The following is a 144,179-nucleotide window of genomic DNA, read 5'->3' as shown; positions in this document are numbered from 1 at the left end:
CTGGACCGTGAAAAAGCGCTGTAAAACACGGGATTAATGAACACCTTCACCGCTGCGCAACAAGAGCAGACACCGGCGCCGGGAGGGGGAAAGCGCTTGTGCAGAGGAAACCTTCATCACGTTGCAAAGTTTCAAAGTTTATTTTAAAAAATGCAATAATGTGCGATTACACGATGTAAGTATACAAGAGGAGGTCCCAAGGTAAGAAACCGCGGGCGGGACGTTGAATGCAGGTGTGCCCTAATGTGGGCAGACTGAAACCTTGATGGAACTTTTCTATCTTGTTACCGAACAAATAACTCACTACTTCATTTTGTCTATCGGTCAATCGCGGGCTTCGCGGGGGCGTCGAATAACGTGAGACAAGCATAAAAGTGTGTCAAATAACCGAGGTTTTTAATGCTTTGCTTCTAGGAGCCCTTCATCTGGCCCTGACCAGTCCACCGTAAAGCCCGGCTTGTGGCAAAACCCGGGGGCATTCAACAAGGGTTCCGCCTAATTTTAACTCTTTATTTAAGATATTTTAACAACCAGCCACCGGACGCTGTGACACCTCTTAACAATATAAACTTTACCCCCCTGCCCGCCCCCCAGCGCATTCCCCTATGCTGTTTTTTTCCGCTCAGTTCTCAGATAAGATTTATCTAAGTCTCAGCTAATGCTTGATTGGCGCAGCAGTAGTCGTCTTCCCTCTTATCTGCCTCTTGCTCACCCACTTCGCCAGCAGCGTGGTTTTGTTCTTCGACTGTGCACGCGTCACTACTTATTCAGCATTTCGATTAACACTGCGTTTATCAAACTGCCGCTTCAGAAAATGTTTGGAAGTGAGCTCACAGAAATGGAGTAAGTAAATGTAAAAGTTCTCATGAGTCACTTTTGATGGAAAGACAGAACAAGGTTACATAGGCAAGAGGCTGCAGCACGCAAACAAAACCGACGGACGGGTCAGACACATTCGGTTTTGGGGAAAAGTACCAAAGAAAAGCATAGGCCACAATTGCGCTAACACAATTTACAGAGCTCAAGTCGTAGCGCACATTTTAAGACCACGATAGGAAGCTAAAAATCGCGGCACTTCGTTGCTTATCCGAACAGCCGGGGCCTCTGTTAAAGCAATAACAGCTTGACTAAATTTGACAGTTACTGCGTCTGGGAGGCAGCACCAAATTTGCCGAGTTAAAACATGCTCCTCATAAAAAAAACATAGCAGCGCACTGGAATCTGAAATCAAAGATATTGATGGTAGCAGACGCTTCTTGAGCAAGACGTGAAAAATCGACATCCCTATGAAAATGTTCACGCTGCTTATCCCCCACCTCTCATCTCGAGTAAGGCCATCCAAACAGCTGCAAGACTGACGGCAGAAGCAGATTCTTCCTACAAGAAAACTCAATCAGCCGAAGAAATTGAATTTCTAGTTTTCATTCACTTTCATATTGATTCTTCACCTACGCTTCGCAAGAACACTTGGTTCCGGCTCTCCTTCCTGGATGCCATTGCCGACGCAGAAATTATTCATGGCAAGTGCAACGTCTCAAGATTCGAAGGTTTTTTTGTTTTGTTTGCAACGAATATGACGGCCCGCTCTTTTGTACGCGCTCTCAGCGATTTCTTGCGATGGTAAAGAGCTCGTGTTGCAGAAAGTTTTAGAAAACCAATGGCGACGACTACGTCTTCATTGCTCTGTGTAGGCCGACGCCTCCATGGAGAAGACATGCGATAGTTTTTCGCTTCATGGAAGTGAGAAAGAAGTAGCTGCGCCTGCAGTAGAAATTTCATACTTTTTCGAAGCCATGTTCACTGCCAAAATCTTAGAATGTTGCAATGTATAGGTTCTTGCATGCGCTGTAATACATTTGTGATTGTTCGTATGCTCCAAGGTAGGAAAAAAAGAAGCTGAACGAAGAAGGAAATCCGTGTAAGCCGCTACTATTCTGCGAACACATGAAGGAAGGTTGCCATTTCGTGTCATCCTTTCCTTGAATAGCAGCGAATCTAACCGGCATCTTTTTCTGAGTTTAGGCGGGTCGTCTATTGTACCGTCCTTCCACGCCTGCCCCCTCTTAAGGGCAGGATTCTAGAACCAATATTTGATGACATTACTAGTTGTTGATGAGAATTATTATATTCTAGATGTTTTACGAGGGGTTACGTTGCATCTGAAAATTTTCACCTTCGAAAAACTACACATGTGCAGCTGTTGGCTCAGACTGCAACAAAACTTAAAGTTTTGCTCTTTGCGTCAATTAAAAAAAATTACACCACCTTCCCGTAGGGGAACCCTCAGAAGTATGCGAAGCAGCCATGGGGCGACTGAAGTTTCCATTAGTTTTCAGTTCGTCGTTTCCGGTGACGTTCAGCTTCGCGTGCTTTCTTTGTATCAGCACCTTCTTGACGTAGTTTTAATGAGTGAAGGACATAAGGCGCGTTCGTATCACATTCTCCCGTCTCGGTTTGTAGCGCAGTGGGAAGAGCGCCGCGTACCTCCCGTTGCGGCGAGAGAGTCGTGGGATTGAAACCGGGCGCCGCCTATTTCTTTTTATAGTGAACTGCGCTGACGTCAGTCCAAACGCTGACGGGGCTGAAGAGACGCGCATGCGCAGTAGAGTGCGGGCGGCGGACAACGACAACGAAGGAGGGAGGGACACAGCCGCGAGCATGAGACGCTTCGCATCTAAAATAAACCTGGCGTTTGAGAGTTGTGAAGGTCTTCCAAATAAACAAAGAATTCTATACTTTGCATACATCACAATATTCGCATTATTGGGTATTTATTTAATTTTGCTCTTTTACGGACTCGATAACTTGAAAAAGATAAATCAGTACGTCACTTTAAATAGTTGCGGGATTTAGTTGTACCCGTTAAAAAATGTCATTTTTTATAGTGTTCTTTATCTTTTACAGTTATAAACCTGTAGGAAAAAAGAAACCAAATCAACCTAAAGAACGACCGAACTTGATAAAATAAAGAAGAATTGCTTTTCTTAAAGCAGTTTTTATTGTTCTGTTAAAATTTCTAAAATTCCGACGGTGGGTTACAAAGCGAAAACAGAACTTGAGTAAGCCGTTCAAACACGAACACCTGTACAATTGCTTAGAATTTACGTTGAAGCGCTGGACCTGCACTTCGTGCACTTCATCCACGTACCACTGCGCATCTTCACAAACTTCTACCGCGACATTAGTTACTTCGCCCTCTCGAACAGAGTTCTTTTTTATCTCAATGAAACGTTCATCAAAATATCCGGCAGGCCCGACCGTAACTCGTGACCGGGGTGACCGTACTGAATGAGAGGCCCCGATCCCACCGAACAAATGCGGCGCTCATTATATTCTGTGATGAGACCGGGCTATCTTTCTCGCTGTACGAATCCATACCCCCACGCCGATTGTAAGGCAGCGAAAACACGACTAACGAAGATCAATCGAGGAGCACCACCAACGACCGACAGAGTTCAACGGCCAACAGGACACTTCGGTCTTTCGCCTTGACGGTCGCTACAGTTGCAACAACGCCGCTTCGGCGGAAGGGGCAGAGCTAATCTGCGGCCACACAAGTGCAGTTGAGACGTCATCAGATTCCGAAGCAGGCAACAAACAAAACATATGCAAAGCTTGGCATGCGTGGTGTTGGTTGGAGGGCAATCGTCATTTCGGACAACAAAGGGTTGCTGGCCGATCCATTACGGGGTCAATGGCTCCCGTAGCGGGGTGGCGCGGTCAGTCCGCCTGGTTTTATTAGATGCACGTAAGCCAGGCCGTCTGATTGCTTCCAGCAGACGCTTTAATTTTGGGGCCATCGGACGCGGTCAAGTTGCGCAGGTGTTCCGCTGCATTGTAATATGGACGTTTCGCATTGCAGCCGTCAGGTGCGATTCGTGTCAAAACAAAATGAGAACCTTGCCGGAGATATTGGGCTTGCGGTACTAACCCGCGAAGAGTTAAGGTTTAATTTCAGCTCGGAAGTACGACGCACGAAGCAACCAGCGCCTCATACGACTGGGGGCTAGGCCATCAAATAACAATCATGCCAAAACTGGCTTGCCAAAATGGGTTTGCAAAAACACTTGCCAAAATGGGTTTGCTTGTAAGTGAGAATATTCGTTTTTTTCATGAAAATATCGAATTTTCAAAGAAAAAATCTTAAACATAGAATGTTTCAGATTTCCATAGAAACACTTCGGGGGAAACGTTTCAGACTCTTACACGTGCTAACGATTGCCTGAAACATATGCAGAACGAAAAGGAGCATAGACAAGCTGAATACCCTGATAGGGTGATGTTTTTTCTAAAATAAATATTTCACTCAACCCATTGCTTTATCACTAATAGCGGCTAAGTTTATACAAATGAATTCGAACTTAGCACCGATCAATCGGTTGTTCGTTGTTCAACTGACAGAAATCAAAAGAAAATGACGGAGAACGCAACCTAAGGGCTAGGTGTGAAGTAGTGAACTCAGTTTTCTGACATGTAAAATAATGCTATCGATTATTTCATTCCTGTGGCGCGACAATGACACATGAGAAAGATGTACAAAGTTTGGGTCACGACGACGCAAAGCGTCGAGCAGTTACCAGTGACGAATGACGCTTTCTTGAAAGACGCGTTTTAGAAGAAGCAGCAATTTATTCTTCAGATTTGCTTGAGGAGGTTTTTCTTTCATAGAAAAGGGTAAAAGAAGGGCTTCGGAAATTGTGTTCTATTAAAAAGCACTTTGGGCGGAAGTGTTTGAAAAGAATTTAGATTCTGTGCAATGATTTTAAGTGATGGGACATGTCTTTTACTGCGCCAGCACTAAGGGAGACTGCTTGCAAAACCACTCACATACGCACGCGAGTGGCTGACTGTTGTGACAAGCTTCCAGCAGCAAGAAGAACTGGCATCCCGACGTCATGAGTGTTTCCGCAGCTGCCTGGACCGTAGTGGCTGACTCGTGCCCGCGTTCCTGAGTGGGCTTTGTTTGCGTGCTTGCGTGCGTGTGTTAGTGTTGTTTTTACTTAGGTTCCATTGTGCGCGCTTCTACCAGCTCCGCGCACAGTACAGGAAGGCACGCTCTTTATTGAAAAACTGTTTTTGAACCGCGGAGCTCTTTCATTTCATTTCATTTCATTTTTTTACCTTCGAGGTACAGGGGATTACAGAGAGGAGTACACAAACAAATAAAACATATATACTAAAAAGGCAGTATTACAATCAATTACAATTCAGCGTTCGAAATGGCTGTTTTGAGAGCGTTGGCGTCACTGATCGATGCGATGAATGCTGGAAATTGGTTCCAGTCGCCGGAAGTTTTGGGGACAAAAAAGTTGAAATATTGGTTCATGCGACTTAAAGGGATGCCAACTTTTTATTGGTGATAACTGCGTGATGAAATGTAAGTTGTGGGACAAACAGTGAATCGTAGAGGGCTTTGTTAGTATGGTAGATCTTATGAAAGAGACACAGACGGGAATTTTTGCGCTGCAGTGAAAGGTTAGGCAGGTTGAGATTTGATTTCATTGACGTGACACTTCCACTTCACAAATAGTTAGCCATAATCAAACCTGCCCAGCGATTTCGAATGGATTCGATTCTGTCTATGGGAGTGTTAGGGTGAGGATCCCAAATAGGAGACACATATTCAAGTTTTGGCCGAGCTAATGTTTTGTAAAGAAGAAGTTTTAGGCTTACCGGAGCAAGAGAGAAATTTCGACGTATATAGCCAAGAGTGCGGTTAGCATTACATGTCATGTAATCAATGTGAGCCTGGCACGAAACGTTATTAGAGACGACAACACCGAGGGACTTGTAAGAAGAAACGTTGTTTAGTTGGAATTTGGTAAGTAGGTACGAGGGGGTTGTAGCTTTTGATGGGTTACTGGTAATCCTCATCGATTTGCACTTAGATACGTTAAGCTTCGTTAGCCAAGTATTTTACCACAGAGAAATGTTATTCAGGTCAGTTTGTAGGACATTCTGGTTACCAGGGCATAAAATTTCACAATAAATAACACAATCGTCGGCGAATAACCGAATGGAAGAGGATATGTTATCAGGTAAATCATTATATATATTAGGAAAAGCAGGGGGCCCTAAACGAATCCTTGCGGGACACCGGAAGAAACAGCAGTGGGAGGAGAGTTCCATTCATTGGCAGTTACAAATTGTTCATGGTTACATAAACAAAACATTCGATCCACTTTAGGATTTTAGGGTCAAGGTTTAGTTCACTCAATTTTAGCAGTAGCAATGTATGAAATACGGTATCAAACGCTTTAGAGAAGTCGATAAATACACAATCAATAAACGAACCGCGATCAACATCAGAGAACAAATCATTTGTAAAACACAAGAGCTGGGTTTCACAAGAATGACCTTTTCTAAAACCATGTTAGAGGTGAGTATAAAAAGAATTGTTTTCGAGAAAAGTGACTATGCTGCAGTAAATTACATGTTCTAATAGTTTACATGGTACTCTTGTTAGTGAAATGGGCCTATAATTGTGTAGGTCGCTAGTGTCCACAGACTTGTGAAGCGGAACTACCTTCCCCAGTTTCCAGTCAATGAATAGTGTGGAGGATTCTGACGGCTCAGAGAATATTCTGGACAAGATAATGGCAACGAAAATTTCAGTGTTTGTTAAAAACGTGGGGTGGATTCTATCGTCACCGGGCGAAGAGGACGCTTTAAGGTTTTGAATTAATTTTATTATTCCCACCCAATCAATGTACACAGGTTCCATCGTATCGTAGCTGTAAACAGGCAAGTCAGGAACGGAAGTAGGGGCCACATTAACAAATGATACTGAAAATACAGTGCTAACAGCCAAACAACAGTTTTCACTTGGAATAAGGGAATCACTTTAGGAGATTAGATCAATACGTTTTTTTTCTTATCCCCACTGATTACCTGCCAGAATCGACGGAGGTTTGTCCGTCCATTGCACCAAAAAACCTCGAAGCCCCAAGAAAAACATTGTGGTTAGACTAGTCCCAGGAATCAAACCCAGGACCTTTACGTCGTGAAACAGGCAACCGGAAACACTGGGATACCCCGAATGACTGAGGAGTAAGGGGTTAGCAGGCACGGCGAACAATACCATGTGCAGCGAATTGGAAAGAAACAAAAAATACGCATCTAGTGGTCGGAATTCAACATGGGTCCCCCGTGTTATGAAACCAGCGCCAATCCAATTGAGCTATCATCGCATACCGGGCGCTCAGCATTTCTTTTGGGTTCGTAGCGCGGGCGTTGGCTTTGGACGTTGCCGCGGGTTACTGCGAGTGCTAACGCGGTCCACTTTGGGAGAAACGTGAAGGCCTACGGATGAAACGATCTGAGTCTTCCAGTCATGAAAAACTTTCACAGGAAAATTCATAAATGTGTGGTGTAGCAGCCTCGTTTCCAACGAACGGAGAGGGGCCGCCAGCTCTGATGTTTCAACAGCCTTGCATCATTAGGGCGAGCTGTGCCATTTTTTCGCTTACACGTCCATACCACAAAACGGTCTTGTGAGTTATGTTAAGTTTCCATCGGTTAAAAGTATGTAATGCTATGTTCAGACTGCCGACGCAACAGCCATATCGTGAGCTATGGACTCAAAAAACGGAGTTTTATGCAGTTTGGTGGGTGAGACGTGAAATGACATCATTATGTAAAGATAGTCGACAGTTGCGACAACAGTCTGAACCTGGCTTCACCGAACTCGGGGTGCAAATGGAGCGAAGCCAATCCTGGATACGAGATTTGTTATCCTATTGAAGGTATATAAAATTGCATGAAGCCTACTTTTTCATGGATTAGAAATGTACACTATGCGATTTTACGTGGTGAGCTCCTCGATTCAGCTGCTACGTACATGGGTAAAAACTATCAGTGATTTGCCCTGACGCTTACCCTTTGTGGTTATTAGAAGACATATTGGAAGGTGCCAGCGCACACTTTTGAAATACTTTACGAGGGAATGAGAAAGAAAAATTTGTTAAAAAATTAGTGGATGAGCGTGAGAACGCGATATTCAATTACGGGGCCATGGTTGTCACCAAAAGTATGGAGCAATTGAAAAAAATAAACTCAATTTATTCGCAACTGAAATCGCAGACATCTCGATTTCTCTTCGAAAAGAAGTGTTTAGGAGGCACAAGCTTGTATACAGTGGCTTCGTAAGGGATGTCAAGCTAAGGAAGCTATTGGTTCCCGTTATTATCGTATTGGTATCATTTTCGGGGTACTATTCACGTTTTTGGTGTATTTACGTTAGTCGTGGTGTGTGTCCAATGAGCAATGCGTTTCTTATACTTAGCTGTCAACCGAGAACACGTTTCCGGCTTTTCGGCCATGGCGTAAAAAGAGACCACAACTGATAAAATAGAACGGTGATTTTAACAGCACCGTTTAGGTTGGTTTGCCGTGCTCCCAATTATAAACGTCATGCATGCACGCAGGTTAAGCGTTTTTAGTGGTCACTTTTGCCTGATGGAAATGTCTGAGATTGCCTAATAACCGACAAGGCTTTTTTATCCGGATGTTGTTGAGCAGTACTGACCAAACTTCTAAAGTTATGCGTGCAGAAATCAACATGCGTGTTTCCTTCTTAGTGACTATGGAAGTTGGGTTAACGCGAATACAAGTTTGGAATATACATAAAAGGTTTCGATTACTTTCCTTCACATAATACTTGTGGGCGCAAAAAAACCCATTGTTATCAAAATGGGAACAAAATATTTAGGAAGTTACTTATAGAACTTTTTTGCGGGAATGAAACTATTCTTGAAGACACCCGCCGCGGTGTCTCAGTGGCTAAGGCGTTGTGCTGCTGAGCCCAAGGACGCGGGTTGCATCCAGGTCGTGGTTGCTACTCTTCAGTTCGAGGTGAATATCAAAAACGCGAGTGTGTCGAGATTGCGGCGCATCATTAACGTCCCTGGGTGGCAGAAATTCACCCGCAACCCTCTACCTCCATTCGTTTCATAGCCAACGTGTAGCATCGGCACGTTAAACCCCATAACACAATCCTTCAATATATTGTATGCAATGTTAAAGTTAAAGCGCAAAATTACCAGTTTTGGCTCTATTGTAGAGACCTCCAGTAATTCAAATCAGCCGGGGAATTCCAGCGGCCGTATATAAATCTATAACTGTTTCCAGCATTGCTTCTATAACTGATTCAGGTAGTTTACCACGAAAAACAATCGCCCACTGAATTTTTTTGGAGTACACATTAAGAGGCGGTTTTGTTGCAACTGCAAAAACACTTTCGGAATTCGATGAAAAACAAGAAATGGCGTGTTTGGGGTGTTCCCTGCAACAGCCAAAAACATGCTTCGATATTTCGGCTTTCGGCTCCTGAAGAGGTGCTACTCCTCTTCGCGCTTCGAAAACGAGGGGAAACCACCGGAAGCAATTATTTCCCACCGCGTCCGTAACAGCGGCGCTGTTACAGAAGAGAACGCGGCTTCTTTTTCCCCTCCGCCAAACAAGCGGGGAGGGTGAAGTGGTGCAGAAAGCGTAAACAGGACTGCAAGTAATGAAAGACCACAAAAAACTAAAACATTATAGCCAAGTGTGTTTTTAGGGCAGTGGAGGTATATCTTTACGTTTTTTGACATAGTACTAGAAAAATGAGGATCATTGCTTATTAAGTGAGCCATCAAGAGTTATGAAACATAACGGTGCATAGAAACATTTAGCACGGATAGTCATCTGTTATACATTGTAATACAACAGCGCAAAAGGCAATACAAACCCAACGCAGACAAGATGCATCGTTGCCGCCTGCGCCATTAGTCGGTGCAACGACTACCTGCACTATATCACCGGGTATAGCGCGGCCAGCTCTGGCTGCTAAGAAAAATTGTGGGAGAAGCGACTCTAACGTAACTACTGGGCAAGTATTTGCTCTTGCGAGAACAGAGCGAGAGACACCAGAGAAAATTGCATAGATAAAGGGCGGACGCTGTAACTGTCAGCTGTTAGCTTCTCGTAGATTTTGTGTCAGTCATGACACTTGCCGTGCCGTACGGCCAATCTTGTCATCATGGCGACCTTCTTCCACGCTAAATTTTTATTCTATCATTTCCCTACTCGTTTTCTTAGCGCTTTTATGATGCAGTATTACAGCGGTGGTTCCTTGGTTAGCTTCTAATTCGCAGACTAAGCAGAGCCAAAAAACTGAAGTGAAATAACAACCTTGAAGGTCCACATTAACACGAATGAGACGGAGACGGGATGGGAACCCCAAAAAATGTGTATTTATCATTTGACCCAACATTATATCTCTGATTAAACATTCATATGATGCTAGATAGCTTAGATACAACTGAATTGCATTATATATAATTGGTTCTGGCAGTAAAAACAGTTAGCCGCGAATTCCTGTCTGCCACTACCATGTGTACAAACCTACAAAAAGTAGAGCAAATGTGAAGACAGCATAAATATTTTTACGAATTCGGATTTAACGCTTCCTGTGGTGCGTAGTCGAAACGCTGCAAGCAAAGCACAGGTCTAGCCGTTTTCCGCCGCAGGCTTGAAACAGATTTGTAATATCGATTCGGTAGAAAAAATTCAGCTGTCGACAGCGTGCATCACGTGACTTGTCTAGGCATTTTAAAAAATATTTCAATGTTCCTGATGAGCTCAGAAAGGGAATTCCCTTTCTGAGCTCCTCGAAGCACAGCGGGTCCAGCAACTCACTCGCCTTGCCCTCACCCCTACGGGTCCCACGGTACTGCATAAACTAGGTTCCTTTTAGACACCCCCTTTAGACACCCCCCAGCGTATCCCTCCGTCACTCTGCGCTCACATCTTCGTGTCTCCCATCCCCAAACACATGCACCCTTCCTTCAATCAAGACAGAGGACAGGCCCGCGTCACCCGCCTCCGAGCCGAATACCACAACAAACCGGACCCCCGATACACGGACGTCGCTCCGTATAAATCCCGCCCTGCTCACGCACTGGTTGTCGTCGACTCCAAATATGTCAATGTTACCTCCCTCAGCATTCTTCACACAAGCACTACGACGGCTGAAGAGACAGCCATCGCTCTAGCAGCGACCACGGCTTCCTCTAACTACGTGGCAATCCTCACAGATTCGCAACAGGCTTGCCCCAACTACTGTACAGGCCGCATCTCTCCCTCAGCGCTGAAGATACTATCCTAAATCAAGGATCCCCCCCACATCCAGATTGTATGGACACCAGGCCATTCTTCCCTTGAGGGAAACGAGGCGGCACACGCCGCTGCCCGCGCTCTTACATTCCGGGCGTTTTCGTCGACGGAAGAGGACCTTTCCGAACCCTCCATCGATCCCCCGGTCCCTCCCCGATACATTGAAATCCTATATCATTATCGCCAACTGCGGCTTCAATACCCTCCTCCTCACCCATCCCTCAGCACACAGGCGGCTTGAATTTGGCGTCGACTGCAGACCAACACATTCTACAACACTACGATACTCCACTACATCTCTCCCTCCACTTACTCCTACAACTGCCCTTCTTGCTCCGTCCCAAACATTGCCTACCAGCTGGTCTGGGAATGCCCCTACGCGCCAATCCCCCTCCCTTCCCCATCCACTGAGCAGTGGGAGCGCGAGCTGGCCAGCTCACGGTGCGAGGACCAAGAACGCCTCATCACTCGCGCCCAAGCAGCTGCGCTAGCTCGCGGCAATCTGGACTGAGGAAGCCACCCACTTTTGGCTCATTAAATGTTTTCCAATCCAATCCTGATGACGCGGCCGTGAGACGGGGGGCTCAACAGGAGTAAGCTGGCATAGCGTATGGTTCGGCTCAAAATACGTAATCTACTACATAACGCATGGTAAGCGCGTGCTCTTGCATTGATCTGTTTCCCCGGAACGCGATCACTTAATTATCAGATGGCATGCCGCCCGTCGCCGTTTCTCACTTTTACTGATTGCAACGCTGCGTGTGAGGAGCTCATTTGTGGTGTGTGACGAAGAAGTAGCCCCACCTGTGCTTGTGTTCCAAATGTGAGACCCATAAAAAATTATTTTCAAGTACCAGAGTCTCAAACACAACTAGAAACGTTCGAGCTCTGTTGGCCTATCTTCTTTTTCTACGTGTCTTCTCTAATTTGGAATCTTCGTGCCTAGCCTTCTCCTCAAACCACTCCAACCGGCGCCTGAGGTCAGCCTCTTTAATCTTCTCTGCCTTCCTCCGTCTTAATCAATCACTCCAAATACCACTTTTGTTGTTTTGGTTTCTACAGAGAGTCAAGGTTCATGCACTGACGCTGATTACGGCCATTGCTTTGCTTTCTCGGAAAAGGAACGCCAAGAAACAAGTCAGGAGCAAAAAAACAAGTAAAGATAATCCGGCTCGTTTTAACCTTTCCACTCAGCAACCCTACGTCTCACGTGCCGTTGGTTGTGCATTTTTCAATGACTGCGCCATCTGTTGTAGGTAGAAGGCACATTGATCGGCTGAGACTAGGCCGCGGTGGATTTCCATGAAATTCGGGTGGACGAGGTCAACGGTGTTACGAACAGCCGACGCGTGGTCGCTTTGAAGTTGGAGGTAATCTCAGGGTAAAGGACCTGAAGATCAGACTATGACAAAAATACCCAAATACTTTCTCCAATCTTATTATCCTCCGTTTTCTTTCACATCGCAGTATTATATGTTGCGACAGACAGGTTAATTCTGGTGGGCACTATTCTCCCTATCCCATATGGATTTTATTCGGTTGCGCTCGCAAGATCTGTACATGCTTTGTCTATTACTTGTTTTTCAAAGCGGCGCAAGAGGGATAAAACGGCGCTTAAAAGGGAAAAATCACGAGCCATTTCATTCCGCGAGCGTGGATGACCACCGGAGCTTCTTCGCCCAAGTCATAAAGGCGTCACCGAATTTAGGTAAAACTAATGAACAAATTTATTTCTGTTAAGTATTGACAGCAGTCAGACACAGACACACACAGATTTTATTTTGACTGTTCTCATCTTAAAAAGTTTGCCCAGCTTCACTGACTTAACGTCGCGAACACTGATGTTAAGAGCGATGCTGCCTGGTGTTCCCCAATCGCAAATAAAGCTTCATAGAACTCTTTAATACCAGCGGATCGATTCCCGTTCGCGCCAGTTCTTTTTTTCATGTCTCACTCTACGCGCCATCTACTGGAACCTTTTGCTACTTTTGAACTTTGAACACTGCCCGTAAGGGGCGCCGCGAGAACTTTTTGTTTTTAATGACGTATATTTTTTGGTATTGCAACAATCAAGCTACTACGTATATTTAATTAAGAGAAGAATTCAAATATCACGTGTGTATTGCAGTTCCGCCTCATATATGCCTAATGTTTCCTTTTAGTTCAACAATGTTGACAAGTATAAATATTGCCGCCAGATTTAGTGGTTTAGAAAAGCTTTGCCTATGTAAGCGGCTCGCTCAAACATTGTTTAACCTGCCTGCATGTGCGCCTGGCGCTTGCTTTTCTTATTGAGGCCTGTACCCTCTCCACATCGCTCTGACCGCGTAATAACATTTAGTCGCAGGAAAGCCCTGAACAAGAACGTTTTCGCGGTTAAAATGGGCCCTATTTATAGCAATCTGCACAACACGCAGATACAAGTGTTAACTCCCTTGAGGTACCGGTGCGTTCAGGTGTACCTCAGGGCTCTGTTCTAGTACCCTTACTTTTTCTAACATACATTAACAACTTGCCTAGTGATATTTCTTCTTCTATTCGCCTCTTTGCTGATGATTGTGTGCTTTATCGTAACATTACTAGTTCCTCTGACGTTGAATGCCTACAACCTGACCTTAATAATATTTCTACTTGGTGCAAACTCTGGCATATGGAGCTCAACATAACTAAATGTAAAGTGATGAGGATATCCCGTAATCAATTAACTTTTCCTGGTTATTTTCTTAACAGTAGCCCATTAGAGTCCGTATTCGAGTATAAATACATTGGTGTGCACATAACTAACAATCTCTCCTATTGCCGACATATTGGTTTTATAACATCTAAGGCTAGCCGTATGCTTAGATACTTAAAGCGAAATTTTTCCTTAGAACCTTCTTCTCTCAAAAAACTGTTATATGTTACTTACGTCCGCCCCATACTAGAGTATGCTTTGTCAACTTGGGATCCTAGATATACTAATCTAACTACCGTAATTACCCGATTCTAAGGCGCCCTCGATTCTAACACGCACCCTATTTTCCTGGCAAAAAAAACACACGAAAAAACTTGCACCTCCGATTGTAACGCGCACGGAACTGTGTGAGCAAGAAAAACGAATGCGACAGAAACGGGCGATTTATTGCCCGAAGTAATCTCACTCATCTCACTCCTCGTCGCTCTCCGCTGACCACAACATCTCGTCCTCGGTGCCGTGAAGCGCGTTCGCAATGCCACACTTCTGAACGAACGTTCAACCATGGTAGCTGGGATCGTGGCCCACGCCTCGCACGCCCATCCCGCGAGCTCCTCCAGAGGCCCACGCTTCAGCCGACCGCTCGTTTTGAACACGTGAGAGCAGCTGCTGCCGTTGCTGTAATCAAGCGCGCAAGTGGAACGATTTGACGATTTATGTGAACGCCGATAGAAAAGCCTAGGCTCTAATGCTTCCTGCGTCCGAAAAATTGTTGCTGAATGCTTCGGCGCCATCTTGAGATGGCAATGGCGATGGGTGGGACGAAATTTCCGCTGTTTCGGCAGTTTCGGTTTCGTATCCGATTCTAACGCGCATGCGATTTTTTGACGTATTTTTCCGGAAAAAAAGTGCGCGTTAGAATCGGGTAAGTACGGTATTCAACTTGAAGCTGTACAAAACCGTTCTGTGAGATTCATACTTTCTAAGTATCATCGTACGGCCAGTGTAACTGCTATGAAATCCAGTCTGAACCTAACCCCTCCCGCTACGTAGAAAACTGTCCCGTCTGTGCCTATAAAGTGTATCATAATAACCATGTACTCAAATCACGCTCGATACAACCCGCACGTTTCATATCTGAACGCCTTGACCATCGTCACAAAGTTCACATCCCGCACCAAAACACTGTCACCTACACCCATTCTTTTTTGCTGAAAACTGCCATGAGTGTAACCACCTGCCTGCTTCATTAGCTTGCATTACTAACCCTCACCATTTCGAGAAGCATTGTCAAATTCAAATTTTTTTCTTCTACTTTGTAGTAAGGAGTGCTTTTTCGTTGTGTTTATTGTTTCTTTTTTAGTGTATTGTATGCTTGTGTCGATCGGCCATTTCTGTGTTCTTTTACGGCGAATGATGTGCGTTTACCATTTGCTTTTCTTTTGCTCCGAGTGCGATTGGGTTTACTGTGTTTGCGTATTTGCTGTACGTTTTCTTAACATTACTGTATATTTTTGTGTGTACACTGGTTAAACACTTGTCGCGTGTTTTTCACATCTTTTTTGCTCTTTTATGTGAGCCCCTCCCCTCTATAATGCTTGTATGCCCCGAGAGTAAAAAATAAATAAATAAATAAATAAATAAATAAATAAATAAATAAATAAATAAATAAATAAATAAATAAATAAATAAATAAATAAATAAATAAATAAATAAATAAATAAATTGACAGGCGGTTTAATTGCTAACAAGCAGTAAAAGCGAGAGGCGGGAAGCAGCGCAGTCTGTTCCAGGTGAACCGGATAGGGGATCGCTGATCTGAACACAAGGCCGCACAGAGATGATGCCAGCTTGATGCTTCCGGCACATATCTAAACAGGGATTGGACGATCGAGGTCCGTTAGTCCTTTCACTTCTCTTCATTACAAAATAAATAAAAGTTTTGAGACATATAAGCTTGATGTCGAAGTTATGATGGCCTCTTAAAAATGATCTTTTAGTTGTCTATCCATGCGGGGTGATGGCATCAGCATAAGGTTCAAATTATGCTTTCAATGGCTGGGAGTTTGATGGTGCCTTCATGGTGACCACAGCGTTTTCATGGTGACGGCGCGCTAACAGCACACGAGCCGAGACGTTTGTTTTCTGACGCCTCACGCTATAGGCGCCATTCACTGAAAAGTTTAGTGGGCGATTTCTTGGCTTGGCAACAACAAAAACCACCATGACCGTTGCCGCTGTGCCTGCGCATGTGCTTGGTCCCGCATCTCGCAGAAAAGAAACACCAGCGTGCATCCTCTGCCACGTTTAAACCCGATTCTCGGCGGTGGCGTCAGCAGGTATATTATTAATTGAACTAACATTATGTTGTGACCGTTTTCTTTCCCTCGAGAACTTCGCATCCGACGTCTCGGCCGTGGCGTCAACAGATATGAGTAATAGCAGTGACATTGAATAATAGCAGTGAATAGAGATGATGCTATAACACAGTAGAGAAAAGTAAATATTTGAAAGGCGAGGAAAGAGGAGAGAAGAGTAGTTCCACTGTGGTTGATTCCGTCGCACACAATACGCCTCGAACCCTGCTGGTTGGCGTCATGCTGCGTCCGGGAGACGAGAAGCCTCGAAGAGAACGGTGAAGTGTGGTGGCGAGTTAGCTTGCCGTGACGAGAAGCCAAGTCTGCGGCGGTTCCAACAACTTCGAAGTTCACTGGAATGGAGTGTGACCGACAGACGGGTGCTGGGGAGCGGGAGCGGGCACTCGACGGCCCACACCACGAGGGTGAAAGCCGGGCGACATCTGAATTCAGGATGGCGGCCTGCGTAGGCAACAAACTGCCGAAACGTAGTCCCTCCGAAAGCGCCTGATGGCAAAAACAACGCTGCGCGATACTCGCTGGTTTCGTAATCGGATGCGGGTATTGAAACCTAGTGAGAGCTGAAGGCGCATTCCGTCGCGGAGAGGAACACTTATGGTACATCGCTTAGAGTCAAAGGAATGAAGCCATTTTTCTCCACAAGGTAATGCTTTTGATTTCTGTGGGGCGGCTTGATGAGTGTGCCGCCATGGTGATGGCCGAGCATCCCCGTTGCTAAGGCGACGCACATGGTTGTTCGCATGTGTGCCACGACAGGGAATATAACCTATAAAAAGCATCATGGTTAAAAGGCTGGTGGAGGCCACACGCTCATAGCATACACACTAAGACGTTAGATATTCAACGCCTAATACTATAGTCCGCTTTTTGCTTGGAAGACACGTGCAGCCATAGCGTAATAATAATTTTTATTTTCTCAAATCAACAGGTTACCTGTGTGGGCCTGCCCAGGCGAGAAAAGGCTTGTGGGGCCGCGCTCGGCAGTTGGCTTCACATCATAGGTACAGAAATATTGGCAGTTGTCGCTAATGAAGAAAAAGAAAAGAAAAACAGGCAAAAACAAAGAGAGAAGCGACAATAATAACAAAAAGAAGTGGTAAAAAGAACCAGAAAATACATTCAGAAGCATATACTTCAACTGCGCAGTTCCAAAATAGCAGCTCTAAATTGAGCACGGCTGCTGAGCGAAAACAGCTCAGAGGGAGAGACATAAAAATAGAAGGGGCATACAAATTTTTGTTGACACACCAGAAAAATACATGAAAGTCTACCCATATCACTTCCCTTACAAAATCATAGAATGCTGTCTAGCAGCTTTGTTTTTTTTTTAGCTGCACGGCATATGCGTTCTTTTTCAACGATGATCACACAGGGAATACATAAATGTATGCGTTGGTTCTGCCGTTGATACACTAAACCTTATCATACATGTCTACAGAAATACCTATTGCACTTGCAACGAATTCGTGGGCAGGGTGTTTGTATCGGCAGTACCCATATTCCCTTGGAGGAGGAGCAGAAGGAGGAAAAAACGTTTATTGCTCCCATCGAACGGGAAGAAAGGAGCGCGGGATGGTTGTCGGTCATCCATGGTGGGTGGCTTCCCTAGTCCGAGATGCCATGGCCAGCTGCAGCTCGAATGGCCCTGGTCACCAGGCCACGCTGGTTTTCCAGGTCATCGCTACGCAGCAGGATCTCCCACTGCTCCTGTGTCGGTGCGATGACTCTTTTTTCTACTGGCCGCTGAACCCTTGAAGCCTATGCGCAATTTCTAGAACTCAAAATACTTAAACGCAGCTCTGTAAAAGGCTTGTTTAAAACGTGTGCCTATTCAGCGTAGGAAATTGTACGAGGATCCTAAAATCGCATCCAACTTGAAGCAGGCTTTAATGTACTCACAGTCCCACCTTTATGAAGAGTGTGGCTTCGTATTTCCCTTGTTATCTCAGCAAATAAAGAGGGATTTCTTATCACTCGCTATTCCGCAGATTATCTTGATATACCTTGATCAGTCGTACAGTGATCTATTTCGCATACAACCAGGCTTTGTTGATTCGGCTGCAGTAAAGCTAACATCGCTTACGAAACTCAAGATTTCCCCCTCATCCCCAATGCACAGCTGTAGAGCCTCCAACACTACAGGAATGCTTGAACCTAAGATGGCATGTATTTTACGAAACAAATCTTGAAGATCTACCCAGCCGAGTTCCAAGAAACTCTTGTGGAGCTTCATGCCGAAACAGGGCTAATTTCAACTCCATTGCCAGAGCGGACAATGATATTGGACTTCAGTGGTTTCCGAGCCTACGTGGCATTATCGGCAATGAAATTGAGACCACAGCGGGCCGCTGGGCACATCAAATAAAAGCTACTACACCAATGGCGTTATCCTAAATGACACTGCTCCTGAAGCGAAGGCGAAGGCTTGCTCTCTAGGAGAGCGCCACTGTTTCAAATTGTGTACTTGCTGTTTTAGGGGCGAAGCTCCTTAAGGCGTGTGTCTGTCCATCCTCGACGTATGTATGTAGCCACCTCTAGTTTAGTTCTTGTATTGTTTACTAGATGGTGTGGCTACCTCTAGTTTAGTTCTTGGATTGTTTACTAGATGGCGGTACTTGTATATGATGAAAAGATGCGCTTGGATTGTTTACGAGATGGCGTGGCTACCTCTAGTTTAGTTCTTGGATTGTTTACTAGATGGCGGGGAGCGTTGTAATAAAATCCGTTCGCTGTTGGCGCGCGCTCGGAGTCGCCCGATGGATAAGGCTGCAGATGTGCGAGCCCGCGAGGCAGAAGCGCTCCGTGAAGCTGCGCGACGCCGCCGCCAAGATCCTGCCGTACGAGAGCGGGAGGCCGAAGCGTGTCGTCTGGCTGCGCTACGACGCCGCCAAGATCCCAGCGTTCGAGAACGAGAGGCCCAAGCGTCACGGCAACGGCGCGAGGACCCTGCCGTACGCGAAGCGGCACGGCTGCGGCGCGAAGAGGACCTCCAAAACGTGAGAGAACGGGAAGCGGCGAGAAAGCGCGCGTATCGGCAGGCAGACCCTGATGCAGTGAGAGCTCGTGAGGCGTCTGCAAAACGCATCAGGCGAGCTCAGCCCCAAGGTGCCGACGCGCGGTTTAAGCGAGACTTTCTAGACGTTACGTTCGGACACAGATGTAGTGGGCGAACTTTCACTGAAGAGTCACGGTTTTACCGGTGATTTCCCCTCAGGAGCTTCGCCCACTCATCATCATTCACCCCGTGGATATGCTGTGAATTTTTTTCCTCTGTATTTATATTAGCGTCCTCGCCTCAAATCTCCAGCGCCCCATTCTAGACCGTCTTCCACTACATCATACAAGCCCTGCCAGTAGTCTCTAGTTGTGGATGACATTTGCAAAGGCCATCTCTCACCTCATTAGCCCAGCGGAGAAAGCAACATGGAAAATCTTCAGTGAGCTAGAAACCTTTCTTTCAAGTGGGTCGATTTTTCTCTGAAGGATGGCAGCTTGCCTCAAGTCTGACGAAAATAAACTCGCATTGGTTATTCCCTGACCAAAACGTCCTGGGACGTTTCGCCATTGTCGCGAGCGCACCAGGCGACAGAAGCGTTTATCTGTTTCGTTCGACCGATGAATGTTTGCAAAACATTGTTTCGGACAACACTAGGCTCAAACTTATAGCCCCTTCATTCGGATGCATCCGTCGTTTTTATTTTTCAGCTTTCCTCGTCCTGCGGAACCCTTTTCATTCAACCCTGGTGCAGGAAAGCAAACTACAGTGCAGTGGGCTTAACACCCTCCCCTTTCCCCTACCACCTTCATTTGCGGCTCGTTTTCTTTTTCATTCAAAAGCAATGAACGACCCACAGCGGAAAAAAAGCCGTCGTCAGCGTTGGCAGCGCAAGAGAAACAGCACCTGAGTTCCTGTTGTGTGCGGTTCGTCTTGTGGCTTATTAGCACATACGTGAGGAATTTCATTTCTCGGATACTTAAGTCCGCTTGGGTGCATTGAAGGCCAAACCCTAGGGATTGCCGAAGCCTTCCTTACTGTTACACGAAGTTTCAGTCTGTTTATTCGCTGACCGCGAATCGTTCCAACAGGCAGACTGACCGCAATTCACGCAGCAGCCTCCCCACAGTCAAAGGTCTATTCAGCTCTCACTTGTCCTATTCACTTGCGGTCACGTGCGCCTTTACCGGGGCACACACGAAGCTAAGCCTTGCTCCTCCTCCTGGAAGAGGTAACGCTCTAACTCGACCCTCGTTCATCTTTGATGTCAATCCAACTGTGTAATATTTATTTATTCTATCTATACTGCGGCGACGATTTTTGGTACCATTCGCATTTACACCAGCGATGGTGGTTAATTCTCGCGTTTTACAGCACATCTAATGCTTTCACATTAAGTAAAACGGGCGGGAAAAAGCAGCTTCCGGTTTTGTTGAGGCAAGGACTGGCCATACGCGAAGCCGCGCGTGAAAGTGGATAGCACGGGATCGGCAGAACCCGTTGTTCGGCCGCAAGTTCTTTTCATAGCAAGTTTTGTTAAACCGGTTTTATTTCAGTACAAGCCAAACCAAGCTTCCAACTCCGGCTGTGTCTGCTCCCCTCGCCCAGAGGCGCCGCAGTGTCCATCCAGCTAGGGTTCTCTGCGTTCAGAGAGTGTGCTGTAGTTTCATATCGCTATCTGCATTTCTATAATTCCGAAGAAAAAAAACAGTGTTCTACGTTGTTCAACCAGACGTGCCTAGTTTCGCCTTCGTCGATAAGAGCTGCCGAGGAGCCTTCGCAGTTTTGAATTCTGGTTCTTGATAAAGGTTTCTCTCTCTCTCTCTCTCTCTCTGTCTCTCTCTCTCTCTCTCTCTCTCTCTCTCGGGACAAAATTTCGTATGATGGCGCTTTCTTTCGAAACGCCTGTTTGGAAAATTGCGAAAACGCGGAAACGCCTGTTGCGATTCCTAGGCTCCCTTTAAGTCTTCGCAACGGTTTTTCCGGGATGGTATCTCCATTATCTCATCCTTGTTTAGCCTACCTGTCAAGTTAAAGTAGTGTCATTAAGGTACAATGCGTGTGGAGTTTTACGCGGGGGTTTTCTCCAAAATGTAATTCATATTCTCTGCAATTTTGCTTCGCGTATGTAGTTCATATGAATTGTGGTATACTTTTTTTTATTTCCCAATTTGCTTGTGTAAGCTCCTGGAAGAGTAAACAGATGAAGATAAACTGCATTGTTCGCGAACATTACAACTGCGCGAAGCTGGCTAAGCGGGTGAAGCTGTTTTAAAATGTCAAAATGTCCGCGGCTGCTTAAATATGGTGAGACCGTGCAGGAAGGTGCTGCTCTTCCATATTGGGAGTGTAGAGCCATCAGAAGTACCTAATTATATATCTTTCAAATAAAAGAAACCCAATTTACACTTTTCGTGTGATATGCTTTTGCCGTGAAGCGTGCTTTATCACTAAACAACCCTAACGATTGGGTTAAGCTGCTGCGCGGAAGATGAACCTGCAATGTGCGTCAGTCTTTTCTTGTGAGTTTCAATCAGCACGTAGTTTTATGTACTCCCGCCCTTCTAATCAAGCGAAACGTTCAGATTCTCGGCGGATCATTAACTTATTTAACGAAATGTGCTTAAGTGCTGGTCTCTATACCTTTAGTTTGGATATGGGCTTAGCATAAATTTTCTGAACGAATCAGATTATGTGGAGCATTGCCCAAGCTTGATCAAGCGAAGTTTAAAAAACGACAATGCACCGCGAAATAATAAACACGCAAAAAATGGTGTCAGTAAATCATCCGAGCTTATAGTACTTTTGCCTGTAATTGTTGATTGCTTCGTTTATTGACGTCCCTGCAGAGAATTTGGGCATAACATCTGAAATAAAGTCACGGTTAAATATAAATATAACGGAAAGGTTGGCGTTAAGTCCCCCTAAACACCAGTGGAATATTTCCGGGCGGGGTTGTGAATCGTTTCTTACTCTAGTTTTTTTTTCTGTCTGTTCTTTATGAGTAGGCTCATTAACGTATAAGTCATTACTGTGAAGATAATGGGACGACATACGAAAGCAGAAGAACGTGACGTGTCAACTAGGAAAAAAGGACAGTTAATCTATTTGAAACATAGCTTGCACCGTGCAAGTGGAACGGAACTAAAAGATGCAGCAAAAAAAAAAAAACGAGAAAGCGGAAGATGAAAGATGAACTAGAAAAGTGAGGCATCCGCAGCATTAAGGCGTAAAAGCTCGAGCATACAAGTCGGCCGTTCGAATGAAGTGTATAGGCACATGCGTTTCTTTCCGCGCAGATTACGAAAAAATAAATGCATTAGGAACTAAACTTTTAAAGGAATCTTGGAAATAGGGCAAACCTTTTTTGTATCATGGCGGGAAATACATTGGTATGACGTGTGCTTCTGAATTTTAATAATTAGTCTGTTTTGTAAAAGCTCAAGATGCAATCATAATTTGGCGGAAATTGAGTCACTTATAAAGGCTGCTTTTTCATTTCTGATGGGTAAAGACTGAGGAACTTCGAAAAGTATTATGTGAAAGACATATGCAAAAGCACCGTATATGTGAAAGTGTACAAATGTAATTGAACACCCTTTGTCGAAATTTTCTAGACCAGTACTAATCCTTGTCGACCAGAAAGAATTCAAAGCATTAGCTTAACATTTGAATGTGACAGAAGTATTTTCCTAAAGTATAAAAGAAAAGTGTTTTCTCTATTTTTCCATAAATCGTTTAAGCCTCGCTCGGCAAGTAAGCTTGTAACATCGATTTTGTACAGCCTGTGCACTTACAGTATGGCCTAGAAAATTTTGACAAAGACTGTACAAATCAAGAAGGTACTGCTCCCTTATATCCAGATTTTAGTCTCAATTAAAGCTACCACGGCGTAAGTGGTGGGAAAGACGTTTAAAAGCGTTTTAAACGTGTAATAAACACCGGTACTAAGGAGCTGTAATTTGTGGGTTTGGAATGAGAGCGGTCGTCTTAGATTACCATCGACATCGTGCACACAGACCAAACAAAATGTCTGGATTAAAATACCCGCATCAAAGAAATAATAAAACTCGCATTTCAGCCTAAAATGAAAGAAAACCGATACCGATTTTCTTGCTCTGCTCCGCCCCCCTCCAGATACAAAAAAAAAGAAAAAGAAAAGACGTGTGTCGTGCCGGTACAACGTTGGTAATTGAAGCAATCCATCTAAATGTACCTTCCTTACCTCTATTTCTTGGTCGTACGAAATCTCGGTGCGGCATCCTCGCCCGTCTCCTGAAAACTTTCCAATTAGGTCCTTCCGAGACGCGCCGCACCCTTCCCGACCCTACTCCGACTGTTTCGTGTGTTTAGCAACTAAAAGACGCGACGGAAGCTGTTGAGTTATCTGCAGCCTTGTATCTTCCTTCCTGTGAGATAGGCAATTCCGGTTTGATAACAAGAAAAACCAAGACGCAGATTCCACCATTTGCTTCAGCCATCACCAAAAGCGTTGACGATGAGCTTGTTTTTCTCTCCATAACGACGTATACTTTTTGCTGCATTCGTAACATCGTTCATTGGTAAGGTGGGACTTCACTTCTCCTCACCGGATACAAAAACAAAACAAAAAATAGAACGACGAAACTGTCATACTTATGTCGGCTTGGTCCACGTGCGCTCAGTTTCCTGTTTACTTCAGAGGGAGAGAGCAACAGCCCCGACTTCGATCGAGCCTCTTCCGAGAAATCGCGATATCACTGCCCGAGTCACGCTCACCGCGTCACGAGGAGGGCATACGACGCCGCAAGCAGAGCGGAAATTGCCCGTCATAGCCTTAGGAGTCCCTGCGGAATCTTTGTGCGTTACAAACCTGGCCGGGGTAGATGTTATACTATCATCTTTTTTTAATTTTTTGGCGTTGCAAAGCTCTTTTTTAACCGCGGAGCTCTTGTTACTGGCCGTAAGTTTGGTGTTGCAGAAAACTCCCTGAGAGGAACGTTATCGCGCAGTTGTTGCACAGATGTTGCCCTACCCATTCGACAACTGCAAGACACGTGCTAGCGGCCGCCGCAACCCTCGAGTGGAACGTTTCGCCGTAATCGTCGCAACACCGGCGCAGAACAAGAAAGGTACGTCATAGCGTGCGCTCCTAGGTACTTTTGTAGAGGAGCCGCTCGTCGTGTCGTCACGCGCATGCGCTCAGTATCGAAGAAGAGCCCTTCTCGAGGGAGCTCGTCGTACCACCCGCTCGGAACGAGAACGCCAAATATTATTGTTCGCCTCTCGGTTGGCCATGAAAGAGATGTCGCTCGTCGTGTCGCTGTGCGCTTGAGCTCAGTATCAAGATCTTCGGCTTGTCATCGTCTCCGCGCAGCATTGATAGCGTCCACAAGCATACGATTTCTCCGACGCATACGATGCCGACAACGTCGTCGAAGACTACCACTATGCAAAATGCATACTGCACTTAACAAGGTGTCCGCCAATGTCCGCTTACAGCTTCGTCATTGAAATTTTGCGCGTAGGGGCGAGTTTCCCCGAATCTTGTTCTTTCAGCAAATACACTTGCGTCGATTATTCTGAGGCATTCTGTCACTGCTTTCTGCTTCTGTCACTGTCACAATTAAATTATATGCAATCAAATTAACGTCTTTTCGCCCGTTACTGCAGTTGAAGCTTCTTATATATCTGCCTTTCTTCTTTTTTTGCATGTTGACCGGCTGCTTTAATTTGTTGCTTCTCAGGCTATGACTTTCTCGTTGCATCTTTATTGCGTACGAACCAGAAGCAGAACCGTGAGTGCTATTTCTAGACGCCCTCGTCACGACCGTCCTGTGGTTCCGATTTCAGAAGAAACGTTGCACTCTCCTCCAGGCATACCTTTGATAAAAATAAGCGTTTCCCCGAAGTGCCATTCATTTCCTGTAACAAAATGGCTGAATACTTTTTCTGTGTGTGGGGTGTGTACGCACGTTCTTGTAAGTTACAGCCAATGCATGAACTCCCAGTTAAGGCGAACTCGAAGGAACCATGATAGTTTGTTCGTCTTATCCGAAGTTCGTGTTATCAGAAGCCCTCCAAAAAAGAATCGCCAACACGCCCAGGTGCATGAAAATGTCTTGCTCCAAAACGGTGAATGAAGTAGGATTACGATGGAGGAAAAAGACCAAAAATCGTTTACTTGGGTGCGCAACTTGACAGAAGACTGTCTTCAAGTGTTCTTGCCTGGTTTTATCCAGTAAAAGCGGCACCAGAGAGCGAAGTGACAGCGTAGCAGAGACAGAAAGGGAACTTTTCATTTTGTCGGTGGTGACATGGTGGGACTCGCGACGCGAACCGACGCGAACTCTGATGCTCCCGCCGAGGAACGGCATTGGTCAGGAGGGCTGCTACGTTCGCGAACAAGTCTCCGCCATCGCTTGATTTGCGCCTCTCACCTCCAGAGCAAGCGGCAACAGAACACGCCCTCGCTCCTTCTTTAGATGCGAAGGATCTCATCCTCGAGGCTGTGTCCCTCCCTCCCTCGATGTCGTTGTCATTGTCCGCCGTCCGCACTCTACTGCGCATGCGCGTCTCTTCAGCTCCGTCAGTGTTTGGGGGTGACATCAGCGCAGTCCACTATAAAAAGAAATAGTTAGGCTGCGCCCAGTTTCGATCCCGGGCTCTCTGGCCGCAACGGGAGGTACGTGGCGCTCTTCCCACTGCGCTACGAACCGAGACGGCAGCATGCGCTACGAACGCGCCTTTTGTCCTTCACTCATTCAAACTACGTCAAGAAGCTACTGATACAACGAAGAGCACGCGAAGCTGAACGTCAACAGAAACGACAAACTGAAAACTAATGGGAAGTTTAGTCGACCCCCATGGCTGCTTCGCATACTACTCAGGGTTCCCCTACGGGAAGACGGTGTAATTTGTTGCTTTGCCGCTGGCTCAGCGGGTTGAAGGGTGGGAGACGTAGTAGCTTTATCCACGTGTTTTGTTCTTCGCTCCCATGATTTACTTTTACATTTCTTTTCCTCTGGTCGCGTGAATGCTCCGCCGCACCCCGCCAAGACTGCCATGGTCGCTACCCTGAATCGCCAGCAGTGGTGGTCACCCCAAAAGTTGGTCCTCTTAACAAAAGAGTACGCGCAAGGCTGTTCGTCTTAAGCGGATTTGTTTCATTGGGGCTACGGAAAACCAAACAAACTTTCCCACCTTGTTCGGCATAAGCAAGAATTCGTCTTAACCGAGTTCTTCTTAAAGGGAGTTCCCTGCGTTCGAATTTCGAATCACGTTGCTACGCTTTAACTGCCGGTACATGGTGGCATAGGCTTTGCTGAAGAAGGTGATCATGACGAAAAGAAAACGACCAATTGTGCCAATATCGGCATTAAACCTGCGTTGCGGCACGCAATCGCGGATTTCTGGTCATATTCTGATTGTATATATCGCTTCTGTTTTTAGAGGTTCGGAATCTCTACCAGAATAACGATTGCAGTAAAAGCTATTGCCAGCGAAATTGGAGCGATGAGTTACTATATGTGGCCAGCAACTAATGCGCATCCAAAATTAGCCTCAACCCATTTCAGGGAACTGGAAAAGTGTATGGTACTTTATTAATGTTGCCTTTTCCCAATAAACACGGCAGCAATATATTTTCTCAGAGACCGAATGCCACTACCTTTCTACGCAATCGTTATTTGTATTCTATTGTATTCATCTGCCTAGATATTACCGTGGGTGTAGTGTAGTGCACAAAGAGAGAAAACATGTCTTTTTTAGAGAATTTAGCTCCAACCGGAAAGGGAGCTGGCTACTCCAAACCTTGCTGTAATTAAATGGTGTAATGGCTGTCTAAATAAACCACAGGGTTAGAAGAAGTACATTGAAAAAACAATGGCTGAAAGATCACATGCGCGCCCGGTAAACTACTTGGTATGTATAGCTTTTTATACAGCGACAATATGGCTGTAATTTGGAGCCATATATATTGCCCCTGAGAATAACGAAGATGGGAGACGATGATGGTAACCAACTAGGACATCCACATGCCGTCATGCTTCATCTTCATGATCAGTTGGTTATCATCATCATCTCCCATCATGGTTGTTCTCAGGGGCTCGTTCCATGTCTCGCAAAGCAAGGCTCGCCCAATCCTGGCCCGTGTTGGTGGGACAGGATTAGAAAAAGTTTGCGAAAGAAGTTCCACCTGAACTTTCGCGAAATCTGCGTTATTGTTAAAATGCAGGTACTTACACGGTTCGCCATTTTCCGTATTTTTGATATTTTTCTTGTTTCTTTAGGGTTTCAAAGTTTTGTTCTTCCAATTGTATTCATTTATGCGATTAAAGGCGAAACTTTTGCAAAATCTGCTTTATTGCGGAAGTGCCATGCGTTACACGATATGCCATTTCTCGTCATTTTTTAATTTTTTTCCCAAAGTTAGTTCGACCAATTATCTGTATTTTCGCTATTATAACGATTACAGGGGAAACTTTCGCGAAATCTTCATTGTTGTGAAAATGTAGGTTATTACACGGTTCGCCATTTTCCTTAATTTTGCTGTTTTTTTTCTTATTTTTTTTTGTTTTGGAAAATTTCGTTTAAGTAATACTCTGAATATACGCTATTATAACAATTAAAGGTGGACCTTCCGCGATATCTGCAACTTTGTGGAAATGCAAGGCGTTAAACGGTCCTGGCTTTAAGGCTACTCGGCAACGAATACTACCCATTTGCTACGCAATGCTTTGTATTGGCCACGTATATCAATTAATGTACTACAGTTTCGCTTTTCTGTGCTTAAGTAAAAAGCACTGATCCAATTATGTGACCTTCGTAGATGAACGCCAAAGCAGTCGCGTGAATAAACGAAGCAGCTCAGCAAACGTCTCGACGTCGAGAACACGGGTAAACGGTTTGATAACCTCACAGATGAGTGGATACTGCCTTCAAAGTCGTTATGATATGGCACCACTCATCAGTATAGAAGCAAACCGGCGTACGCGTTTGTAAAACCGACATTTTCGGCAGAATTTCAGGTGAAGCAAGGCCCGTAAATTTGTCCGAATGTCGGATTACTTGTAACTAACGCCTAAGGTACTGAGTACGTAACCATGACAACCGCCAGTATTGAACGATAGTTATGTTCGAAGCCGGATTTCAGTGAACTCGTGGGAGCACTAATGCGATCGTTGTCGAACCGACGCCGCTGACAACGCCCACTCGCTGCCCGCAAGTATTTTTAGGAGAATAGATGCTGCGTCTAACTGAATGACGCCACGAAGGCTTAGTGCACGTTTCCCCCCCCTAGCTTCCGCTTTTTTCTTCTTTGATATGACAATCTTCATGCATTTTTTATCCATTTTTCATTGTTATATTCCGTGCACGAGCGGCTGCTTACGCAGATTTATTACTCCCTGCCGCGCTTTCTCAGAAAGAGGACCAGATTTTGGGTAGAGATGACCCATTCGTAGCAATGACTAAACGGTTAATTATACCCCGCCGTAATTAGGCAGGACATTGAGCAATAAAACAGAAGCTTCTTCTGAACGCTTGGCAGAACACGGGTTCGGTATCATTCGTAATGAACACGCACGCCTCGCGTCCATTCCGAACCATTGCTGTTGGCCCTCTACGCCTCGATATAATTTTTGCTTCCTCCCTAACCAGGCCCTTTATCTCTCTTGATAGCCTCACAATCTCCGCTTTAGCGCCATATGAAAACGTCCTCCTGCTCCTACGATGGGTATCCGCTATACCGTTCATGCAAGTCTGTATACGCACTACCAGATATCTCGCAAGTTATTTTAGGGGCGAAGCCCGTCAGAGGCTCGGGCAGATGGCGTCTCATGTCGTCGGCGTAACCGTCGTCTCATGTAGTCACGGTAATGAAACACCGGGACACTCATTTCCGCCTCGCACTAGAACGTAACGCGTTCTAAAAAACAACGGTACACTCGTTTACGCCTCGCGCTGGAACTCTTCGTAATGTTTAGTAAAAAAACAGCGGGACGCTCGTTTACGCCTTGCGCGAGAACTCTTCGTCCTTCGAAGACACGAAACTTTTACAGCAAAGATGTATACCTCTACTCCCAACGGTTTCATCTCAGTTGGCAAAAACGCCAAGGCGCCAAGAATACATTTATATTCTGCTTGCTTCCCGCCTCCCCAGGTGTCGCGTTAGGGAAGATGGCCGGGAGTTTTGTACAGATCAACGCTTTACCGATATCCCCTCAGTCGCCGTCTTCTTTCCCGGTCTCACGTAATTTTTGTTTTCATTTTTTGGCAGTCGGGTCGACAGGGGCGCCGACGCTGCTCTCGCTTCTTTACGAGGCAAGGCGGACACAGATCGTCTGCATCAGGACAATGGCTCGATGAAGCCAGCCGGGGTTGCGGGAACGATATTTTCTACTTGAAGAGAGCCGCTCCACAGTTGGGTGGAGTGGTACACTCAGAAGAGCTGCAGCGGTTATTTCGCAAAGTCGCAAGGGTTCAAAGACGGCCTAGTTGAGTGCCCTTCTGTTATCTGAGTGCTTTACGGTAGTACAGCCGCTGGCCAGCCTTTCATTCGATTTGCCCTTTCTAGTCTTGCGATTTGTTAAGCCATCCAAACCCAGGGTCATCGGAATTTTTATTCCTGGTAGTTTGTTTCCCTTAACGCTTCCCTTTACGGCTTTTCCGACCTCCACTTTGTCCGCGCCCCATTCAAAATTGCCAAATTTGTAGGAACGACCGTTATTGCGGCATATTAGATGGATGTGAAAGTGGGGTGCATTTTGCTTTATTCAGCAGACTAGGATGCACCTTCAGCAGAGTTTATTTGCGTGTTGCTCTAAAGAAATCTGTTGTTAGCGCGCATGAGTCGTTGGCGTGAGACATGGGGGTAAAATGTAGGAGCGAATACGCTGCGAAAATTGTGAACAGACATCTCTACTGAGTGCTTCTAGTTAAACAAGGGAAACGGTTTACGTGGTCGTGCAAGACTGGAACGATGGGGGTCGCCCAGCACTTTTCTCCACCCTTCGAAATTTTATTTGTGCTTTTCGGAAACCTTTCTGTCCGCTACTGTGGATTGGTTTTTGACTCAAACAATTCCTCTCCCGCACAATATCTTTCGTTCCAAAGCGTAACTTTGGTGTTTTATTATCGTGGAAAGGGCAAAAACACCTACTTACCTAATGTCACGCGTAGATGGAAGAAAAACTATTTCTTTGGCCTTTATTAGTGCGCGCCAGCTTTGGCACGTAAACTGAAAAAAAAAAAACGATTGCCATTGTTTGAGTGCGTAGTTCAAAAATCACGCAGCTTTTGCCGGCCATAGCAAAACAAGAAAATGTGCCGATGACCACACTTGGAGGAGCGTCACTCCCTCTTCCGTTGCGAGTAGGAATATTTTGGCAGTCAAAGCATGGCTTACGAAAATGCCTACGTATGCCGCATGATGACGTCATGGCAGTGGTAAACCGTGTCAGGAATTATGATCATTAGCCGTGTTTTACGTACTCGTTCTATACTCTCGGAGTACGCTGTACAGAGCTCCTCGTCCTGGGGTTGCGTTTGTAGTGAATTGAATTGAATAGGATTACACAAAGTTGGAATATTTCTACTTTTTATGAGCGTGTTGACTTACTTCCTGGGCAAAGAAACGCGCCCAAAAAACTATGGTCGGTTTATTTAGCGACCTAGGTACTTCTGGGCGAATTTCATTTCATGTCATTTCATTTATTTACTCCCAATGCCGTTCAGGCGTTGGAGAGAGAATTGGGGTAACCAGGAAAAAAACACTGCAATAACACAAGCGGGCGGGAAGAGAACGCAGATTACCATGAATGAAAAAAATCGTAAACTGCCGACTTCAAGGTGACAGGCTCGGTGATGCAGACGATGGAAGCGGGAAGGCTGTTCCAGAGCACGCTCGTTTTCGGAACAAAAGAGTCATGATATTGTTTAGTTCTTCACATTGGTAAACCAACTTTGACATGCTCGTCAATGCCGGGAGAAAAATAAGAGGGGCCAGCAAGAAGCGACTGTCTAAGAATTTGATTTGTGCGATAAATGTTTTGCAATGCGCACAATCTAGAAACGGTGCGTCGTGCAGAGAGTTCATCAAGATTGAGATGTTTTTTCATTTCTGTTACACTGGCCAGGTTCTCATAGTCTGGTAATATGAACCTAGCAGCACGGTTTTGCAGTGATTCTAGTGCTGAGGTAAGCGATTTAGTACCGGTGTTCCCGATGAATGAGGCATATTCTACTTTCGGTCGAAAGATTGTCTTGTATAATATTAATTTCAACAAGGACGGATCAAGAGAAAAGTTGCGATGAAGAAAGCCAAGCATGCGATTGGCGCTGTTAGAAATGTATTTCAAATGCGTTTCCCTGGAGACGGCATTGATAATATGAACTCTAAGATACTTATTGGTAGTAATTTCAGTTAAAGGGGAGCCATTGAGTAAATAAGTCGGAGGATTAGTGAGGTTAATTGCTCACAAAAATCTCGTAAATTTACATTGGTGAACATTTAATTTCATACGCCATGTTTCCCCCCAAGCCGAAATGTTATTAAGATAAATTTGAAGACTCGCGGGAAAAATTAGTTGGAAAGAAGTTAGCAGGAATGTAGTTTTATTCTTGTACGTAACTATTCCGCTGTGAAAATTCATTTTCCGGAGGTTTTCCCGAATGTGGTCAGGCTGGTATGACGGCTTGATGGTATTTCTCAAGTGGCGACTGGTAATTATTTCCTATATCTACTGATATAAACATGTCTACAGGTGCTAGAGTCTCCAAAGGTGACAAACACACTGCAAGATGTTCGCCATTCCTAGGCATGTTTACTTTATCTACCTATCATCTGTAACTCGTGCTTGCAACTTTATTAGAATAGCGAACTCTACGCCAATCTGATTGTGTCCGTGTTCATTAGGCTGCTCGGTAACGGTAATAAAATTATTACAAATTAGTGATTATTTACGTTGCCCGGTTTTCCTGTTAAAGGAGCACTCGAATACTACACAGATACTTATATTGCTCGGATGGCTGTAAGTAGTCATTTTAATTTTTGACAGCGAGGAGGAATGGGTCAGTTGAGACCGTTTTGTCATAGCAAACTTCTCATCACTGATGCTGTGCCTATACTTGGAAGAGTGTTTGCTGCGAGCAGAAGGTCACTCACACAAGAATATCAGCGTACGATTGATATAATTGGCAATATTGCACGAAGTGATTCATTTCTCGACATTATGTCCGCTATTTGAAGCTTTATTCGAAATATACATTTACGGCGTTGTTGCCTTTGAATTGCCTTTCATGAGAAGCATCGCGGTTTAATGAGTACTGCTTGCATCATTTACTTTTCCTATCTCTGGCCCACTATTTTGGAAAATGTCTTTTAAATTAATTTGCACTTAAGAACAAAAAAGAAAGAATTTTAATATATTTGGACAGAAAAAATAACTCATTAGGAGTGGAAAAGATGAAAAAGGTAAATTATTGCTGAGTCGTAAATTGGGAATGTGAGCGGTATGGGCTTTTAAGTGCAAATGCACTTCTTAAGCGAGCCTGAAGCGTCCGCCGCCGTCCGCATAGCAACAGCTGCGGGTGCGCGCGCTCCTCGTCTTCCTTGGCAACGGGGGGAGAGGGGCGCGCGCTGCCTGTCCGCTGACATGGCACATACCCACGTGGGGGATTGGCCAGGAATCGGGCGTGAGAAGGGCTAATGCACCCGCTTAAAGGAGTACTGACACGAAATTTCAAAGCTGAGATCCGCTCTAGCAATCAAGTACAACGACAACACAAATAGGTGTCTGTGAATAAATGCATCTTTCTTTCTTTGTAGTTGTGTGTGTGTGTGTGTGTGTGATCTCTCTTTCGCGAACATTACCGAACCGCGCAAATTGAACTCGTGCATTCGCACTTTCACATTCTTCCCCTCGGGGAAATGCGGGGAATTTTTTAGCTAATATTGAATGAGTAACGCCTGGGTGAATTTTCAGAGACTTTTTATTTATAAAGTACAAATAGGATGGCAACGGTGGAAACAGTAACCGGATCAGTGGAAGTTGAGCTACACACTACGCCGCGAAATATATTTCAAATGTCTTTGTTAACCGCTCAGCGGTCAAACATGGTTTGGGGATAACTGGCTGCGAAGCCCCATTACACCATCGATAGTGAAAACATACCAGTGATAAGTAAGTGTGCGGGTAGAACCTGGCTTGTGTCAGGTTATATTGATGCATCAGAGAGCCACTGCGCAGATAGTACTAGGCTTGGTGAGTATTGGACGTTCCGGCGTCGCTGATTCGCTTCCTTGTTGAGTGCGCAGTTATATTTCTTTATATGCTTTATACCACGTTTGAGAGCCACACTTAAAGGGACACTGAAGTGATACGTAAACATTGCGGGATTACTAGCGCAAATTGTAGTCCGGAGTCCGCAGGCCATGTTTCGACCGCTCTGGGCGCGTTTACGCGATTTTATTTAGTAGAATAATTAATTCGAAAATGCTGTCCTCCTCTCTTTGCGCTCGCCCATTTTCTGTGGCGTTTTCGTGTGACGTCGGGAGGAACCGAGCTCGCAATTGGCTGCGCTACTGCACGGCTCCCCGGCTTTCAGACAGAGTCAGTCGGCCCAGCGTTTCGTCCGCCGGCCGCCGACGGGTCGTCGCAATTCGTTCGCTCAGTTGAAACGAAGCCAGGACACGTTTGTGAATGGAAGAATGTGCCTTTCTTTACTTGGTTAGTTTCTACACTGTATCTAGCTCCAAGTCAAGGTCGCTTCACACAAGCGCTGCACAAGCGCACATGCGACGCTTCGCTGACTGGTACGCCAGTAGGAAAATTTAAGGCCTCTTGAAGGCGGGAGAAGAGTCAGCGAAGTCAATATAGGTACTAAGGAAATAAAATCAACTGATATTTTTACCGTACAGCGTAAAACTAGGGTGCGGGACGCACTTTTTTGCGCTGCGCGAACAAGCACAGCGGCCAGCAGCACGACTACGCATTTGCGAACGCTTTTACGTCTAAGAAATGCAATTACTAGACGTGAGATATTGTGGAGACTTGGGGGATGCTTACTGCACGAGCGCAAAACAACAAATAGTCACCTAAGCTGCTTGGAATGCTGAAACTAAATAAAAGTGTAAACTGGTTATACATTATAGACCTTATATTTCCAACGACGGCAGCGCTCGCCCGTGGCCGAGTGGTTAGGAGCGCTAGGTATGTCAGCGCTAGTGTTCTGCAAGTCACAAGTTCGAATCCCCTCGGGTACGTGCGTTTCGTTTTTGTAAGTTAAGTTTTTCGCTGCCCGCAGATGTTTGCTATACTGAGTTCACCTTTTTTTGGGCCGCAACGTTCATTGCTCCACTAACTAGTTCACAGAACGCGCGCAGGCTGGCACTGGTGCGCTAGCGAGTTCTCGTTGGCGTGCTGTTGCCATAAGCACCGACTGCTTGCGGGCAGTGGGCACAGGCCAGAATCAACAGACCCTTGGCCTGGTGCGAACATGCTTTTTATGATACAGGCATGGGTGAGGCAAGCTCCAAATATAGGGGAAAAGGGCATGGCATTTGAGCGTCTGCGGGGAAACGGAGGGCGTTCATGCACTGCGTAGGCCTCGGCTAGTGAATGCTGCGATTCCAAGCCGTCCTGGGCGGCTTATCTTTCGCATTTTACATCCGACAACGGCAGAAGCGCGGTACAATGATTACTGAGATATTGAGAATGCCCATCCAACAACGCCATTGGCTGTGTTTTGCAGAACCGAAACCGAAACGTGTTTGATTGCTAACTTTGGGCATCGTCCAATCAGGGTGCCCCTCCTCCCAACGTCACAGCCTTAGTTGGTGCGGCCGCCGCAAACCGCGCATGGTAGTTTTTCTTCTTTCGTGCTTGGTAAAATAATTACCGATTTGCCAACAGGATAAACGATGAAAAGTGTGCTAATTTGAGCCAGTCTACGCAGTGCAAGCAAAAACGGGTGCTGGACAAATTGACTTCAACGTCCCTTTAAGTGTTCTCACTGATGCGGTAGTACGCTAATACGCCATGCAAGAAAGCCAATTTTCTCTGACGATGACAAGAAATAATCGTGGATGAAATTAAATGAAAAAAAAAACTCTTCCCGTGGCCGAATAGAACCTGGGTCCCTCGAAAAATTAAGCATGAGTGTATCCAAATGCTTCCTTTTGACATGGTCGAAGCGAATCCCAACCAGCAGGTAACGATTCGCGCCGTACGCCCCAAACACAAAAATTAGGCCTATGGAGTGCACACCTGAGAGTTGCTGTGGGTATTCGAAGAAAGTGATGCGTGTGGGATTGGCCAACCGAAGAATCCATCACGAGAAAATTTCGCGTTCAACCGTAGTCGTCGTTATACGGAGGGGTGCAAGATTTTACTGACCTCGACCGCCTACACTATGTGGCGAGGAATACACAACTTTTCTGTATCTCGTATGCTGGGCATTTTTATGTATCGTATTTTCCGGTGTATAAGTCGCGGTTTTTTCTGAAATTTTTGTAGGTGCGTCTTTTCCACCGGTGCGACTTATGTATGGAATATATCCGGTTCGCGGGGGCTGCGCGTGGTCAGCGCACGTTACGAGACACAGGTCTATGGTCTAAATGAATCCGAAGCCCACCGCTGCGGTGTTTCTCATAGCCCATATGTCGCTTCAGGATGTTAGACCAAAGAATTCGCAGCTTTTTATAGTCAAAAACAATGATAATGGCCTGCCACAACCGCGCGCCACTTTCTGCCATGCGCAGTAACTAGAGTTCAGGATAAATTTGAAGTAATATCAAACGTGGTTGAAAAAATAAAATGTCGCTTATAAATTATTACAGAGAGTTGCTGTGAAGGAGGTAAGCGTGCTGCTAATTTTTAAAATGACAGCTTTCTGATAAGTTTCGATGTTTGGGCCGCTTTCAATCACGTCACTTCCGTCCGCCATGACACTTTAAATGCGGTGATGTACGACAGCACGGAAGAGACGCGCGACGTTTGGAGAGGTGGCCAAATGGGTCTCAGACTCCCGGGATTTCATTTCTACAAAAACAGTTGTAGCCGGGTTCATAAAGGCTGGAATGATCCGTTCCGCGAGTGGTGACGTTGTTGGCAAAGAAAACATCCGTGAGTTGGAGGACGACAGTGATGTGCCGGCGGAACTCCCACTTAAAGTTGCTGAATTGTTTGTTAGCGAGGCAGAGGAAGTAAACTTCGGTGGTTTTACCTAAACGCTGTCTGCAAGTACAAGCAATCTGTGTGCATCAATAAACCATCTTTGAGAAGTTAGTTCTGCCTAGACTTTAAACGGTATATTCACGTGTCTAGCACTCCTTACTGCACCATGCGTTGATAGGCGGCGGCCGCCGAAACCATGTACTTTCGCCGCTCTTTCTAACGATCTGATTCAATATGAGTTTACCTAATTAACAAGTGCGTCTTGTACATCGGTGCGTCTTATACACCGGTGCGACTTATATACTTTTTTTTTGGAAAAACTGTCATTTTTAGGAGGGTTCGACTTATAAAAGGGCGGGAATTATACACCGTAAAATACTGTATATCGATTGCTTTGATATTCAAGGCGGCGACACCTTGTCGTGTGTCGACCGAAAGCACACATAATTTACGACTGGCTGCTCCTGTAGAGGGTGCACCCTCACACAAAGACTCTTGCTGTGGTGAAGCCCCTTCTACAGGTACACGATTTCGGTTCTATGTTGGCGATATTACACTGAGTCAAAAATGACCGCGTAACTGCTTCTTTCGGGGCAAATGTCGACGCACAACGATAGTCGACTGGCGCCTCTGGCAAGTAATTGCATCTCTTAATTTCCCGCTCACCCCTCATGCTGTTCCTTTCCCGTTTCGTTCCTCACAAAATAACACGCTCAAGGTTTGTTCAAGCCAATTTAAATTTACCGCGTTCCACTGCACCAATTCGGGTGCCACACTGCCAGCGCTGCCGTATGGCGGAGATGCGCGTGACTCAAGGCGTTCCACTACAACGTTTATAGAACCATGTTGCCCTACTTTACGAGCATTCTAAGCGGAACGGGGATCCCATCTAGAGGAACGTTTGATTGCTATTGACGTTTCATTTCTTAAATGCCACCAGGAGATAGCGCTGGCAAAATCAGGCGACGGTTTTCGGGCGTTCATGTACTATTTCATTTGCTATCGCAAAAACCAAGCATCTTTGAATTTTTAAATAAGGAAACACTGCAAATATCACTTATGTGTTAATTTGCTGCCTTATATTTGCGTTTTGTGTTGTTCTTGATCCATAATGTTGAAACGTATGAACACGTACACCGGACTGGGACGATTAGATTTTGCTGTGAGTATATAAGACTATGGCGCAGATTCCGGTTCACTTTGTCCGGGTGACTGAATCGAGTCTTAGACAGACAGAGAAACATACACACACACACCTAAATTTCTCCCTTTAAGTAGCCAAGGAAAGACTATTGTCTTTAAAAGATAAATCGCAGGATAAATATTAGGCTGACCTTGTAAAAGCTACTCCCCTCATGGAGGCGAATAATGCAATGAAGCAAGATTTAGAGTGCCACATATCAGCTTAGCCATAGCCAATCTCGTGATATTTCGACAGAAAGCACATGTAACTTGGGACACATTCCCCAGCTCAAGGATTAACCACATAATAAAACATATCACTGCGAGAAAAGAAGTTTTCAAGCGACAGTATTAAGTTGCTTACGTAACGTAAACGTAGTGACCACTCATATAAATAGAAATATAAAGAGTTCTACAGCAGGGGTGTCTCTTCAACTATGCGCCGTCTCGCGAGAGATGATGCTGCGGCAAAGTAACATTAAAAAGAGCTATTTACGTGCTTTCCTAAGTAATTGTTTGCTGTTTGAATCAAATGATTACCAAACCTATAGCACTACCAACGCTTTCAAAGTAACCTCCGATGTCATAGCCGCAGAAAAATATTCTACTGACTGCTGCCACGATCCTTCTTTGTTGGGGAGACGGGAAAATTGAGGCAAAACTAAAAAAAAGGTATCTAGAATGCGAAGTTTTGTGTTTTTATGTAGTTTTTATTTTTGAGCATTTATTTATTTTGCGCCTTCAAAAAGAATAATACCACTAAAGTGATTATCAGGACCAGTTGGTCAGACATGATTAATAGGAAAAAGGCTGTGCTGCTGGAACACGGACAAAAATGAAGACTTGACACACGAGCTCGTGTGTGTCATGTTTTCGTTATGTCCAGGTGCCAGCGCGGCTGCCTTTATTCTCTTGAGCCTCTATAGGAGATACACACCTTTATATTTTTGTGAACATAGGTTGCTTCGATCTGACTTTGAATTTTTCACAACACTCAACAGTTCCTTGCCTTCAATTTTATAGCATTGAACTACGGGGTATAGGGAATACCATAAACGCAGCATAATTGTTATCAGGGTGATCTTTTTGCGGGTCAATGGCCCCTCTATTATGCTTCCATGCGTCATCCAAAGGCATCCATTAACCCTTAGCGTTACTTCTTATAGCGCAATCAATTCTTTGGCATTTATTTCTACGCGTCCATCAGTTTTCAATTTTGCCTCTCCGGTGATTCACCTGTGGCCTACTACGCATCGCATGGACGCCGAAATAAGCGTGCCCTTACATACGCTAGGATCACTTACAATTGGATTTTTATACTAATTTTTACTTTACATTTTGTTGTCTCTATGGGGTAGGGAAAGTTTAAGGTTTATAATAAGGTCCCAAATAACTGGCCTTTAGCTTCAGCCCCCGTTCGCAAAATAAACTAATGAATATCCTTTAAATGAGCCTTTGTTTAAAGCATTTATGAAATGCTTGCTGTCGAAATATAGAAACCTAATCGGTGTGTCCCCCGGGGAGTTTTGACATTGTTTGTACGGCGTTCCTGATTCAGCTGGACGGAGGCATGCTTCAGTCCCTCTAAGGACTATTTCCCAATTACTCGTTCCCCATGCGCAGCTTGTTTTCTTTGCGTTGTGAAATATGTGTCTTCAACCGAATATTAACACAATCCGTTACCCATGCCGCGTTTACTCCACTCTAAGGCATTTTTCTCTGGGAGGTGCTCCGCACGTTCGGGCGAGACCGGGTGGAGAAAAGCGAAGGGCGAAGCAGGGGTCCCCAGGAAAGTGCCGGTTTCTCCGTGCTCCCGACGGGGGAGCTGGTGGTGACGTCACAACAGGCTTCCGGTTTCCGGCCCCGCGGATGCCACGCCTCCTTCTTCGGGAACGCCGGGTCCGCGCACAACTTCGAGCGCTCATTCAGAGTGGTCGTCGCGCGGGTCGAGGTTGGAGCGAGCGCATCGCGCACCGAGGTGCTCGTCTGTGGATATTTGGATGCGAGGCTCCACGAGATTTCTCAGTTCGTCGCAACGATTGCCGTACGGTTGAAGTGCGGATCAAGTCTACGTTCGCCCCTCCTGATACGATGAAGCGCTTATGACTTCAGCTGTTTTCGGAATTCCGCAACTATCTTGTATCTATATTCAGCCTTTAGAGTAACATTTACGTGAACGCTGCTGTACAGAACGGTGCATATTTTACTACGCAATGCGATATTTTGTTTTGAGTATTTCTTTTTGCTAACCAGGCGCAACACATTTGAAAGGCAGACCGGTTATGCATAAAAACAAGAAGCTAAATTCCGGGCAATGTTGACAAATCTTGTTGAGCTGGCCAGAACTTCTTCTCGCTCAAACGTTTCTTGATTGCTCACTCCAAGGCTATTTAGGTAACGCCTGAACCTCTGCAGTTAGTGAGGCCATAGTCTCAGGTTGGAGTATACGGTGCAGAGCAAAGGAATTGTTTACTTCGGCGGCTTCGAATTGTCAGAAATGTGGACAGATTTTGCAAGACCACTTTGATAAGGCCTGTTGCGTGCTTTGCTGACTATGTTTCATGCTGATGTGCTCTGCGAGCTGTCGACGTGACATTCGAAGCCGTGGCATTAACTCGCCGACGGCTAAACGGAACTGCTCTGAGTGCGCTTCAAATATGTTCGAGTGGAATGAACTGCAAGCCCTGTGACCCGGTAGTGTCATGATGTTACGGCCTGTCAACTCTAACGTCGGGACCTGCTGTGCGTAATCAGGTAAGAATATCTGCACATCTTTTACTCACTTTTTACTCACATCTTTTACTAAAATTGTGCTTTTGAATTGACCAGTAACATGCTATATTAGGATGTAGGTGGCCGCATCAAAAAGGTGTAAGAATTAGCCCTTGGGAACAGTAATGAGCTAATTTATTGTGACAGAACACTGGTAAATTACCACCAAGTGTAATTTTATTAGGCCTCTTGGTGAATTGTTTTTGGGTGTTCTAAACAACCGTGTAGGAGGGGGTGGGCTTTGCACGAATGTTGTAGTTTTTCTGTGTCGAAGACACAAAGAGATGATTTGGCGCTCATCAATTATGCTTGGTGAGACGGTTTATAGCCAAAGAGGTCCAGCAGGCCTGAGTTAGCGACATCCGTATACAGCCCTAACACCCTCATAACCACCAGGATGTCATTGCACTGGTAACATTATGCAACAAAGAATGTTGGTTATATAATTTTTACCGCGAATATTTTCACTGTGACATCTCTGGGCATGAATAAGGTATAATTATTTTACCACCAAAGCTGCAGTTGACAATATTGTAGCTTTAACTCCCCAAAAATAAATTTCTTGATTTACCGACGCAAGCTAACAGTTGCAGCACGCAATACTAAACTTGCAACAGTTTTTTCTGCAGCCAAAGCAACCGATTGCGATAACGCTGGGCGTTTTATTACTCCCAATAGCTGCAAACAACGTTCCCAGGTATCGATTTTGCTGCAAATGCGTTTCTTTTTTTCTTTTTTGACGTGGAAGAAAACAAAATAAGAACTGGGGACGTTAGAAGCTGAACAATATATCTCTGCTCGTGTTGCTGTTGCTCTGGGCGCCTCATACGGGTGCTTGATAACCTGAGCCGTGTCTAATTGACCTACAAAAAATAACAAATTTCTGAAGTTGTTTTTGTTACAGTAGATTTTAGGAACAAGATTTAGGAACAAATTTTGTAAACGTAACAGGACATTTTGCAACGGAAAGGTCGACTGGCACGTGCCGTGCCTGAGCTCTGTTTAGTGAAATGCATCAAAAACGTATACGTGCCATAAAGATAAGCTGTCTTGAAAATTTACACTTGGATAGCTCGAACCACAAAAAAATGGTTGGAGCTTATACACTTCAGGCCACGGATGGTGCCAACGGCTAGTGTAATCAGGGACTCTAATGAAAACCTTTTATTAGTAGCCGGTAGGAGAAATGAATTTTATCTATATGCACGCTACAGATGCATAAAGTTCTACTGAGAAGCAGTCCGAAAATTGGTTCTTGTCTTCAAGCTACCGCTCACCTATTTTTGGTATCCCAAGTTTAGCAGGTTTGTACGCTTGCTCCCAGGAAAATATTGTTGACGCCGAACCTGAATGTGCATGCGTTATTTCGGGGGTTAAAAATACTGACGGGCATTATGCGCCTCGATGGTTTACAACCTAAATCGGATGCTAAGGCCGTATGTGTCGAAAACAAATATGTTGGCAAATAAATCAGAACAGTCAGAGGAAGTTTCAAAGTTGTTTTGCATTAGGAGAAAGCGTGTCAAAACAACGATGGACAAGCATAAGCTGCAAAAATTTTAAATGGCGGATAGCACCATGCCATCTTCCTTTTAAATTAAAACACTTTTGTTCCCCGCCGATATTTTTGTAAGTTACTGTTTCTTTTCGTTCACCCTTACACGCTCTTCTCTCGGTATCTCTATTTCTCAACAAAGAGGAAACGCAACCGTGTCGCGCTGAAATAACGTTGTTTGACCTTTAAAAGTTTTAGCTCCCTTCAGTAATGTCGCCACAGGACCACTGGTTCGCTCTACTTTTTTTTATCTCAGTGTCCAGTCTACGGAAGTGGATAATTTCGGACGTGCGTGTAATCATGCTGTATTGAAAGAGGAAAATAACTGCTTTTTTGTCTTGAACTTTCAGGCTGGTTTTGTTTTGATTCTAGCTATAAATGTGGCATTGGGTCCAGTAGGCCAATTGCTTGATGGATTTTACAGCCAGTGAGTTGCTGAAGGATCGAGGTGGTGATATCGGGCGTGGTTTGTATTTTATTTAGGGGCGAAGCACCTTAAGACCGAGGCTTGTCCGTCCGGCGCCCGGCGTCCGTGCTCATGGCACAGCACCATGTAAATCGAGACATCTGTGAACAAAAGGTTCACAAGATCAAAAGAAAAGATTCACAGAAGGTTAGGAAGAAACAGAAAGAGTGGGAAATAGCGAGGGAGAGTGAGAGAGGTGCACAGCACCGTGTAAATCGAAACGTCTGTGAACAACAGGTTCACAAAAGGTTAACACGAACAAAATAAAAGGTTAACAAAATGTTAGAGAGAGAGAGAGGGAGTGGGAAAGAGAGTGGGAGACAGAGAGACGCACAGCACCGTGTAAATCGAAACGTCTGTGAACAAAAGGTTCACAAAAGGTTAACATAAAAAAATGAAAGGTTCACAAAAGGTTACAGAGAGAGAGTGCTCCTGGAGAGCCGTGCTCTCCATGCGCGAGAAGCATCGGATTGGATTAGATTGAAATAGATTGGATTGGATAAAATTGAATTTTATTGGACTGAATTGGATTGGAAATCGTTTAAGCAGCAGTAAGCACTCTCACCTGTGATTTACGGTAAGAACGATGCCAAGTGCTTCGCCCACTCATCATGGGTCGCTTCGTGGAGATACGTGAATTTTTTTTGCGAAAAGTGGCGACTTCCGCACAGTATTCTTATTCGAGTGTGACCTGTTCGGCTGCGTGGACTTCCTCATTAAGACCAACCTAAATATCATTAGGAACAAAAGAAGCAATACCTTTTTAGAATTTATTTCCAAACTTGGCTAGCGTAGCTCAAATGACGTGTGGTTGTCGCAGCGTTATAAACTATCTTTAACTTAAACGTTGTTTCATTGATGGTCTGTTAAGCTAGAAAACAAATTCATTAATGTAGCAGAGATTTCAGTCTTCGGTAATTAGAAAAATATTTCATAACGTCGGGAACCTAATTACCTGTGACGTATGTGTTCCTGCTCAGCAACTTTCGCAATATCTGTATGACAATCACCACCCTTCCGCCGTCGCTGCAGTGTCCTTTGACAAAAAAGCAGTGGCGCAACAGAGTATGCAGTAATGCAATCCACATGCAGTACTTACAGCCTTCGTGGTGTCTTCTTTCCCGCTAAGTGCTTTGTGTTGATCCTTATCAGAATAGATTTGACAAATAGAATCCGTACATTTTTCACGACCAAGACACTTCCTATACACAAAACGTCAGTCGCGCTCAGTGCGCTGTATTCGCTCATTGGCTGTCAAGGGTCGTTTGACCACCTCCTGATCCTCGCTTGAGTAACACTAAAAGAGGCAGCCGTTTTACCCCAGGGTCTAGTATGAAGTCTTATGTTCTTTAATAAAAAAATATTGCATTAGACCATAAAAGAAAAAAAAACTGGCTGTGCACGTGTGTTCACAGTTTGCACAACAGCCTGAGACACCATGGTGATTGCGAAATTACACTCGCGGCATGCATAGCCATAAAAATAACACGAAAGCAAGTAAACTTAGGGGAGCTTGAACGTGTCATTTGGAACGAGTAGTCACTGAAATATCAAAACAAGCTATTGCAGAAACGATGTGCGACGCTTACCTGCTTTTTCTGGGGAGGCGTGTACGCGGTATGTTGGCATTTAAATAAACCGTTGAGCTCTCTGGAAACTCCAGTCACATGCAACAAGGTGAATGGCGTATAACCTGGCTTCAATGCATCTGTCAGAACAAAGTGTGGGGGATCCTATATTAAGCTAAATCCATTTCGGTTGGACCAACGAGAGTGTTATGCGGGGCATACTGGTGGTGCAAACATGTAGGCGTAGCAGAAGCCTTTTGTGCAGCGTCTACTTGTTGGATGAGATTTCACAAAGTAACAACATCGGAAAGTGCAAAAATCCCGATCCATCAAGAGGGATCAACCGTGTATGATGTGTAGGCTATCGTTGCGAAACAGTATTCCCTATAATAGGCAGGCTTAAAAAAACATTATCTCCGAAGTCAGTAGCCCGTTCTCTGGCCCTTAAAAATGAAAATGATAAGCTTACAAATCTTAGGGGGAATTACAAGGATTTTCTGAAACTTCCCGAGATCGGATATGGTTTCGTAAGTGTATCAGGCACCGAGGGAGATGAAACTAAAAAAAAACAAGGAGACAAACGTTATTAAGCACCGAAGCGAGCATGTTGAAGTTCAAACCTCCATTGAAAAGCTTCGCTGATGAGGCCAGCCTTCTTCACAATATTCGCTAGGAATATCTTCCTTGAGCCATTAGTTCGTCTTCTCACTCCTGTCAGTTAGCGCGAGGGTTTGAGTGTGGGGAGGGAGCTCTGGCTTTTGGTAGCTTTGGCAGAGTGTGGGTGGGGCTTGGCATTGAATTTAGGTAGCGTCGTGGAAAGTGGGATGGATGGCGTGTAGTTGTGGCTGGTGCAGGTATATCTTGGTTTGGAGGCGTATCGAGATATTTCGTGTTGTTGTTCTTGTTCTTTCGTGGCCTGATTGATAACTGGAGGGTAGTATAGCAGTCGCCTCAGTCGGTAACGTTGCTAATTGCGTGCGTACGGAAGGGATGGGTGCCTGGTTCGCTTTCTTCTTGCGTTTCCAGGTGTGCGAGTTCTCAAGCCAGGGCGTGTGCTGTGAGGTTTTCCAGGAACAGCTGTGTGGGGTCAGATCTTCAAAAATGCGACTTGTTTCTGCGGATGTTGTCGGAGGAGAAACGACGCCGTTTCCCTTAAATTCTACCTGCTTAGAATGCTCATCACGTTGATCGACCGTCAGTGATAAGTAGTTTGGGCTTTGTCTGCCAGGGGGCTGGAATGATAGCCATCTCTTCCGCCTGCGGACTGTTGGATGACTGAAACATTAGGATTGAAATTAAGTCTATTCCTGAGGCGACGATCGGTGATGTCCGCACGTACCTGTCTTGTTCCACCACGTCTGTACAGACGACGTCGTCTTTGTGTTAGGATGCTAAAATCGCATATTCCTGAAGATCGGTAAGACAATGTTTCGAGGTTTCGTACGGGTGGGGGAAAGTGCCAACGGCGTCTTTTGAGATGTGAGGTGCCACATATAAAAACTGGTCCATGGTTTTATTTCCCTTTGGGGTTCCAAGAGTCTCACTTTTTTTTTACATTAGATGCGCTTCGGCTTGTTTATCGATGGTAGTGTACTGGTTCAAAGCCAAAAGCGGACCTTAGATGGGCCCGTTGAAAGTCAATAGCTTGCTTATCAGCTTTTCTTTTGTAGTGCAGGATGGTCTTGAAACCCACAACCGCATAAGCAGCACCATAAACAATTCTGAAGACGACTAAACGGACCATCTTTTGTTCTTTCAATTCATGACATTTGTTCTACTGGCTACTTAGCGTCCGAGTAGTGTGGCATGAAATCTTCAACCGTATGCAGGAGAAGCATGTGTTTGCAGTTTCTGTACCGCGCAACTTCACAATCTTGATTCATAGTGTCAGGTTTTTCGATGTTCTGTCAAGCTATGTTTTGATGTTGTGTGCGTACACTTGGCGGCATTCTTCTACTAACATCGTCCGACTTTTGTGACGTACACGCTAAACCAGAATGGTTGGCATTGGTGTGAGCCCTATCCACCGCCCTTTCGAGGCTCTACTAGATGGCGCATAAAGTACCCTTGCTAATCTAGGCTGCTAGATAATCTGCACAGAGGGCGTGCTTGGTGTAGGAAATCTTGTGTTATTGTCGGAAAAGGTCTGTCATGGCTATGGTGGATAAATAGGGGGGATAGGACAACCCCTTGCGGTATGCCACGACTGAGGATTGTGTTGAAGATAAGAGATGTCGCCAAATTGGTCAAGGTTGCTCTAACATACAAGAAAGCTAAATGTTGAGTATGCTTTTAATCCGCCAGGATGCCAATATTCGTGGTGATAGCTCCGTTTGTGACGATGTAAAATGCACTTTTACAGGCCAGGATAGCTTTGGGGGTTGTGCTGCCGGCGGCCTGAAAAATATTTCTCTGCACGTGCAGCAAGACGGTTTGAGCTAAAAGAAGCAAGCGGAACCCAAATATGGAGTGGGGCGTGAGATATGGTCTGTACTTTTACAATACTTTCCTAAGTGGTTAAAGAAGATGCTCTTCTTAAGCTTTCCGATGTACCATTAAGTGAAGGCGCTCCGAGCGAGTGTTTTGGCCTGGCTTTGAAAGAAGACGACCGCCTGCTTGATTCAATGACATCGGCACCACTTCATCCTCTAAACACCCGTTCATCCTTTTGGTCACAACCTCCCCAGAACCTTCATCCAAGTTTCTGACGATCTTTTTTGATACTATATCAGTACCTTGAATAAAGGGTGGCTTCTATCTACGGTACTTTCTAGAAGATGGAGACACTTCAAAGATAAAAAATAATAACCACTCGATACACCATACCCACTCCTTTATTGTCTGCATAAGCAGAGGCAGTCGTTTTTGCACAGAAGCGCACTAACCCATAAAAAAAAAAAAAACCTTTCGGTGGAAATGGCAGGCGCACTTCGGAAAGCTTACCCAGTGTAGAGTTATTTTGCCATGGAGGACAGAAGTGTCGTCTAAAAAAAACACGCACCAGATCATTCTTAAAGCGAAACATATTGTGCCCGGTTCGTACTACATGCTCCGAATGGCAGTCTACTCGGCCATTAAAGAAAGATAAAGACAAACAACGCGACGCGTACACCATTAGCGTTGTGAAACACAGGGACGCCATTTCAACAACGTAGTGCCGCCTCCTTGGGGTAGTTATGGTGGTACAAATCCGGAAACAATCGCCATGGCTCATGCCTTTAGAACTGGCTTGAGAGCTCGGGAAACAACGCTGCCGGCAAAAAAGGAACACGGTGGGCCGAACATTTTGATACGATGTGTCGTATTAGAAGCGAGACGTGCAACGAAATTTTACACTCACTGGAAAAAGGTTACAGTTTATTGCAGCGATAGCTGGATTGTCGATGTTTTTAGAACAGCAGTGAACCCAACAACGCAGCCGTGTCTATTAAGGGGTATTTGGCGATTATTTTACCGCTTATCCACGAGCTTTTCTATTGCCGGCTATTTCCGGATATGTCAGGCTGCTCTATAGCCTTGAAGATTTCAGTAATTTTTCGGTTGGTAGAGGGATGGCGGTGGCCGCATTTCTATGTCTGAGAATGAAGCTGTGCGCCTGATGCTTGCTTGCGCAATCCAGTGAGTCGCCGGCAAGACAGCGATAAACGGAGTCACATAACACGTCTCAGCCAAAGGGAAATTACGCGCCTTTGCCCAGCTTATCATGGGTTTCTCGTGACGGTAGCTTATCACACAATTGCCCAAGTTAACACGGCATAAAAAAACCCTCTATCTTACTGCCTATAAGCAAAACTTCAGGTCAGGTAGCTAAAAAACGGAGGTGAAATAGCGCATGCAGTCCTTTCATGCATCTTCTAAACACTGCCTTGCAAAGTTTGTGAAGCGGTTTTTTTTGTTTTAATAAAAAACGATTTTCTCCAGTTTTTAAAATAATAAAAAACACACTGCTGGCAGGCAACAGCCTCACAACTACAAGAAAGTTGGTGTTTTTTCTGGCTGTCTTTCTCATGTGGTCTGAAATTTACTTGATTAGTATTTGCCTTTTCAAAAAGGTATATTATTATACTTGCGCATAAATTTTTGCGCGGAGAAGAAACGGTTTTGTCGCACCGGGGAGGTCAAAGTACTTTACAAAACATGCACGCTTTAGTATTTGTTCATATGATAAGGATGGGTGGGCGAAGTTTGGTTTTATTTAATTAGGTATTGTTTTTTACGACTCGTTGTAAACTACAATATTGGCGGTGGCAACGAGGATGAGAGGGGTGGCATTAGCGAGAAACAGGTTAAAGCTTCCATCACAACCGCTCCAATTTCGCAAGCACATCGCCGGAACCGTGCGGTATTCTGTGACCTTTATTTATTTCGGCTAACTAGGCAGTTAATGTACGTCGCAATGTAAGGCTGAATGCTCTAAACGAGGCAATAAACAGCAAAAGATGCGTAAAAACATCCGGCGCGTACGGGCCGATAAAGGTACCCATTGAATCGTAATGTTCTGGCACGGTAGTGTTACGATGCTGCCCATTTCTCGATCGGGTGTCGGCCGGTATCGGAAATGCCCATTAATTTCTGGGCAGCCATCCGGAAGCGCCGGAAAGCAATCGGAGCAGAAAAATTAGCAATAGCCTGGTTCCTTTTAGCGGAGAACCGTGAGGTCGTTATTTATACCCGTTTTGCTTACCTCCGCCTTGGCTCCGTTATGCTATTACTTGAATTGGCAGGTTTACAGCTGCTACTTTTTCTTCACTTTCTTCCGAGGACGTTGCAACGTGGGTAGGAGATAACGGACGCAGCTTCTTACTGTGTCACCCTAGAGATATGGTCCTAAGAAGGCGTGGGTCATTTATTATTGCATACATTTTATTTACCGCTGTCCCCCGTTTTTTTTTCAATGTATTCGACCTGCGACCACAACGTCGATAAAAAGAGTTATGAAGAAGGTTATATTTTTTCCTAATTTTGAGGGAACCGAACACGGGTCTTCTTCCAATCGAAGCACTATATAGAGTAGAAGGATAAACTTTATTAAGAGCGTCGAAATGTGGTGAGGGGCCCTCAGTCCAGGACTCCATTGGATACTCCTACCACCACGGCCCTTTTCACCACCCGAAGCTGGGGATCGAGAACGGAGCTATACAGCTCCTGCTCCGACTTTTCGCGGGGAGTGAGTGCGGTTCTTGGAATTATGGGGTTTGCAGAACACTCCCATACCGTATGGTAGAGGGTGCCCTGGGCAGCGCAAAATTTGACCAGCGTGAAGTACTGCTTTAGGTGAAGGAAGTCGAGTTCGGTAGCATGAGGAAATGTATTTGTTTGAAAGAGCTGATGGCAGTGCTCCTGCCCTTTGGTTAGAGATTACTGAGCGGAAGGATAGATAAACCTCGCACAGATCAATAGGTCACAATGTTTATGTAGTCAGGAAACGGTATGTTGACACCAAACCATGTTCTTGCGTACTGCACAAGCCAAAGTACCGTTTCTTTGAATATTTTGTTTTATTTCTTTAGTGGCTGTTTCTTGGTGCACCTTGAAAAACCAGAAGTTTGATTTAGGTCAAGATAACGTAAGCAGACTCACAACTACACAGTTAAAAAAAAGAGCCTCATTAGATTATTGCGGATAACATTTCCAGAAATTGACATTGATGTCAAGAAGAGCTACTCATTAATGTGTGTGTGGTAGACATGCACAAAACCGCAGTTGTACCGCGTGTACACGCAGGCGTAACGGGTGATAATCCTAACGTTAACCCTAATTACGTGGAAGCAACGTCCACCTCGTTGTACTTCAGGCAGTGGGAGCGAGTTGACGACATTGGAGCGCAAATCCTAACGTTACGCCTAACGTCACGGCGGCGCATACCCATGCCTCTGGCTGACGAATTCGAACTTGCGTTCCTATTTTTTCAGTTTAGCTCGCAGTACCGTGTGTAGCTCACGCCAATGGAACGACAAGCTGGAGAAAAACCGCGTTCGCAGTTAATGTACACGCACGTTTGCGACTGCCCGCCCGCTTGCCACTGCCCGTTTATACGCCCGTTTGCCGTGGCCACTGACCCGTCAAAGCCAATGGTAGCGTTATGACGGCCCATAAAAGTGTTCGCCTACGACAGAAATTTTTCGACTGCTTTTTAAAGCGAACGTTTTTGGAGCCCTTTCTACGAAAAAAACCCCGCCATCTCCACGAAGTGAATGATGATGAGAGGGGCGAAGCTAAAATGCTTATCGCTAAAACCGCGAAAAAATCGCCCGCACATCATATAAAGACTCGACACGTCAAGCTTACCACCGCTTCGTTGGCAAACCAATCGGCGACGTCGATGTTTGTGGTGATTATGTAGGGCTTGTTTGGGACGATGAGAATCTCCATGGGTAAGTTGGCGAATTCGGTGCGTGACATTTTAGCCACTTTGGTCGTCGTCTTCTGCAGACCGTCTTGTGTCGCGTACCCCGGGTACGCGTCTAGAGCTCGCAGGCGACGAACGACAACCTCGTCTTCTTCCTCTCCTCCTTGTTGGGTAGCAACGAACGCGTTGAACGTTTTGACCTCTTCGGCAAATCTTTGGTTGGGCAATCCCTAGGGGGATCCTGCCACAATCATCATTAATGCGCCGGATACAGCAGCAACGAGGGACGGGACAGGGCCGGAGCAAGAGGAGCTTCGCCCCTAAAACGCAATTGCTCTGGTTGTCGCTGTAGCTCTCCAATAAAGAAAATGGCCTCCGCTGTTAAGAGAAAATAAGAACCATTTTAATGTTTCGATGGGATTCGAAACATTAAAATGGTTCGAAAGATGTTGCGAAAGAAGAAAGTGTATGACAGCTGCATGTTACCGATACTCACCTACGGGGCAGAAACTTGGAGGCTCACTGAGAGGGTTCAACTTAAATTGAGGATGACTCAGCGCGCAATGGAACGGAAGATGATAGGTGTAACATTAAGGGACAAAAAGAGAGCGGAGTGGGTCAGGGAACAAACGCGTGTTAAGGATATATTAATAGAAATTAAGAAGAAATGGATGGGGGCAGGGCATGTAATGCGAAGGCAAGATAACTGTTGGTCATTAAGGGTAACAGAGTGGATCTCTAGAGAAGGCAAGCGTTGCAGGGGGCGGAAGAAAGTTAGATGGGCAGATGAGATCAAGAATTTTGCGGGGATAAATTGGTCGCACTTAGCACAGGACCTGGGTAATTGGAGAATAATGGGAGAGGCCTTTGCCCTGCAGTGGGTGTAGATAGGCTGGTGATGATGATGATGACGACGACGATGAAATACCCGAAAAAATAGATAGGAGAACAAGCCCGCCGTAACGTAGTGTGGCCATTGCACCACACCCATTATCTGGAGGTCTAGGGTTCGAATCTCACCTGGCGGGCATTTTTTCTCTGTCTTTCTGTCTTTGAAAAATTTTCATCTGGTTCACCGTTAATAAATGACCTACCGCATTCCCTCCTTTGCTTTGCATTGCATTCTTGACTGCCAACATTTATGTGTCTCTCTCCCTCTCTCTGTCTGTGTGTGTGTGTGAGTGTGGATGTGTGTACTTTCCTTTGCACACTTTTTGACAATCCATTGACCAATCCACGCAGCCAAACAAAAAAAAACGTTCCGCGACTGACGATTTCCAGGCCATGATTTGACTCGGAAGTTAAGTCTGCGTAGTGGGATCACGCGATGCAAGTTTGGCATTTTTGCGTTTCGCGGGGGCACAGCGGCGCTCCGAATTTTGGGTCAAATGGTATGCATGTTTCTGTCGTTCGCAAAATTGGCTTTGCTGGCGCACGGATTGATTACTCGAGTGCCTGTGGAGAAGCTGAACCGCCGGAGTGCCCTAGGGTCTCCAAATCGTTTCGACTTGGGAAAACATTGGGACGACCTCAGAAATTAGAAAACCAAGTTCACAGCCGAATTTCACAGAATATTCAATTCCCAGGCAATTTAATACCTAGTGGACGCGGCATTTCCCCTACTTCCGTTTCTCCAAGTATCCCGAAGTGCTTTTTCTAGAAAGGAAGGGACTTGGTGAGAGGGATGAGCTCCGCTTGATGAGACACGCAGTAGTGGTCACACATTCAGCAGTTTCAGCCACCACGAGATAGATCTTTACTGGGCTTGCGATTCGCATACTCATGGTTCACTTGGGGCTTTTACTCCACCGAAAATACGAACCTCGCGGCCAGTAATTGAATTCCAGATTTTATTACAACCATCTTGACTCAGTTTGGTGAAGACATTTTTTCCCCTACCGGGTTTTAGTTTTTTTCTTCCCTGGCGGATGAAGAGGAAAAAGCGCAAAACTTCTCCCCAAGGGACGCCCCTATCTGCGTTGCCCTACTTATTGAACTTATTTTCAAAAAGTTAAGCGCTGGAAAAAGATTAGAACACAGCAAAATGCTTTAGAAAATTTCGCTCCGCAAATCTTTTGACCCTCAAACTAGCTCCTCATATCGTTCATTCCTTCACGGAAATGATATCAAACATTGAAGGCATTCCAGATCCTCCGGGAATTTTCAAATTGACCCTCCCACTTTTTTCGTCTTCTGTTCTTTTTTAGAACCCGTAGGTTTCTTCCACCCGGTTCTGCTATTCCCACTCCAGCGTGCGTACTTACTTTTGATTCTTTGAGGTTTAGAGCGTCGCCGGGTTAAGTATCGAAGATTTTGTACTCGTGTCTGTGTCTCGAGTGCGTCTGCATTCTTAATACGGAGCGCTGTCGTTATTCGATTCCTCATTTTGCTTCACAGAATCTATGCAACGGTCGAAACAGCACTGTGGCACATTTCAACAAGGCTTTTTATTTTTTCCTACTCATGTCCTATAGAATGCCTCACGCACAAGAAAACAATATTTCTTCTAAGCATTCTGAGGCCTAAGAGCAGTGTGACCGCAGAGAAACCCACATATACTGGCTCCAGGCAAATGTTTGTCCGCTCGTACGCACAGGTTTTTGTAAAAATTTTCTAGGCCGTGCCGAAAGAGCAAGGCTGAAAAATTCAATGTACAATCGCACGCCTCGGGCGAGGCTAAAATAGTTCAGTTTGAAAAGCTAGAGGAAACATGTGTTTTTCATACTGTAATAAAATATTGTTGTCACAGTTAAAGATTAAGCTTATTCTTCTAATTCTTTTGGGGTCCAGAAGGCTCAGGTTTGGCCTTGAAAGTTGGGTAGAGGCTGTACGTACGTGGTGGCAACCATATCATCATTATCTTCATAAATAAAGAATAATATGATCATTATGCCATTTATCGTGACAGGCACGAAATGATTAGTTTATAAAAACTAACAATCTTCATCCTTATGAAAACTAGTATCTCTCAACAAGGAGAGTCATGACCCCGTCCTCAAGACAGAAAAGACCGAGCTTGAGTGTATATATGAATATACGTATTCCCGTGTCTTTGCGAGAAACTTTCTGGCTTGATAGCGGAAATTTGAGATCTGTTTGCTGTGAAAACCGATGTGCTCAGTTTGGTGTAGGTTTGCAAGACGGACTCAATCAATCTTTAAGTGCTCGGTGACTACTTTAACTTTGAGGTAAAAACATCTGATTTACATGAAGCGTTTCAACGAACAGGGCTTAAGTTGAGGCTTAGAAGAAGAGTGTTGCGAAAGAACAGACTTGTCGCACCGGAATGCTCTGCTGAAGTCGAAATAACAACCGTGTTGGGTTTTTACTTCCTAACTAATATAACACATATATATATATATGGTAATAAAATAACTATTATGCTTGCCCCTGTATAGTATATCGAAAAATAATAATAACATCAGCTATCTCAGCTGTGTCATCTACCAGATTTGTGGAAGAGTGCTAATGTTCTTGACCATCATGTGTTGCGACACAGGAACCTCAACACTTGATGAGTTTGCTTATTTACACCCCGAAGAATGCAATTTAGGGGAGAGACACGTTATCCGCCACGTTTAAATGTGTCCAGCATCGGGACATTGTGGCGACGCTAATGAACACCACATGACTGCGAACCTCACGCAGTCCTGACAACCCGTACTGCCGACACCTTTTAGTGCCGGAGCGTTTGCCAATAGCATCTGATGACCAGTATCGCATTCGCGAAATTAACGCCGGGTCAGCGAACTTGCACTCGTTCCTTAACCGGCTCGCCCACGTTAGGCCGTCGCGACTCCCGCCTGGTCACCGATAGGATAGCTTTCCAATTTTCCACTAATTGCGGTCGCTGGCCGGCTAGACCAGAGGGCTCCTCCAGCCAGCAGTCACAATTAATCACGATTACCACCGCAAGCGCCGGTAAGCAAGCTCTGGAGCATAGTAAACCGCGGCTAGATATCCGAACCGCACCTGACCTTTCAGGGTGTGACATCGAGCTTGCCCTTCAGGGTTTGGCGGTGCGAAATGAGAGAAAGGGGCGGGTTCTACGTCCTCTAATTCTCATGGTATGCAGTGGATTGACAGCGTCTAATGCCGGGGATTAGCGTTCACGTACGGCGCCTTTACGTGAGTAGAAAATAAAATAGAACTGAACGCACAGTACAGACAAAGGGGGGTGGGCGGAACTCACGCTACTCCAGGGGATGTAATTACAAAGTAACATCCTCGAAGCTCCATAAAAAATGGTGAACATGTGGTGTGCGTATCATAACGTGTACAACTTGTGTACTATGTTATTGATAACACAATTTGTTTAAACTTACTTTGTGTCAAGGTTATACCAACAAGCACGCCAGCAAAATCCGCTAATGCTGCCCAATTGTGATTTTATATGGGGTACCCGTTAAATGTTTGCCCCTACTAAGCTCTTTTTTGCACTGTGATAAAAACACAAACGAAATTCAACTTCTGGGAGGCAGCAAAATGCACTATCGAAAAAGCAGTTTCTGATGAAACTGGTATTTCGTGCGTGTCGTCGCCTTTTGATTATAGGGATAGTAGAATGCACACTGGAATTTCCTCTTTGTTTAGGGTGACCTTTTTACGTAAGGTCGGAAGGCCAGTATTTTGAAATAACAATCTCAAACCAAGGAGCCGACGTGCGGCGTTATTTACTAAAAGTTTGCTTTCATGAGACAATTTTTTATTGTATTTATTGGTTCACAGTGTCCATGTTATATTCATGCTTCGAAGCATTCTCGAACATTCGCTTGTGCTGTGCGCCCAGCCATGTTTTCACTGATAAAGTCCTGCTGTGCTGCTGAGCTCAAAAAATGCGGGATCGATTCCCGGCCGCGGAGGCCGCTTTTCTGATGGAGGCAAAAAGTGAAAACAGCCGTGCGTTCGAGAATCCGGCGCACGTTAAAGATCTTTATGCGGTCTAACTTAATCCGGAGCCCTCCACTACGGCGCCCCTCATCACCTGTGTAGTGTCGACGCGTTAAACCCCACAATCAATCAATCAATCAATCAATCAATCAATCAATCAATCAATCAATCAATCAATCAATCAATCAATCAATCAATCAATCAATCAATCAATCAATCAATCAATCAATCAATCAATCAATCAATCAAATCCTGCTGCGCATAACACTTAAACTTCATTGACCCCGTTTCCAATGATATATCTGCGTTTTGTTGTCGTATGATGTCAAAGCCTAATAATACCTCAAAAACCAATTGTGCAAAGAACTCCGTCTATTGCATCTTACTGATCACTGCGTGCGTGGGCCACCTCAATATAAATGCGTTGGAGAACAGTGGCCCTACACACATGCCATTTGGGCCACTTGATAAGGACAAGTAATATTTGCTAGATAGATTTTCTCCTCGAGCATCACAAATTACCCGCTATTACTCGTGGCGCAATGCCCCCACAGCTTCGTAACATAAATAATATAACCGTCGGGCAAGGGCATAGTAATAACGCACATAATTTTCCCGTGCAGTAATATAGGTCAAGCCTTCGAAGCTTGACTAAGTAGCGCAAGGCCTCGTGATGAAAGAGGTCTGCTGGACCTCCTCCACGCAGACGAGAGGCCCTCTCTAAAGTTATTCCGTCGTTATGGGAAGCCATTGGTCTCTGTCCACTCAGCCTGATTGCAAACCGATAGGACAAGCTCTTATCCCGTAATGAAGACATTTAGTTTCGCATCAGCCGTTACACAAGACGAGCGTTACAGAACTATCTTCAGTAGGAATAAACTTGCCTTTGTTTTACCGCTGAGCTGGCGGATGCGTAATACTTTTTTGTAACCTTCGTACAATAGAAAAGGGAATTCCTAGGGGCCAACGTGTGTGGTCCAATACTCCACGTCCAGTCATGAAGCGCAGGGCATAGTGCGTCCTATAAAATAATTCATTTAGGCGAATATGCACAAGGTAATATAGCTGACATGGCTTGCTGTTAATCACCGGCTTTAATACCAATGGCTTCATTACAACTTTGCGATCAGGACTTGTGTATTGCTGAGCGCACTTCTTCAGTGGCACAAAGCTACTTAAGCAGGGTTAGTTATCAACTTCGTCTCTAGTTGTACAAAAAAGTTTCACGCTGCTTTCAAAAAGGCGTAACCACTACCTCGCCCAGCTAAACTGAGGGTTACACTTTTTTTTCCCCAGAACTGTACTCACACAAACGTATAGAAACAACTGTTAGAATTGTGATGAATTTGGTCTGCGCGAAGGGAAATATACGTAATAATAACCTCTTAATATTACTGCTGTAAATTCAACGGTAGTTTTCACTATAAAGTATAATAGAAATTTTGTGTAATAGCTTTTTTTCTGCATATATTACCCATACATTTGTCTAGAAGGTAGTATCGATATTTCTAAAAATAGACTCCTTAACAGTGTTATGAATGTCACCTGGCTTAGACGCACTATTACAACTTCTTTTATGTCTCTTGGACACAAAAGATAATTGAGCTGACTTCAGGGCCTAATGGACATTCAGGATAATAGGAATTCCAGAATTTTTAGGTATTTTCTCTAAGGAATTCGAATACCATAAACAATGAACCATTTATTACAAATTCACCAATATCTCTTTGAAGGAAAATTTGACATCCACCTCTGGAGCCATACGGCTACAATCTTTTATGCCACGCGTAATGGAACCCAATTCGTTCTCGTGGCGATAAATTTTTTGTTTTTTGTTATCTGAATTTAATGATAAAAAATGCTTCTTTTTCCATAATAAATACAGGAAGTGCCTATACATTCATCTTTTTCGTCTTTGCGTCACTGAATAACTTATGAAAATGCGAAAATAACAACTTTTGAGAAGTTAATAGATACCACTCCTAACAAGGACCCCAGCACATGGCTCAATTTGGATGCCGTATATCTCATAATGGTTTCGAGGCATATAGAATTCGGGAATAAGGTTTCGCTCGCAATATTACTGACAAAAATCCCGGCTCAACAACTTACTCGCCAATCCTAAGCTTGAATTGCGCCGGTTAAGTAAAAAAAAATTGTTTGTTTAGAGCGAAAACCTCAAGTGCCCCATTATGCTAACTAGTGCCGTTTTTGTTGTAGTTGTGCGGTTAAAAAAGTGGCCGTGGCTGTAAAGCGTTAATAATAAACAGCACATCTGTCACCCAATGGGAGTTTCACACCGGTCTGCACAGTAGAAGCCTGGAGCTCAACCAAATGTAGCATGTTGCCAGCTTGAGAACAAAAGCACTTGTCGTTGACGTTCTTCATTTCTCTATCCACACAGCCACTTAGGGCATAGGTCACAAATCGGGCGTCTTCAAGGGCTTACGGGCCCGCTTTACAAAAATCAAAGAACTATAAATTGGTAGCGCAAAAGTTGCAAAATAATTCGTGCCGCGTTACTCCTGATCGTGATGGCACGTAAGTAAAGCAGGCGCACACAAGCCACGAAGAACCCGGATTATAGGTAAGCTTTGGTGTGTGCCAGTGTACTTTTTGACGTAATTCAAGCTGTAACACGAGACAGCAAAACCTATGAAAGAGACGCAAAGACAATGTTGCAGCAAAGGAGTTGTTAAGTATCACCGGGCTTTCGTCTTTAACTCACGTAAGCAGACCGAAGTAATCACCCTCACGAATTGTTTTCGTTGCAAGACTATTTATGCGAATAAATAAAAACAAAATTTTCATAAGTCCAGAATGTTTAATATTGATGACGTCACATTAATACATACAGCCTATTAAAATCTACGCCGTAATAATCAAGTTACATACAACGTGAATGTTTTTAGCAGCATGTTTTTAACCGCGCAAAATGGGCAGACATTCTCAACAAAACTTGCGCAGCTATGGGCAGAGTGCGCTTGTTCCGATGCCCATGTTATACACCTGCTCATGCTCGAAATTGAAAGGCTAGCGAACGGAGCCCAGATCTAACAAAAGCGGTTCTGCGGCAGATAAGCACACCAATCTAGTAACCGGTTCACCAAAAATACACATAACATACGAGTGGCTAGAAGGGTCGAAACACGAGGGAGTTTTTCTTAGTCTACTTTCAGGATGACGGTTGTAAAACTGCTGCCGTCCGCTACAAAATGCGCTTCATTTTCATTCACGCCATGCTAATTTGGCAGACAAAAAAATCCCACGACAGGACACTGAAAGACGCTCACCAACAGACGCTTCCCACATCACAGCAAAAAAAACTTTCCTAGACAGGTATGTCGGCCCGGAGAGTGTCTCGCTTTTCGTGGCGGCTTTACACTCGACAGCATCGAAAAACAGTTGACGCCTCCAACGCGTCTCGCCGTCACCCTCTACACGCGTAAACAGAGGAAGGGAGGCACGTCCCGGGAAATCCAGACGTCTTCACTTGGCTCTGATAACGCGACCGGAAGAGGATTGGCTCAGGTGGACGAGAGAAGATCACATCAAGCTACGAGGCTGGATGATTAGGGAGTCTAAGACCGCATCACTCCTGATATTGCCATCTGACGCAATGATTTCTTAGCTCATTAGTGTTTCTGCCGTCATTTTTCTTTTTGTTTGCGTCCCCTAGTAGGCTCATCGATTTCAGTCTCCGACCGAAGGCTCCATTTATTTGCCGAGAACTCAAGCGAATGCGCCAACCTAAAGCAAAATGCATGCGCATAGAGCGGCCACCACCGTAACGCGAAACACCGAAGAAAGCAAAAGAAAAAAAAGAATCTACTCCGCACATCATCCGGATTCAGCTCTCGTTCTTCCTGCGTATCTGTTGGAGGGAAGCGAGGGCTGGACACCCCTAGTGTCGTTTAAGCTTGCTAGCGGGTACCATTTAAGCTGAGATAGAGAAAAGGAATCAGCCGGGGGAAGCCTGAGAATGAGGGGCTGCTGAGACTGTTCGGCGCGCGTCCATTTGCATCGATTCCTCATTTGTGGCCGACCAACGGCCGCAACGATCAGCGCTACCCACCTGGAACAATGCGCTGGCTGGCTCAAGTCCAAAAGATTCACTGTCTCCACAATGGAGCTGTACTATGAAAGTCTAGCGAACACAACGTCCCAAACTTCTCTCGCTATGGCGTACCATGCATCATCCTTTACATTGTTCCGCCTTCATTTCTATAAAATTGAAACGTCATCCGCCCTAGTGTGCAGTTCCCAGGAAGTTGCGCCATTTTCCTTGCCCTAAAAGATGTCTACCTCCCATGGTGCATGCCGCATTCAATGCAAAACAGACAATTGAAAGTATAATGGGACGTCGAGCAGTGCTGTCATTCGCTTTTTTTGTACTTTATGCAGTACCTGGCCGAGTAGATTTGTAGCTACCACGCCTGGTTCGATGAGCCCTGTCCTGCTGTTTTATCGTGCAGATATTCACTGTGACGTCCAGTGTTATGCGATATTCAAAACCCTCAAGGCTCACTGAAATCCAGTTACAAGACAGTGCAGGTATATAAACGCCACGTTGAATTTTTAAGCGCACATTTCTTGGTAGTTGTAGGTTCAGCTTTTGCGCTCCTTCGCCACTATTGTGAAGTTGCGCATTGTATGGGAGGCTTTGCAATCATGGCGGTGCACCCTACTGTCTATCCTACCGCTGCTTTTCTGATGATCTCGGTCATCGGTAAGATGGTGGAGAGAAGTTTTAGAAATCAGTTAAAATTGTACCACCTTCATTGTTTCTTGCGGCAACTTTACGAAGTAAAACTCATTTCGGACTCACACCCTTTTCGCCGTCCAGGCCAATGTCGATGCATCGTCCCAAGACTCATTATTTCAGTAAGCTGCAAAAGCACAAGAAAATTTTGACCCAATAAGTCGCGCAAACGATACGATACAATCGCAAAATTTGTCCACCCTGCTGACCGAGTACTTAAACAGGGGCACATCCGATGTAGAAGCATTTATTCATCCTGAGACAAAGCTGGAATCCCTTTTACAAGCTCACTGATCGCAGTTCTAGCCAATATTACCGCATTATCAGTGTTCTTTGCGGCTCGGGTGCACCTGTTCGAGCCACGTGACCCTACGTGCGCCCTGTGTTTATTGGCTGCGCGGTAACGGTCACAATGCTTCAGGCACGAAGAACGCCTTTATTTTCCCAGAACCGCAGAGCAGCCGTGGCATCACGGTAGGGCGTTCGTTTTGCACACAGAGTCCCCGTTAGATTACTTTCCAACACAGACGTATACCAAACTTACTTTTGAAATCAATACATTCAGTTTGTTTACAGGAACCTGCCGGTAGTATTGGACCTTAATCATGGGTTTCTGAAAGTGTTTAAGCAGCAACCACGCCGAATTGTCCGACGCACGAGGCAAATAAGTCTCTACCATAGGTGGACAAAAAATAAGCAAACGACAGGATCATTGCGTAATAAGGAAGCACGCAGGAATTTGTTTGTCCAACCATAAGCGTGTGAACGCGTCACTACTAAACCCCCTGCAGCAACAACGATACCGAGAGCGTTTGTCGCCTCTGGTGCTGGCACCGGGTGTAGGCTTCGGCGTTTCGAAAACAAGTAAGCTCTCGCTAAGCCCCCCCTCCCACTGAGCCGCCTACAAAAGCGTAGTATGTCCCCGAATTTTCCTCTTAACCCAAGACGTTGCGACATCTTGTTCCGCACCTCTGCCATATTTGTGCAGCAAGCCGGAACAGGAAAGTACAAACACATTGATGCCAACAGCCCTGCGCGCGCCGTTCAAGTTGCCGGTGAACGTCAACAGAATTCTGTATACTTTGGAAGCACCGGTATTTGCTGCAAGCGACACAGCGAAAGCTTTCCGTGTGGTGTCCTTGAACATTCTGCAATCTTCATATACGCCGTAGAGTTTTGCCTCTCAGTAGTTTCTATTTGTTGGCCCTTCTTGGTGGCCTCTTCCACCAGCTGCCTGAGTGCCTGAGTAGAAGTTTGTAATTTTGTTCGTGTTAGAAAAAAAAACTGATCAGACGTTTTTTTTCTTTCCGGGGGGAGGAGGGGGGTATGGACGGTTCAAGCTGTTGCCAGCGACGAAGATTGTCGTTTTCTGTTATACAAACACTGACCGAAATGTTCCAGCACGACCGAATGTTTATTACTTTCGTCTTACTTTCGCCGTCTTGAACATTTTCCCTTTACCAAAAGAGACAACTGTGCACACAGGCCTATATGCTTGGTACATAGGCATGAGCTGCTACCAGTTGAGAAAGAGTGACCGAGGAAAACAAAAATAGTAACAAAACTGGTTTCATTCGGGACCGGTGAGCCCGTGGAGGAACGCGCGGAGTAAAGAATAGACTGTTTTCGCTCCCGGAAGTAGAGCCAACACGTGCCCCAATTTATTTTTGCGCGGGAATTAGGGTTTCGTTGGCGAGTTGCATTTTTCTCTTTCGTCTGCTTTATCTGAACGTTTCCGTCTGTTGAACTCAGGATGGTTGGCATCGTCAGAGTCAAGCTCGTTGGGCCACCCCCTTGTTGAAGAGCAGCGAATTGTTTGAAAGGTAACGTTAGCACCTTTTTACCCCATTAGAGTAACGATGCTAGAGATAAAAAGGAGAAAAGTGTATCGGAAGTCTCGGGAAAATATGCAGAAATTCCCATCATTGTCTACGAACGCGTAAGCATTCTTAAGGTCACAGGGTAAGCCCTATACTTCCCATGCATTTTTGGTCATATTGAGGTACATTTTTCTCGGCATCTAAGAAAGGTACCTACATAACTTATATATCATTTTCTTTCATATTTTGTGCTCTTTTAACTGTACTAGAATTATGAAAATTCTTAAAAAATTCGTTTTTTATAATTTTTTGTTCGTTAGTACCTAAATTTTGGCATTACTTTAGTATTAAAAGTTGTGTACCAAAAAAACTGTTACGTGCATATTTTTAATTCTAGTACAGCAGATCTGAAAAGTTAAGTAGATGACAGGGGGAAAAAATCAGCTCGTTGTCTTTGAAGATATAAGAAATAATGGTACCTATGTAAGAAAAAACATTGTTTTGAGATAATTGAGTTTAAAGTAAAAAAAGAGGTGAAAAGCAATACTTTTTTCCATAAACACCACTGGAGCCATTCATTTAAAAAGCACCAGCTTCATAATCACTGTCGAAGTCATTTTTTTGGTTTTCACACGGTCGTCTGTCCTTCCTTGACTATTTTGTGCACCATCGTACAGATCTGTTCACAAAGTATTTTGCTTGTGGTCAACCTCTTTAAGCCACTTGATGGTGGTGTTGCGCCCAGGTTTTGGTCTGAATGATTTCAAAATACTGGCTTATGCATTGCTTCGTCATTAAATGAAAGAACAGCATCCAATGTTGCAATCATAGAGTGTGAAGCCCAAAAAAGATGTTTTTTGTGCTCAGCTTCGAAGGGCAAATGTGGAAAAAACCTGCAACAGGGTCTTTGGATTGCCCTCACTGAAAAATCAGCTATGCAATGGTTGCTAAGCCATTTCCTAATACAGCTGGTTCCAGAAAAGCATTTTAATCTGAAACTGGAAGTTTTTTGATGAAAAAAAATGACAATAAACCCTGAGAACATTCTTAAGAGGATGCTGGCACTGGCTTCTTGCTTACGGGAAAACTGCTTTTTAGCGAGAAATGACTTTTTAAGGCAAGTGTGAATATGGAAAATGTGAACAACTAATTGAACTTCCCTAATTGCGAAGAAAAACAAAAAGTCATTTTTTCAAAATTTCGCCTTACCCTGTGCCCTTAAGCCCCTGGTCTTCACTGTAAGTTTTTTATATCCAGATTTGCAGTGAGCAGCCAGATACGTTGGGTTAACGTATTTTTTTCTCTTTTAACAGGAAAGTGCTTTATACCGGGATACACAAAGATTTCAGTGGCGTCATATCCCTAACGAAAACGACGTCAGTACAACGAAGCAAGCGGCCTGTAAAGGGTGCACCCCTGGACACATAGTCCTCTTGCGGGGAAGCAACCTTTAGTACTAAAGAGTACGCTATACTTAGGGTTGTTCGTTTTCGGGTTTTATATTTTAACACGAAAGTGTTTTATGCCGGGGTACACAAAGATTTCACTCATGTCATATCCGTCATGGAAATGACGCCAGTACACCTTTGCTGAAGCGACCCGCCAGCAGGACTTCCCCTCGCCAAGCACACCCACATGACAGCCACCGACCCGCAAATCATGCTCAGCTGCAGATTTCGTTGCATATTGCATTTTTGTGTAGTACCGATTCCTATGACAGTGGAGCCGACCACGGTTTTTTCTTAGTTTTTTCCTGCCAATACTGTACAGTTACACTGTTATGAGCCAAAATGCGTTAACTTCACCACCTACATATTTTGGGGCTAATTCAAGACGTTTTCCACGGTTGGTGCTTTCTGGTAGTTTTTATTTTGTTTTCGTCGTCTTTGCTGAATTTTCCATTTTTATCGTCGCTAGGTGAGGGCCGTGCTTAATATGCAAATTTTCGATTTAGTTGGTTGGCTTAAAATTTGCTCACTTGTTCCGTTCGTTGTAAGTTTTTGTATTGTATTTCATTCAAACAATGGTATAATTAAGGAATTAAAACAATCAAATGTAAACCTTGGTCACTCATGCAATTTTGGTGCATGCAGATCCGTATATGGTTAGGGCAGGGGTAACCACTCGGCAAAGGATGCTTACGCATGCAATTGAAAACTGAGAAACAATTGACAATCCTGACGGCGCTGCTGTAGGGTGTGCACTGCAATTTTATATCTCTGAGAGGTACAACAGTCGTTTGCCGCAGTTGACTTTATCATGTATTTATACCATGCATTTTTACTGTTACATTGCGCTTCAAAAGAGCGGTTGTCTTTGGTTTGAAGAGCATTCATTGCACAAACATTATTGTGGCGGGGTTTTGAAGTTTTCTTTGTTGCCTGACGTGACGTTTAGACCAGCCTGAAATGCGTTTAAAATGTCTCAGTACGATGCAGAGAAAAATATTAGCACATCTTCTTAGCCTGTGCTTGTTTTCTGGAATTGTTTGCCGGTTGTAGCATTTTAACTGACTAAAATACACATAAAACAAAACTCGGAGCTAGCTTGTCGCTAACAACCTTTCCAGAACCCACGGAAGAGCTTCTCCGAAAAATTACGTTTCTCTTCGGGAGGCGTTCAATTAGACTTTAAAAACGCCGAAAAGGTTTGTGAATATTTTTTCCTGCTGCTTTTCTACTCATGATCTTTAACTTGCTTGCGCAATCAACAGTTGCGATGGACGCTGTGAGAGTCAAAAGTCCAATGTTAACCGGAAGCATGGTTTCTGCTCTCAGCCTAGACGGGATGAAAGTGCAAAAAACAAGAGTCCCCGTTGTTTGCCTCATCCCGGAGAGTAGTTACGACGCACTATTTCTTCTTTTCATTTGAATAAAAAATAGGCACAACCCCAGTAATTCCCTTACCGCCCCGAATCGGTTGGTTCCGTGAGGGCTGTTCGTATTGCTCACAATTCCGCTGGTTTAGTTAGACAGCGGAAAATCTGAGGTTGGGAGCCGCAAAAACTGACTGATTTACTTAGGGAACGTTAATGCTCTGAGGCGCTTTGGCAATTATTCCAACGTTTTTTTTCGTAGCTGGTTTTTACTTTATATCAGCGGTCATTTTTCCCCCAAACAACAACGTCCAGTTTTCCTACTACCAAGCACTTACGGCCTTCGCACCAAAACACCCATGTGTCACGATTTCGGCGAAGGTCAGGGATGCCCGGCGAGTTTAAATTCCTCAGTACTTTTCCACTACAACGTGCTTCAAAGTTAAGCCCAACTTTGTCGCGTGAAATCCTGCAATTTTTTTCTTGACGTCTACAACGCGTTGACTTTTCCATTGAGACCTTCCATCTTTTTCACCTCTGGTGCATTAAGTCACGCGTGCTGCTCCCGCTCAAATCGTTCGTCTGGACCACTGTCTAGGAAATAGAGTCTTGTCACGCATATTATCGCGTGATCTCTCTATTTGGAACCACCATCAATCAATCCAGCACATTACAGATGAGGTGACGGTACAGGCACTATATCTAGGCAGCATGCGTGTTGTCTGTGTTTCTATCTATGGGACGGCTTCTGTACATGCACAAGGACACTGGGAGAGGAAAATGGGCTTCATGTCAAACGAAAATCACGGGATAGTATCATAACAGCCTTTGGACGTCCGGTTGGAATATTTCCGAATTGATTCGAAAGCTGACCGCTCTCAAGGTCAGCGCTGACGGAACAGTTCCAAACAAAGCAGCATTCGACGCCCTGGACTTTGTAAAGACTTTTCTTGTTTTTATTTTCGCGTCCCGTGTGTGAGCGTCGTGGGGGAAGGGTTCTTTCATTCGCACTGAACACTATACGAATGAAGCTTACGTTACCGACAATGACGCAGATATCGGTATCCTGTGTAGGTCTAGGTATCCTGAAATAACCTGACTTTCCGCCCAAAAAAATTGCGTGCCCATTGCCTGGCAGCTCAATAGCTGGATATTGCGATTAAGGGCTTCGAATATAGCTCTCATACGATCGACATCAAAGTGTTGCGGTCACAGTGCCATTCATTATAGATATGGTTGAAGAGAGTTTTCTTATCTAAATTCCAACGGCATAGGACTTTCATATGTGAACAAGCTCGAAACTGATGCACTGGAGCATCTATTTCATCTGTAAAAATAATGTATGTTTCCAGTGTTCAGCCGCACGCCATTGTAAATCTCGGGTTTTTATTTATGTTGCTGTCGGCCTTACTCCGCGCAACCATGGACTTCTATCTTCTATAGGCCGTGTTCGCGACTAAATGTCCGGCTTCTTCATAGTAGTTGTTTGCGGTGCAACACATATTTTAAGAATGACCAGACGAAAAAAGAACACAGGATGCATCTTTGATGGCTCATGACTGCCGAATACGAAGAGCAAAGAAACGTGAAACACCATTACATTGAACCATAACTGTTCACAACGTACCCAGTCTTTGTAGCGAAGAGATAAGGAAGAGGATATTGCCGATGCACATGTGAAGAGGAAAAATGCCTAAGTAGCGGTAGTTGTGTCCAGGACCGTGCTAAACCCAGATTCGTCGATCACCTACCAGTAAAATCACGGTCAAGGTAATGTCGGTAGCCTTCAAAGTAATTGACAGAAGAACATGCTTTACGTTGTTTAAAAATTCCTATCAAAGTGCTGCACTCGATTCATTCCGCGGCAGTGTATTGTCTCTTTTTATAAGCCACTCCTCCAAGGTCAATGACATTTCGCGTGAGGCACAGTTTCGGTACTTTTTTGAATGCCGTTTACGTCGAATACAGGTATCAAACGTCGTTATTTTTTTGGCGGTTTTTCTGTTACGAAAGAGCAAAACTGGGCACGGAGCGTTAAAAACACCGGGGTTTTCCATCTCTCGTGTCACAACCAGCTGCCGCATACAGTCTTCCGAAAACGGGATTACGGGTTGAGTTTTCGCAAAGGCTCCACGCCCACCCGTCCCAGGAACTTCGGTGCGAATTTCAGTTTCCTTTTTTAACCAAAGGCGCCTTACTGTTCTATTCAGTCTTTATTTGCAGCCTTTCAGTGGCAGGCCGAAACAGAAAAAAAGAAACAAATCAATGCGAAAACAGCGTTGGGCTTTGTTGGGCTAGCCGGCAAACGGCAACAGAGCGTCAGAAACATTAAACTTGCCGGTTTGTGTTAAAAGCGACGCTATCAGGAGCTGCCTTTAGGCTTCCAGGAAAATGCTTTTGATTTTTCGATCGCCGCATTTTGTTTAGCGGTGTTTTGTTTTGGGTTTGGTTTTTCTTGTAGTACCCGGCATGAAAGGTGCTTTCTTTAGTATTGTTCCATAAAGACTGGTCTCAGGTTTTGTTTCTAGTGTTTTGTAACCGCTGCCAGCGAAAGGCATGTTTTATTTCTTCGAGCTAGGCAAATTTGTATTCCTGGTTTATTGCTTCCTACTTTTGTGTCCACTTTCTGGAATACCTTTAATTACCTAAAGAACAACTGGAACGGGGTTTTCGTGTTTGCAGGGTGGCGCCAGGATAGGTGCTGGCACGTAGTTTTATAAAAAAAACTTGTAGAAGAAGGTACAGAAAAAACAACGTTTCCTTGTAACCGTCGAGTTTGCGGAAGGAGTACAGAAAGTTTCTTTTTTTTTTTTGAAATAACAAAAACCAGCGCCAAAGTTCGTCCTTGTTCGGGAGGCTTCATACATTCCTGCGATAAAAAGTCTCTTCCACTTTCTTTTTGAACAATAAAAATGCTTAGGTTTCATGGTTTGGGCGCTATTTTCTCTACACCGGAAGGGTCAAACAGGTTCGTCGCATTGCCTTCCCCTAGCACGCCTATCATGCGCATGCTCAAAGCCTGGCATCCTCTATTAAATTTATTTCTAAATCCCAAAAATTACTTCTAGAGTCTTTCTTCCCAATGCGTATGTTGATGAATTCTGCATATCTTTGACACCTCTACGAGGTATGAAAGGCATTTTCCATCCTCGACAGTCGGCATCAGTGAAATTGGGCAAACGCGTTTGCTAGACTCACTTAAGCTTCAAAGCGGTGGTTGTCTTGAGTTTTTAAAGACGATAGTCTTTCTTGGGCTACTTAAACCCAGACATTTTGGTCTGTCTGTCTGTCTGTCTGTCTGTCCGTCTGTCTGTCTGTGACTCGATTCAGCAAACCGGCCAAAGTAAAATGCATTCTGCGCAATAGTCTTATATAGTCACAGCTAAATGTGCCCGTCTAATTCCGGTGTAATGTTCATACTTGTCAATATTGTTGAAGAACAACAAGAGATTACGTAAATATATGACAAAAAATTAATACAGAAGTGATATTTGCAATATTCCTTTATAAAAAGTCACACATGCTTGATTTTTGCGAAATTAAATACTTCATAACCTGCAGAAAAAAACATCACTCCGCCGTCGCCTGCTGTCGCCCGCGCCATATAGCTTCAGGCGGCATTTGAAGAAATCAAGTGGCAACAGTTACGAAAGGTTCCACTAGATAGGTTCCACGTTCTGCTTGGAACTCACGTGGACTAGGGAAACGCGGTTCTATAAACGTTGAAGTAGGGCGCCTCGATTCACGCGCGTCTTCGCCGTACGGCAGCGTTGGCATCGAGACACCCGGTTTGAAGCAGTGGAACGCGGGAAATTTAAGATGATTTAAGCAAACCATTGGCGTCTTTACCTTGGGAGGAGCGCGACGCAAGAGGAACAACATGAGAGGTGAGCGGGAAAGCGAAGGGAGGCATTTACTTGGCAAAAGCCGATAAAGACTATTGTCTTTTGACGACATTTGCAACAAAAGGAGCAGATACGCGGCCAATGTTTTAAACGTAGCTTGTGCCAAATTTCTGTGCGGGACGACTAATTTCACCCACGCTTGAGGCTCAGTGGCAAGACCATTGTTTTGTTGAGCTTAATGACGGGGCTTAGATGTTGGCCACGGCCCCCATTTTTCTTATGGAGGCTACAAGCGAATACACCGGTGTCGAGATTCGTGTGCACTTTAAACATTCAGAGGTCGTCTACATTTTTCCGTAGCCATCATGTAAAACGCACTTCACAGTTAAACTACAATGTCGGCGCGTACAACTCTAGAAGATTTGGCATAAGTTCCTAATTTTTTGTGTGTTCTGACGGGACGTTTACACAAGCACAAAATGGCTTTGCAGCACGTAAGTACAACCTGCGTCAAAAGGTTTACCGGGTCCTTGTGGGCTCTGCTTGTTTTTCGGTGGATACTTTTTTACAGCAAATTAAAAAAAAAAAAGCGCGACAGCAAACTAGCGTTACGTGTGCGAATTTTCAGACGGTCTTGACTCGACACTTAGTAAATTTTTATGCGAATGCCTTATGTATCTGGTTGTGAGAAGAGAGGGTAGCGTGGTGCGTGATTAAAAACTGGTCAAAAAAACTTCCGAACACCTCTATTACCGGTAACAGGTGGGTTCGCGAAGATTGTCCAACCCTGTGAAACCCTAAAGCAATCTCCTGTGAAATCCCTCTAAAACCTAAAGCCTTCAGCGACCACCCGTTGTTCTTTCTCTTGGCTTCACAATTGCAGAAACTCAGGATTAGATCGATGAGCACGTGAACAATTGCATTCCAGTGGCGTTATTTCAGGGCTACCTGCTCTTCGACTGAGTGAACCAAGCACGGCCTACCCATTGCGCAGCTGGCTTTGAACAGGCTGCTGAGAAAAGTGCATGGAGCGAACGGACATCCCTTTCACGTCTCCGAAGGGAGGGTGCATCCGCAATTGATCGGGGATGTTGCGTGATCCGGAGCACCATTTGTGCGAGTGGCCATGAGCTTCAGGCGAGAACAGCAAAAAGCACACGTCAGCTAATTCGAGCTTCATTTGACTACGCCATCAAGCATGCGCCATTCCTCAGGTACAAAACATAACGAAAAAGAGTGCGCACGCCTCCATTGCTAGGCAATGCCGTGCATGCGCAGAACCAGGTAGAGGAACGGAGACAGCGGTGGCTGCCGATTGCGCTTTCTATCCTTCTAGTTGCGTGCGTTGCGTCGTATTTGCTCTTTCACCCGAGCCAATGAAACCTGCCACGCTCAGTGTCGCGTGACAGCTCAATTCGGAACCTTCAACAATCTTCCGCCACATTAGGCACAACGGGCCCGGGATAAGGTGCTATAGTGAAGCCGCGCGGTTAAGCGAGGCAGCATGTGGTTCACTGTGATTCTATGTATGGAACGGCGTCGGTACACTCATAAAGACCCCGGGAGATTTCTTTGAAACGAAAAGCGCGGGAGTGGAACATTAGGAAAGAAACTGGCCACCCGCTTGGAATATTTGCGCATTGAGAAAAACGCTGATGGCAGGAGAGCGCAAAGATTCAAGTTTCGCACGCAACAATACTCTTAGAAGAGAAATCGTTATGTTTACCTGCAACGTGCGTGGTCTCGCGGGCAAAGTTCTGTAATGTGCTTACTAATTTTGTTGAAGTAAACTTACGTTGAAGGCATTAATGAATCCGCAGACCTCAAGGAGTCCTTAAATTTGTATATTTATTTATTTACAATACCCTTAAAGGCCCCCGTGAGGGGTTTTTGCATAGAAGGGTTACATAGCACACGTATTGTATTAGCTCAATAAAAGGAAAAAAAATAAAACAAAAAGAAGCACGAGTGTTCAAACTGTAAACGCAAATAAATACACATTGTAAACTTAAGAACATAAGGCAATCTTGCCCACAACAAGATAGCGTGCACGATCGCACAGAAGATCTTTAGCTTAAGATTGCTATTGTTCGGAACGGATTCAATCAATATCAGTTTCAAATACAACTTTAAAGTGTTATCAAAAAGTTCCGCTATATATGTTTAGCTTATGGGCAAATAAAATAGGAAAGGCCACTTTAATCGCAGTTTACTATCAGCTGCCACTAAATATGAAACACGATGCCCGGAAAACTACTTCGTAAGCATAACTGATACATCCTTGTGAAGTTTGCTCACGAGTGGTTGAGTAATCGATCGACACGCTTATTTTGCCCTTGCGTTTACTGCACGCTCTGGCCTATTTCTTTTTATGTCTGTAATAGGATGCGCTGGCGACGAGTTCTCTAACTTCGTCATAGTCTTGTCTTGGAGGCTGATGCAAGCCCACAAACGAAGAACCCATAAATTTGGGGCACCTGTAAATATTTCTATAACACCTCTGTGCCTACCCGTTAGTATCAACGTCGTTACTATTTTCAAAAACATAGTTACTTCCAAGTGGCAAGTAGGAATTGAAAAGCCGTAAAACAGGGAAGCATCGCGCTTAGCATTATTACCTGATGCTTAAGCTTTTGCTGCTGTGAAATGCGAACCACCTTAATGTCGCGAAATGACTTAGTTGTATCTTTTATTTCAAAAACGTGCGTCTTGCCTAATGTATCTGTCACCATCATGCCTGTCGATGCTACACAACAAGCTTCATTATCAACATATGAAGTGCATTTTGAGCTGTCGGGCCTAGCAATTTTCAGCCTTTCCAAACACTGTAACAGGTCAGTGGCCATGCCCCGATTGGACACCCAACTTCGTTGGGACACGCAATTGGTCAACTGCGCAGGCCAAGCACCCAGCTCTAATGTAATCATAAAATAGGCACGCCACCCACTTGGCTCTCTCTTGAATCCTTGAGTTTTATTTTGCGTGATCAACACATGGGGCAATTTAACAATATTTTGGTGTCGCCCTGCGGACAAAAAGTGAGAAAAAGAACGAAACAACAGAGGGCATGCGGAGTACGTTGATGTCATCCGAGCTGGCGGTGTCGCTACATGCGGCGGCGCAGGGTTCGCAGCGCCCGTTCAAGTGCAGCCAGCCCCAATCCCCGGCGAACTCGCCCATCGCATGGCGTATCAAGGCATGACCATGAAAACGGTTCAACTCAGACCGTAGTTGGCATTGCGGGCGAGGGTCGTGCGAGATACACCGTGTTCCAAAGCAGGAGAAAGAGGTTTCAATCTGGCCAAGCCTGAGGTCCGTGAAAATGAGGGATAGGATAGTCACACATTCCTAAAGATGAGTCTGCATAAACATCGCCTAAAAATTGAACGAGTCATATTGCACTTCTCTTTGAAGGAGGTCGGGGGGGGGGTCTCGGAGAGTGCGGGAGCTGGTCAATCTGTTGGTACAGCTTTTTTTCTTTGCCTCCCCCCTCTCGAAGGATAGAAAATAAAAGTTATTAATATTCAGCTCTCATCATTTATCCCAATCTTTCGCTGTCCAGGCGGGGTTCCTTACTCAGCCGGTGCAGAGAGAACCGTGCGCCTTAGGTGGTTGTTGTAGTCGCTGAAACGCAATGTTCTTCAGAATGTGTGACATCCTGAACCTGCGCATATTACCGCCTCAGAGGCGGCCGGATAAGTTCGTTTATGCAAGAAAAAATGTTTTATATTAAAAACTGTAGACGGTGGTATATTAAACTTTAAGCGGAAATGACCCATTGTTTTTAATTTAGCGTTATAGAGCCGGCCATGGTTGTTTTGAAGAGGGGGAGATATCTTGTAGGAAATGCCCATGTAAAAGAAGAAAACGCAGTTTAAGCTTTGTTAGTGTTCTGAAGAATATTCGTCGATGCCCTTCAAAATTAAACATAACAGGTGAACAAAAAAGTCAACTCTGGTAAGGCATGGCCATGATAGTTTGTGCTGTGACCAATTTAATCAGGCAGCACTGTCCTCCCGCGACATCGTTATAAGAGACGCCTGCGGGTTGGATATTACTTGAAGTTACCCTCGACCTTTTCCAGTGTTTCGCTTTCGCTGATGTTTATTGCGTATATCTTACCTTCTTCTGATTAGACGGCTGCCTTGATATTTTACGCCTCTCTCCGAAAGTCAGAAGGGGTTTCTTCCATCACGAAATTGCGAGTATTTTTTTTCTTCACTTTTTATTTAGACAGCAACTATCCTTGACCTTTACCAAAACCCCTGACCAAGAAGGTACACTCAATGGAAGACCGTACCGCGGAATTTACAGCCTCGCAGGTTAGCCGGGAGTTATAACCGCTGTAGTAAAAGCGGACTTCAACGTCCGAGCATTGGCATCGCGCCGCGCCATAAACCGCGTCCATGTTTTTTATGGTACCTTACCTTATCATTCGCAATCAAAGCAGCCCTTACAGACCCCGACTTGAGGAATGTTCTTGCATACAAAGTACCACAGATTCATATCCCCAAATCACCGCAGTTCACGTGTAATGAGCGCATCTTTCCGTTTCAGCGAAATTCTACTCCTCGAAATATCACAGGTCCGACGGCTGCTTTCGGCGCTCGGAGCAATTTATAAGCTGAGTACCCACTGTCATTTAATTCAATACTACGACGTGTTTTTATACATGATGTATTAACTTTTTACTGCAGAGGGGCGGTTTTTAGGAACAGTTTTACTCCTAATTACCTTGCCTTTCCTATCGATACAATTTTGCTTTGGTGCTGATTTATACTCGCCTACGGTTCCAGTTTACGCTGCTACTCAAGATTTAGGTATATTACCTGGCTTCGGGTTATAGCTGCGGTTCAAACGTTTCAGATATTCAACAGCTTCCAATCAGCGTGTTCCTGATATGTGAACTCTTCCATAATTTTTCTCTAATGTAATACTGCAATTTAAAACGACAGGAGAAGCCTGCGTCCAGTATGGAAAAATGTCCTGCGGTTGCGTATAAAAAAAAAAGCTTTTTCTCGGTTATTTCTCTCGTCAGGCTAAACTCGCATTTGTTGAAAATAAAATGGCTTTATTTGCATAAAAACGATATGCATTATTTTATGGTGCATTTGTGGGGAAAAAAACCTGCTTAGCCACCTTGACAAGCCCTAAAATCAACAAAGAGAGCCAGGAGCAGGTTGACGCTAGACAAAAAAAAAAGAACAAAGAAATATGCATTTTCGATAAAAAAAAGACCGAGGTAAATGAGAGAAAATTCATCTCAATAAGAAAAGCCCGGGCCACCTTCACTAACGTGAAACCTAGGGAAGGGGCAAAGTATGCAGTGTAGAAGTGTATTTTTGGCGCCTTGGCGTTTTTTCCAACGGAGATGAAACCGTTTGGTGGGGGGGGGGGGGGGTGGAGGTAGGTACAGGTATACAGCCCTACTGTAAAGGTTTCTTGTCTTTGAAGCACGAAGCTCTCTAGCGCCAGGCGCAAACGAGTGCCTCGGCGTACGACGATTACGACGACGACGACGACGACGACGACGACAGGACACACGAACAGCCTTAGTCTCTTAGGAACTTTGCCCCTAAGAAGGAGAGAGAGAAATCTGGCACTAGAGACGCATAATGTATGACAATGGGTAATTCAATTCAACATCAACCGCATAAGAGCTCAATTGTTGTAAATCAACTCCCCCTCAGCAAGAATCAGGGTCTTTTTGATTCTTCTTCATAGCCTCTTTCCTTGCATTTTCCAAGACGTTTTGACAACCAGCCACCGCGGAACACGTTCGTGTCTCCACTCTTCAACAGCGCAGCAGATATGCAATCTAGCCTACTGCTCACCCGGCGAGTTGCGCAAAGCACAAAGGGCCGCAAGCTTTTTTTTTTTTTTTTACTGTTTGGGGACGCCGTTTTTTTTTTTTTTTTTTTTTTGCAGCAAGGTAGCTGCGAAATCACCTCGCGTGCACCCTCCATGGTTATGATCCCCGCACAAGCCATTCAATGGCCGAGAACATTGTTGTTTTGAGCTGTGAAAGTACTTGCAACTTTTATTGCCTGGCTGAAGCCTAGATTCATGCAAAAGCAGGCTTAGAAAAGAAAAGGAGACTTGAGTCCCATTTTACTATCGTTATCAACATCGTCAGGTAAGGGAATAGGTACTTGTTCTCTTACGTAAGGCAAGAAAGCTTTCTCCACAATACAGTTTGCTCTTGGTGCGCCAAAGTCATTGCGTTACAGGGCTCTGGAAGGCGGTATCAACGCGGTTACATTCACTATGCGACCCGCGTTTTGAGGTAACGTTCCAGACGGAAAAGTGGGAGATGGTGTGCGGCTAGAGATGACCATTTCCTCTATATCCGTGTTATAAGCTTTAGGCAAGGTAGCTTCAGGGTAGAGTAACAGCGCGGATACACACTTACAAAAAAAGAAACTAAGCTGGTCGCAACTGAAAAGGCGAAGATTGTGGGTATTTTCTTATCTCTGTTATTTTTAAGAAGCAGGGGAGGCCCATTTAGGTTCCCTGTAATGGACCACGAGGTCCTCCGGCTGCCAAGCCGTCGTGAGAAAGCGAAGAGCAAACGTTTAGTTAGGATGAGCGCTTTAATCGAACTGTCTGTGGGTGCAGCGCGAGGGTGCAGAGCGAGCGCGTGCCACCGCGCCGTTGCCACATGAAACTGATGATGATGCAGCGACTTCTGCTATAGCGCAGAATAGGAAGAAGTTCCGACATTCCCCTCATTTACTCTTTTTTGTGGCATATGTAACATAGAAAACTTCCTCGGGAGACGGTTTGGTTGTTGGAAAACAAGAAAAGAAATCAATCTTCACCGTAGATACATTAACTGAACATAATAAGGCGACAAATATTCCCGTGCATCACGAGTAAGCAGCTAGCACGGTGGGCACCAATCCGACTAAGAATGTTTTTCTTAAGCGTAGCGCGTATCACTGTGTCCGCAATAGCCGTGTGCTTCTGCAGATCTGACTGTCTTTTACAGCCAGCGTTTGGAAACAAACCTGTGGTTACGAACGACGATTTACTGTGTGTCCGCAAATGGGCAGACGCCCGAGCCCGCAATAAATGAAATTTATTCTATTCGCGCAAACATCCGCAGCAGTAGCCAACCGAACACCAATGTGAAAGGGGATCCCTAACGACCGAAAACCCGACCGTTTCTTTGCACCGCTAGACGGCGTCGGAGTAGTTCGTCATGAATAAACATGAGCCCGCCTTCCGGTTGCAGTGAACGCAGCTCGTAAACCGGGTCTGCGTTTCGAACGGCATTACTTAAGTGGGGGCGCGAAATTCGGAAACGAGTTGTCGACGACAACAAAGGAACCGCCTTGTTGGTTTCGAGGAAATTGGCGTCGAGCCCCACCCACGTTCACGATGGCGTTTGTTAACTCTTCCGATGCGGCTTCCTACTCGGACGAAGCACCTGACACCCAACGCGTTGAAAGAGGACTGTGTACCAAACTCCCGGCTGCAAAAAGTGCTAAGCAATAATTGCTGAACGCGCGTTGTCGGTTAAAGTTCTGATCCTGGGCATCCGAACGCACACAGCCGCACGAAGCACATGTTTTGGCGCAGAAACATGCCTATGGAGTTGATGTGTTTGCATAGAAACTTACTTTGCGTTTGCATTGAACTACCTTAAACGTTTCCGGGTAGTGTACTGTTTATGTGCAACACCAATAAGCTGTTGTTTAAAGAGGCATATTTGGTTTGTTTTTTGACGGCACTGTTTTACTTGATGAAGTTGGCTTTGTTGCATTATGACAATGCTTGCAGTGAAACACCTTTCACAGATAGAGCTTTTTTGGATGGAGGGTATAGATGAGGGCACAAACCGGGGTAGTGTAATTGCCCACATTGCAATTACTACAAAATTTGCTTCCCGGTGAGCGCAAGCTCTGCTTGGATATACAGGAGCTAATTTCAAGTTATTTTCTTAAACAATTTGAAACTAAGCACGCTGCTTAGCACCGAAGATGCCTGTTCGATGTCTGTTGTGGTGACTATTTTTGTGATGGAGACAACAAACAGAAGCGTATGTTTGTCGAGAATTCGACGCACGCTAAAAATACCCTGAAGGTCTATAAGTATGCGTAGCTCTGCACTATTACGTGGCTCATATCCCAGTTATTTTCAGCGCTGAAAACCCACCGAAATTTTGAATTAAAATTTCTCAAGACTCCTGATAATTTTTAAGAACAGGAAATGCGACAGCATCAACGTCCAACTGAACGCCCCTGAGTGAATCCTCGTGTCTTGAGCTACAAAGAGTTTTTGACGGTTTTGCTGCCCCGTATGCGCGTTTTATTTGCATTGGCTGCCACCGTTCGCCGCTGCCGCAGTTGTGGTCGATGGCGATGTGGTTGCTTCAGAATACATAGCAGTACGGTCCGTAGAGCGGCACGCAGCCGCCCAGGAAAGCTTGCTATGAAAGGCCATGCTGCAAATTGGAGGCTTATGAGCCATTTTTCTGTGACAGACGTTTGACGCCGGACATCGGCCTTTTCCCTCAATAGGCCATTTAGTGCTTCTGCAAATGTTGGGGAATACACGTATGTGGGTATGTGGTGTTTCGCCGTTGTTCAGTACCTCCGCGGACATGTGCCAAACGCCGCAGCCAATTAAAGGTTGAGGATTCATTCAGGCGGTACAGACGTGATACTCTGTTACCAGATAGGCAAAATACTTGCACTCTAGATGCGATGCAGAACGTAAACAAAACTTGTTGATATGCCGCCCACCATCCCTAGACCGATGTAAAAGATTTTAAACCACCCTTTAGCCCGAAACGAATACGTAGAATGGAGCCAAGCGAAGTGTATGGAGTTGAACAAAGGACGATCCCTGGAAAAAATTAAGCACTCCAGAAGCTCGAAGCAAAACTATTCGTGCAAGAACGCGCGATTCTGCCCCTAGGCTACTGAGGTCGAACAGCGGTGTTCTTTCCGGAAATACCCAAAACCTGTTCCCAGCGACCCAGAAGTTAGCTCTGGCTTCATGCAGATAGTAGAAGGCTTGTGCCTATATGTGAACGGAATGTCGCGTTACAGACGCTAGCTGCTGGGTGCCGACTTTTTCCTTTCATGGGTTATATAATGCCTTCGCAGTTCAATGTTGGCGAAGCTTGCGATATTGTGGCCGAGTAACCCAATGCAAGCAGGGATAATGAAAGCTTTGATGATAAAACCATGCTTACGCTGAACTATATAAGGACGGGGATGTTGCCTTGAGGGTGCTCGCTTACCTACAGTTGAATTGTTTGTGGCAGCATGGGCAGCTTTTACTTGTCTGCTTCCCAAGGCTAAGACTCACAAGCCGCAGTTACAAAGTTAGCGCATTGGGGCCACCCTTCCTTCCAGGTTATTCGAATAATGTCAGGTAAAATTGTTTTACCCATTTCAGCGCCCCTTAGGGGAGGCTTTTAAAGAAAACAAAAGCAAGAAATGGAACTCTTTGACAGCATTGTTGGGTCGCTGCGTGCATTGTACGTGTATCTTTAATTTGGCTTAAATTAGGACTTCAAACTTCAAACCTCAACTGGCGCCGTTGCTTAGGTTCAATGTTTGCTTTAGCGGAACCAGACTGGCCTGCACCATTGTATTGGTTTGGAAGGCCCAAAACAAATATTACAAAGTGCCGCACCTATCAGCAGAACAAAAATGAGTACTTGTATGGCGTAGAATGTGCGGTCCCCGCACAAGGCCGGCAGTAATAAATCAGCGCAGCAGCTAGACCTGGCAGATAAATACAAGGGCGCTGTCCTGGAAGCATTTGATTCAATCGCCCCAAGGCGTCAGTTGTTTGTGTTCTTTCGCTTCCTTGTATTGTGAAAGCACGAATCCACAAACACGAGAATGAGGCTCTTGAGCCCATCCATACTGTTGCCGAAGCTGATGTAGGTAGGCTTCGATGTAGCCATACAGTCAGAGACTAGTAAGGCAGGAGAGGCATGTAAGCGGGTGATAATGAAACCAATGTCATAGCGAGTAGGCTGGTGCTACTACGTACGATATTGGCGCTGATTCATTAGTTGCTTCGGGCTGAAACTGCTATCAAAGCGACAGCTTTTTGTGTAGGACCGATCGCGTCGCGCGAAAAAACTAATGCATTTTCACATACACCGGTTGGCAGACCGAAAAGCTCTGATAAGGGCTCTGGACACACGGCGCGTGCAATAAAACCGGGCATCTATTGCGTCAAAATGGTCGCTTGAAAATAGAGCAAAAGGAACGGTTCTAGATAAGACAGTACCCGCATTGATCACGAAGAAGCAGTACAACAGTATACCCTTACCTTGTAATCTACGTATCGATATACATTTAGATAGTTCGTCGATGCGTTGACTTAACGCGCGAAAAATAGTCGCATCAGTTCGTTGTTCGCTTGCGGTTTTGGCCTTTTAAGGTTTGACGATCAATTGCACTCCCGTTTTCCGAGGTTGGAAGCACGTTTCGCTTTTACGCTTCTGTCACCTTTCTTTAAGGAGGGAGGGCAAGTTTTAGGGGCGGAGCCCCTCAGGGGCTCGGACAGTCACCGTCTCCTGTCGTCGTCGTCGTAAACATCGTCTCGTGCAGTCACGGTACTAAAACACCGGGACACTCCTTTAACACTCGCGCTGAAACGCTTCGTAACGCGTACTGAGAAAACACCGGGACACTCGTTTACGCCTCGCGCTAGAACGCTTCGAGCTTCAAAGACACGATACGTGCAGCAACACTGCATACCTCTACCCCCAGCGGTTTCACCTCCGCAGGCAAAAACGCCAAGGTACCAAAAATACACCTATAGTCTGAGGGCTTCGGCGCTCCCCAGGTTTCACGGTAGTGGAGATGGCCAGAGATTTTTTTGCATGAGCTCAGAGAACCAGCCTTTAGAACATGATCAAGAAGTCCCAGATAACCACAGGATTCCCAGAGGAAACAAGTGTTTTATTTGCAGCGACTCGGAAAGCACTGCAAGAGAATCGGGAGTAGAGAAACTCCAACAGGAAGTATCGTTGGTGTGACTCAAAAACGAGCTTTCTCGCAATGTGCTACTCTCAATGTCATCAGCTTTTCGTTTATGCCTACTTCCGGCTTTCAAACTTGTGAGCTGAGTTTATGGGTGTTAAACGCCGTCGGCCAACATCAATGCGCCCGAATATAGCACTTCAAGTATGGGGCGCGAAACGAGTTTGCGCAGGCCAAACTCAATTTCAGTGCAGGTAAGCACGTGCGTCAGCATGTTCCTCGGTAAACAGCGGTGCCCAAAGGTCGAGGCGCCAAGCCACGGTCGACTATAAATAGGCATCTTCCCCAAAAGTTCGCCCAACCTCTCCACCTGCGCTCTTAACTTAGACACGTCGTCTTTCAAATCAACTATGGGAGGACTTTGAAAACTTTGTGTACTTCGGACTCGACCATGATATAAACGTAAAATCACGCTGTCGCACAATTGTACAAATTGTCTTTCTTCAGATGCATAAAAAACTAATTTGTAGCAACAGAAATATTTCGAATGATCCCACCTGTGCTAAATATTGTAATAAATGAGAGGTTCACAGGATGTATTGTCGCTTAAGGCTTCCTTATTTCAACAAACGAGCTTTTCCTAGTTATGTTAAACGTGAAACACCATCGCACCAGGCAAAACGTGTTTACTCCTTCGTGTGAGTCAAAAATTGTCAAATCTAGAAACGTAGCCCTTGTTTCAAAAGGAAACATTTTGGTTATTACTTCATTTAGAAAACAAGAATTAAAATGTGTTGCATAGTACTGGCCCTCATATCGCTAAACCAAAGGCGTATACATTAGCTACGGCAATTTGCCTCTGTTTATTTTCACCTGAGAAAGACTGCTCTCATGCTCTTCTTGCTCGAACAGCAAAAAAACACTTGAAGTTATTCAGAGATAGAACAAAACAAAACAATCGTAGTCGTTCTTTGAAGTTATGGGTTATCTCATTTCTCGTTGTTCTTATTGCGTCACATTCAAATCCCCCCGCATGGCACTGTTTTTCCTGCAGTCGTCTTATTGCAATCGCCAACGTCATCATCAATACAAAGAACATAGCACGAAACAAAAATTAAAGAACCACACTTAGCGGACCATTCTTGATGTACGTCGGCAACTGGTTAAACAACTTACAAAAAAAAAAGCTCGCGTGTTTTACGGTGCTTAGGGCTGAATAGCCACTTCACTTTCTCTGATGATAAAAAATAAAATGTCCAAAAGTGAACCCGAGCCTATTTTGGGGAAAATGAAGGGAAACACAAACTGAACCACTTTGGTTGTTTCCGGAGGTATGTTCAAACTACAGTGGCACTGCATAAACTTCAACTACTATGCCCACACCTACCAACTTTCGTGACACCACCGGACAACGTAAACTCAATAAAACGTGGTGCTATTAAAAAAATACGGCCGGAAGCAAAAGAGAATAACAGAAACCTTTCTTTCGCCGTGGTCTCTGCCGACTGGCCTTGACAAATGGTTTGCCGTTCTGCGGCCACCAGCTGTCACCTTGATTTACCGTGGGCAGGGGCAGTGGCAGTGCGAAGTAATAATTATTATTTATACCCTTACATGTGCCCTTATCGTTCCCTGTCGGCAAGCTATCCTACTTTGAAGTCAGCGCTGCTACCTGCTACGTTCACTCAATAAATCGTAACCAGGAAGTTTGACGCGTTGCAGGGTTTGCTTGTGTGGGGCTGGTAATCGACTACCTGATCTATGTATAGCCCTCTTACGCGGAACGCGCTTCTGTTAATATATGGTTGAGCTGTTGGAGATCAGGCGACGTGAATTTTTCAAGTGTAGACTGGCAAAGAGCGTTTCTCTGCGGCGTTTACTTTGGTCCATTACCTACGGATGTTACTGAAAGAAAGAAAGAAAGGAAGAAAGAAAGAAAGAAAGAAAGGAAGGAAGGAAGGAAGGAAGGAAGAAAGAAAGGAAGGAAGGAAGGAAGGAAGCAAGGAAGGAAGGAAGGAAGGAAAGAAAAAGATAAAAAGGAATAAAGAAAGAAAGGAAGGAAGGAAAGAAAGAAAGAAAGAAAGGAAGAAAGAAAGAAAGAAAGGAAGGAAGGAAGGAAGGAAGGAAGAAAGAAAGGAAGGAAGGAAGGAAGGAAGGAAGGAAGCAAGGAAGGAAGGAAGGAAGGAAAGAAAAAGATAAAAAGGAATAAAGAAAGAAAGGAAGAAAGAAAGAAAGAAAGAAAGGAAGAAAGAAAGAAAGAAAGGAAGGAAGGAAGGAAGGAAGGAAGAAAGAAAGGAAGGAAGGAAGGTAGGAAGGAAGCAAGGAAGGAAGGAAGGAAAGAAAGAAAAAGATAAAAAGGAATAAAGAAAGAAAGGAAGGAAGGAAAGAAAGAAAGAAAGAAAGAAAGAAAGAAAGAAAGAAAGGAAGGAAGGAAGGAGGGAAGGAAGGAAGGAAGTAGGGAAGGAAGGAAAAAAGAAAGAAAAATGAAAGGAAGGAAGAAGTAAAGAAAGAAGGAAAGACAAGGAAAGAAGGAAAGACAAACAAAGAGAGGAAGGAAGGAAGGAAGGAAGGGAGGAAGAAAGAAATGAAGAAATACAGAAAGGAAGGAGTAAAGAAAGAATGAAAGAGAAAGAAAGAAAGCAAGGAAGAAGTAAAGAAAGAAAGAAAGAAAGAAAGACAGAAAGGAAAACGACAGAAAGAAAAAAAGTAGTCTAGTTTTCAGCCGACGGCGTCACAAGGCCTGCTGAAGGGGCAGGAGCACTAGCCTACGTCCTCTCTACCCAAAATTTTCCCGAAAACTAGCTCAGATCATCAGCTTCAGCTTATGATGGGAAGGAACCTACCAGGGCAAATTGACGTTTTATAAACTCGAATTTTGTGGGCTGGCCAATCCCACGTACATACTATAGAAATGATGAGTTGGCATCTTGGCCAATCAGAGGTCGATCGGGAATACAACGTCCGTGACAAACGCTCAATTTACGTTCCCGGACGGTCCCAAATGACGGAACTAATGACGTAATCGATGGTATATAATGTTTGTGAAAGATAACACGGTGCTCGGGATCTAGCCGCTAAGAACCGATGTCGTAAGTCACATACCAAAACGTTCGGCTTGCGTGGGCCAAATCATTCAACCACAACACAAGAAAGCGAGAGTTTTGAACAGTTTTAATTGTGTATCTCCCATACTATACAGCGGCGGTTTTCCTAATCTGCTTGAGACAGTTTATTTAGCTTCGGTACCGTTTTGAACAGGTCCGTTAGAAAAAAGTTGCTATCTTCAATTTGCAAATTTACTTGCAGCATACATATCTAATACGTTCATGGTGCTCACTCACCCAAGACGACTCCACCAGTTAGCGTCAACGTGCTGGTGACGACGACTTCGTGAGTTCTGTTCCCATCAGCTGTGCCTGTATCCGTAAAGGGACGGCAAATAGAAGAAATCGTCTGCAATGAAATTTGTGTGTGCGTTCAAGAAAGCAAAGTTGTCAAAGTAATCTCTAGCTGCTCATTACTACCCGCCTTCCAAGTGCGTTTCGTCGCTGGGGATACCCTCATAACTCCCGGTATAACGTTGTTACTATAAAACGTATTACTCCACTACTAGGCATTAAAACGACTCCGTAGTTATATACAATTTTATGGTACATACTACGGTAGAAATAACTTTATTGTGCAGCTTTCCCGCTCATGGCAGACCTTTCAACAGTGATTACTCTGTAGGTATTCAGCGAAATGTAAAATATTTTTGCGCTGCTAATATTGGGGGGTGGAAACTTTTTTTGTGCACAGTTTCAAGTCTTGCACGTAGCGCGACTAAGCTCTACAGCCATGGAAACTATCCCACACGAATACATGGGGAGGAAGATTTGACAGCGAATTCAAGAAAAAATGTTCACAATCCTGGAAAGTTAATTTAGAGTTTTCATCTTCACGTTGACTTCTTGCTTTATTCAAATATTACTTTATTGAAGTGGCTTTGCTAGGTTCCGTAGAGGTCGGAATTTTGGGCGAGAAAGCTGGGTATGTCACAACTTCAGCACGACGTTTCAATACGGTGCTTTTCTTTGGAGCAAGCCACTCATGTCATACGCAAGCGCATAGGCTTCATGGGCTTCATGTGTAGTTAAACTATTTCTAGACACAAAATAGGAATTAATTTTTTTTCCACCTGACGACCTAGTCAAGATGCGGGATCTTTACTCAATTAAACCAGTATATGCCGAGCATCCCTTTCCGCAACTTTTGGTTGGATCTCCTGAGTTCTGTTCTGCTGTATTGTTATTTATATTTTGCGGTGTCTTTTTGGGAAGCATGTTTCGGATATTCAGAATGTTTTTTTGTGTTTCATATAGAATACAAAGTTGCCGTTTAGATGTTCCCCACAACAATGCAGCTGGCTTTGTAATCATTTGTAGAGTAACCATTTTTTTCCAGGGGCAGTCCACTTTCCATAAAAAGCAGTGGACTGCCCGACGCGGTGGCTCAGTGGCTAAGGCGTCAGGGTGCTGCGCCCAAGGATGCGGAGCCGATCTCGGCGGCGGTGGCTGCTCTTCTTATGTAGGTAAAAGGGGGAAAAGTGACGCACGGGTGTGTGTCGAGAATTCGGCGCACGTTGAGGCTACCCAGGTGGTAAAATCAATTCGGATCCCTCAACTACGGTGAGCCTCATATTCCAGGTGTCGCTTCGGCGTGTTAAATCAATCAATCAATCAATCAATCAATCAATCAATCAATCAATCAATCAATCAATCAATCAATCAATCAATCAATCAATCAATCAATCAATCAATCAATCAATCAATCAATCAATCAATCAATCAATCAATCAATCAATCAATCAATCAATCAATCAATCAATCAATCGATAATCAGTGAATTAATGAATGAATGAAGGAATCAAACAGAAGCAGTACACCAAATTTTAAACGCAAAATTAACTGACTGGAGGCAGTAAATGGCGATTTCTTCGTAGGAAGTTTCGCAGATCAGATCGTGGAGCGCCAAAAAAATAAATAAAGAAGCTCGAACTAACGCTAATACTTGACGGTAGCGAAGCTGTACGCAACCTTCACGACCACCAAGATGGTTAAGAGCATGTTTGCTGCCGGTTTGCTTTTTCTTCGCTGCCGCAACGACCTTTAGTCCATCGTAGTTGCTATAAGTGTGAGCTTTGTTCATATATTTTGGAAGTGATAATCATTGAACATCACCGTGAACGGGCATACGCTTCATCGTTCCGAGCAAATGTTGACAAGAATATTGCGAATGCTGGAGTATTTTTTTGCCGTTCTTGGCAAATCTCATTAAATGGGTATGCCTGATTTAAAAAACGTGTGCCGAAGACGCTGGGCGGTAGCAGTGAGGCACGCGCTCCTGTGCACGCTCGGCATTTTTTGGATATTTTTAACCACGGACACGAAACATAACACTTTACTCTACAGCTTCGCTGGTAAAAAAGCCTAATATTCGAAAAGTGAACCTGCTTAACGAAATGTTACCGCCCATGTGCGCTTAGCTATGGCCAGCTCATTTACTTCATCAATAAAAACGACGCGACAAAGAGAGAATCGCAGCTGATACGATAACGTACGAAACCGGAGTCCACTCTCTTTTGCTCGCCACATCCTTAGCACAAGAGATGACACGCGCGGCAACATCGACAAATGGTACCCGTGTTTTCTTCCTACTCCTCCGATTCGCCTAATGTTCTTCGGCTGACAGATGAGGGGGAGATTGTTTACGAACGTCGTGTTGTTCGTTGTGCCTCGGATGAATCGCAGATCTCTCGGGGAGACAATGTCCCCAGGCTAATGTCCTGGATCGGGACGGTGCTGCCTCTACGATTTGGGGACCGTGTTTACGCTGATTTGTGAGTACACCCCGATGGGAGGGAAACGTGGACCTTGCGCAGCGCGACAGCGAGGCGCCTCGGTACGGGCATTTGTTGTCGTTACGCCTACCGCAAATCTTGCGGCCAGATCACATGCATCAGTATGCGACATTGACCTAGACCGTCGAAACGGGCACTCCTCTCGGTTTCGGCTTGTTTGCGCTTCTTTTCTCCGCATAGAAAAAAGTTCGTTTATATTTTTTGCACGAAAACAAAGATTTCGGTTGTTTTCGCAGCCCGCGTTACAGTGGTAGTTCCTCTTCCGGGGTTCGTTCCGGCAATCACGCTTTTTACGACGCGTCATTATCCTTGGGTAGGATTAAGGCGGTGGAGCCAAACGGAAGATAAAGAATTCACTTGTATCCGGGATCCTAGATCAGAAGGGATTTAGGAGTAACAGTCTGTTTTGATCTTTTTGGAGTGACCTTGGAAGCAATTTGATTGATTTTGCTTATTCGTCCATAGCCTCCAGGTCATTAAATGTCCGTGCTGTTTACCCGTTACGTTGTAAGATACTTTAGGTAGTTCAACCAACAAATTGAATATATACGGCTTCAGCGTGGATAGGCGAACCAATACCTTATATTTTACGACCAGTACCACGTTCCTATGATGGATAATTTGTTTAGAGCCTGGCTGGTGGCAAGAGTGAAGGCTGCATGTAGAAATATTGTAAACACATATTGGAACGTGAACATTATTTGCCAGATTTGTAAGATGTTTACGAGCGTTCCGCGGCAAATATTTCACAAAAAAATCTTCCGAGATTATAAAACTGGATGAGAGAATATGTTACAGAAGTTTTTTAAAGTGTTTGCAGTGATGTCTTCTAAAAGCATACGCTCAATACAGCCTACACTCGTGCATGCAAAAAAATTGTAAGCAGCCATCTACAAATTCTCATCTCACGTAATACTAACCAATGCGGTCAGCGTAATAAAACAGTTCTAGTCTTGTGTGATTTCCAGCGAAATTACTGGAGCTTGTTTGGCCAAGGTACAACTGCAGTCCATACTCACGAAACCCGTGGTCAGCATATCAGCCACTTCATTCAACCTTCTGCGTTAGAGATTACGCGGGCAGAAAACGAACAAAACTACAGCCGTAAGTTTCCTGAACGGAAATATATACCAGTGAGAAAGTAAAACATCTACTTCAACCAGCCTCATTTACTCGAACCGCAATCCGTTGCTTCCGCACCTGCTTCGCTTTATCAAAGCGCTCTCAGAAAAGATAAATAAACGGCACTCCAGTGTGGTTTCCTTCCAGCCACGACTGACGCCAACGGGCGAGACCACGAACAGCCAGTCAGTAGCGCACAAAACTAACCACCTCGTTAGCGTCACCAATGCCCCCAAGGTGGACGTACTCCACTCTCACCACAGCAAGTGGTGAGGGTGACCGCCGAGGAACAAGTGCGTCATTAATGAAGCAACCCTCGAGCTAGCGAATATATATATATATATATATATTTAAATATATATATATATATATATATATATATATATATATATATATATATATATATATATATATATATATATATATATATATATATATATATATATATATATATATATATATATATATATATATATATATATACAAGAGAAGAAAAACTTCGAACAAGGTAAAAGCACGATTGTGGCCTACGTTTCAGCAAAGAGAACTTGCTTTCCTCAGGGCAATCTCTCGCCTGGCAGGCAGGGTTTATATAGGGGTAGGACCCCAGGTGAAAGGAGAGGGAAAGATGGAAGGGAAATTGAGCAAGCTGATTGGTTTCAGAGTGTGTCGGGGGAGATATTGAGGGGCCAAGAAGGTTGTCTAGTTTAAGCCGCGATGTAGGTCACACGGAAGTCAGCTGATGGTTGATATTCATGGAATTTTTGGACAGAAAGGATGAGAGGGTGCTTATTGACCCGCCGCGGGGTATAGGGAAAGGATCTCAGAACCGCCGGAAGCAGACCAGGCGGTGAGGGTGGGGTCCTTATTAGAAACTATCTGCAAGCCTCAGGTCAAAAGATCAGATAGAGACGGGGGAAAACTAACTAGGTCAAGAAAAAAAGAAAAAAAAGGAGAAGAAAACAGGGAGGGAAACCACATAAACCCACACACTAAAGAAAAAGCAATGACCCGGCAACTGAAATGGCACGTGTCACCCACGGCAACATTGCTGGAACAGGCCTGTCCTGAAACTCAAAAACGAAAAGATGAAGTTAGAGTGACGTACGGGGCACAAGACCACGCGGAGTAAAAAAAAAAGGAAAAAATACATAAATAAAATTGAATTCCAAAAGCAAAAGTTGGAGGCATGAGGGCGAGTATTAAGCTAGACGCTAAGGAATGAAAAAAAAAGAAAAAGAAATTAGGTGACCAGGTACAGAGCAGAGTGAACGGTCATAGACTTTGGATGAGGTATATGCACGAAAATGCCTAATGCTGTATTCCCGGTGAATATCGCAAGGATTCCAAGTTGCCCTTAGACGCAATAATTCCAGCAGGTTCCATGGAGTTGAATTTGTGAATTAAGTAGGATTCTCGGTATTTCCTGTCCCTAGGAGACTTAAAATTTGACTGAAGTATATATAACTTAAGGTCATCAAAATTGTGGCCTGGTTGGTTGAAATGCTGCGCTACAGCTATGGAGGATTTGCTAAGAGTATCGGCCCGGTGACCATTAAGCCGTAGGCTCATAGGTTGGCTCGTTTCGCCTATATGCTGTTTGTGGCACATTGACCATTCCAACATATACACAATGTTCGATGAAGTGCACGTAAAACTTGAATTAATCTTGTGGACATAATTACTGGCTGTGCTTTTTACAACGCAGTCTGTTTGCAGGTGCCTACAAGTCTTGCATCTGGGGCGGGAGCAGCTGGCTATGACTGGTTGCTTTGAAGGCCCCGTTTTAGCATGCACTAAAATATCTTTTAGATTCCTGTTTCTCCGGTAGGTAACCCTTGGTGCTTCCGGGAAAGTCTTTTTAAGTCGGTCGTTACTGGCTAAAATGGGGCTAAAATATATATATATATATATATAAATATATATATATATATATATATATATATATATATATATATATATATATATATATATATATATATATATATATATATATATATATATATATATATATATATACGATAGAGAAGTCAAACTGAAAAACATAACATTTATTCTAACGTTTAGACCACGGGCCGGTCTTTTTCAAAGCTCTTTGAAAAAGACCGGCCCCCGGCCGAAACGTTAGAATAAATGTTGTTCTGTTTTTCAGTTTGACTTCTCTATCGTACAGTTAACCTCATAGCCAGGAACCTTTTCTCTTAAATTTATATATATATATATATAGCCTGAAAAAATAAAAACTCACACAGAGCGCGAAAAAAATAAGGTTAGTAGAGATAGAGACAAACGAGAAAGACGTAGAAAATAGAAATAAGTTTACTGACGTTTCAGGGAGAGGACTCCCTTTCTTCAGAGTACAAAATAAGTTCGTTTCATATATATATATATATATATATATATATATATAAAATAGGAAATGCGGGGCTCGTTGAAATAAGACAGGTCGTAGGTTCAATTCCTGGTTCCGATCACGGCGGACTTGTTCTCGACTTTGATGTCTTTATAAAATGACAATCAACGCATTCGGATGCTATAAAGCACCTTCGTGTAGCCGAATAGCATTGAAAATGGGGACTGCAAGATATATCTACACATATATATATATATATATATATATATATATATATATATATATATATATATATATATATACATACATACGGGCCTTGGTTGGTGTCCGTGCGCACGGGCAAACGCCGGCGCGGCTCGATGGTCGAATTGGACAATTTGTTCGGAATGTTGCCATAAAAAGGAGCTTCTTGTCAAACTGTGTAGGCTAGGCTTTTTTCTCTATTTCTGCGTACTTTCTCACAATAAGAAAATAAAAGTCCAAGGGCTGCACATCTTGTAATAAAGCAGAATTCGTCGCGTAATAATGACGCTCTAAAGCTTGATTTGATAGCTTTTCGTTCCGGCCTACGTTAAAGCGGTTGGCTGTGGCGCACTGTATTATGAATAGGAAGGGCTTTAAAACAAAATGACCCTGCATGGCTGTGGAAGTTGTATATTATCTCTTTGCCGCTTCTTCATGTCTGGACTTTTGATGAAGAAGCTGCATCCCTCAGCGTTGATTGCCAGCTGACTTACCGGTAACCCGGTCTGCCTTGAAAAGATCTCGCGCATTATCAGCTGTTGCCTGTTCGGTATGTGCTAATTTGCGAATATGAAAACTCACATGTTGAAACTGCCATATGGCGGAGACGATGGAGAAACAATTGTATTGTAAGTGGCTATAAAAGTTTGGCGTACTCGCTCAGAAATTGCGAAATAATACTTACCGCGAACAGGGAGGTTGATGAGTGCTCAAATGGGGTGATCAAGCTTTGTTAGCACATAGAAGTATTTGCCGATCTGACAACTATGGTTGCGGATGGGAGTATTTTTGCACTTTTATATTATGCATTACATAAACGGTTTGATAGCATATGCGACCCAATTTTGGATATGTCCTAAGTTTTTATTTGTATTCATGCATTCATGCAATATTTCTTTTCAGATTTGCTGCAGGAAGTTTTATTTATTGGTGACCTAATGGCTTGGCTTGACTCCGATAACTATGTATGCCACCGATTGGAACAGTACATGAGACTTAATTACAGATAGTTGAGGTGGCGAACTTCCATTTTCTGCCGCCTCAGTTGTGGCGCTGCATCGGACTACGCTGAAAATGCACCGTTGGAATAAACTACTTCAACGCCTTGCGCAGCAAAATGTATCGCTCAAGATTTCAGATGCCGGTGTCCTCGAGAGCGCGCTTCGCAAGCTACGTGATGTTCGTTGAGGGCTCGGACTGAGCATACGTTCCGGGCGACAGTTGTAATCAATAACGTTTTTTCCTCTGTTTTTGCACACCTCGTCTGGTCTACCTGCTGTAATAAGCGGGACACATGAGGCCTATTGAGCGAACCTGAACACTTGAGAGTGAATGACGGAATCACGCTTGGTGGGGCCGCGCCACCGACTTCACGTGCTTCCGTACATTGGAACGCTTCCGGGAACGTTTTGTTCAATTTCGCGACAACCAACATGATCTCCGACTACGTCCACAATATTTGATTGTGGCTTTTCGTCGTTCCTAACGCATTTTCCTAACGACGAACTTCGAGCGGACAATTCGAGCCTACGGCGAAACCGAAACTGGAAAAGGCAAGTAGTGGCGAGTGCGGCGCTGGCGCCATCTGGCTAAGGCGGGCATAACGTCTCGCTGTAAACGGTCTATAGCAGTTGCGATTTGGAGAAAACAAGTGGTAGAACCCGAAATAAGAGAAAAAGCAAGTGTGAATACTCCAAGTCTATGAGTGAAATTCGATGTCAATACACCAACCTAGCGAAATGCTGCGCGTCACCACAGAACGGCGCGTCGCTTCGCACGCCTTCTTTTTCAAGCCATTAAACCATGTGACCAAACACATTTAGTGATCAGATTAACAAGGATCAATTCACCAATTTCGGAGCTTCACTTTTTGCTGCTTCGGGAAGACGCTTCGAAACACCCTGGAGTCTTGAAGAATGCTTCCGTCAAAATGTATTCTCCAGTCAGGGCTTCGGAAGCGGATTGACAGTAAGTATATGTAAGTTTGTCCAGAAGGCTGAAGGAAATTTCCCCCGGATGGTCTTCGGAAATAAAGGAAACCACAGCAGAGAATGATCGTCGTGGCGTGCACCCAAAAGGCGTCTCAGAAAACGATGGACATGTCTTGGTACAAATCGAGTTTGTTGAGCGTGGCCGGACGGCATGATTTAGTATATGCTTGGACAGAAAGACGGGGGCTTACTACATGGAACACTCCAAGTTTATTTAAATCACTTCTGCTGGTGTAGACGGTTTCCTCGACGTCGGCTGGCGCGAAAAGCTCTTCACTGTGCCCCGTCTCTGCCCGCATGCACTGAAGTATGCTCGTTTATGTTTTCGCATAAATTTGCTACGTTTATGCTCACTCTTCTTCATCCGCCTTTCACCTTGACGAGGGAATCTGGAGCAAGAGGAAGGCCTTTCCAACAGCTCCCGGGTTTTGTTTTGTCGCGCCGACTTCTTGGATTCTTGTTTATTTTCCGGACAGGAACAACAAAAGAAGGGTTGGAGCTTTCTCGGACGTTTATTGATTTCAGTTTTCTCTCCTCTTTTCGTCTTCTTATCTCAGTTTCTGCACATGCCGCAGCTTCGTACTTGGCTTTGTTCCTTAACGTGTGAAAAGCTGAGCTCATCATTGTCAAAGGTCTCAAGTCGTACGCCGTCCTCCTCAGAGTTTTCCTGATCTTTTCGTGCTGTTTTCTCAGCTTTCCCTAACCATACATCACTTCTTGTTCTTTCCTCGTGTTTACTTTTTACGCAAAACACGTGGTCATCCACTGCCTTGCGTTTGTTTTCGGGCTGCTTTTTCGCACACAAAGAGGCGCGCACTGGGCAAGCACCACGGCTCTCGGTGCCTGATGACAGCTCAGGCCATTTGTCAAACTAAGTTATGCCCGAACAGCGCTCGTCGTTCCACTTATGGGATTTTGTTCGGCCGCTTCTGAGATATTACCAACCCGTCTTCTTCCCTAGGCACCGTGGAGAATGCTAAAGCCCTTTCATACATCACAGCCGCGTGTATGAGGATTAAAGACGTTTGATTCAAAGCATGCTTACTTTGTCTTCCTACCTCAGAATCACTGGCGCGATGATACTAGGGAAAGTTGCTTAGCGGACCTGTTTTGTTACGTTAGGTATTCACACAAAGGAGCTCTTCCCTAGACTAGGTTGTCTAATGATATCCTATTTTTTTATTCTAGGGAATGAGCGCAAGGGCATTTTTTTTCTAGCTACCTCAAATGGATCGTTGCGACTCTTTATGGCTGGTATGCGCAGCTGCTTAGGCGTTCAGACAAGGGAGTGGTTCCCTAGGCGGGGGTGCGTAATGAAAGCTTTCTCTAGGGAATGTGGGAAAGGGAAGGTTTGTCGCTCGACCGGATTTTGCTCAAATAATTGGCAACAACTTCTGCGGGTGGGAACAAAGAGCTCCAAACAGCGAACTTTCTCGGAATGGGAAGCGTGCAAACAGTACATATTTGCCGGAAACGGAGAAAGCGAGGAAGTGAAAATCAGTCAAGCGTATAGCTTCTTCCAGCGTGGATGTTTTCGAAGTTTACTCGCGGGTACTACAAAGCCGATGCTGTCTTTGTACGGAGCTACGTGGAACCCCTACCGTTGACAGATTTAATCTCCGCTCGATACCGCGGGTGACCTGAAAGCTTCTAGGCTACCCTTCAGCATTTCAAGTCTGGCGTTACTATAGTTCTTTTTTTCAACGCGGAAACGCCATCTGGCGTAAACAAGCGTACTTCTTAAACGAAGTTTTAGAGGTTTGGTTACTCAGCCTTGTTTTCGAATGTCACGTTCCGCTAACTAAAGCTAACTTTGGTTATTTGGCATGAGCCTGTTCGGGGTTCACGCTGTGCGCCTGCATGCGGATGTCAGGGGCGCTTTGTTGAGATTCGTAGGAGCTTCATTGTTATTTCGTGTATTTCTTTGGTGCGCCATACTCTTTTGTATTTGGAAAGACAGGCCTCGACTGGTGGCGACGTGTTTCTAATGACAAGATGTCACAACCTGAGACTTCCGGTGAAACATGCGCCTCACTGCGCTTGGTTGCTTTCGCGTCCCATTTTGACGTTGGGATGTTTACATTGCCAGCTAACATTAGCGAAATGCTGACATAGGGCAATACGGGGTGCGTATGCAGCGTGTGCGTGTTTCGCGTATGGGTTTGGTTAGGCTATGTTAGGTTACATTGTGTCGCAGCTTGCCGCGGAGGACTGGGACCCGGGGAGGGTTTGTACCTGTTGCGGCCAGGTGTCAGCGTTAGCTGGTTACGTTTAAGACAGTAAAAAACAATGAGCTTCCTTCTGTCATTCGTGACATTTTTTTTCTGCTTTCTGCATGTTCAGTTTATGATGCACTGCTCGGACCACATTAAGAATCAGTGCCGATTGATTGAACAGTTGTGCCGTAAGAAATGTCCAGCGAGCAGCGAAGATATGCGAAGAATACTGAGTAGACGTACGTGGAACGTATGTAGAATTACTGTATCACATTCGCGCGTTTATACATGCATACATGGCGTAAGTATATTTTTTCTGTGTTTAGGCGTGTATACTGTACATATAAAACTTTTCTCTCTGCACCCGTGAGATATTTCAACTGTTGTCATTGGTAACGTGATTTCTATTACCCTGTGGTCTCTTAAGGCAGTCACACTACGTTTTCCTTAAGCCAATGTTTGGCGCAGCCAGCCGATGTTTTGGCTGGAGCCCTCCCTCCCTAAAGATTCCACCCGTTGAACACAACAGTTAGTTTTTTAGGACAGGATGTTTACTCGCGATTATAACTTCCCTCGCTTATCCCATGTAACAGGAAATAAAAAAAACAACTACGTGGGTTGATTATGGTATGATACGTTGTTTCTCTCCTACGGAAGCAAAATAAACACTGGGGCCAGAAAATTAACCTATGACCTTTTGCGTAACATAAGTTCGTCCCAGTCACTCTTTGTTGCGACGGGCTATCTTCGAGTGGGTCGATGATCCCTTTTTTCATCGCTGCCTTGAAAGCCACTACTGATGGAATCGCCAAGCTTTCCGACGACGTGCGTCGCATAAATATTGTAGTTCCGCCGCGCAAACTCACCTTGAGGTGTTAGAAAGCAGCATTCTGGTGGAGGCTATACATTACCCACACAACGTGAGACGTGTTTTGCCTGGTGCGGTAGTCAGCACCTACGACGAGCACCACGCAGCACATCTAACAGGGTAAGCCTGCTGGGGGACTCCTTTACACCGGGCACAGGAACGAATAGCCGCGAGGTACGTGCTCGGAAGACGCTTGCCTCTGGGCGAGAATCATTTTACCGAAGATCCCGCTGCATAATAGAAGGCGACGCTATATGAAAGAAGCTCATCACGTTAGCACGTGACAGGAAGTCGTTGGGGTGATCCTGAGACGTGAAGAATATCTCGGCATGCACCAAGGGACTTTCTTTAGGGCATAGACAGTTGGGTGCCGTGGGGCATCTGCAACACCGCGTAGCATTAACCCCGTGTAAGCAGGAGAGCCGGCATCCTGGGCGTTGCCGACAGTCATATAAAAATCTTTTAGCGCCCCTTGACGCGACCACTGAAACTCCCGGGATCGAAACGCGCTGTCGTCAACGGATGGGCATTAGCACAAGCGGAAAGTTTTCATCGCTCGCGGGAGTTGCTATGGTGTACGATGACGTCAGCTCTAGAGTGTAGTGCGATGTAGTGCTTGCTCGCTCCTGTTGCACGTGTGATAAATGGCTTACCGTATATCTGTGCTGGACGCACTGCAGAGTCTTTCTCATCGCTGAGTACGATAACTTTTTTTCTGGTTTCACGCTTATCATTGAAGCTTCAGCAGCTTATTTCTTTTTCAGGGCGAGCGCTAGCTGCCACTGCTGGTAAAATAGCGTAGTTCTTCCGTCGAAGGAAACAGCCTGTTAGCTTTGGTCGCAGAGCGAAAGAAGGCTACGCGACCACGGAAGGCAGTTGCTAGGCACTTTCTAGAGGTGCCGGGCATGCGGGGCACCATGGCTGTTTTTATGTGCCAAACGAGAGCGCGAAAGCTGCACAGGATGCACAGAGGACAACATTAGGAAGAGAAGGGAGGCATATAAATAGCAGTTTTGCGACTTACGTTTCCTTCTCTCCTGGTGTATGTGTAGCGTATCGTCTGCGTCACCACTGTCGTCGCGCAATGGATTCGGAGAACTAACGGGTCAAAGATACCGAAGATCACAGTCGCGTTCGTCGAGTGGAACAAAAGCGTAAACAACGCCAAGCTTAACGTTAGTTCGCTGGCTTCATAGTTGTTACCAAACTATTTTTTATAAAATAAAATAAAAATCGATTGTTATACTGGCAAAAACGTAATAAATGTACACAAATATTTGTCAATGGGAAATCATATTATAAGTAGTTTTGTTTTCTTCCTAAAACTGTTGTCGTAGTTATGAGCCTGAATTAAACCCTATCAAACCTAGAACATTTCAGGAGTATGGCCTGGAAGCGTGTGGTCTAAAAAGAAGCGCAAGCTTGTTTAGAAAGTCAAATACACCGATAAAACCATGATGCAATCCTTTTCGTAAAAAGGAGGCACTATAACTGTGATTTTTCAAATATCCCTAAAACGTACAGAAACACGTGAGAAATGAATTGAAGGTCATAGTTTCTGAAAAATGCGAAAGGATGTGTGTGTTGTAAGTGTAGTTTAAAAATATTGCATAAGCAAGGACACGTGATAGATGTTTTTAGCCATGCTGAAAAAAGAAGTCACTAAGTTGTATTTTTGAGATTCTTTGGCAGAATTGCGCAGTACCCGTTAAGCCGTTCCGCGCGACGTTAAAAGAAGGAACACATTGGAATTGAAACTGGAACACACTTGTGTTTCTTCGAAGAGGCAATAATGAAATCTACAGGAGGCAATGCAAATTCTTGCGGTGCTATTTTGTGGCCTGTTCCCTGGACCAACCTGACAGGGGATTCGGGTGCGTGAGTGTTGCGCACTTCATGATTTCTTTTCTGAAAATGGTGGCAGGCGGTGCCGATTTCAGCCCGGTTTCGATCAATGATGGGGCCACCGGGCGAAAGCCCTAGCGCCTTTATATGGTTGGAACTACGAAAACGCTGTGTTTTTTTAGCTGGTGCATATTCAGCACAGCAAGCGGAGTACCGACAAGAAAACTTAAAAGAACGGGTGCATTTTTGGTGTGTCCAGATTGGTGTGCTGGTGCGCTTTGTGGAATTTTTGCTGTGTGTAAACCACAGGCTCACCGTAATCCAGCAAAAAATACAATTTAATGTAAGTGTCACCGGAAAATGTAGATAATCTTGCAACAAAAACAAAAAATGATTACAAGGATATGGCCTTTTCATGATATTTTTGTGTTCTTTTCCAGTGAGGTTTCACACTTTTTTTTAAATGTTATGCTTGAAGTTTTCCTTCATATGCAAATCAAAGAAAAAGGTGAGTTAAGCAGCTTTTTATTTTATTTCTTTATGTTCTGGCTGACATAAAATGAAAAAGTCAAGTCTAAAGAAATGTCTATGTGTAAATGTGAGCTAAGTGCTCCGTTACCAAACGAAAAATAAGTGTGGACGCACACAATGAATCCAATGGAACGGGCATAGAATCGATCGCCTATATTAGCCCACCACTTCATTAACAAAAAAGGTACTCGACAGTATAATAACGCAGGCATCATCACGCCGTACCACTAGTTCAGTAACACCAACTTCTAAGATGCGAAAGTGCCAGATCAAAAGAAAACGGGAATAATGCAAACGAAAGAGGCCTGGAAACCACATTATGCAAATAATAAAATGAAATAAATCACAAAAGGAAATAAAGACGTGATTTGATGATAATTCCCTAATGACCGGAGCTAATATTTTCGAGCATACTCTTTTATTTCCTTTTATGACACGGTGCCGAGAAAATGGCCGAGAAAGGTGCACACTTCATACAGCATACGCAAGGAGCTCTGTCCCAACAACGCTGCAGCAGCAAGGCAGTCTTCGAAAAAACGCAACAGAAGAAAACAAAACTCTCCTTTTCAGCTTGTTTCTGCACGCCTGCACCTGAGAAATGCCTCTGGGCTGTTACGCGATCCGCTTACACAGTATCCTTCGTTTCCCATACAGGCCAAGAGTGGCTGTTAGGCAACGTCTCGTTTGGCCTATCCCTCCTTCAAATTTCCCGGCGGTTTCTCAAGTAGTGCGTTGGCCATAACCTCCCTTCGCACTCGCCCGACAAAATGTGTGTGCGATCGAGCGTCACCCCGATTGAAGTACTTTGCAACGGAGCTGGCATACAGGGGGCAATTTATCGTTCCAATCGTTTCCCAACAAAAATATGTTCCTGCCCTTAAAAGGTTTCCTATTTCTATTTCCTTCCTTTCCACTGTTGCAATGCTGGCCGTCAATCGTGTCGACCGGTGAGGCGTGTCCAGGTACCCCATTTTCCGCATTGACGTCAAACTGATGGGTGGAAGGAATATGTCTGAGAATTTTTTATTGCTACTGAAGAATTTATAAGGTGTCTTGCAATATTCCTAATTTGATTAGTTTCAAAACGAACTGGCATGCAGCTAAGGGCAGGATGGCAATCGCCCTACACATGTGCCTATTTTATATTACAAATTATTATTATCATCATCATCACAATCACCATCATCATCAGCAGCACCACCAGCCCCCCAAATCATCATCACCACCCACATCATCATCACCGCACTTCCTAGCAATTGTTGATGGCCTCATATTGGTGGGTCAATCCACGCCTGTCATTGTTCACTCGCTTGTGGAACTCGCCGCGGTGGCTCAGTAGCTCAGGCGTTGTGCGCGAGGACGCGGGTTCGATTCACGGCCGCGGCGGCCGCTTTTCTGATGGAGGCGAAAAGCAAAACCGCCCGTGTGTTCTACATTTCGGCGCACGTTAAAGATCTCCAGGAGGTCAAAATTAATCCGGAGCCCTCCACTACGGCACGCCTCATTGCCTGCGTTGGGTTGGCGCGTTAAACCCTACAATCAATCAATCAATCAATCAATCAATCAATCAATCAATCAATCAATCAATCAATCAATCAATCAATCAATCAATCAATCCATCAATCAATCGATCGATCAATCAATCGCCTGTGGAAGGGCACACGCAATCTAAGCACGCGGAGGGCAGCGTGACCAGGTCCTGATCCGCCTGCTTGGCCAACGGACCGGGCCGGCTGGTCATCTATTCCTTACTCAGCTTTTTACGCAGTATACTCCCAGGAACAGCGCCGTCGGCGGCAGAGCTATTTCGGTCGCCTATGTCAGAATAAGTAAAGATGTCACAGTGCTGCCAATAACGTCCCTTTAGCTCTGGTGGTAATTACGCACGTTCTTCCAATTTCGTCTTGGCATCTTAGGTGGAATTTCGCCACACTTGCACCTGAGCGGCTCTCACGGTAGTTTCATAGGCCTTGGTAACGGTTAAATATAGAAAAAAAGTCGAAGTTTGGTGCCCCAATAGAACTCCGGGACGACGAAATAGGGAAATGAAGATTTCTTTTTTTATATTATGAAGGCCTATTATATCGATCGCTGACAACACCCGCCTATTTCCCAACATCGTCGCTTGTAATCTGAGCGTTCCACCGTGCTCGGCCGATGCGATCTCGGTTAACAGGCCTGCGCAGGGAATGATGAATGTCGCTCATATATGAACAAGTTTTCGCGAAGTTTCGTTTCAAACTTGTTTTAAAAACTTACAAAAAGAAACGTAAAACTTCCATTTCTTTCTCCTCTTCCTCCGCCTTTTTTTGTAGCGCGTGAAACCGAAATTCTGTCTCAGAAAAGCGAACAGCACGCGTCGAAGGACTCAGCAAGGCAGGCGCGTTCAATATCTTTCTCGTTGGCTCCGACGGGCTCTTTCCTAATGACGCTCGATCTAGGGGCGTCGGGGTTACCCGAGTGAGATAAATGGGAGACAAAAGTGTGATGACGTAAACGATATAGAATCGGTAAAATGAGGAGGGCTGTTGCGTAAAAAGCGCACATTCCAATTTCTGAGATTTGGAAACGACGGGTAGAATTCTGGGTGGCGCAAAAAGACGTTTGCGAACAATACCCTACAATCGCTTTTTGTTAAGTTTATTAAACTGTTCTCGGTACGCCACGTCTGCTGAAGACTAGCGAAATATTTATTTCATTATAAGCTAGAAACTGGGGAAATCATTTTCTTTGCTTTTTTTGAAGCCCCGTTTTTGAATTCCTTTATGTTTCGAAATTTCTCCCCCGTTTTGTCTTACTACGCAAACGTCAATTGCAAATGACCACTCCATTCTTAGGTGGCCTGTTGTTTAGCGAGCTTCTAAACATAAAACTGAGAAACGCTAGGAGTTACGTTCGATTTTCCGAGTAATTCGGAAAATACGAAAATAGAACTCTCTCCTTGTCGCTAAACTTGAATCTGGGGTGGTCTAACAATTTTCAACATCGAAGCTGTTCTAGGAATGGCCCTGACGGCAGTCTCTGCTGGTATCGTGTCACGCTCTCTCTGGTGCAGGTTTTTCTGCCGTACAAAACCCGGTTCCCGGTATATCAAAATTCAAATAGGAGTAAAGAGGCTGTCATAGTGCCTTCATATTTTCGTAAAAGGTGGCTGATATTGCCCCTGAAAAAAAGTCGGCTGTTCCTTTCCCGCCCCTTTCCTCCGAAGAAAACACGTTAGAGGTTTTCGCAAGTCAATTTAAATTTACCGCGTCCAACTGTTCCAAGTCGGGTGCTTCGATGCCAGCGCTGCCGTGCGGCGGAGAAGCGCGTGAATCGTGGCACCCTACTCAAATTCAAATTCAAATTCATTTTCATTTTATTTGTACGGAAACATACAAGCAAATAATTATACAGGCGAGGGTCCCAGAGTCTGACGACTGTAACGGGACCCTCGATGAGAAATGCACAACGCAAATATATAAGGCAGCAAAACAAAACAAATATACCTGACCATATCTAGTCAAGAAAAAGAAATCAAAATATCAAGAGACACAAGTTTGAGAATCAGCAAACACTGAATTAAACAAAGTGACAAATAAACAACAGGAAACGAACGTGAACTACAACATTATAAAATAAAGGCATACAAGAACATACGCTTGCAGACAACCATGAAATATAGGTGGATTTCCTATGTTAACGACAACAAAAAATCTTTGAGGCGTTTTTTAAAGATGGTTATGGATGATGAAGACTTTATGTTGAGAGGGAGGCCATTCCACAATGAAATTGCTGCAAAGCAAGACGTTTTCTTGCCGTAATTAGTATGCACAGTAGGTAATAAAAAGTTGTTATTGGCTGCAAACCTGGTGAAATTTCTTGTCCTTAAGTGAACAAGATATATGGCATCGTATGAAACGTAACAGTGATGTAACTTGTAAAAAAATATGCCTAAGTTATAGTTAAATAATTGATTCACTGGTAATATATTGTTCTCGCGCAAAAGAGGTAGAGCTGAAGTACGATATGAATTACATGTAATAATGCGAATGGATTGATTCTGGATGTGTTGAACGGAAGAGATATGGGAAGAATATGCATTACCCCAGGAAGCAATGCCATAATTAATATGACTATGAATAAAAGCGAAATACAATGATAGTAGTGCATGATGAGAAAAAAAACGGCCGTGCCTTCAATAATGCCCGGATTCCAAATGCAGTTTTCTGCTTAAGTAGTGCAAAATGAAAACAAAATGTAAGGCTAGGGTCGAGTTCGATGCCGAGAAATGATGACTGTTCGGACGGATAAATAGTGTGAGATCCGAGAATAATGGCGGGGAGAAGGCTGGTCTGCCTCTTGGAAGTCCTGAAAATCATGAATTTAGTTTTTTGTGGGTTAATAACTAAGTAGTTGTCGCTACACCAGTTAACGACTTTATTGAGCACAGTATTCAAATTGGAGGTGAGAGAAGTTATAGATTTATCGCATAAGGATATTGTGGTATCATCGGCATATAGGACACAATGAAAGGAATGAAGTAAATTCGGAAGGTCATTAATATACAGAATAAAGAGCAGCGGACCCAAAATGGAACCCTGGGGTACACCTTGGTTAAATGTTTTGGTTTCAGTGAAGGTGTCAGCCACATATACTGTGTACTGCCTGTTGAGCAAATAACTTTTTAATAATGTTAGAGGTGGCCCTGTTACCCCATATGCTTCTAATTTCTCGAACAAAACAGCGTGGTTAATCGTATCAAATGCTTTACTGAAATCTAAAAAAACTGAACCCACAAAATTTCCGGTGTCGATTGATTTTTTTATATAGTACTGCAACATTTATAGAACCATGTTTCCCTACTCCACGAGCGTTTCAAGCAAAGCGTAGAACCAGAGTCCTGCAAGGACTCTGGTAGAACCTATCTGGTACAGCCGTTCGTTGCTGTTGCCGTTTGATTTCTTTAAATGCCGCCAGGTAGCGCGGGCTACAGAAGGCGACGGCTTTCTGCAATTGTTGTAGTATTTTATTTGATTGCGCGAAATCCAAGCATCTGTAAATTTTTAAATACAGGAACACTGCAAATATCCTTCATGCATTGATTTTGTGCCTTATATTTGCATAAGTTCTTGTTCTTGTTCAACAATGCTGACAAGTATGAACATTAGCACAGGATTTGGACATTTAGATTTGGCTGTGGGCATATAAGACTACTGCGCAGCTTTCGTTGCGGTGGCTGAATCGAGCCACAGGCAGACACACGCACATACAGACAAAAAGATATACCAAAATGTCTGCGCTTAATAGGCCCAAGAAACCAAGAAAGACTATCGTCTTTAAAACGTTTTTTAGCAAGGCACATCTATTCAGAGGTGTAACCGACCTTGAGAGAATCGGTGTAATTTTGGTCTTTGTAAGCTGGATTTTCCGCGTTATCTGTTGGACTGTGAAACATGGCCGCCTACACAAGGATTATGATTGCAAGAAACGGCTGTAAATCTTGTGCCATCAAAATTATCCCGAAACAGCTTACATGGCAATTAGCCGCTAAGACGACTCTACCATTACGCACAAGAGTGAAGCCGAACCTAAACATAATTTTTATAAGGACAACCCAGAGTTCAGCATTTTCAGCGGAGTCCACTCTGTGGGGAAATTGGTTTACTTTTGAGAGACATGTTATGATGTTAAAACTGTAATCAACTTTCGACCTAGTTTGGTCGAGATATTGCAAAAATGTTTTGGTAGTTACAACGCGTCATTCTACGGACACATTGAAGTCATTCCACAGTGCTAAGTGGGAAAGGATAAGTAAAATCTCGACCTCCCAATTTTATGCCCCAAGCCGCACGAATGTATTTCCTGAAAAGTATACGTAGTCATTGTCCTCATTGTATTCCTGACAATAAAACGCCGTGGGAATACAGATCTGGGGAAATAAAAAATCGAACTCCCCTTAGGCTAACGACAACAATGGCTGAAACGCTAAGCTTGCTCTTTAGGGACTCGTTCTCAGTCATTGGAGTAGTAAGGTTTACATAATTTTGGAGGCGGGATGGTTGCTATCACTGAGAACTAGAAAGCTTTAAATCAGAATTGCTTCGAGCTTGTCAAAAAGGCGCACTCGGGTGGACGTGGGCTTCACGACGCGATGAACCCAGATTCAATTCCGACCGCGGGAAGCGTTTTATTCTCGAGGTGCTTGATGTGCCTTTGCTTGTCATCATCATCGTTTTGGAAATACCACTGTGTAAAGTTGGCTTTCGTGCTGTGCGCTTCGGTAACGGTCCAGTCGCCATGAATGAAGCATAGGAAGCTTCCCTTTAAAAATCAGGCAAAAATAAAAGTCATTTCTAAGTTAAAATACTCCAGAATCTGTCCACTTTGTGTACTCTATATGATATTTTTACGGACTCCAGCAGAAGGGGACACTGACACATAGCTGCAGGCGATCCACGGCGACGACGATGAAGCAGGGTGTTGCACGAGCTCAGCTAGAGCTGTCATGGCCGGTTGTACATAGTTCATCCATGTAAATACATCGCTGCTCCATCGCCAAATATTCGTATCATCTTTACCTTGTCGCCACGTAACAATAATATGATAGGGAACAAATTAAATTTTTAGATTATTAACGTGCTCCCCAGCAATATGGTCGGCCATGAATTCGCATTGCACGGCACACATATTAAAGGCCGAGCCACGACAGGTGTTGGGCCGCCGCCGCTGCTTCTGACTGGGAGTCCGCACCACCACAAGCACTACCACTGACATCACTTTTCCTTCTTTTAGCGCACCGCAGGTCAGTGGTGCCATCTGAGGGATATAAATAAAACTAAATTACCGCTATTTTGGCTAAATAGCCTTATCGGAGCGATACTCTTGAAAAAGACGAAGTAAGCATAGAAAAGCAAGAGTATATTTATAAGGATGTCCACACCTCCTCAATTACCGCCCAGCTCAGCAAAGTTGACAGTTTTATGGCACGATGCAGGCTTAACTCTCTCTAATCCGAAACTATGCGACGAAATCACAGCAGCGAAAGGAATTACGGTGTCCACGGTGGAAAGAAAGCTTTACCACCCTGTTCTAAAGAATGTTGAGAGAAGCGAGAAAGCTTTCTGACATAAAAACTGCGTCAAAAGTGCGTCCATACCTTCGCTAAAAATGCGTTCAACCTTCGCTGTAAGTGCGTCCAATCGATCATCAAACCTTCAAAGATAGAAAGCGCAAACGAAGAACTAACGGATGCGACAATTTTTCGCTCGCTAAGTAAACGCATCTACGAACGATCTAAATGCATATCGATGAATGATTTGTGAGATAACGGTATACTATTGTACTCCCTATTTATGTTCGATGCGTGTAATGCCTTATCTGGAACCGTTACGTTTTCTCGATGTGAAAGTAACCGTTTTCACCCTAAGAAGGCCCGGTGCCCCGCCCACGCCGTGTGCCCACAGATCTTCTCAAAAGTTTGCGGTAGGACAACGGGCCTATGGGGAAACGCGTTAGCTTTTTGACAGTAAGAAAGCTTTCGCTTTAAAGGAGCCATGAAGACAAAATACAAGTCCGATTTATAAGAAAGACTGCTTAGTCCCGATAACAATGATACCAATATCATCGCAATCTTCGAATGTAATAACAGATATATTAAAGAAAACGTGTAAAGCAGTCGCGACCCTCTAGCCAATTTCCCGCAACTTTTTTATGACGTCACGGAACCTTGTTTGTGCGAGTGGCGGCCGCCTAACTGACCTGTCGCGACGACACATGACTGGTCGTCTTTAATGGGGCCTCTAGTTCCATTTGACCGCATCACTTGATTGCTAACGTGCAGTTAACGCACTGAAAATTATATTTTATTGTTGGCGCGTATGACGTCATTCTTGCTCATAACACGTCACTGTGGCGCAAAATTTGAAAGTTTTTTAAATACTTCTTGCGTTTTTTTCGTTAAAAAAACAACTTTTGTGGCTGTAATAGAGCGGAGTGAGATACTGAATCCTAGTTCTCTCAAATTAAACGAAGTTGTGTTTTCTCTTCATGGCTGCTTTAAGAATCGTAGGCGGGGATAAATCTGGGTATCCACTCGTTGCTTCTTTTCCTACAGTTTCCTTTTTGCAATTATGAACTACAAACGGTTAAGTAGCTTGGACTTACATCAACAATCAAAGCGCAGGATTTCATGGTCTCCTCGCACAGCAAATACTAATGACGTAGCAGATTCTTGCTGCGGGGTATCCTCCGGGAAAGAGCGAAAAAAGGCTTGGTTCAATTAGGAATGCCTGCACTGGCGGGATGAGGAAAAATATGTAATCAATACATAATTTTGTTCAGTGAGTCCGGCTGACACCTATAACGCGATATAAATAGAATAAAACGGTAAACCAGAACGGGTAATGTTTCTTTACGTATTCGGCTCACTGCGTACCTAAGCGGGTATGACGGAGCACAAAAATACCCATGCAAGGGAGGCAGCCTTTGTGCACAGCGCCATTTCCTCGCCTACACAACCGTCCTTTCTTTCAACTAACGCCGACATTCGCAGCTACAGAAGACGGTGTTACTGATGTATGTCGTTACTTCTACTTCAGTTCTAATATGTAAGCCCCCGCCCTCACTTAAAAGAGACAGGAAAAAATGCGAAATCGACCCCCGGAACGTAGCGTTTCGAATCATTGTGACAGGCTCGAATGTTTCCGCCTTTCAAAGCAGTGTTTTACGCCCGCTTAGTCTCAAGAGCGTTTCAGAATATCGCTCTTATTCTGAACACTTGGGACGCCCAGGCCAGAACACCACTGGCCTGGGCGTCCCAACCCTTGAAAGGGAAGAAACATTTTGTTTGATTCATAGTCTGCGTGACGACATTTCGGGCCACCAGCCCATTCCGCTAGAAAGGAGAGCAATCATTTACGCATTAGACGCGACCATGCACAAAATCGCGCGGAGGAGCTAGCGGGAGCAAAAACAATCTTCGAGGCGCATTTGTACGCCAGGGAGACTTGCAACCCGTGCAAAAGCGCGGTGCATAAACTTTACGCGCAATCGAGCGTAGACCTCATATCCGAGTGATCACGCACTCACTCCTTGCGGCGATGGTTGTTTCGGAATAGCTGCCCCCGCAGTTGTCGGTTTTTTTTGTTTTTTTGCCATACTTGCGTTAGCCGTTTCATCAACGGTGCTCATTCGTGATGATTACCGAAGTGGAGGCGACGTTTTTTTCCTCCTTTCACGCCCGAGTTACCGCAAACTACCCACCCGTTGCATTTGCGCTGCCGTAAATGCAGCTCGGGTTAACGGAGTGCTGCATCTTCGCTGCGTCGTGTACGTTCCGCACGGCATATACCGTTTTTTTTTTCGTCATGTTGTTTAAAGCCTCAAGGAAACGGTTTTTGTTCATCAACGCCTCTATTCAGCGGAATTCCGTCCCGCGAATGCCTTCGTTGCAATATGCGTGCTTTCGAAGCAGCAGCATATGTTCCCGTCGCAATCAAAAGTGCCGTGCCTCAGACGTTCGATGTTTTAGGCAGGAAAAGGAGCTTTGCGGGCTTTTTCTTTGGTATTGATGGTTTATAACGCAACTGGAAACTTTAGTGAGGGTGGTGAAGCAAAATATTATCGTCGTGCGAGCAATGGTGCCGAGGTTCATCACGCTATGGTGAGTTCCATTAGTTGCGGCCGCGTTTTTTGTTTTGTGAAGTGCTTGCCGGTCTTGACTTAAACTACATTCTGTTTACGCAAGTAATGTGCAGCTCGGCTAAACTTTGGTTGTCCTTATTGTTATGAAAGTTGGTCAGTTTTGAATGTCGATATTTTCAGCGCTGAAAACTTCAGGAGCTCCAAGAGTTAGATAGGGCATTTTGCGCGCTTGCGTGTACTCCTCAAATAGTATTTTGTTCATTTCGTGAGCCGGACTTCTTTTGACCTGAAACTTTTTCAGAGTTTTTCAGGCCCAATATTCTAATGCAGTGCGCACGGCATCTTCCTCGGTAATTTCTCCAAAATATTCTTGACCAGCAGCCATCCGGGCTTTATTACGTAACTGAGATGACCAGAATAAGTTCAAGTGCACATTAGGTGCACTCAACGTCTAGTTTGAGTGGACATTGTGCACGTTGTTCTGTTTGTTAACGTGTTTAACTGAACTTGTAACTCCATTTCAGCCAATATTTGTTTCACATTCCTTTTTTTGCACCTAACACGCACCTACAACCGTTTGCATTTTTATCATTTTCTGAGATAATCAAGAGATAATTACATTGTGATAGCAAGCGTATTTCCACGCAAATTAAGGTTTTTACAACTTCTGCATCATTAGTTTACTGTTTGGACTAAGAAAGGCAGTGTGATTTTGGTAACACCAAAATGCGGAATAGTTCGTTGGGCTTTCCGAGATGAACTCTATAATAAATGCGCACCTTTGGGAACCCGGGGGGAATTTTCGCGTCGCTTTTTTTTTGTTTTCTAGTCCACTTCATTTGAAGGTAACAATGGCGTCGTCTGTGAACAAGGGGTTTATATTGCCTATCAAATGTACGATCTGCTACCCTCGGATATACTGAAATTACCACACAAAATTAAATATTTGAAACATATCAGGATAGGCATTAGCACGTGCATACTACGCTATCAGAGGCGTATTATTTAGATATACAACTCGTACTGGCGTAATAAAAGAAAGGTTCACAGCTTACAGTTGATATATTCTTGAAGCAACCCGCGGTATGGCAACCACATCGCCCCCTCCAGCGTTGGAAACGTCGCCGCACAAAGTTCCAGTCGAGCTCGCCGTGCACATCACATGGTGCCGCAGAGTGCTGGTTGGCGCCAATTTCAAAATTCCTTCACCCGCTGTATCAATACCGAGAAACTTTCTTAAAACTAGACACACCGCAGAATACCCAGACAATAAAACAAAGAAAGTGCGGCGGATACCACCCGACGGCTTAGAACCGAGTGTGAACTGACGTAAGCGTAATCCAGAATATCCGGCTACTGAGAACTAGCGGTAGATAATGTAGATAATGTGGAAGTATTTGGTGCGAACAATTGAGATAACAGTACTGAATCTGGTTGAAAGAAAGCTACTTTCAACATACGGCAGTACCGCCTGCCGCTTGTGTTCAGTGAGCATGAACACTTTCTATGGATTGAAAAGCGTGCCATGGGTTAAAAAAGTTCATAAAAACAGTTCTTAAGCAGCACGTATTTGTGTTGAGAACATAAATGTTTGGTAACATGCTCGTAATAAGCACTGGATCTTACAAGGGTTGTGAAAAAGAGGAATTAGGCGCGTTATACCTCACAGCGTCGTTCGACTTACAACGAGGGAAATGAGGGATCTCTCACTTCACCTTGTATTCACACGAATGAAATAATAGGTTCTCGCCTTCCTCGAGGATCATCATGGTAGATTCGTTATTCTATATTGACCGTCGTTATTCAGTTCTTCTGTTTTTTTTTGTTGCTATTTCGTCTGTAATTCCTCATTTCCGGGTTATAGTCGATCCCCAAAATTACTGCGTATTTTTTATTCGGAGGCAATACGACTCCATGAGTGCTCTGATAACTCTAACAACATGAAAATATACGTGAATAACGGAATTACTGCCGTCCGTGGTTGTGTAGAGGACCCAATATAGAGCTATGTTCTCTTTAACGTTATGGTATGTTCTCTTAACGCGAAATTATAATTGGGTTTTTGCGCTATGCACGGAAGGTTTATTAATGTGCCCTCTTTTGAACACCCCTCATCCCAGCATTTCTTGAGTTTTTTGTCCTTGTCGCGACACATTTATGGCTCACGAGTCATGTATTTTCTTGCCCCAAAGTCATTATTCCTCTACTCAGCACGCCTCCCTAAAATATCAATGTTGCCTTAATAAACCGATATGGTTTGTCGGTTGTCGTTAAAGTGCGGAGTCAGTTAATGGAAGCGGAGATTTTTCTTTCTCCTCGCTGTCTCTCTGTCTTCTCATAGACCCTCCAATCCGACTTCCACTGCCAATGCTGGAACACTCGTGGCCTGTACGCTATGAATGTCGTGCTTGTTCATTTGGCGTAGCCTTCAACATAACCGGTACTCGAAACGTAGCTGGCATTCGTTTTATATCAGAGAGATAGCTACTATCTTTCGGGCTATCAGTAAGATAGCCCGTTTTGTTTGTTCCAGTGGCCGAGGCGTAGGGCTGCTGAGTCCAAGGAAGCGGGTTCGAACTTCTGGCCCGGTTGGATGCTTTTATATGGAGGCAAAAAGCGAAAACGCTGGTGCGTGAAGATTTGGGCGCACGTTGCAGATCCCTAGGAGGTCAAAATTAACTGGAAGCCGTCCACACGGCCCGCCTCATTGACCGGTTGTAGCTTCGGAGCGTTAAATTTCCACCTACGAAAAAAAAAACAAAAAACATGGAAACCGATGACGGAAAACAAGAAAACGTACACTGACAGCACTCAATCTTTCAACTACTGATTTATTTGAAGAAACGCATGCTTACACTGTGAAGGTACATGAAACATCAACAAGCACAATCACAAAACTCATAAAGGAGGACACATGTTTTTATTGTTCCCTGCTAGGACCGATGATTTAGGAATGCGTAATGTCTTCTGTAGGTGGTGCACTTGGAGTTTGACTAAGACAGATACTTGGACATTTTGAAATATTGCCCGCACCTATGTGCGTCGGCCAGGGGTTGCAAAAGACGAACATGCGTCTCACCCAAGGCTTTCCCTTTCCCTCCACGATGCAAACGGTTTGCCCCCCTCAAGACAAAATACCGCGGAAGCCCATGGCCACTTCAAGTATCTTACTGGTGGTTCTTTCTTTACTTTTGAACAATATTATAACGTCAGTAAACTGGGCCACGCTGTCCCAATGGCGACAGTTGACGCCGAGAAGGCCTTGCTGTTGGCGAACATTAAAGCAATGCTCTTTTAAATGGCAGTTGGGCATTCTGCTTGTTTGTGCTGTACGTTTCTTGCCATTTGGGGTCGGAATGCAGCATACAGGTACCTTCGGCGCTGACTATAAACATCGTTGTGCCTGGTATCAGCATTGGCCTATCGGGCAAGTCCGCTGTGCGTTGATTTGTTTATAGAGGTGCCAACGTGTGTGGGCCTTCCAAACTTTTCAAGATTTTGAGAAATCTTGTGTGAATATGACCTTACCCCTATGCACCAGACCCTGGTCTATAGACCCTTCCTTCAATTTTGCGAGACGTCCCCTTCCCACACGAATAACACTTTTGGATACCGCCGTCGAAAACAGCTTCACTTGCTTGCGGAAACATCCTTCCAGGGGCTTTGAGACACTATTTGCTCAAAAAAGAAAACAGTACAAATTTTCGTGGGAGACAAGCTACACGCGTGAATTATTAATAACAAAAAAAACTGCGTTGCAAAGTACACAAAAAAAGTTGGCGAAGAGAGCAGCCGCTCTGGCCCTTGGTATAGCAACCCTAACTCTATAATGCTGAGAAATTAGGTATTTCAAACGTTAGCTTTACTTTAAAGATGACAACTACGGCAGTTGTTATTGATGTGGACGTAAAAGATATGCGACGGAGTGGAATTATGACAAGGATAGAAATGGTATAGACTATCTTTAAAAAAATGACAACGTGAAGAATTTCAGTACAGTTTCTGAAAATTTACAAATACGTTCTTTCGTTAGCTATGTGTGAATTTGTTTCTCTCGAGGCCACAGAACACTTCAAAAGAAAGATGATCAGAAGTGTTGCATTATTGGTCGTGCCCTTTGCGTGCCCTTTTTTGCAGCATTAAAGAAGGAATGCGGGTAAGTTTCGTAAAATCATTACGCAACATTTTGTCTTGTGAAACTTTTCACATTGATAGGTAACAGAGTTTAGGAAGGAGAAAGAGTGCGTTCGTCTGTTCTCTCTTGTCTTCGTTAATAGCACCACAAAAATGTAATATTTGTCTCCGTTCCAACCAACCGATTTATCAAAAGATTTTTTTTTCGTGATAGATTTTGATTGATTGATTGTAGGGTTTTACGCGCCGACGCAACGCAGGCGATGAGGCGCGCCGTAGTGGAGGGCTCCGGATTAATTTTGACCACCTGGGGATCTTTAACGTGCGCCGAAATCTCGCACACACGGGCGTTTTTGCTTTTCGCCTCCATCAGAATTTTTTTTTTTTCGTGATAGAATGCTAATCCTACGTTAACTAGGGCTGTCATCTGGGAGGAAGATGGGAGCCCGTTCCATGCCTCAAAAGCTCTTAAAAGGAGCTTTAGCAATAACTTTATATAATAATCGGGAATTCCACTTGATAACGTAGTCTTCACCAAGACTTGTCTCTGCCAGCTAGATCATCATTTGCTGTTTTTGTCGATTTCGCGCAATGTGCGTTACCTCCGTGAGCTGCACGGAGCTGAACGCCAGCCAACGACGCAAGCGCGGGTCCATCCCACCGCAGTGCTCCAATTAGGTCGGCACACCGGTCGATGCTTGCAGCCTCATTTCCTCTCCACTCCCTTGTTTGGGGTCACACGTCGAAGCGCACGGAACAACCCAGCGCTGCCGTGCAATGACCCCCCTCGGCTCGAGATCGTACATGTGTCCCGCACGCGCTGATTCGCGCGGAAGGAGCGAGCGACAAAAAGTGGACCTTGTTCAGCCATTTATGCTGGCAGACGAAAAGTTCACCAACTTTGCACCAACGATTCCCTTATGAGAAAATTGCCGGGCTAGTTGGTTTATGATGCACTTGAAGCGGAACCAGCGAAACGGACGCAGGAAAAGAGGAGGAGTTAGTCCAGTGGTGTTGGGCGTGTGCCGTCTCTTCTTGTTCTGCGTCCATGTCGCTGGTTCTACCTGGATCTCGTTGAGTGCGTTTTTGGCAGGACCACAGTTGCATGCATTTAATAATTAAAGCAGGAGATTTCCTAGTGGGGCCGAAGGCTTCCGATAAAAAAAACTAATGCATTTCCCTTTTAACCAGTTGGTCGACCGAAAAGCCCTGATAAGACCTCTGTAAATACGAAGCCTGCGTGAAACCAGGCTTCCATTGTCAAAAGGGTTACTTGAAAGTCACTGAAAGGGAATGGTTCTAGACAAGACAATACACGCATCGATCATGACGAAGGAGTACAATAGTGTACCGTTATCTCATAAAGCAGGTATCGCTATACACGTAGATAGTTCTTAGATGGGTTTGCATAGTGCGCGAAAAATCGCCGCATGGGTCTGTTCTTAGTTTGAGATTTGCGCCATTGAAGGTTTGACCAGAGATTGTACGCACTTTCAGCGGAAGATGGACGCACTTTTAGGTAACGTTTTCACGCACTTTTGAGCCGGTCTTGATTTGAGAAAGCTTCCGCACTTCTGCAACTTTGTTTAAAAAGGGGTTTAGAAGTTTCTCATTAATTATTAATTTATTGTAATTAATTGGTAGATAGTAAATTATTTATTGTGGCAGTGTTGCCAGATTTCCAAGATACCACGCCACAATATCACTAGCGCGACGATTAAAATCGTTCTCTTTGGAACCATTCAAGAGCCATGAATGGCCTCAAGGGCAGTGTTATAGCGCTGATCCCTCGAAACTGCGAAGCCTGGCTGTTTCATTGCAGATTAAACAAGCTGGCGCTGCTCATCGGCCCTGCTCTACGAAGCAGGCATACAGCAAAAAGTGGCTGCTTAAAGGCGTCACAGCGGACGGGCACATCGCTTTTCACGCCACTGCATGGGTGGGGGCTGCATGGAGTCTGATAACACGCCCGGCCGGACACCCGAAATTGCCGTGCGTGTGTGGTGCCACGCAGCACCCTCCGTTCGACCGTCCTTGCATGAAATCAGGTTCAACTAACGCCACAATAGCAATGGGGGAAGTTGCGGTAGTGGAGACAATGGGCCATTATGAAAGAAGAAAAACTTCAAGGGCAGGAATTGGATGCCCAAAAACTGAGTATCGCTGAAAGCCGGAGTGCATTAATTTCTTTTTGCAGCAAGCGGTCGTGGGCTAGGTCCTGACCAAATTGGATTCGCATATGCCTTGGAGCGAAGGCGTGCCATCCTTGGCGCGCGTTCGTTACAAGTAATATTTAAAACGCTCTGTAGTTCTCAATTTATTATAAGACTCTTGGAAAAGAAATTACACTGAAAATGACCGGTAGGACGATGCTTCTACGCCGAGTGTCGGTTACTCGTCGTAATTAAATAGTTCACAGGGGAGTTGTAAACGTTAAATAATTCCTGTCTGCTGTGAATACATAAACGCCTACGGACGGAAGGGTCAGAAAAAACTGCTGTAAACCTTGCATTATCATGAAAGCTTGGGGGAGTTAGTGAACCATAACAAAAAATTATAAAACCGTGCGATGAAACGAATTGACAACACCACTGTGATGCGTTGTTTTGTGTTTTTATTTTGGTTTATTGACACTATACCGAAACAAATAATACAATCGCAAACCCAAGTATGTCTGAGCAAGTTACGTGTATTTGTGTCCATTCGATCAAAAGAGTTAATTACAATAGATAACTCAACATAGTTATCACACCAATACAGCTTCGCTATTTTGTCTTCACAGTAGTGCAAGACCTCTGAATTGTCTTTTATTACAGTGTGCGCTGAAGTGATATCGACACTTGTGTCCCTACAAGGAGGCTGAAATAAACTTTCATTATAACTGATTGTTCACCCTAAAAAGAATATCATTATATTAAAAGTTAGGTGGCATCAATCGATTATTCGATCACTCATTACGTTTAAAAGCATTAGTGTGGTTTGACGAGTTTTTTTTTTAAAGCAATGCTGGTAGTTTGTCCTTTCGGGATATATCCACAAAAAAGTCGATGGCGCGATAAGCCTTGGGCAGAACATTGTGTGAAGAAAACTGCAAGAAACTCTAGGCTGCAACAATGTTGCTATGGAGGGCGCTGCCTATAACGCAAACAACTGTCAACAGTCAGGAGTCGTTTCTATGCCCTTTGGCTTGTAGATTTCCACAGCAAAGGTACACAAGCATACACCTTCTTATACACTAAAAACAGTGCAGCAGCGGAAAGAGTTGTTGGAAGCCGCGCGCGTCGAATATCAGTCTTTTGGTACATAGGAACACGCGTTTCGTGCCGCGGGCCGCAGCACTTGAGATAATTGTGCAGGTGTTCCTGAATGTACCACTCATCCGTCTTTGCGCAAGAAAAGTGACCAGCACTGATAAAAGCGCTCTTCGACGACGCGTTGTTTGAAGTGCGGCTCGCAGACGCAAAGAGGCGGGCCACTATGTTTGAAGATCCAGTTGCTCTTGTTAGGGAAACGAAAGTTCTCGCGAGGTACCCTGCATCCCACAAAAGAAACCTTCCCGATCTGATGTTATTAAAACGATCTCAAAACGGTTGAATATGCTGGCAGCATTCATGAAGGCCAACCCTTCAATATGAAAGTAATCGAAATGCAACGTTCTTTGAATACCTCGACAAAAAATGAAGTATGGACTCAAGAAATTGTTTCTGTGTAGGATGCTGGGATAGTAGGACATTCAGAGAAGCCTTAAATAGTCGTTATATATTGCAATGGTTTGTGCTAGCATAAAAGCTTAAAGTCTTCTTGGTTTATCCTTCCGCCATTGCGAAAAAGTAACCCAAGATATATCGGAGTTCGGAACTCTTTCCGCACGTCGGTTTCACAGAAGGGGCAGGGTATCAAGAAAATGAAAGCATACGATCAATCTGTAAGTAAAATCGAAACTTTTGTTGATTGCTCTTTGCTTCCGATGAAGCGCTTCTCCAGAGAATCTGGTGTTTCCATCAGGACCTAGATGTTTAATAATGAGGTACTACGGCCTCTCGTATGAACGTTGGGTGCCATATTAACAGATTGTTGAACTTTCTGCACGAGTGCAACAAATTTATGAAGAGGTGCTGAACGAAAAAAAGGTTGCTTAGGAAGCTTCAGTATTGCTGTAAATATGCCTACTCAAAGAGAACACAACGCAGTGTGTATCCATAAGCAACTCGGTAAATTCGACAGTAAACTTTTGGGGGGTTTGTCCTGTTGATATACATTTTAGTACCTAAACGAGGCCTGCCTAAGGAAATAAAAAAGTTTATAACAGTGAACGTTTGCCATATGATTGTCTAATGCTGCATCTGTTTCGTTTCCCCTCTTACCGTTTCCCCTCCTTGGTATTTCGTTTTGCCTCCTGGCAGTCATTTGCGCATTGAAAAGTCTTCTCCGCTGCCATCGAAAAATGTCTTGCGATCCTCATCATCAGACTCCATTGAGAAGACCTTGCCGAACTACCCACCAATGTCGCCATTGAACTGCAAGTAATGCTCTCCACAGCAGCTGGCAGCAGCACTACTTGTGGAACGTCTGTTCACATTTGTTGTTGTGGTCTTTATGATACTCCCGCCAAAATCTCCGCTATACATCGCAGTACGCTAAGAGGCGGTGATGTGGTTTTTTTATGTCTGCCTCAGAAGAATTATGAAGATAAAAAAATCTTCAAAACAGTCGTTTTGCTTCAAATGTTTTGCTTCAAAATTTTGTAGGGCGCTTTCTAACATCTAGACATTTAGTTCATCTATGTCAAAAGTATTTACAGACAAAATAAAAAAGGATTAGGTGTGGAGGTGGTGCACAACGAAGAGGGACTTTTATCGGCAATGGAGCTGTAATGGCTGCACAATACTCACAACACAAAGGCAGACAAGAAGAAACGCCTCGTAATTGAGAATGAATCTGACAGAAGCTAAATGTGTTTTAAGAACTGCCTACAAAAAGAATTACACATTGTAGCTGTCTCTGTAACGCCAAAAGAACTGGTAAACAGCGTGGCTGGTAAACAAGGTGGCTAAAATGTGACACACCGAATTGGCCAACTTACCCATGGAGATTCTCATCGTCCCAAACAAGGCCTACATAATTACCAGAAACACCGACGTCGTCGACGGGCTTTTCAACGGAGCGGTGGAAAGCTTGACGTGTCGAGTCTTTCTAGGATGTGTGGGCGCATGTTTCACGGTGTTACCGATAAGCATTTTAGCTTCGCCCCTCTCATCATCATTCACTTCGTGGAGATGGTGGCATTTTTTTCTCACTAATTAACATGATTTGCTGATGCGTTCATTAAATTGCCCGTCAGTGTGACTGGCACAAAGCATTGTTTTGAATGAACCTAAGTTCGATTTTCTCGCCAAAATTTTATGAAGCTGCCTCACACTAACATAATCAACATTACCACGTGTATGCCGTATTTGAACATAGTTTTCAATACACTATATTTATGTTCCAACTGTTGTTCCTAATGGTAGAAGTTGGGATACCGCCTCTCGTTATATTGACAGGAGTAATACAACCTGAGGGCAGTAACTGAATGTTGCTCGATTTCTTCATCAAACAAAATGTACGTTAGGTGAAAGGCAGTCACCTACAAAAACACAGTTCTCAAAGTACGTAAACCCCTCGAATCCAAGGATGTTAAAATAGCGCAAGTGCGATGGTTGGGTATATAATTATGTCGTGAACAATAACGCGGCCTCTCAGCAAGGAACTTCAGTGTTTTTACGTCGGCCTCCGGAGTCAAAATCTACATGATCTGGCACTTCTTTCATTTCAACACTGCCTTCTCATTAGGGTAATCGTAGCGTCAGTCCATTTGCTGTCAACGACAGACTGTTTATTTACCAGAACCGTAAGGTTGTAATAGAGTACAAGGAGTCACTGCCTCAAGACCAGGGTTTAATGAGTTCCCCTTCTGGCGTTTGCTCGTTTATGAAGTATTCAGCGAAAATTTCTCTTTTTCTCTGTATTCTGGTGATCCTGTAACCAGTACAATATTCAATAAAATACGGCAAACATTTGTCACAGCTGGTAAGATATTAACCTGTCTGTATTATCGGGGAAAATCTTCAAGAGATAACTGCGCTTCAAGGAGGTAAACACATAGTTTAAACAATGACCTCTTGATCAATTTCTGCCACCTTTCGTAATTTCAGTAAAGAAGGTCGCCTTCAGATTATGGAGGTAGTTTTTTCATGTTAGAAAACAAGGTCTACAGATGCACTAAGACTGTTGGAATGTAGGATAATGAAAGCGCTACAGTCCCTCGGGAGCAGTGTTGGTAGCATTTATTCTGCATTTGTTCATTTCTTACCTGCATTCTGGACTCTGTCTGCGGTGTCGCGGGTATCGCTCGTGGTTTAGCACGAACTTTTTGCAACTGGTACATATAATGCAGTGGCTGTCTTATTTCCGAATGCAACCCGGAGCCCTCTTCTACGGCGCTACTCGCCGCTGTGCAGCGTCGGCACGTTAAACCTCATAATAAACCAATATTTTTCAGTACAGACCAAAACAGTTTATCGACACGTGTAATCGCAGATGCGCGAGCCAAACAGCTCTCTTTCTCTTGAAGGGACTCTGAAACCCTTCCGATAAACGTTTTTCCTATTTTCTTCGTGTCTGGGAGCGCTGCTAAAGCTGTCGTTATCGCCAGCACGGAGCGTCACTGCGTGATATATTCGTCGCAGCAGATCTGCTTTCTGTTTCTGCTTCGCTTATGTGGCTCTTTTAATAGTTTTAATCAAATGTTTTCATTGCTGCCACTAAAGAAAAGCCAGGCAATCCCCGCTACATTTTTGCAGTGATGCAATTCGAGCGTTAGATAGAAACGAAGACTGGGAAAGTGAGAAAAACCTTCTCAGCAAGTTTATAAGTCATTTTATGGGCATAGAGCAGTAATTTTTGGTTGAGGTACCGTGCGGCCCCTAAGGTAAGTACTGGAGGTTTTGGTTGACTACGTTGTGCAAGCATTTAATATTTCAAAAATAAGTTGAAAGAAGTGTTACACCCCTTAAACAGGCGTGGCTGTACGCGTGCTTAGGCGTTGTCGAGCAGCTTTGGTTGGCACATTTTTTTTTTGTGAGAGCCGATAAAAATTGAGGCGCCGTTTTGCTGCTACAGACAAAAGCGGTCGCGTATTTTTTTCTCCATGGGCAACGAATGCTGTCGCATTAGAAATGCACAATTCAACGTCCGTAGCGAGGACGGTACGCAGCACGCCGTATGACGGCGATGGTTACAAAACAAGGAGGGTAGAAATTTTTTTTTGTTGCTGAAATTTTGTTGACTTTAAAACTGTGCTTGTGCACTGGAATTTATGAGGCTTGACCTGCCACTCAAGAGTATAAGTTGTGAATTTTGGCATTTCTGTAAGAAGCCTTTTCCCTGTGCAGACCACCATAGATACTGGGTAACTCGGGATACAGATAAGCTACTGAAACTCTGTGCAAACAGGTTAGTCCTGCGGCATGTGGTTCTGTCCAACACACTTCCGTCACACGCATACACACAAAAAAACAAAATTTGCAGTGTCCGGCCAGTGGCGTATGGGCATTCTTTTCTTACTGAATAAAACTTATTCAATAAGTGTTGCTTTCTATGCACAATGGTCGGTCTTCCGCGTGGCATCCACAACCACTTTATCTTTACGATTTTAAATCATCGTATGGTCTCCCAACTAATGTGCTCCAAGCCCGCCCCATAAAGTATGCGTTATATTTCAGAGGAAAAGTTGGACACATAAAACTGAGCAAGGATGTAATTCGCAATTGTAATATTGTCGACTAGTTTAAGGCAGAGGGTGAAGACAGAGAAAGTGTCTGCGACGACAAAATTGGACATTCACTTGAAAAGCAGCCATACGACTACAACCGAGAGTTGCATGCGAGAAACTTCGCATTTGAAGAATGTTAGTTCTGGTCCAGGCTTCATATCGGGTGGATGCAAATTTTCCCTTCGCTGCCATAAATATCTCTTCCAATAATTGATACGTTGGTTATTTCATGACGCGTAGTTGTTCATATAGCTTTGGGTGGAGTAAAAGCGGACGCCATTGATTACTGTTTTCATGCTTGAGAATCTGTAAGATGAGCCGATCTACTTTTACAATACGCATGTTTCGGATATAGTAAAACGAATATATGTAAAACACATGTAGTAAAAGTACGTTGAATAATGTCCTCGCCAATAACTGTGGTATAACATTAGAGAGGATATTATAGAGTGTGGATCTAATGCGCATTAATAACGAAAACAGGGCGGGTGAAAGATATTTCGATTACCCTTTTAGTAAATCCAAACAGAGTTCCAGTATGACAACAGCTAAATCTACACAAAGGCGTAGATCTACATCAGTAACGAAAACCATAGCTCTGATAAATAAAAACATATCGACCAATGAACTATGTTACCATCTTTTTATTTCGAGCAAAACCTACGACTGGGGAGATAGTGTAATTTGTAATATTGGTGGCTAATACTGATGCCTCTATTTCGCAGGTCGCCACCCGCACGTTAGCCATGACACCACCGGAAGACGCCAATGATAGTAGCACGCTGGAAATCCTCGACGTAGCCGGAAATGGGTCAGCGCCTACCTCCTCAGGCGTGTGGACGTCTCCGGGAGAGGACGAGGACATCTTTCAGAGGATGGACGTTCGCGTCAGCCTCATTTTTGCCTACTCCATCGTCTTCTGCTGCTGCTTTTTTGGTGAGCCCATTTATTTCTTCCTAGCTGTAAGATTCGTGCTATCCCATAACTTTACTTAGTACCACTTAAAAGACGACGGACTGACGAAAAGCTGTCTCTGCATGTTATGGAGAAAGGGACACAAAGAATCATGGGTTCACTTACGTGAGTCAGAATAACAACATTTATTTCACAGCATATTATTTTTGTAACAGTTCGTTGCATACTGGAGCTAACCGTGTATTTATTGTGCGTTTTTGGAAGACAGAAAAAATAACTGCAGCGTAACCTACAGTATTACAAGTCCGATTAAAAGCATGAAGTGACATTCTGTATTCTTTGTAAACGAAGGTCACCTTTGTTTGACAACAGGTGGCTCAAAAACTCAACCAAAAATGAACTTTATCGCCGAAAAGTGCCGGCAAGATGTAGGAGGCGGTGCATTGTCTGTACGCTACCTCACTAAGTGCGGTTGGTTGTTGCAATTCAGGCCACAGACCAAGCCTGCTAGCTTGGTTTGGTACACCATACTTCGGGGGCGCGGTCTGTATCAAAGAGAAAACAGTTAAAGAAAAAATTACTGAGAAATGTTTAGACGCACTCAACGCCACATATCACCTTTTGTGGTCACAATAGCCGTCGTGATGGTTCCGTCTGCAGGACATTTTAGAAAATTTGAAAAAAAAAGTGTTTTAGGGCATAAAATTTGAGAGCAACCTTAGACGCACGGATAAAAGAAATGCGTACTTCTAGGACAATTTGCGGCCTCACGAGGCTTGCTATGAGACTTGTGTGCTCCTTTTGAGCCTGGAGGCCAAATTAACCCCGACATTTTGCAAGGTAATGCCCGAGTAATACGTGCCTACCTTCTTTGTTTCAGGCAACCTGCTGGTTGTGATTGTGGTTGTGGTTCATCGGCGCATGCGCACCATCACGAACTTCTTCCTCACAAACTTGGCGGTGGCCGACCTGTGCGTTGGACTCTTTTGCGTCTACCAGAACATGTCCGTGTACCTGATGGACGAGTGGCCCTTTGGAGACTTCCTTTGTCGGATGTACTTCTTTATACAGGTGTGTAGGAGGGCTGGTGTTCTGAACTCACAAACTCAGTAATTCGCTAGTATCTGGTCTACTCAGCTCTAACTCTATCCAAGCAGGCTTTTTTATGTGTACGTGTCTGCTTAACAATAAACCGCGCTGCGCGATCAGATCAACTTTAGCGGAAACCGGACGCGAACGCAGCTGTGCTAAATAGAGAAAAATATTTATATTTAAAGTGTATTTATAGTTGAAAAAAACTATTAACATCAATGCATGAGCTCGCGACTTTTTACTCCAGTAATGATCGCCGGATATTTTCCGGAACAAAAGCAGTGAATACCAATACACTTGTATGCTTGGACACCGACGAAAGCGTAGCTATTAAGAGAGCGAGCTGCGTACGACACTGTTCTCTAAGCTGATGAACTCCTGACGTCCTCGAGTTTCCCGGTTGGGAAGGAATTTTCGCTTTTTCAGTGTTTTGGTGAGGAGTATCGAATACGATTTCTGCGGCCCAAACAAACTTCAGATGTGAAGTCGGTGCAGCAGCGCAAGGAGTTGTATAAATTCACGATGGTAGGCTCAATTACGTAGATTTGTGTTTTCTGTCTCACAAAAGTTATCTCGTTGCTCGTCTAAACATCAGATAAGCATGCAACCCGGTTGTCCAAGACATCATGCTTACGACATGCTATGAGAACCGGAAGGAAATTCTTTGATCAAAATATCGGGTTCAGTAAATCTTAGCGGGATCGGAAAAGACAGGATTCGCATATAGGCAGTACCCTCTCGCGCTAGCAAATATGACGATTGGATCAGAGTCCGTCTGTAGCAACCAGTTGCGGAACTCCGCCTCCGAAATTTTGTGGTGGTAGCCTCCTTGCTTTGCGGAAGATGAGGGGCAAATGCACTTGCGGCGCACGTAGGGAGAAAACTGGGGTTTGCCTAACATTTACTTATGAACAACACTTAATACTGTAAAGCTTGTGGTTTAAATTAGAGAGCATATCTTATGGAAGTATTTATTAATATCGGTTTTTTCATGACTTATGGCGGCAGCCGCAAGCATTTCAGTACTACAACTTTCTGCTATCAGACGACTGGCTCGTCAGATTTCCCCTTGCTTGCCCGTGTTTGCACTCGCGTAGGGGGCCAACAGCGGGCCGAATTTTAAGTGCAGAGCACTTTAGGCGCTCGTCTTGTCGTCTTAGCTCGCTCGCTCAACCCAAGTATATAGAGCACCAAGGCGGCCTCCCGGGGTAACGCTGTTCGCGGCGTTCCCCAGAGGCGTAGAAAGCCAAGCGGTTTAAAAGTTATAAGCGTTCGAAACTCGCGAAGCGCTGGCGTTTGGCATGCCTCTTCCCGTTATTTAGCGCAAAGAAAACTATATGTACATTTGAGGAAAAATATACGGAATTAACCAGCAGCGCCCGCGTTTTTTTTAGTTAAAGACGCCCGTTGGTTTGGTTTTTACGATAGCAAACGCAAAATGTGGCGCTGCAACGCCGGCACGTGTGGGGAGAAAAGCACAAAAAGAATAGAACTCCCGCTGGCACAGTTTCAGGCAGGGGCGCGCGAGCACTGCGAAGGCGAGAAATTTGAATTGCATCGGGTGGTAGCAGTAAGCGGATAACGGTGGTATAGCCCATTATGCCGAATCACGGCTCTGCACTTCTGACAGCTTTCACACTGAGTGGAACGGCTTTAATTTTTGATAAATCGGGCCTATGGGGAGTTCCGCAACTGGTATATATCAAGTAACTCTGGCTTGAACTGCACTCGTTCTTACACGCACAATTCTGATGGCTCAGGTCGCCAGAAATATACAGCAAACAAAGAATAAATTCAAATTTAAATTTCAAGAGTTCGCACCCTTCTGTATAATGCGACAGCTTGCCTTGTATTTTACGTTTGCGCAGGCGCTGAGCTACACCGCCTCCGTGGGCATCCTCACCGTCATTTGCGTGGAACGCTACATCGCCATCGTGCACCCAATGTGGAGCAAACACGTCATCACCATTCGCCGCCTCCGAATCGTCGTCCTGTCCGTGTGGCTCGTCAGCGCCGGATTCTGCTGTCCCCGCCTAATCATGTGCGGTACGGCCGAGGTTCCTGCGCACGACGATCCGCGCAGGACCGTCCACATCTGCATCATGCGGCGCTTCCTCTACGACTCGCGCACCTACGACGTGCTCAACTTTGTCGTGTGCTTCTTCGTACCGATCGCCATCATGACAGTGATGTACTCTATCATTGGACTCCAGCTCTGGCGTAGCAGCGTGCCCACAACGTACTCCACCGGTGGTCCCAGAAGAGCCACGTTGGAGCTGATTCCGTTGGCCAGGGGCAACTCTGCTGCAGCGGCACAGAGCCGCGAAAGTCTTCTGCAGCACAGCGTCGTGTACACGACGACGCGCAGCGTCGCCAAGAAGCCCAAGCATTCCATGGGCAGGAAGCACGGCTTTCCGGTGTGCACGTCCAACCACGTCCATCACCAGTACCAGCAGCAAGCCGCCGCGACGGTGCTCCGGGCTAGGCGCAAGGTCATACGGCTCCTAGTGGCCGTGGTGCTGGGCTTTGCCGTGTGCAATCTGCCGTTCCACGCGCGCAAGTTCTACCAGTACTGGTCTTCAGGGTACGAAGGGGCATCCAAGTCTGCAGTGAGCCTAACCATTTTCACCACGCTAGTGCTCTACATGAATTCCTTCATCAATCCCATTCTGTACGCGTTCCTTTCGGACAACTTCCGCCGGAGCATGAAGGACGTGCTGGTGTGTCGTTCTCGCCGAAAAGTGCGGCGCTTGTCATCGAACCGCTCCAACGGAAAGACAACTGCTTCGTCTGTCTTCCAGCACGCGGAAAACACAGTGGTGCATACAAACGGCTTCGTTTGAGAAAGGCTGTTAGTCGCAGCTGTGCGGCCTGTACTGGGCCAGCTGCGATGTTTATGAGGACACGAAGGGAACCTGGAACTATGTCTGTGATTACGGCTTCAGCGCAGCTTGCCCGGGGTGGAACGTCTTGCGTCCTCGATGGGGACCTCATTATTCCATGGATTCTTCCTGAACTGCCGAAGGTGGCAATAGTGAGTAATATTATTCGTGATCCATAATTGCTACTGTCACAGAGTGGTAGCTGCTCTAGCCTTGGTGTCGAGGTCCTGAATGCGGCTTAACTACCAAATGCATGTAGTGTGAACATAAAAAAACCTAAGTGTAATATTTGCGTAGCGTTCCCTAGGCGGAAATTCGCTGATTACAATAAAACGTTAGTTACCGGTTTTGGCGCATGGCAATGTGGCATTAAGCTTTTTCTGGCTTCCTTCCAGCAAGATCCGTAGGTTTCCGCAGCGAAAAAAAGCAAAAGGAAAGGCAGGGAGGTTACCCAGGTGGATAACAATGTTTTCTACACTCATTCGAACAACTGGCGCATGGGGGGGATACAACCGATAGGGCAAACAGTATAAGGGAGTGAAAACGGTTGCATGTTGCCGTTAAGGGCAGCGAAATTGTGCCCCGTTCTTACAAAATATGAAATGTGACTCTCCGACTCGAGGAGGTGATGTGAGAATACTTGTTACGTAGCGTATGAAAACCATTCAACTTCTTTGCATACCAGGGGATAAAAGTTTATTTTGTAAGGCTACTTTTTTGTAAGATGCTCGTCATTGGTTTGATATATCAGCCCCGAAGGCGGATCTTCCTTTACAGCAGGAATCTTGCGCCTATGTACCACTCTTCAGGGGTGATCAAGCCAGGTTTATTTTCGGTGCGGACTTTAACTTGCCTGACATTTACATGACAAATATAATAGCTACTTGCATCCATAAGAAACACCCAAAACTATAGAAATTACGGCCTTTTTATGTGATGGAAACGAGAATATTATAATACACCAGTAGCTTTACTGGTAGATACAGCCACATGCTCGTCATGCCAAATTCAAATTCTGCAGTAAATCGTTGAGAGACAGCCATTATTTACGGACACTATGAACGTAAACTTGTCTTTGCCATTGTTAATTTGAAATGAAAAACGAAATTGCCTTTTCTGTGAAACACTTCTACCGAGTAGATAATGTAGCTTGGACCATTTAAAAACTAGTTTCGCCAACTTCCTTGCTCACCGCAGAGGAACGTTTTTGGGGGTATATGTTCAGTTATATATATTTGCATTCTTAAGACTGTGTTGCGCAATACAAGGTTAAGAGGAAAAAGTACAGCCCTTGACACTGATCACCAGAGATATTTGTCACAACAGAACTACACTAATTCGGACGGATGCCTTAGCGGCCTGTTTCGGATATCACTGCGATACGTACCCAATCTCGAAGCAAAACGAAGCAAGCGAAACATTTCTTCTGTGGTTGCAGTTACAAAATATTTCAGAGAAACACCTCGGAAATTCTGTAGATGTCTAACTGGTAGCTACTCAAACCACCTATCGTTAGTGGTTAACGGTTTATTAAAATTGTTTTCCGCAGGCCACTGCAGCTTCAAGGGCTTGAAAATCTACGAGCTTTCATCGTCTTTGCCTTGTCTGTCGGCGTGCTGTTCAAGACTACCACGAGCGGTGCTCCCTCGCGCAACTGGCCAGCTCCGGCGCTACGCTCACACTGTTTTAACGAACTCTTGTACCTAACATTTCTTCGTGTCGTCCTATGGCCCATAACCGCATCCGTGTGCATACGCTCGAGAACTGAACACGGATTTGTGGCATCTGTCTCATCTATACCGTTGTTGTGTGGTTGTTCGGACAGGCCAATATCATTCATTAGACTCGTTTTTTATGAGATACCCTAACCATTGAAACTTGAACTATGGTTAGTTTAGATTTGTATTCCATTGCTTTTCTATTAGAACATCTGTGCTCGCATTGCGTTTTTCTGACTGTCGCGTAATCTGAAGACATTGATATATCTGAAGTGTTTATCACGTTTTTGCACTGAATTCGCATTCGTCATTATGGCTGTCTTGTACTAAACGTAGAAAGTGTCTTAATATTTACACGATATACAGGAACGAAATAAGGTGGGATTCTGAGCGCTAGGGAAGTGTGGTGATAACAGCAAGAACAATTTTCATCACAGGGCGTAGGGATGCTGAATACACGCACATATTGCTTCTTGGGTTGTAAAGCATCTCTTTAGGCGGTAGATCTGCTCAAATTCAAAAGTATGTATGGTGAATGACCTGATAGTCCAAAGTGGCATTTGCCCTATCAGGTTCAGCTAGTCATTTTCCACTACTGATGGGTTTTATTCAGGCCATCAAGCCCTTGGCGCCTAATTTACGCAAAGGCTGGTATTTTGTATCGCGCTTTTATTCAGTCTTGCGGGCACAAGAGAATTTACCCATCCCCTAAGGCATACCAACACGATTCCTTTCATTGACTATAAAACCGAATGTCAGACTCTTTGACGCTTGATCTCAGAGATGTGAGCCTAAAGTTTGTTAAGTTTTAGCTGTGATTGTACGGAACGCTATCCCTCGGAATGTTTTGAACGGGCAAACTGGCAAAATACACCTATCAAAATTATTTCACGACAATTCAGAATTAAGGGTAGACCTTTCTTCCGCGCTCATTTTGATGAAGTTGGTGATAACAAATACCCACTCAATGACGTAAACCACGCCAGGATTCCAGAGACATAGCGGTCGGTTTACTTAGGCGAATGTTTATCGCTAAAATTTTGTTTGAGGACATTTTTGGGCATGTATCTTAAGTTATCCCCAAAGGAAGCTCTAAAGATATGCGGTTTGTACATGCGTACTACATGGATGCCGGAAAATTGAAGCAGAGATAAGGTAGAAAATGCATTTGCATCGGGACTTCGTTCAGCTACACGGTAACTTATATTTTATGGATTTTGTGCGTAACTTTTGAGAACATTTCAAATGGTTGGACGCGGTGCCACGATAATAATGTTACCTGGTTTGTAAAATTCTTAAATGCACCTTGATGAACTTGCAGCATCGTTTTCTCTAATATTCCTCACTGTCGGTACTTTTTTGTGGGACTCGTTGGGAATAACTCAAATAATAGGCATTGAGGCATTTTTTATTCCTTCTACACTAAAAAGTTCGGGTAAAAGAGACCAAAGCTTCGAAATATTTTTTTTCTTGGCAATGAATGATCAAAGGAGCACTGTTATAAAGTGAACGTTTACTATTTTTTGTTGCCCCTTTAAAATATCTGCACTAGTATTAAAGGGAGACGGAAATATTAGAATGCGTTTTCTTTGAAATCGCATTATTCTGCCCGAAATTTTGTATTTGGGGAACCTGTATAAAAAATTGGGGACACTGAAACTTGTTTTGCGTGTGTTTACTTCGTATGTGAACTGTAAGCGTCATCCAGCAGCTAAATATTGCATACAAGTTGCATCAATAATAGGTCAGTTACGTGTGCAACATAAATATCGGCTGCATATTAATGCTACTTAGTTGTTTCTTCAATAATTTCGCTTCACAATGTTCTCTAGCCAGACAACAGCGGCGAATAGAATGTATTCTGTAAATCGATTGGATGCTGTTCTTGTATATCACCAGGACATGAATGAAGTGCAACCCAGTTTCTTGCCTGCTTATTACATTTTCCGTCGAACGGAATGCACCTCCCTCTCAAAAACCATCTCTGTAGGATGTGCAGATTAACCCGTTGGCAACGCTGATTTTGTATTAATGTCACAGTGTAAATAAAGCTGTTTCTTACGGCTGCATCCTACACAAACGTTGAATTTACAACTCATGTGACCGTGGCCGTCACCGTTATATACCTCCTGTTAAAGGTAACCTTGGTGGTGTCTTCACATCGTGAGGTGAGGAGGTGTGAGTGTTGTGTAATAAAACTGTTGTTTTGCGGTTTTTTGTGTCTTCAGCGTGATTAATTTACAAAAGTCTAGTAAGGAGGCTGTCATTTCAAGTTTATATGTCCTAGCACACGATCGAAGGCAAATGCTTGTCTAGTAACGACGGCTATTCTTTACAGAGAACCTCAGCAGTAATGCTTTTAAGGTTCACTCTCTTTACACTCGAACCAGTCAAATGACAGTAAATTGCCACGCCCAAAAAGCGTCGTGATTTGTGAGAATATACCACGCATCTCATGCTTGGATGGTTAGATAGACAATGAAACCATACACGGGAGTTAAGTGAAATCTGTATTGAGAACTCAAGTATACTACGCTGGCATACACTGGGTAAAAAAGCGAGAAGTATTGACGGGGTGGCATTGCGTGAAAGCTTAGAAAAGCTGTTACATGTAAGAGCGGGAAGTACGAAATTGAAAGGTTTGATTGTTTAGAAGATGATAAAAGAACGGTCAGTCATAGATTTTGGTGTTCTTCGCCTGGAAACAGGCACAAACAGGAGACATGCTTTTCACAGGTTGATCGACGTTACCCGTCAATACAAACTTCATGCGTCTCTATTTTCAAGATTGAGCGTACATAATCAGAGTACATTGTTGCGAGACAGCGTTGCAAACTTTTACCCTGGTGGGCACTGGTTTACAACTAGTTTTGTTGGAAGCAAAATTGACTGACAACTTTTTTGCGAATAAAATTTCTTTCACAACAGAGTAGTGAAATTGCGAAGCGAAGAAGGGTGCAGCTTTTACTCAAGTCCGAGATTTATTTTTCCTATAAAGTGGCAGGAGGAAGGTATTTAAAAATTGGGTCAGCAACAGATAGAATACATGGACGTAAAGCTTAGATCTCCCACTTGGTTTGATGTCATGAGTCACATTTAGAGACTGTGTCCAAACTTCGTCTGTGAATGTTTCTTGACAGAGTGCAGTCTACTTTCTGAGCAGCTATCCGCACCTAGAAAGTATTGCTTAACTACACAGTGAATATATTATAAAGAAATAAAAGCCGAAGGAAGTGTGCTTCCTGTGGTATTGCTTTAGCGCGGCCACCATATTTTTTTAAATGGCAGGAAAACGGCATACCCCGATGCAACACAACTTCCCGTGTCTTTCGACCCATCAGCAACCGACGACATTTTCTGCAGACCTACGAAGACAAAAAGCATTTTCGCGCATACCCATTATACCGTAGTGATTTTCACACAATATAAAAAGAGCATTCAACAATAAAGGCAATTTAAATTGACTTCTAAGTCAAAAGCTATTGGAAAAAAATATCTCAGATTACAAAACATCCTTATTTAAATGACGCGTGCAACAAACAATTTTGTATTTCAGTTTCCATAAAAAAGTTTTGACCGACCGATGTTTAATAACCCCGCCGGCTGCATTCTGTGGACTAGGTTCGTGATAGGAAGTGATGCATTCTTTCTAGGCTCATGACATGGACTCACACAGCAGCAGTAGCTCAGCCTGCAGGAACCGGAGGTATTAGTTCTGGTCGAATAAATCCTGTCGCGTGAGTAGAGTAATGTCCCGAAGTATGCGCACAGTTTGAATGCGGGAATAAAACAAGCTTGGAGTCACCTGTTTTACGTTTGAAATATTTTATTCCTTCATTCGCATCGCGCTGCTCTAATACAAAGAAGGTAATAAAGGAGCACGGACTTAGCCGGAGCACGTGGCGGGTGAGGGAAAAAATGAGGATGCGAATGGTTTGATCGAACATTGGGTAAAGAAGCGGCCCTTATATACTTTAAAACACTACCGAAGTTGTCTTTAGGTTACCTGGCACAACACCCGGAGAACTGCATAAGTGCGGAAAGCTCCCCAGCAAGAGGTCGCAATGAATATTCTAAGATGAAGTTACAAGATTTCACAACCAATTAGAAATAACCGCGACATCGTCTGAAAAAAAAAGAGAGAAACTTCGCCCCTTTCGCGCGGTGAATTCAAGATGAGCGCAAGATTGGGGTGCCGTCACTTGGTCATTTCTGGTTTTTCTTAGCAAAGCAGACATGTAGATGAGTGAAATGGGGTCACAAATCTATAAAAACAAGGGCAGAAAACTTGTTTCGAATTAAGATATGCAATCTTATTAGCGCACATTCTTGAACGCTTGACTATGGTGAGAAGTTCGAGGGCGATGACGGCCTGCAGACAAGGTAAACTAAGATTTAGTTGGAGCCTTAACTTAAACAACTGGCAACTGCTCTACATTTGTGGATTTTACGTCACACGGCGCAAGACGGCATATTTGCCATTCGTTCGGCCCTGCGTTTTACCTCACGATATGACAGATCACTCTGCTTCATTCTTGCCTACGCCGACATGAGTACATATAGACGACACATACAGCATTGAGCTAAAAGAGGTGTTGGAGATGGTGCAGCGCAGGACCAGCAGTTTTTCAGCCAGCACACAGGATGCACCCCTTATCTGTCTTGTTTGCTCGGCATTCTTTGGCCGCGAAGGTAACCTCCTCTGCGCACGCTCAAAAAACGAGTTGGGATGCGCGCCGCAACAATCAGCAGGCAAAACACGCCTTCCTCCATATTGTAGACCCGGCATTTTTTTATCAGGTTGGCTCCGCACACAAGACGGGCTTCTCGCAGGTGAGAGAGCAAGTATCCTCTCGCCAAAAGAGCATCTAACACAAGATGAGCAAGCTGCCATTCATAAGCCTTCAAAATACAGTTGTACCCTCACAAAAATGAATTTGGGAACGACACAGAACACCACTTTAGTTGGCCCTCTGTTTTATATCCTGTTCTTCCGATAGACAATTCCAGAGTTTTTCCGTTATGCGCCAATTTTTCCTATGTTACGTAAAAGGCAAAAAAAATTACACCATCTTTCCGTGGGGAACCCTGATGAGGATGCGAAGCATCGTGGCGGTTCCGTGTGGTTCCATTGTGTTGCCGTTATGTTGAGTGATCTGGTTTTTACTAGCGCCAGAGGGAATTCCGCATCCGGGTCCACACCGGTGGCAAAGGCACGCAAGTGCTGTTGTGTTACGGTGAGTAGGCGGTGGTTCTCGAGGCGCCGAAACTCGTCCACCATGTTCTTGTCGATGTAGTCTCTGTGGTAGAATCGGTAGTCTCCGTCAGCTTTGGTGAGGTAAAGGTTGTTGACATTGGTGCACCGGCTGAGAGCAATGTACACGCCCTCCTCTTCGCAGCTTTGTCTTCTCGTTCTTCTTCTTCTTCGGCGGTTCCCCTACGGGAAGATGACGATGGTGGTTGAACGCGAACCTATCTCTTGATGGATTCTTTGGTTGGCCAATCCCTAGGGGCATCCTGCCACAATCAGCATCAGAGGCGCTGCGGACGGGGCTGGTTGAGCTGCAAGGCGCGTGGCGCTTCCAGCCACAGCTTTCCCACGGGAAATTCAGCATCCCCCTCTAAAGTTTTCAGTTCGTCGTTTCCGTTGATGTTCAGCTTCGCGTGCCTTCGTTGTATGAGTAGCTTCTTGACTTAGTTTGAATGAGTCAAGGACATAAGGCGCGTTCGTTGCACTTGCTCCTGTCCCGGATTTGTAGCGGGGGACAGATCCGGGACAGGAGCAAGTGCAACGAACGCCCGGATTTGTAGCGGCCCGCAGTGGTGGAGAAGAAGACGACGACGGCTGCTACGGCCACGTTTGCAATGCATTCTGCTGGAAACAGCGCATCGGCCTTGGGCCGAGGTACTCAAGTTGCGTCATCTGACGATTCCGGAACCTACAAGGTCGTACTTCCCCGTCTGCCTTCTGGTAACACCGTTCTAAACCCCGTGTTCTTGCATGATGACCTCTCTGGCCGACCGTTCCGTGCCCCGGACTTTTGCGATGCTTTGCTTGCGGTTCTAAACACCAAGGACATTCTTGCTTGTGGTCAATATCAGATGAGTCACTTGTGGCTTGTCACATGCGTCAACGGTGCAGCGAAACAAAAGCTAGTAGAGCGAGGCGAACTTGCGGTCAAAGGCCTCAAGTGCCTGGTCATTGATCCTGAGAGCAGGAATATTAAAATGAAGCTTCTTTGGCTTTCCCCGCACATAGAGCAACGCCGAATTGTAGAAGCGCTGGAACCGTATGGCACGGTTCAGTCTATCACAAGAGAAATGTGGCGGTGTGATGGCATGGAGGCTTGGCAGATGACCAACAGAGACGTGTCATTCACGCTGAAGGATGGAATCTCATTCAACTCGCTGCCGCACCGACTGGACGTCTACGGTCAACAGTCTCTCATCTTGATACCTGGGAGTCCGCCACTCTGCTTGCGCTGCAATAGGGTAGGCCACATAAGGAGGCAGTGCAAGACTCCGCTTTGCAAGAAATGCCACCGTTACGGCCACTTGTCATCAGCGTGTGCGCAAACCTACGCAGACAAGCTTCGTTCGGGTCGTGAAGCGGAAGATGACACTGTTCATCTCACATGATGGATGCAAGTGAGGTCGTGGATTCTTCAGGGGAAGCTGTTGCGGAGCAGCGGCGAGAAGATAGGGCTCCTGCAGTGCCCACGGAGGATGCGTCCCGTTTGGTACCGCCTGAAGATCAAGGAGGGGGCGCTAACGTTGCGGTCTTGCCTGCAACATGGGCCGAGTCGCCACCTTACCTGGATCGACCACCGTCGACGGAGAATGAAGAAATGGAACTTGACATTGGTACCAAAAAGCGACCTGCGCCCCTTGATGAAGCTGAGGCTTCGGGTGGAAAACCAGAGGTCATGGAGACGGAGCAGGCGAAGAAGTTCCTTGCCAGGGATGCTTCGGATCCTGCTCCCGCTGCTTCGGCGGTGCTATCGACGGCTTTGGCGCCGGGTGCCACAACCTCTTGCGATACAGGCCTCATAAGCTCAGAGGCTCCTCTAGTTGCCGACCCTGCATCATCATCAGGGGCAGCTTTGGCTGCCTCCCCGGCTGCGGAAAGTGCAACTACTGGTCGCCGTCCTGCTGCCCGGCCTCCAGATCCTGACGGAACTGTGGGTAGGCGAGGTAGAGACGCTAGCTACAGTACTGCTGTAGGTTGTCATGGTGGGAGCTCTTTCTTTTCAGTTTGGAACGTTAATGTCCGTGGCTTACGTAACAAGAGGCGTCAAGGCCAGCTTCTTCACCTAATGCGGGGTTGGAAGCTTGATATATTGGCCATTCAAGAAACAAAAATTCAGTCTGATGAAGGGACTGCGGAAGCTCTAGCTCCTTTTCAATCAGAGTACGAAGTGTGCGTTAGCCACGCCAAAGGGTTATCTGCTGGGTGCATGCTCTTTCTGAACAAGCGCCTCCAATGCTGTGTGGAATTTGTATCCACTGATTCGGAGGGACGCCTTATCGTATGTGACCTAATGATCGCGGGACAGTCATCGAGGTTTATTGTCGTTTATGCACCGTCGCAACCTCGCGAGCGGGAAGAATATTTCCTGTCATTACAGAGTCACCTGCGTACTGACCGCCACTTAATGGTCTTAGGGGATTTTAACTGTGTGTGTAACCCGAGTGACAGGTCATGTGAGCACCAACGATCGGACCTAAGCGCTATAACATTGGAAAACATTGCTTGTGACTTTCACCTTTGTGACATAGGAGAAAATGTCCGACTGCAAAATTGTTTTACACATTTTCAGGGAGCCTCTCACGCTAGGCTAGACCGTATTTATGTTTCTTTAGATTCTCTACCGTGTGTCCATAGCTACTCTGTTCATCCGGTATTTTTTAGCGACCATTGCCTTGTATCTGCTACGCATGGTAGCCAACAGTGTCGGAATCGTCGCCTTAATTGGGAATTGTGGAAATTTAATAATTCTTTACTATCCCATCAGCCCTTTTTAAATCGTGTGCCAGAAGTTATGCAAAATGCAAGAAATCGCTATGATCTGCCAATGCTCGCACGGTGGGAATTATTTAAGCAAGAAGTGAAAGTCACGGCAATTGAAGAGGCTACAGTGATGACGTTTGAAAAGAAAAACAACATTAATCACCTAAATAAATTGTTGAGGGAACTTTATGAACTTGAAGGCCGATGTCCAGGTCAATATATGGATGACATTCGGAATGTGAAGGCGCAGCTACAGGCGTTTGATGTTGAGAAATACCGGGGAGCACTAGTGCGAGCGAGATCACAGCGCTTTGCTGAAGTGCAACCGTGTCGCCGGTCACTAGGTGATGAGCGCCGTCATGCTCTATCTAAACAAATACTTGAAATTGAGTATAAAGAGAAAATTACTGATGACACTACTGTGATAATGATGGCCTTCGTCGATTACTATAGAACTGTATTCCAAACTCCCAAAAGAGCAGTGAGCGAGGACTCCATTGACAAATTCATTAGTTTGCTGCCCGAATTAAACCAGGACGAGTCTGGATCTATTGACCAGGAGATTGGCGTTCAAGAATTGGTGTCTAGCATTGAATCATTGTCGAAAGGCAAAACCCCGGGACCTGATGGTCTCACTGCAGAATTTTACCATACATTCTGTTCTCTGCTGGCTCCATTTTTACTTGAGGTTTACCGCGAGGCTTACAAGACTGGATTTCTTCCACCTACGCTGTACGAAGGCCACACTGTTCTAATCCCCAAAAGTAATGATCCTGACAAACTACGTAAAGTAGAAGGATATCGTCCCATTTTCTTATGTAATGTAGATTATAAAGTCTTCGCTAAGATTTTGGCCAAACGTCTTCAAAATGTAATTGAGCTACTAGTTGGTGACCATCAGACATGTGGCATCCGTGGGCGATCTATTCAAACTAACATACACATAGCAAGGTCTATATTGGAGTGTGTTTCGGGTACGTCAGCCCAGGTAGCCTTAGTACAACTAGATTTGGCAAAGGCATTCGATGGCGTCAGTCACCAATTTCTGTTTCGGGCTCTACAGCATGTGAACGCAGGATCTTGGCTTACCGAAGGTATTCAAATATAATGCTAATGGCTCGACAAGAGTGATAGTCAACAATCGACTAACCCAACCAATCCACCTTCTTTCATCGGTTCGTCAAGGGTGCCCACTATCACCACTCCTGTTTTGCTTATATCTGGAACCATTGTGCATGCGCATAATAGAGGACATTAATGTTAGAGGGTTCACGCTATCGTCCTTCGAAGTGAAAATTTTAGCATATGCCGATGATGTCGTTTCATTTTGTACGGACAAGGCCAGTGTGGAGAATGCTCTTGCCATTACACAAGAATTTTGCGAGGTTTCAGGTGCGGCCCTGAATTTTGAGAAAAGCTGCGGATTCTGGTTAGGAGAATGGGGAACCACACCCGATTGTTTCGCCGGAATAAATTGGAATAGAGACCTAACTTATTTAGGAGTACCCCTCTCGCAGTTTCGCAATACTGACTCGCATTGGTCGGAGCAGGCGGTGAAGCTACAGCGCCAAGTGAATGACTGGCGGGGACGGCAGCTGTCCATCTTTTCTCGTGCTCGGGCGTGTAACACGTTCCTTGTGACCCGACTTCTTTATGTCCTACAGGTCTTACATTGCTCACGACTCAGGATCCAGGCTTTTCACCGGATTTCTGCAACCTCCATTTGGTGTTCGCGTAGTGAGCCAATGCGTCGAGATAACCTTTTTCTTCCGGTTGTGCAAGGGGGACTTGGGCTTGTTCATCTGTTTCTTTGGCAGCTTCTTTCTCGTTTATTCTACTTTCGAGATGTTGAACATCCTTTTTTGAAAGCTGTACTGCAAATACGTCTTGCAGTACGTCTGTCGGCTCTGTACTCGACCAGAGACAATTGATCACTGCTTTGTAGACTGCAGAGATGCTGTCTTTTTCTGGGACATTCTACAGCGAACGCTCAAAAAACACATGGATATTACGCCTTTCTCTATCCGATTTTTGCCATTCGACTATCCTGGTGAGCCACCTTATGACATGTTCGTGTTGATTGGTTTGTACAGTCTGTGGCGATGCCGCTTATGTGATAGGCATGCTCAGCCACCAAGATCAACTAAGTCTTATTTCCGAGAAACTGTGGCATTTGTACATAGTGTGTATAGTTCGCTTGACCAACCACCTGACTGGTTCCCTCTTTTGAACGCTTGTGTGTGTTTGCCTGAATTTTGATGTATATTTGCTTCTCATAACTTCAGGGTATTCTTTTGTTTGCTTGTATTCGTCGTACTGCAACGTCTGAGCGTATTTTCCCATGTAATAAAGAAAAAAAAAGATTTGTAGCGTAGTGGGAAGAGCACCGCGTACCCCCCGTTGTGACCAGAGAGTCGTGGGATCGAAACCGGGCGCCGGTAAGTATTTCTTTTTTTTATAGTGTAGTATCGCGGAGCTGTGTGTGGGAGGAGAGTTGCGCATGCGCAGTGAGCGTGTGGACGGCACCGCCATCAACGCGCAGGACCAGGCGAGCCTAAGAAATGCTCCGCATTTAAAACTACGATTGGAATAACAAAAGCTTGATGTCGGCGAGTTGGTACGTACTGCTAAAAAAATTCTTCTTCTTCTTCGTCCCTGTTTTAGCACCGATTAATTTTTTTTAGGAGTACGATCGGAAGCATTCTTTGAGCAAGCTTTGGTTTTCAGAAATATTTCAGAGCTCGGAAGTGGTCAGGGCCCCGTTTAGATTTTGTCCCGTTTCAATTTCCTACGCGTTAAGTGTCTAGCGCACTTTAGTGTTGTCTTAGAGGCGCAAACGCTTTACTGGAAAGCTCACAGACTACTGCGGGCAAGTTCACGTGGAGCATTGACGATCCACTACAAATAAGCGTTAACTGAAGACACAATTTTTTTCTGTGCTGTGGTGATAAAAACCATGCCCAATGTAGACACAAAGTACGTCCAAAATAAATATTACGCGGTAGAAATTAAAGGAGGTGGATACTGTTGTGGTGTTGTTTGCTCTTCTCTCTTCGTTTTTGCTCCCTGTGCAAATGTTCCTACTCGTCTACAGTCCATCTGCAGTCGAGCGCATACTCAGCCCTCTGTGGAGTGTACACACATTTGCTGAGAAATAATACGTTAATAAACAAGCTAAAAGTGGGCTTTTAAAATAAAAGAAAATCCAGAAACCCTCGAAGCAAGCCATTTGTCTTTTGGGCAGTGTGTGGTCGGGAAGCCTTCACCCGGTTAGGAAAAACCGACCGACGCTGTGTGCCCCACTGACCCTGTGAAGGCGCCGTTCCGGCCTTTAGGGCGTTACGCTCTGGTTTCCTGGTCAACTGCCCGAGGAGCCCAGCCGGTAAATCCCGCCTCGTCCCGGTATTTATTTCGGCTCTTGGTTAGGGAACGTTATTCATCTATAGGTTTAGTAAGATTAAACCGTTTTCGGTCTTCGCTTTGAGCTAACGAATTCTGCAGTCATGGTACACTACATAGTAGATTAAAATAACCTGAATTAGACTGAAGAAATCCGTGCGGATTTTTTATACTCGCAGCGCAAACATGAGGCAACGGACAGAGAAAATGATAAAAACAAAGGCTTGTTTGTGTTCTTTTTTCCACCCGTTGTTTGTTTCTTGCGCTGTGAGCAATAAAGTTGACCAACTAGCCGGCAGCCCCTTTCTTTTAGGCTCTTGTTTTACGACTGCAATGCCTCTAGGTGGCCAGAACGAAGCAAACTGATGTACGTTGCAGCTTGAGGACACACTGAAGATAGCCTGAACCACTAACCGAGGTAAGCGCCAAAGGATAGGAAACATAAAAACAAACAGAAATGTTGCCAGTTAGGCAATCGTTTTACTGCTCTGCACCAACACAAAATAGCAGCCTAAGATAACCAGTCGCATGAGAAACCACGAATACAAGCGACGACGCAGTTCAGTTCTCATCATTTCAGTCTATTGTAACGAATAACGAAGCTACAGTGCATGGTGATTGATATAACAGAAAGAGGTCGCGAAGTGTGGCAGTGCCGTGGGACTTCTGGTAAATGAATAGTAAAATAATACATTGTAGCCATCACAACATAACGAATTAGAAAAGAAGTAGTACGATGATTATTCCAACATCACGGAAAACTCACACGGAATATTTTCGTTCACTAAGAGAGAACACATGGCTCAGATATACAAAAAGTACCAAGACGAAAGGCAAAAGAAAAACTAGTGAGAAAAATAAAAGATAAGAAACTAAGCAGAAACGCAAAAACAAAATTATGCGAGCTAATCAGCTGAAAGGCTGGGCTCTTCGAGGATGAATATAGGAATTCATTGTTTGTAAGATGAGCGAGTTAAGGTAGTTTTAGCATTATTCGCAAGTAGTTCTATAGTTCAATAGAAGGTGATTGCATAAAAATATTTTAAAAATTCATTAGTCGAATGAGGTATATTTGGTCTCAATAACGGAAAGGCATCTAAGCAATTACCAGCTTTTCCCACAGCACTGGAGGAAATATGTTCCGTTTTAATGTGTGGAGCGAGCTATAAAGTGTTATTTAAGAATGGGCCCTCGCCCGTTGCCCTATGTTCGGCTAAAAATAAATAGAGGCCCAGAAATCATTGCCCCGCTTTCGCACATCATCTGTCCGCAAATACTTGAAAAACATACAAAACATAAACGTGTTTTGTCGCGAGGTTCGAATCCTCTATGAACGCAATGTATTGCGAAGCCCCATGAAAGAGCTTCCTTTAGCACGGTAGCTTTTGAAAGTCAACATACAAACAAATATCTGGCTCGTGGTAGGAGCCTACTCCACGAGTGAAAATATGACTTACGTATAAAAAGGCGAAATGAAATTGAAACATCCATATGACCTAGCTTTATCGCGCAATCCAAGCAGCGTAACGTCACCTCATAACGAAAATATTAGACGCGTTGTTTTCTACCATAAATACACATTTTCAGGCATTTAAAAAATGCGAACACTAAAACATAAACCACAATGTACAACCTGCGTGGTTTCTTCTCAAAAATAACAGCATAAGTCGGTTAAAATATACAGTTTATGTAATGACAGTTTCACAACTCACCTAACCGCCCGCATATTTCACTTCCAGAAAGTAAATTATTTGCCTTTGCGTTTTTTTGATTAATTTCCCCTGCTCCGTTTTCATTTCTTGTCACTGTAGACTCTGTTTAACCGAATGGCCAAAAGTTCTATTTTCCCACGCTCTTAACAGGATTTACATAGTTGGCCGTTTTTCTATGCCTTCCTTTATGCTTTCCCGGTGCAATACCAGACTTGCAAGTGTAGACCATAAATTTTAATGTAATCTCATTTCTTCTTTATCAACTGATGTTCTAGTTGTGCCTTAAGTAAAGCACGTAACAATTAGTGAAAATTGATGTACTTTCGGGCAGCTTCGCAACTATAAAATGGGCGAACGATTTAGCTGTAAAAAGTTTCAGAAATTGTGATTGATGATTAAAGTTAGGACTGACAGAAGACCAAACACGGGAGGAATGAGTATAAAAAATAAAATGCATGCAATGAAGATATAATGTTTTCCTAAAATCAGTAAAAATAGGAAAGGAATTTCACTTCGTTGGAGATGGAAATTCTTATCTCAAGGTAAATCCCTGTTATAAGCTTTGAACAAACGGAGGAATTAAATTAAAAGTGAAAAGAAGCCCCCTACCTCCCGCCATTGATGGTGACTCAAAAAACTGTTTATTACACTTTAGGTCAACCGGAGTGTCTTTCACGTCAGGACTTTGCCCGCAAAATTTGTATTTTGATTTTCTTAAAAAGTTAAAAAGTGCGGGCGCTCATTTATAATTATTGTGGCCATGCTTTAACTGCATTCCACTGGTTATTCAAACCCTGACGAATGAGCCTGATGCTGTCAAAGTTTTCTCTGAATTTTCTAGGGTCTGAAACCGGGCGCAGTATTAGAAAAGAGCGAGCCTGTAATGCGAAATTCTCTCGTATTTTTCAATGTTAAAGCCGTAAGCACCCATTCTGCGTAAAAGCTCTGTCTTTGATGCCCCGTTGCGAAAATGGCCGCTGCTGAAAAAATTGCGCCCACCTCCCCGCGAGGGGAAGCCTGTGTAGATGCGACGCATCGTGGGGTTCACTTGGTGTTTCCGTTGGATTGATTCTGAAATCGCGTGAAACGTGTTGGGAACGCGTATGATTATTATGTTTTATGATTATTATTATGTTTTATTGGCCAATCTTGGTCAATCTCTCTAAGTGGTATGCTTGGGGCTTCGCTGTCGCAACGACCTTTCCTCCATCAGTGTTGCTGTAAGTGGGAGCTTCTTTTCTTTTATTGCAAATGTTAATCATTGCCCCATCATGCGTTGTATCAGTAGCATCTTGACGTAGTTTGAATGAGTCAAGGATATAAGGCGCGTTCGTAGCATTTGATTCTGTCTTGAACATCCTTTTTTGAAAGCTATACTGCAAATACGTCTTGCACATTTTCTCCCTGATATTGTGGTGTCTTCGCTGTCTGTGGACGCAGCCCGAAGCCCGCGAGGTTTCCTCAAAGAAGTGGTTGACACAATTCGCTTCTTACAGGCTCGGTTTAGCCTTGAGTACATATTTACTGCTACGTTCGATTCTATTTCTGATGCCCTGGTTTCTGGGCTTTTTTCCACACCTTTATATCGTGTTCTGTACCTACAGTGTCCGTACCAGGATGTCCTCAATAGAGAGTGTAAAATGTGTGTTCCGCCAGGTGTTAAAACATTTTTCTTTAAATTACACACTGGCACGCTCCCTGTTAAAACTTGGATGAAAGATCGAGGTCTGTTTATAGCTTGGTCGACAGACTGTCGGCTCTGTACTCGACCAGAGACAATTGATCACTGCTTTGTAGACTGCAGAGATGCTGTCTTTTTCTGGGACATTCTACAGCGAACGCTCAAAAAAGACATGGATATTACGCCTTACTCTATCCGATTTTTGCCATTCGACTATCCTGGTGAGCCACCTTATGACATGTTCGTGTTGATTGGTTTGTACAGTCTGTGGCGATGCCGCTTATGTGATAGACATGCTGAGCCACCAAGATCAACTATAAGTCTTATTTCAGAGAAACTGTGGCATTTGTACATAGTGTGTATAGTTCGCTTGACCAACCACCTGACTGGTTCCCTCTTTTGAACGCTTGTGTGTGTTTGCCTGAATTTTGATGTATATTTGCTTGTCATAACTTCAGGGTATTCTTTTGTTTGCTTGTATTCCTCGTACTGCAACGTCTGAGCGTATTTTCCCATGTAATAAAGAAAAAAAAAGTTTTGTGGCGCAGTGGGAAGAGCACCATGTACCTCGCGTTCCGCCCACAGGGTCGTGGGATCGAAACCGGGCGCCGCTATTATTTTTTTTATAGTGTAGGGGGAGGGGTGTGGACGGACAACGCCATATGGAGGGACAAGGCGAGTGAATGAGATGAAGTCGTATCTAAAACGTAAATAAATAGGAAAACCCACGTTTGATCCGGCGGGGTTTGATCCCGAGTCGGAAAAGTACCAGCCCAATGCTCTACCACTGTGCAACCTCAACTTCTTTTCCATATACTACTTTCTTCACAACTACAATGTCAGCAAAGGGTAATTAAACGCTGCCAGACACCTTACAGTGAACGAAATACTCTAAAATAAATATAAATGTACAAACATTTTCAAAAACAGGATGCCATACAAGGTCAGGATATTGTATTTTGTTCACGTACATCAAGTTGACATTTTGGGCGATGTTCTTACTCACAGTAAGCGCATCTGGATCAGCGTGTCGTACCGTCACCCTGGATTTCCGAATGGGACGCACACCGAGAGCCATAATCAAGTCACATGGTCCACCGTCATTCCACCGACAGGAAGAAATCATGTGACTTACGGTGGCAGGAGCCGTTATTTTTCTTCGTTCAGTGCAAGACGTCCCAAAAATATACAGCGTCCGGGCATTGTGTGCAAACATGTTCCACTGTCTCAAGTTTTCCACACAAGGTACACATAGTAGAAAAACCAACAAAAAGACCCTTCTCCTCTATTCGCGTCTTGACTGGTTACGTTTCTGTGTGTAACCTTAAAAGTCAGGATTGAACGGATGCTGGAACGGCCATCATTTTAACACGGCATAGCTTATACTGTTCCTGGATAGAACTAAACATGTCACGATAACCACATACTTGAAAAAAACATCTCCATGAGACCGTCATTGAGGGTGTTTCCGAAAACGTTAAGCACTCTCTTGAAAATTGTACAGTTAGAAACTTCCTTTATGTAGCCTTTCAGGGCCCGACAACTTTCATTGACAGAAGGAACAATAAACACCAGCAATACACTAGTGTTATCTACACGATGGTACAAAGAAATGGGTCACTTGTACTGCGGAAAACATGAACCAATTTAAAAGTTGAAGAATTAGGTTACACAAACCAAACGCCACCTTGTTTTAGACGGCAGTACCCGCCTCATCAAGCGCATGAAAAGTGCGGGTATCTATCTGGATTGACGCAAGGCAAGCATACGCACCTCTTCAACGGATTAATCTCTGGTGCACCCTGAGTGCGCACCAGGACTTTTCAAGTGCGAGGGAGCAATTCTGAGTAGATTGGATTGGATTGGATTAAATCTGTAGCTATACCACTTTGAAACGGGTTGACACTCCCCGAGAACACCGGTGAGTGTCATGGCAGGTTGATTGCACTTCTGCACCTGGCCCCCAACCCCTATTGTTCCCCACCCACGCCATTGTCCGGCTCCTCCACACCTCCAGTCTACGCTTAGTCCGGTGGATGATGGCCGTCACTTCTTCTCGATCACGTCCACCACTAGTGGCCGCCGCGTCCCCTGATGGCCCAGTCTGTCCGAACCCCAATGCCTGCTCCAGCGACACCCCACTGCGCTGTTGGGGCTCCAGCCTCGGGCAGGACAGCACGACGTGTTCTATCGACTCCTCTCATTCGCCGCAGAGTTCACAGATGGCCCTCTCCACCGCCCCACATGACACCTGCCAACGCCTTGTTCGCAGCATCCCAGATCGCGCTTCGAACAGAAGGCCACTCCCGCTTGCATTGTCATAGAATGTGGCCAACGCGGGACATTGCCGCAGCAAAATCTAGCAGGCATCTTCACCTTTCGGCTCCACATGTTACACAGGAGGAGACACCCATCATGTTATATGCGTGGGTCTGTCACGCGTCTCGACCAGCAGAGAAGAAGGAAACGGGAAAAAAGGGCAAGCTTAACAAAACACATTTATGACGCAGCAAAGCTCGAAGCAAACAAAACCGAGGTAAGAAAACCACACACACGAAAAGACTATCGAACTCTCGAAAATGGAATATACACATGTCCTAAGCTACCACTGCCTTACAAGCTCGAGAATGTCCTAGAAGACTGTTACACTAGCGCCGAGGCTTACGTACTTCACGGGTATGGACGTAAGGAAATCGAAGCGTGGCCGCGAAGAGCTGGTGCCCGCATGGTGTCGTTGTGATGTTGTGCGACTAGTGTAGCCCGGCTGGGATTCCGGAGGACGTGGACGTTGCTGTTATCGGAGCCGTCGTAGCACAAGACGACGATACAGCGCCGCTGACCGCACACGCCCGCCCGTCGCCGCTGGAGCCGCCAAGACGTGGGTTGGCGGACCGTCGGGAGACCGGAGCCGAAGCGTCGTCGGCCCGCTCCCGCCCAGGCTTGTGTGGCGACGTCGCGGTCTCAGGTCGCGTCACCCCAGGCCGGGTGACGTGAGCCGGGTCTCTTCTTCGGCCCTGCCTCGATCTCTCCTCTTCCTCCTCCTCTTCCTCGATCTTCTTCGGCGTTGTTGCGGGGATTGTCCTTTACTCATGACACTACCCCCCTCTTCAAGAGTTTTTTTCCAAAAAAAACTTCTCCCCTACCTCTCTCAGGGAGGTAAAGATTAACTTTAAGCCCAGAGCCTCTGTTCATTCTTCGCGCACTTATTGTTCACCATCACATTGTTCACGCTTCCATTGTTCACTATCATGCACTCATTGTTCCCCACAGTCGTCACCCATTATTCGCTCTCAGTTCATCACCGTACACTTCACTGCTGACCGCGCACCATACCCGTTCTGTTCACACACTCTTCACCAATTGCACAACCATAACCGTCTCTAACACCACGTTACTCATTGTTCGCACACAGCAGATCCCCAAATCAAACATTTCTCTAACTATACTACAATTCACAACTACACACCTCTGAATACATATACACGGCGGGGTTTTTCGTCGTGCAACTACAATTCCGACTTAACCTTTACACAGAATGAAATTGTCCTCCATCTGTATGAGTCCTATTTGTCGCCGTATCCAGTCCGTGCTGGCCGTCAGGTCTTTAGGCCGATTATTTCATTTTTACCTTCTTCCAGCGAGCCCATTTAACATCCTTCTCTAAGCAACCGCTTCGGTTTCTCCAAAAAGCTGTCTTTCGACCTTTTCCACAGCTGTCACATGAGCTTTCTCGCAACGGTATCTTAAAGTACAGACACAATCTGATCATTCCCTTTTTGCGATCACGCGGAATTCTCTGGGCAGTTCTTTCAGCTTGTGACGCAACTGATTTCCCTTGACGTGGTCGACCTTGCTGTTGCTCAATTTCGAACCTGCTTTTGCTGCGTCGCATTGTGGTCAGTCGTTTAGATGTCCGCCTGGTTGCGTGGGATAGCTTGTGTGGTTTTCCAGTTTGCCGGTCATCCTCGAGAGGACTACGCTGGCGCTCCAGAACTTGTCTACGTGTCCAGCTCTCCTCTTCTCGTTGCTCCGAGCTTTTTCTTGAGGATGCATGTTGTTGCTTTCTGGTGGTCGCCCGAGACTGCTTATGTGGGCCTCGCCAAACATATTTGCCAGCGGCTACTAGCTCGTGCATGACATCCCTGTACAAGTCCTTCCTTCGCGTCTCTGTATCGACAGTAGACCTTTCATCTTTAGAGTGCGGTCCTAGTTGATTTGCAAACTCTGCGAATGGCTCAGCTTCTGCGATTGCCGTAACAAGGCCAATATTTTCTCTGCCCTTTTCAGAAGCAACCCTAGCCTCCGTACTGGCTGCTTTTTCCATATGAGGATGAACTCCGCATTTCCACGTAGTCTTGCTACCACAAGTACTCATTTCAGAAAAGACCCTGTCTGTCTTCACTCGCTGTGCGAGGACCTCTCTGTCTTTATAGGAACCGCCAAAAGCATCTGTGGACAGCAAACTGTCCTCGGCTGGCACCCTCTCGATGCGCCCATCTTCTTGCGGCTTGCCTTCCGCCGTGCCACACGCTCCACGTTTCCCATGTCGCAGTTTGAACGCTACTTCTTCCTCCTCGGTCTGCCGCGAGACGTTTGTGTCTTTTCCTTCTGTCTTACTCTCCACATTATCGCTTTCTGCAGTGCGCGTGCATTCTATCTCACGTGCGGCGGGTTCAATGCTCTCTGCATTTTCGACGCTATTTTGCACAAGGCGCAGCTGTGCCTCTGCCTGTTGTATCTGCTCTTCAAATTCTCTTTTTTCTCCCTCAAACTTTTCCTGCTCTTTCTGAC

General features: G+C 44.7%; 1 protein-coding gene across 1 annotated transcript; it reads left to right on the top strand.

Moving 5' to 3' along the window:
- Positions 1-39,440: 39,440 nt before the first annotated feature.
- LOC144157931 (trissin receptor-like) lies at positions 39,441-124,816 on the top strand. Its single transcript, XM_077688644.1, has 5 exons — positions 39,441-40,293; positions 118,704-118,914; positions 119,774-119,964; positions 121,854-123,019; positions 124,417-124,816. Exons 2-4 carry the CDS (start codon positions 118,725-118,727, stop codon positions 122,826-122,828), a joined length of 1,356 nt encoding a protein of 451 aa, XP_077544770.1. The 5' UTR covers positions 39,441-40,293; positions 118,704-118,724; the 3' UTR covers positions 122,829-123,019; positions 124,417-124,816.
- Positions 124,817-144,179: the final 19,363 nt, after the last annotated feature.

The sequence above is a fragment of the Haemaphysalis longicornis genome, unplaced genomic scaffold, assembly GCF_048455015.1.
Source record: "Haemaphysalis longicornis isolate Haplotype H1 unplaced genomic scaffold, Haemaphysalis longicornis Haplotype H1 scaffold_10, whole genome shotgun sequence".
NCBI lineage: Eukaryota > Metazoa > Arthropoda > Arachnida > Ixodida > Ixodidae > Haemaphysalis > Haemaphysalis longicornis.
Note: the sequence above shows the minus strand (reverse complement) of the source record. Positions and strands in the feature narration are given on the sequence as shown.

Coding starts and splice junctions, on each gene's coding strand:
- LOC144157931 (XM_077688644.1), top strand. CDS start 118,725: ATGACACCACCGGAAGACGCCAATGATAGTAGCACGCTGGAAATCCTC. Junction 118,915..119,773: donor CTTCTGCTGCTGCTTTTTTG/GTGAGCCCATTT, acceptor TCTTTGTTTCAG/GCAACCTGCTGGTTGTGATT. Junction 119,965..121,853: donor GGATGTACTTCTTTATACAG/GTGTGTAGGAGG, acceptor ACGTTTGCGCAG/GCGCTGAGCTACACCGCCTC.